The following is a 121,093-nucleotide window of genomic DNA, read 5'->3' on the forward strand; positions in this document are numbered from 1 at the left end:
CCAGTCATCTTTGTTGCTGTTTTCTGCACTCTTTCCAGAGTCTCAACATCTTTTTATAATATGATGACCAAAACCGGATGCAGCATGCAAAAATGTGGTTTTTACTAAGGCTTTATAAAGTGGTACTAATACATTATGTGATCTTGATTCTATGCCTCTGTTAATATTTAGGATTGCATTGGCCTTTTTGTCTGTAAGTAATGTATGGGAAATACAAAAAATAATGTATGCATAAAATAATACATGAAATAAGGTACGGGAAAACCTGTGGTCCACAAGTAGTTACAATTGAGACAGTCCCAGGCATCTTAAAACATGGTGTGGAAAGCTGGGATCTATAATTGGGCATTTTCAATAGAACCACAACTTCCCCAGCCCTCGACTGAATGAATAAAGGAAGAATGAAGGGCATCTACAGCTGTAGCATCATAATTCCTTTCTTTCTTTAGGCAGCTCTTTCAAAAGGCAGCTCTTTATTTTGAGGAACTGAGGGAATGTCCGCCTTATTCTTCCTAATTGCTTAATAGAAAGAAGCGTGGTGGTGAGGGCAAAATCACATTTCTCCTCCCTGCAGAGCTTTGTTGCTAAGGAATTCCCCAGACGTACATCTGGGTAAAGAAAAAAGTCCAGACTAGCTGCCTGATAGATATTAAAAGTAATGTTTGGTTAAATCTTTGGTGTTCAGAAGAACTCTTTTGAGCTGAGGGAAAAAGAGATTTTTGAGGACTTCTTGATTTTTTTTTCCTCATGGCATTTCCATGATTTTGGTGCCTCTGCACATTTCTCTTTACAATAAAACTGAAAATATATTAAACTTTACTATCTTCCCAATTCAAAAAAGTTTGGACACATTAGTGAAGATCATATTCCTCCACGTTCTGTGGAGGAAGCCTAAGTCTATTTTGTTAAATTCTCAGCATTTCTACTTTTTCTATGTAAGGAGAATATAATGGTAAGCATATCCACATTATATAGACATATAAAATTAGAATAATTTTGTTTAATTTAGGTTAGGGACTGCTTAAAATGGAGCAACTATTTTATTTCACAAAAGCACTAATTAAATGTTATATCTGGTACAATCCATGGAATAGAATAGACTTACGTGATCTTACCTTTGATCTTTCAATTTCAAAGTTCTAATTTAGGCAAAACCAAAACAATAAAAAGATCCACCAGAAATTTATTTATTTTCTGACCAATTTTGAAAATTAGAAATCATTGAATAGAAGGAAAATAAATGTAAAATGCATACAACCACAAACTAAACAGTCATATTTTATAGCCTAGTTCAGTAAATTGTTGAAATCCAGGCAACTAGGTTAATTCTGAAAATCATGGCTTAATTATCTATAAGTAACACACTATAAGTAATATATGTCTTACAAACATAGACATTATGTTAGGCTTATTTCTATTTCTCGAGCCTAGTCTACATCTTTCTCCACCATTTTTACAATTTTAGCAGCTCTATACACATATAATCATGTTTGTGTGTTTGTGAGAAGGGGAGGGGGGAGAGATTAAAAATGTCTCATATGAAAGAGTTCATTCATTGCACTAAGAATAATCTAGTTGCTTGTGTTTTGTTTGGTACCTGTGATTTATAAATGTCTCAGCACAGTGTATAAAGGTAAAGGTTCCCCTCGCACATACATACTAGTCGTTCCCGACTCTAGGGGGCCATGCTCATCTCCGTTTCTAAGCCAAAAATGATTATGATTTCATGGTCATGTGGCCGGCATGACTAAACGCCGAAAGTGCACGGAGCACTGTTACCTTCCCACTGAAGTGGTCCTTATTTTTCTACTTGCATTTTTACGTGCTTTCGAACTGCTAGGTTGGCAGAATAAACCAATTATGGTTTATTCAATAGACCACAGTAGTATCCTATTTGGTAGCACTGGCTTTTGTTAGTGTGGGGCAAAGAGTCTACATGAACTTGAGGATGCTGTTAATGATAGCTTATTCCACTTGTGATTGGATCTATTTCCCTGAGGTGAAGAACGTTTTCTTGGTCTACTGTTCTGGCTACAGCCAATGATATATGATTATATATAATTTAGTAGATACCTGCATAAAATAATGTGCAATAGAAACCACTAGATGGTAGTATTGTAGACAGGAATACTGAAAGCCCTATTAATCATGACAAATTACTCAAGGATGTTGAATCTGATCCAGTCCTTGTGAATTTTGGCATGCTTGTGGTTTTGCCTCCAATTCACAAATTTGTTAAATTTGTGTATACCATCTTCAGAGCGTCATTTTTAAAAGAGATTCAAAGCTTCCAGTTCTCAGGGAGTCCCCTTTTTAACTCAGGGTCCCAATCCTTGGAATCTATTTTCATTTTCAGGTAGGGTAAAAGAAAATCTCCCAAACCTTTTGGGGAATGTCTGCCTCCCATTGTCAACAAAAATAAAGCTGGGTTGCTAGGCCAGGGGCCCAGTTTCCTTTGTTCCTAAGAAAACAGCACAAAAGTAAGAAAAGAGAAGAATAAAAACAAATAAATTAAAATGTCTTCCAATTAGTTGAAAGAGAAAATAGTAAGGGGATCCTATGATCCTGAAAGAACTGCTGATGACAGTCACCTTCCGGATATCTTTTGCTTTCCAAAAATGCTATAGATGTGGGGAGCAAGGGAGGGAGGGAGGGGGAGGGAGGGAGGGAGGGAGTGAGGAAGAGAGAGAGAGAGAGAACTTCTGCAGTCACTCATTGAATGACAAATTAGAAATAGTATCACATTCTTAAATAAGAATGTCATAATAATAAGAGCACTAGAGTTATCGGTTATCGAATGCTTTTCTTGCAGGATTGTGTGAGGTGGCTTCCCAAATCTCCTAAACTCCACGGGAGCCATAACTGGAATTCTCAGGGCTCTCACTGGGCTTCTCTCAAGGGGAAAGAAAATATCCCGGGATCAAAACTCTACAAATTCAGCTCAGTCAATGAAAACTGGAAGGAAGGTCGAATCAGTCCTGAGCAAGAAGCTGAAAGATTGGAGGATCCAGATGAAGATGTGAGTTGTTATTATTATGGTTCATCTTACAGTCAGCCAGATGTTTAGATTGGATTGGGGATTTTTATCAACCCATCGAGTCCTTCCCAAGGAGCTGGCATAGGCAGATGTTGTTCTTTAATACGGTTAAAGATTGTTGAAGATGTAAGCTCTTCCAAGTAAAAGTGCCTTTTGCAATTGGTGATTATGTCAATGCAGAAGGTGTCAAGTGGTGCTCCAGTTGTTTTGGGATTGTCCCAGTAGTGGGATTCAGCCAGTTCGCACCACTTTGGGAGAACCGGTTGTTAATTTTATGAGCAGCTTGGTGAACTGGTTGGTGGAAGAAATCATTAGGGCAGAGAACCGGTTGTTAAATTATTTGAATCCCACTACTGGATTGCCCCCAAGGTAGTTATGAACTACCTTTGTTTTCTTTTGCCACAATTGTTCTATTTACAGTTTATTGTTCTATTTACAGGTCTTTGTATTTTGTGATTTTGCTCCAGTTCTTTCTCTTCTATTCCCCAGATACTGCCGTGTCTACTACCCAGACTTTTTTGTCTCTCTTATTTATTTGTTAAATGTATTTGTCGCCTCTCTGGCCATGGGGCTACTCTTTAGATGGTACTACTCTAATTTTTTTTTTTTAAAAAAAAATTGATTTATATGCCGCCCTTCTCCGGAGACTCAGGGCGGCTTACAATGCGTACAATGATAATTCTTATCAACATTGTTAAGTCTGTGGTGTTACATGACAGGTGCCTGTCGGTTTGGATTATTATTAATCATGATAACCATATTAGATAGATTTAATATTAAAAAGTAAAATTAAGTTTAAGCGTTGCACTAGAATCACTCTTTTTTGGGTGTGTGTGAAGGGAATGAGATCCCTGAAATATGATTAGAAAACACAAGATGTCCTTGGCCATAAATGTCCTGACTGAAAGGGGGAAAAAAAGACACACTAACTTGGAATCTGAATTGATCGCTGACTGTCAGACACCATTTGATGCAATGCATATACAGTAAGTACAGTAGTAATATATATTCTTTATATTCTAGAGAGGAGTATATTTTATACTGTACTATTAAATATATTAGTATGGCCCTCTAGAGGAAATCCAAACTTTCTGTTTCTACTTTAGATACAATTAATATTAACCTTTAAGCTGTGGTTAATCTATGATTAAGCTATGGTGTGTGAAAATAATCCCATGAACTGTACTTGTAGATGTCTTGCTTCCGTTAGTCATAAAAAATGACTAGCCGTAGTTAGAATGATTCAGATGCTATAGTAAGTTTTAGTTATTGTAGAAAAACAGGAAAATACTACAATCAACTGATCTTATAGGCAGGTACACAAAATCTTAGTTAAAAGCAGGGGTGAAATCCAGCAGGTTCTGACAGGTTCTGGAGAACCAGTAGCAGAAATTTTGAGTAGTTCAGAGAACCGGCAAATACCACCTTTGGCTGGTCCCAGAGTGGGGTGGGAATGGAGATTTTGGAATATCCTTCCCCCGGGAGTGGGGAGGGAATGGAGATTTTGCAGTATCCTTCCCCTGCCATGCCCACCAAGCCACACCACGCCCGCAAGCAACGCCCACAGAGCCAGTAGTAAAAAAAAAAATGGATTTCACAACTGGTTAAAAGGGATAATATAGGTCAGGAATCCTAATCCTCTGCCTCAGTGCAGAAATCTAAAATATTTGTCATTTGCAAGTGACTCACAAAGCCTCCACTTGAACACAACAAAAAGCTCTCCCACTTCTCTGAGTAACTGGGTGTGCTGTCAGACTGATGGTATGTTTACAATGTTTTTTTCTAACATCTGCCTTTTTGTAATGGTATGCGGGTGTGTCCTTGAGAGACTGGGCAAAGAGAACCTGCCAAGGGTATGATATGATAAGAGACACTATAGCCTGCAGCTGGATAATGGGTGGAGCAAGAAGCTCTCTGTATTTTCTCAGGCTGTAAAGGAGACAGAGCGGAAGGGGAAAGCGTACTTCAGACCCTGAAAGATCGATGTCAGTCTGGCAAGCCAAACCAGATAGGAAACACAGCCAGATGAGTTAATTCTATTTTATCATTAAGCTACATTGACAGAATCTTGAAAGCTTGAAAGTACGTTTCTTCCCCCCCCTCCTTTACAGCCTGAGAAACTAGGGAGGATCTCTTCTGAGCCTCTTGCCTCACCCAGGCTATGCTGTCTCTTATCTGACCATTCCCTTGACAGCGTCTCTTTGCTCAGTCTCTTAAGTTCATTCGCACATACCCGCAGACTTTCTGTGATTTAAATTCATTTCCTGGGAACAGGTCTTCAGCTTCTTCTATGTGACATCCTTTGAGGTATTAGAATTCATATCAAACTCAGTCATTTTTTCTCAAGGCTAAACATAGCCAGCCATCTCTTTTAATCTTCCTTCGTAGAATTTAAATTGCTAGCACCCTCTTGTCCTTCTCTGAACCCCTTTCAATTTCTCTGCAAGCTTTGTAAAATTCAATGCCAAGAACAGAAGGGGGAGAGGGGTTTGACTGAAGGAAAATTCTTCCTCTGATTGAAGATTATTTCTCTATTGATGAAACCTAAAACTGCATTTGCCTTTTTTTTTTTTTGCACCTACATCATGCTTTTGGTTCATATTCAGTTAGCAGTCAATTATATTCCATATTTTCCCCCACAGGTATTACCCAGTAAGATATTCTCATTCATTTTTTTTTAAAGGAAAGAAGCTTACTTTTGTTTCTATTCAATTTTATTCCATTACTTTCAGCTCACTGCTCTAGCCTAGCAAGGGCGTTTTGAATTTTATTTCTATCTTCTTTGGGTATTAGCTCTTCTACACAATTCTCTTATCATCTGCAATTTTTTTTTTTTAATTTGATTTATATGCCGCCCTTCTCCGGAGACTCAGGGCGGCTTACAATGCGTTAAGCAATAGCCTTCATACTTTTGTATATTTATACAAAGTCAGCTTATTGCCCCCACAAACTGGGTCCTCATTTAACCTACCTTAGAAAGGATGGAAGGCTGAGTCAACCTTGAACCTGGTAAGGTTCGAACCTGCAGTAATTGCAGGCAGCTGTGTTAATGACAGGGTGCTCTAAACCACTGTACTACCAAGGCTCTGTCACAAATTTGTCACTATTCTTTATCCAAGTCCTGAATTAATAAAAAATACTGATGAGTACACTACCTAGGACTATAATTTCATTTGATAACTGATTATCAACTTTGGGGTACAGATTTCAAGCCAATTATGTATTATCTTGCTAGTTAGATTAGAAATGGGGGCATACACACTGAAGATCAATGAGTCACACCTGTCATGCAAAACTAAACCATTCTGTCTGAATACCTTCCTTTTCCTCAGCAATACCTGCAACCCAGAGTTACAAATCAGGCAGGGTGCCAGAGCACATCGAGGAATTAAAATAGTTAAAATACAGCCAACTCTTGCTCATAAAGTGAAATCCTTTAGCAGAGAGATCATTTAAGCTTACCATAAAGTGGGTGGGCATATTTGGGCTACAAAATGCTGAGCTAAAGAGATAAATTAAAAAATTAACATCTTGAGTGAGGGATAATCCCATTCTGTCTTTGTTCAGACATTGCTGCAGGGAATTTTTGCCTATCTATCTATTTATCTCTTAAGTGCTAACATCTGCTATAGGAAAGGTGGAGGCTGCTTTCTCCCTCTAAGAAAACATGTTTCTCCATTTCTCATCCAGGGAAATATATTCTTCTTTTTTAATATTTCTCAAAACATTTCATTCTTCTAGGAGAGGGATGGGTACTAACTTTCTACAATTGGTGCCATGTTATTATGCCATATTATCATGAGAGCAAACTATAACAAACTGGAAGGAGGATCCACTTATTATCAGTGAGCAATCATGTAGCTTGGCCACTCTGAAGCAATGCAGAGATGCCTGTCCCAAAGATGCTTTTTCAAGAGGCAACAGGACTTTCTGGAAACCAAGAAAGTCCAGTTGCCTCTTGAAAAAAGCACCTTTGGGACAACCAATGCCAAGTTTGCATCCTACCTCTCAGCCATTTCTTCTATGGCTATGCCAACCCTTCTGTAAATAGCTGTTCAAGCCCCAGGAATAAAAGTACCACAAAAAACGCTGGGAGATGGGGGGGACACTCCGTGGAAGCTCAGATACAGACAGAAAGTCTGGGCGTACTGCCACAAACCATTAAGGCTGTTACAATGTAACAAAACTTAACCCAGAGGCAGTTTCTGAAAACTTAAAGCAGCAGGGATGGCAATTAAGATAAGGATTAGGCTAGAAATACAGGCACACTAGAATCTTTCCTTCCTGTGTTCCTTGCAGGATTAGCACTGTAAAGTGGGAAAAGATTTCTTCCAACAACAACTGCTCAGAAAATTAACATATGGTTCAGGAGAACAGGTGTGAATCAGCAGGAGCCCACCACTGAGTCCAGGTTTCCCATTGGTTAACCTTGTCAGCTCAATCTCTCTGTTGCTTAACATGGAGCTGAATTAAGCGGCCTTCCTGAAAATGACCTCAGATTGCTCCAACCTGAGCTGCTCTCTTAGGATCTTAAAGACCTTGGGGACTCACAAGCATCCTCAGAGTCCAAAACAGTTGTTAAGTGAGTTTTTCCCCATTTAACAACCTTTCTTTTCACAATTGTTATGTAAATCACTGCAGTTCTTAAGTTAGTAACATGGTTATTAAGTGAATCTGCCTACCCCATTGACTGCTTGTCAGAAGGTCACAAAAGGTCACTATATGACCCCAGGACACTACGACCATTATAAATACATGCCAGTTGCTAAGCATCCAAATTGCGATCACATAACCACAGGGATGATGCAAATAAGTCATAAGTGTGAAAAACTGTCATAAGTCACTTTTTCCAGTGCCGTTGCAACTTCGAATGGTCACTAAACAAATGGTTGTCGTTTGAGAACTACCTGTATTTGGGGGCGAGGGGGGAACAGCATTCCAAAGAGCAAAGGTGACAATCCAAAAAGTCTGCCTACTAATAATGATATGAATACAGTCCACAATTTGTGACACTGACAGTATCTCTTCCTTCGAAGGTCTTAGCCCTTGTCTTCCCATTATGGTTGCAGAAGCCATGAGCACACACACACACACACACACACACACACACAAAATCTCCAGAGACACTTTGTGTTGTGTCATAAAAATGGCAGTCAAGTCATTTTAAAAATGCAATCTATTCAGCATTCAGCCACACTTGAGTGTAGGAAAAGCTACAGTGGGTCTCAGGAGGACCTCTGATCACGAGGAGGATTTTACATTTTAATTATGTTTCCCGAGTGAGAGAATAGGAAGAATTGAAAGGAATTTGCCAGGGCAGTTTAAGATGGAGGCTATAATAAATTTCACACTTGGCTAACTGGAGAGCTTGAGGAATCAAACCAAAATATAATTCTTTTGCTACTAAAAGTGAAGAGGAATGGCCTGAAGTCTGCACTTGTGAGCTGCAGTGCTTGGGGTATTCTCATCTTTCTGCCTGAAAAGATGCATCTAGGCAGGTCCTGGTAGTTATGAAAGAAACCTGTACAGAATTGGAGGGATGGCTGAGCACATTTCCACTCATGGGGAAGAATGAGATCAAAGAAAGGAGATACATCTGCAGGACCTGTGGGTGAAAGTAACAACCAGAAGCAAAAGACATTGAAGTTATCCTGCCTTGTCGGAACTTGAAAACAACTTCATCTTTGCAGATGGAACAGATGTGGACCATTTGGGGAAAGAAAAAGGAGCACTTCAGAATGGGAGGAAGGACACTGAAAAAAGTGACTTACGGCTATTTTTTCACACTTACAACCAGTGGTGGGATTCAGCCGGTTCACACCACTTTGGGAGTACCGGTTGTTAACTTTCTGAGCAGTTTGGCAAACTGGTTGTTGGAAGAAATAATTAGGGCAGAGAACCGGTTGTTAAATTACTTGAATCTCACCACGGCTTACAACCATTGCAGCATCCCCACAATCACGTGAACAAAATTAGGATGCTTGGCAACTGGCTTGTATTTATGACGGTTGCAATGTCCCAGGTCAAGTGATCACCTTTTCCAACCTTCTGGCAAGCAAAGTCAATGGGGAGCCTGACCTTGTTACTAACTTAACACCTGCAGTGATTCACTTAATAACGGTGGCAAGAAAGGTAGCAAAATGGGGCAAAACTCATTTAAAAACTGTCTTGTTTAGCAATGGAAATTTTGGGCTCAACTGTGGTCTTAAGTTGAGGGTTACCTGTATCTGAGGAGTGACTATTATTTCATTAAATACTATACATACTGAAAACTCATATTTTTTCCTAGGCCTTCCCTTCCCTGTATGAATAGTTTTTCCCCTCCACCTATTTTGAACATACATATTTCATTTCTGATTGTTTCAACCTATTGTGAAATTGATCCAAAATTTAGAAATGTTACAGAAATGTTTAAAATTGCCCTCTAACATTACTGGATGACATCACCAGGTCTCGCTGTTTCAGCAGAGTAAGGAAGATGCTTAGGGATTCACACCCTGGCCAGTGTCTCTTTTCACTTTTGCCATCGGGCAGAAGACATCGAAGTATAGCCGGCCGGACAAACAGATTTAAAAACAGCTTCTACCCAGGGCTGTCAGACTCTGAAACACAATCACAATCACTCCACGTACTTATGGAAATGTATGACTAGGTTTTTCCTCCCAATTACTTGCATACATTGAGAATTGTATTGTCTTGTATTTTTTGTTATGGACTGCACCAGTAGAGGCTAAACCAATTTCATTGTATACATGATGTACAATGACAATAAAAGCTATTATTATTATTATTATTATTATTATTATTATTATTATTATTATTATTATTATTATTATTATCAAATGACCAAAGACTCTTTCTTTCTTCACTGTGTGGAGAAGAGTCTTACCTTTCTCTTCAAGTTTATTCATGTGCCTTTTGACAGTGACCTGTTCAGTGACTGCTATGTTTCCTACCAGGAACCGATATCTAAATTTTCCGGGAGCCTCTTTTCCTCGAGTGAGAGCATTAGAAGCAGTGCAAGAACTCCACTTGGACAAGAGAGGCAGAAGATTTCCACAAAACCCAAACGCTGCCCACCCACCAACCATAAGCAACAAGCTGCAAACCACGTTGCAACCGAGGGCAAAAAGGCCTCGAAGCAAAACAAGGACCGAATCCCAGGCAGCTCAGAGGCCGCCCAGCTGCTCTTGAAGGTAACTCATTTGGTGGGAACTTTTAATTTAAACCAGGGGTCTGCAACCTGCGGCTCTGGAGCCGCATGTGGCTCTTTTACCCCTCTGCTGCGGCTCCCTGTCACTCAAAATATGTGTCACAATTGCCAATGTGCGACACTCGCCGGCACATGATTTATTGAGCTTTTCAACCCCCGGTAGGCCAACCATGGATAAATCCAAGAAAAGAAAAGTTTCAGAAGAAAACACAATGTTTAATTCAACTACATATGCTAGTTTTGTGGCCGCTCAAGAAATAGTCAGGCACGGGAACGGTTTTGTGGCTCCTGGTGTTTTCTTTTCTGTGGGAAACGGGTCCAAATGGCTCTTTGAGTGTTTAAGGTTGCAGACCCCTGGTTTAGACAATTAGTTTACTTTTCTCCCCCAGTCACTCTCTAGAGGAGGCTCACTTGCTTACAATGCAATGCAGTCCACATTTCCTGCTTCTAAAGTAGCTTTCCCCAATCCACAAACTCTCCAGAATATTGGACTACAACTTTTGTTTTCCCAACTGACCACAATGAGCCTGGAAATAATGGGAGTTGCCTTTCAGAGTAGGTGGCAGGTGCCTGGACAGGGATGGATTTTGGAGGATTTGTCCAGGTTTTAAACTAGCTTGGGTCCTCCATCTTTATCAGTACTTTTAACAACAGGAGTCAGAAGGTGAAGCTTTTTATGGCCGGGATGTAACATGGAGCATGGGATCAGGAGAACAAAAACTAGAAGGTTAAGACCAGCTTCACCTCTTCCATTTCCAGCTGGCAATCTTGGCTCATTTCTGCTTCTCTTCTAAGACCTGTTTAAACTTTAAAGTCTTGCTGTTGGAAGCTGATGTTGTTACGAATCATGTCTGATGAAGCCTGGGTCCTATTACGGGTAGTTCTCAACTTATGATTCACAACTGGGACCAGAATTTCAATTGCTAAGCAAGGTGATTATTAAATAAATTGTGCCCAAATTTATTACCCTTTTGGCTACAGGAGTTAAGCGAATCACTGCCGCTGTTAAGTGAATCACATGGTTGTTAAGTGAGTCCAGTTTCTCCCATTGACTTTGTTCATTGGAAGCTGGCTGGGAAGGTCTAAATAGCGATCCCACGACCCTAGGATGCTGCAGCCATCATAAATACATGCCGATTGCCAAGTGTCTGAATTTTGATCATGTGATCATAGGCATGCTGCAGTGATTGTAAGTGTGAGGACGGGTCATAAGGCACTTTTTGTCAGTGTCGTTGCAACTTTGAACAGTTGTAAGTCGAGGATTACAAACAGTGGTGGGATCCTGCTGGTTTAACAACCGGTTTGGTGATCGCGTGCTTTGTGCAGTTTTTACGCAGCGATCGCTGAGCGCGCAGTTTTATGAAAACCTACCTTCCGCATTACTGCTGGGGAGTAACACAGCTGACGCTCAGCAATCCACTCTGCCACACGAATCAGCCAAGAAGATATAGGTCAGTAAAGCACAGGGGTGGGCAGGCGGGCCCACCTGATCGTCGGAATGAACTGGTTCGCTCCCAGCTGACCATCGGAGATACTGGTTCGCCTGAACCGGTCCAAACCGGTAGAATCTCACCCCTGACTACCAGTATTTATAGGACTAACATCGTTACACTCACCATATTGTTATCAAGTCAGGATCTCAGCAATAGGAGTCCTTATTCCAATAATGGATATACTGCCACATAACCAAGAATCTCAGATTGTTTTAATGTCATAACCTTTTCTGATTTTACTATTGCTCTCTTCTGTCCTTCCTGCTGCTATCAGGGGGCAGTCATCATATGAAATTAAAATTCTCGGTCTGGAAATTTGCCTTGAAATGTTAATAAAACTAGTCCTGCATGTGCTACCGTAGTTGTGAGGAATCTGCGATTCTCCAGATGTTATTAAATTAACACTCGCAGGAGTTCTAGCTAGCATGATTTATGGGAAGAGGTGATGGGAACTGTGCTTCAGCAGTAAATGGAGAGCTTAAATGTTGATTGTGTGGAAGAAGAGGTACTTTGCTTTTAGCTGAAAAAAATGTCAGTTATTCAAAAGGATTAATTTAGGAAAGAGGGCTAAAAAACCTGCATCTTGAGCATAGGCTAAATCAACAGCATATTTTTTTAAAAAAGGAATTCTGAGCTTCATTTATGAAATGGCATCTGATTACAGAAACTTTGTGTGAATAATGTTTATGAGCTTTCTGCTTGCATCTTATTTTAAAGTGATTTTTGAGGGAAATACAGATTTTAGTACAGATTAAATTGTTCCAAAGCTGTGAATACAAATGTATACCAAACATTACTTTCGGGGAAAGAAAGTTATAATGGCTTTAGCAATCATCAGAGCATTACAGGCAAGATATTTCTACTTTTAAGTTGTGCAGTTAAAAGTGCAAGAAAGAAAGAGAAAAACAGAAAAGAAAAAGTAATACAAAGGGGCTTCTAATCTTCTTTACCAATGTTATAAGTACAATTATATATTTACTATTTTTCTACAGTTACATCAAAAATATCTTCTTGCTATAATCTATCCTTTTCTGAATACCAAAACTATAAATCATTAATTTATTTTTTTCTGTTTTACATAAAAAGTCAATAAGGATTTTTCCATTCAGCAATAAATGTAGGTATTGCCTTTTCTCTAATGAAACTAGCCAAATAGGCCATCTCAGCAAATTCCATCATCTGCACCAACCATTCCTCTATTGTAGGTATTGCCAGATCTTTCTATCTTTCTGCATACAATAATCTCACCGCAGTTATCATATACAGTAACAGAGTTCCATGATGTTCTCTGACAGCTCATCTATCAATCATAAATGCAAGATGGTGTGGGTTCTACTTACCTTTACTCCCGGTTGGCAATGGGGCTGCACGCGCGAGCGAAGCGAGCGCATGCACTCTTCTGTGCAAACGCAGAAGCTTCTGCGCATGCACAGAAACATTTTGATGATGTCAGGGTCAGGGGGCAGAGCCTCCTGCCGGTTTTACTACCGGTTCTATAGAACCGGTGTGAACCGGGGGCAACCCACCACTGGAGCAAGACCTCTGGGCTCAGTTGTATATTAATCTTTAAAATGCTCTGAATGAATCCGAGTATGCATTTGAATCCAAAATGTTCTACTTTTTTGCATGTCCAGGATGATAGCCCACAAGTTGTAGGGAAAATAGAAAGAGAAAGGAGTATTAGGTATGTTTACCATCTTGAATTATTTGGTAAAACAATAAAGGTGGGATAGGAATGAATGAATGAATGAATGAATGAAAGATAGATAGATAGATAGATAGATAGATAGATAGATAGATAGATAGATAGATAGATAGATAGATAGATGTGGGTTGGCCTGAGAGAAAATGACTGGTCCAAATTCCCTCACTTTGCTTATACTCTATGTTATATAATTGCCAAAGAGGTTGTAGAAAAAATGGTTTTAAAAGTAGAAAAAAAAAATTGGCCACGCCCAACCAGTCACATTACCCCACCCCAAGCCATGCCCACAGAACCGGTAGTAACAAATTTTAGATTTCACCACTGCTACAAACTTGAAATTTGCCACGTATGTACCTCTTAGCTTCTATATGCTCACTAAGAAAGGATTTTTCGAATTGACAATCATAGCATTAGTATTTTCTATATTATGATTAACACACTTTGATGCTAAGGAGTTCTACTCCCCCTCCCCACCTGAAAAGAAATCTGTTCCAAATGCAAAACACAAACAGAGGAGAGGATTTTCACTTTCAGTTTTACTTTTACAGCAGCAACCAGGGGATAGGATAGGGGAGGCTTCTGTGGGGCAAGGCTGAGGGAGAGAAGGGGATAGGGTAGGGGAGGCTTCTGTGGGGCAAGGCTGCAGGAGAGAAGGGGATAGGATAGGGGAGGCTTCTGTGGGGAAAGGCTGAGGGAGAGAAGGGGAGAGGAGAGGCCAATGGTAACTGTTCATTAATTTTCAAGCTGTAAGTGTCGATTTATTAAGCCCGATCACATAGTTTCCTAGCGAAGCATGGGTATCCAGCTAGTTCATTATAATTCTCCTCCAGATTACAATTTCTGTGTGCAATCAAATGGGAATCTTGGTATTCGGCTGGTAGAAAGGGCTCATCTTCCTTTAAAGAGGTGCATTTCTGTTCTCTTCTATAGTATTTATGACTTAGTCTTGCTAGCCCACGTACATTAGATTCCATTTTTTGGCTTGTTTACAGACCAACCCAAAAAGCTGATTTCCATAACATTTGAGGCAATGTCTCCCCGAGTAGCTTAGAACTTCAAATATATTATATCTACTTCAAGTAGATATACTTTTACAATTAGATTAGATGACATCGTTGTCTACTCATTCCTATTCTCAGTTACCTATCCTTCATATTAACATTTGGTCTGTTGTTGGCTGCGATGTGTCAGTAACAAGTTAACAAACTTGGCTCTTTGTGGCATGAGTTGCTTCAATAAGGCTGGAGAAAGCGAATCAAACAGATTGAGATGTTCATAATTCTATTGCCCAAGATTTTGTTCATCAATGTATTTTGGTCCACAGCCTAAGGCAACTGGCAACTTACAGGATATTGGCAACTCTCAATATCTCTTAATAAAAGATGGGACTTTTCTACTGCCAAGTTAAATTCTTTGTGAAATTTAAAGAATAGGCATATTTAAAGTTTAAATCTGCTTCTCCAAAAAAGGCATTTGTTGTAATAATGACAGATAAAACAATATGAAAATGCATCTAAGAAGTGTCTTGGGGTGTTTGCTGCAGTTACGAGAACAAGGCTGTTGATAACAAATTAGGATAAACTGTTTTGAATGTGATTTCATTTCATTTCATTTCGCTTCTATTCATCCCATCTTTCTACTTTAAATGATATATTCTACAGAATTGGTGGTTTTTATAGTCTACATCCTGGGTTTTTAATATGTTTACAATTAACTCTCAGGCCCACAATGTTTTTCCCCTGGGGAATCTTAGCAGCACCCCAGTCCAAAAATTGCCACATTGATTTGGCTCAGATGCATCTGAAGAAAAAGTGTTGGAGATCTAGTAGACGTGGTGTCAGCTATCAGTTTATGGTGTTTGAATGTGACACCCCCCCCCCCAGCATCTGTAGATTAAAAAAAAAAGGTTGGTCTGATTGTAATTGCAAGAATCTTGCAATTATGCTTTATTTATCAATACAGGGATGTAATCTCTGTGTAATTCTTTAATAGTGTGGAGACATTCTCATTCAGGAGATATTCTCCTGTAAAAGGTTGCATATTAACTCATATATGAACATTTCTTTTAAGATCATATTGTTCAGTTTGTTTTCTGTATCACCACAGCTTCCATTCTTCTGTTTTTGAGGCCTTTTTGGCCATTTTTTTCAGAAAAAATGGCCTGAAAAAAGCCTCAAAAAGGGGACAAAAAGCCTAGAAAATGGGCAGAAAAAAACCTTGAAAATGCACCAAAAAAAGACTGGAAAAGGCCCGAAAATGGGGTGCACAGAGGCCAAAAACTTTTTTTTGTTGATTTCCTCTTCTAAATTTAGGTGCATCTTATAGTCAGGTGCTTCTTATAGTCTGAAAAATACGGTAAGTATTAACTGACATGATAATTTTTGTATATCTCGTTTTTTTCGATGGTGATAATTTTTGTATATCTCATTTTTTTCTACATGTTTCACGTTTCTTCTTTATACTTTATACTGTAACTATTCTAATAGCAAATCCTTCATAAAAGTTATTGCATTACATTCTTGATTAAATTATCTTTCCCATTGATATATAATTTTCTGGTACTACTCCAAAAAAAAAAAAAAGTGGTGTTATTAGCTAGTTTTAGAAAATACACTTTTCCCAAAAGTTTTCCACAATTTTGGCCACTACTACATTTCTTGGGAATGATGAAAACGTACATCATCCATCCATCCATCCATCCATCCATCCATCCATCCATCCATCCATGTATGTATGTATGTATGTATGTATGTATGTATGTATGTATGTACGTACTTATTTATTTATTTATTTATTTATTTATTTATTTATTTATTTATTTATTTATAAAATCTGCAGTTTGGAATATACAAATTATTTGGCTCAGCTCTCAAACAGTCAATGTTACAGAAACACAGAGACCAATGTTATTGTCAGACTGGCATAGAATTTGGGTGGAAGTGTCCCCTGTAAAACTCTATGGTCCATTTCAGACAAATATCCAGTTAAAAATTTAGAATATAGAGTCAGACAAAGATTTGTGGCTACACAGATGTGTACCGTAATGTAATTTATAAAACATCTACAATGTCATGTTTAAGTCATTGAAATGCTCAGAGCTTGGAAATACTGCAATAAATCAAATATTCTTGGTTATATCTTGATTGGGTTTTCCAATTCCGAACTTTGGTTAGGTAATGGAATGTGCTCCTATAGCAACAAAAGGGGAAGATTTTGCCAACTCAGAACTTCCTAGAGGGAGATCTGGATCAAGAGATCCTCCAATCCTGAGCTGGATGGGGGAGGAGGGGAGAGGTTCAGGCTAGTCACACATGGAATCCTTTCAGATATATTTAGTGGCTTAGAAAGTTATATAGCTTTAGTTTGGAAAATTTCTGTCTATTAAATGTAAACAAATACATTATTGGATTTGATTGTATCTCAATGTGTCATCTCTGGCCTTGAGCCTGACAGCTCTATGGTTTTCCTTGACGAGAGAAAGAGAAGAGCTGCTTAGAACAGATGTTCAACCTCTCATACAGTTTGTGATTTTGGGGAATTAGTTTCATATTTTTTTCCTTATAATCTCACTATAAATCTTAACATGGTACCCAGATGTCTATGGAGATTCTCAATCATCCAGGTCATGGTTGTCCCAGAGGTGCTTTTTCAAAAGGCAACTGGACTTTCTGGTTTTTCTTTGAAGACTTTTCACTTCTCCTCCAAGAAGCTCCTTCAGCTCTGATGATGATACCCCATTTTCTGAAATAAATTAAAATATCCTCACTGTTTTGATTATGCTTGAGAAATAATTTCTGCTATCTTCCCCTTCCTTTCCTCCTCCCCTCTTTCCTCTTCCCTCTCTCTAGGATGTTCTTATTACTGAACCCAACACACATGATTCTGATCCTGTTGACACCCCATCAAAAAGTGGCCTAATAAACCATGTCAAAACAGTAAGTAATGGATAATAAAACTAAAAAGAATGTTTGAAGAGATAGTATCACCAATGTAGAAGAGACACAATCACTGCAAACTTTTTCTCATTTTGCCCCAAATATGAAAGTTATAAGGACTTTTTCAACCTCATCTAGATGATAAAGAAGAATAACTTGAAGATCTAGGGGCTGATTATTTCCAATTTTCACATGATTCATTTGTTCAAAATATTCCAGTGTACCTGCAAATTCATCAGATCCTGCTGCACAATAATAAAAAAAATGTATAGCCAGTTGTTCTCATAGTAGAATATAGAGAATGAAAGGCTCTGGAACCAGACTGGAGCCAATATGAACTACTTTTGATCTGCCTCAATTAGGACATTTCTGGACCTTTGAAATTAATCATTTCTGCACATTCCTAATTTGCATCACCTTATAATTTACCAACTATTCATATATTAATAATTAAAAGATTGGCATCTTTTTTTTTTAAAAGGAGTTGTACCCATGAACTTGAAAAAGACTGTGATTCATCCAGTCCTCATAAAAATCAGTATAGGTAATCCTTGATTTATGAATGGTTACTTGGTGACCATTTGAAGCTAAGGCAGACCTCCGAAAAGCTACTTACAACATAGACACAAAGTTATGGCTGCTGTAGCACCCCTGAGGTTGTTCGCCTTACAACCAACCACAGGGATACTGCAGCACCTCACTGCCAATTTCCCTCTCCGTCCCCCTCTAGGTGGGATAAAGATAAGGAGTGGTGGAGTAGTTTCACTTGTTGACCACTTTGTTTATCAATTGAGTTGCTGGTCCCAATTAAGTTGTTAATTGAAGACTACCTCTATTGTTATAATATATGATATACACCAGATGCAACATTGGTAGTTACTAAAAATTCTAAAATAAATCACAAGCATTGTTATATGCAACATCTTGAAAGGATGTCATTCATAGTTTGATAACACACCATAAAGAAATGATAGATTTAGTATGGTTAACCTCTGCAGAAGAAATCTACAGAACTTTGGGAAGAGATAAAGACAACAGCAGCAGGAAAAAAAAAATGACTCCCAGACTAGATCCAAGCAGCTGCCAAAACTAGCCATCATGACAACCAGATAAAGATAGTGGATGAATAACTTGAGCCATAAAACGGATGTACAATTGCTGAATGCAGACACTCAACGTCAAACAATAAAGAGGACAAAGGAAGATCCCTCAATAAAAAATGTCAACAAATGGAAGATAATAAGAAGAAAAATTATAGATAATTTGAAGAAGACCAAGAAAATCACAGAAAATTTTACAGCTCTGACAGGAATAGAAATGACCATACATTTTCAGAGGTAGAAGAAATATATTAACTAAACATGATGTATGACAAATAACTCTCAACTGTCAAACATGCAACTATCAAGCATAAATGAATACCCACTGAGCAGTTTAACTCCTTCTTCTCTTGCAGTTTCAGAGGGCAGGTCTATGTCAAGAAATATGGAAGAAAGCTAGAACTCAGAGAGATTAGAAGCAATTTATACTGAAGAAGGGAGAGGCATGAGAATTGCAAATTAGCAAACTCTGGCGCTAATTATTCACAAAAGCAGCATTTTGTTTAAAATCTTAGAAAGAATAGAAACAATCATAGAGAGAAAAATGCCAAATGAATAGACAAGTTTCAGAAGAAGCAGAGGGATATGAAACTAGACAAGAAATATAATAAGGATGATAAGAGAGTAAGACAAAATGATTGTAATCAATAAAGGAAAGAAGCTTACCTTTAGTTTATTACTTACAGCAAGTGTTTCTGGTTTGGAGATCATGTCAGAAGTGGATTAAGGTTAATGATGATTGACCTAATGATTATTCTGGAGAACCTTTACAAGGTTCTCCAGAACCTTGTAAAGCTATGCTGGCTAGAGAATTCTGGGAGTTAAAGTCCACAAATCTTAAAGCTGTCAAGTTTGAAGACCTCTGCTTTATAATAACAGAGACACTAAAAAATGAAATTGGAGAAAATTGGTTCAGAATAAATAGGGCAATCAAACAAGATGGGTGTTGTCCCAAATATGTTTATCCAAAAAAATGCTCAGATTGGTGCTATCAAAAGCCTCTGTGAAGTCAAGATGACCCAGCAGAGTCAAACTTTCTTAATTGAGCTCTAAAGATCATCCCTCAGGCCAATTGAGGCAATTTCATTTTTGTAGCCTCCCTGTAGACAATTAAATAGCTCAAGATAATTACTTCCTCTAGGACTGTCTGAAGTTAAGAAACCACCACTTTTTCTATCAATTTACCCAACCACACTAGGTGAGAGATTGGCTTATAATTGGGATCCAAGGTAGACTTTTAAAGAAGCGGTTTAATACTGTAATTGCCTCCTGGAAGGTGTTCTGTTTAATGATACATTTATGTTTTATTTAAGGTGTCTGCAATTACCTCCCAACCAGAAGCCACAAACCAAACTGGGCAAGTGGTGGAATGTACCACCTCCATTCGCCTTGCCCACATCCTTAGAAGTCACAAAAACCTAAATTGATCCAGTCTAACTATGCAAGACTGGTTTCATAATGATGAGTTCTTCATCAGGCTGGATTCAATATGAAAGATTTTATTGAAAAAATTACAACAAGCCTCTTAAAGGTCTGTAAGAGAACTCAGAGAGTGAAGCAGGGGTATAAGCAGTGGTGGGATTCAGCCAGTTCTCACCATTTCGGGAGAACTGGTTGTTAACTTTCTGAGCAGTTTGGCAAACTGGTTGTTGGAAGAAATCATTAGGGCAGAGAACCGGTTGTTAAATTACTTGAATCCCACCACTGGGTATAAGTTACTTCCCTTATAACCCCAAACAACTCAACACATCAGTTTGCAGGTGCAATATGAAAAATAACATTTGCTGTTCCTACTGTCACAGCACAAAACTTCAAACAGGCTTTGTGTTGTGCCTTCTTAGTTTGAATCTGTAAGGAGCCAAAATACAAACAACTTGTGATATGCAAATGACACCGCTTTTTCGGCTGTAAATAAAGAAGCTTTAGAAGATCTCACAAGGCAAGATGGAATATAAAGATCTTGGCTTATGCTAAATATTAAAAAGTCAATTCAATCAGCATACCTAGGGAACTTTCAGATGACAATGAAGAAATGAAACATAAAGATGATAGCGTACTGAAGAAATAAAGAATATGAACCAGAAAGGAAAGCAATGGCAAATCTAAAGCAGGATCATGCAAGATAAAAATATTGTTTTGTAAATAACAATAGTGAAAGTAATGGTCTTTCCAGCAGTAAAATATGGCTGTGAAAACTCAACATTAAAAGTAAAAGAAAGAGTGGCATGGACCACAAGAAAAAAACAGGTGATGATAGGAAACAGAAATGCACCTAGTTTGGACATGTGATGGACTAAAATGGTTATACTTGGCAAGGTTGAAGGAAGTAGAAGAAAGGGAACACAATCGATAAAATGAAAGGACAGTATCAAATAGATTTCCAGATTCTTCTTAAAACAAGTATAGGTTATTATTAGAGGCAGGTTGATATGGTGAACTTTTGTTGATGCAATCATTTGGATGATACTATCTTCCCAGTCCAAAACCGTTTTCTAGTTGATCATTTCATTCATAGGTATGGCAATCAGTTATTTTCCTAATTGATCAGTTGATGGTATAGTCCATGCTTCAGTTTGCTAATGTACTCCATATTTCAGTTTTTACACTACCATCGACACAGATGTTTTCCATATAATCAATTCACCCACTGTCCAAGAACATGGAGTTAAAAACAGATTTATTTGGTGAAGTCAGTTCATTTGCACGCTGACATTCATACTATAGCATTGCTTTCCTGAATTAGATGTAACAAGATGGTGTGGATGTTGGAATGCTTGCTGAACATGCCAACCAATCAGCACTGGCCTTCATTGTTTCAGAATTGGCCAATCAGTGACCACATTTGGCACTCATCTGGAAATACTGGTTCTCATTGCATCAGAACATGTGCTGATCATGAACTAATAAAATTCACTTTAGTCCCATCTGTATACAATACAGTTAATGATTAGCTAGAAATTCTTTTTCCATTCTACTCAGTCCATGTAGTTGTCTGGTACAAAATCTAATGCATGCTGAATGAAAGTTAGCTAGCCAGATATTTAGAAGATTATTTAGGCAGTTAATTCCAAAGGAAGACAGAAAACTAATGATTAGGGCTCAAGGTGACATGAATAAATCAGTCCAATGGCTATTTTTGCTGGGAATGTCTTGTGTTTGTCCTCCTCTGACCAGTTAGAACAATGAAACAACAGTCTATGCATTGCTAGATAACTAAAACGTTATAGTGTCCTGCTATTCCGTGATTTATTGCATTCCTTCCTCCTTAATTTTATCTCTGGAACATATTAACACTGCCTGAAAGCTATACAATTTAAATACTTTGTAAGGCTTTGCCCAGAATTTGTTTTGTTTTGCAGGGAATGTTAGTTAATTTTGTATTCCTGTTTAAGTGATGAGGTTGTTTTTGTGTGTGAAGCCCAGCACAGCTCAGTGCGATGACACTGCAGCTTAAATCTTGCCCCCAAATCACCTTCACTATGCAGTGATTCTGTCAAAAATATAGGCAGTTTTTGGTAGCTGTCAGTGGGAGGGCTACAGGTTGAAAATTACAACAATCCATTTCTCTATATCAGTTAATACTATTATTTTGCTATTGTCTGTTGCAAAACCTGACTTGTTTGTTTTCAAATGCCAACACTTTTTATCTCTGGTGGCTTTTGTTCATATATCTAATGTTTTGAGAATATGGAATTTTGTTTATTTGCACACATACAGGTTGTCCTCAACTTACAACAGTTCCCTTAGTGACTGTTCAAAGTTATAACAGCACTGAAAAAAGTGTCTTATGGCCATTTTTCACCCATGGTATCCCCATGGTCACATGATCAAAATTTGGATACTGAGCAACTGGTTCGTATTTATGACAGTCACAGTGTCCCGGGGTCATGTGATCCCTGTTTGCGACCTACTGAGAAGCAATGTCAACGGGGACGCCAGATTCACTTTAATAACCGTGTTACTAACTTAACAACAGCAGTGATTCACTTAACAACTGTGGCCAACAAGGTTGCAAAATGGGGCAAAATCCACTGAAAACTGTCTCACTTAGCAACAGAAATTTTGGACTCAATTGCAGTTGTAAGTTGAGGACTACCTGTATTTATTACATTATTTATCTGCTGCTTTTCATTCAGAAGCTCAAAGTAGGCCGCATAACATTGCCTCCCTCAAGAACTCTGTGAGGTATATTTGAGTATTCAGAAAGAAAAACGGTCGCCCTGCTCAGAGGTGTCTCTCTGAGGAGAGATTTGTGATGTGTCATTAGCCTTCCTTTCAGAATTTTCATACTCAATGCATATTTTCTTTTCTCTGCCTTCTGATGGCATCCTAGATACCTCGAATCATCTTAACGCATCCTTCCACTTCAGACGAAGATATTGACCAGATCGCTCAAGACCTCGATGACTCTGGGCCAGAGGAAATGAAGAACACAGACGGACATATTTATTCAGACTGTTTAAATCACACTTTTTATCCTTCTTAATAAAATAAATAAAATATTCTTTTTAGAAAAAAAAACATATCTTTGCTGTTTCTCTGGGATGCTGACCTTAATTTGCAATTTTAGCTTCTTAGCTCTTCCCTGTGGTGCGCTGCGCTGCACTGCCCTATTCCTGTCTATTGGTCTGGATTCATATTTGGGCTGGGATATGGAAAACTGAATTCATCAACTGGAAGCATATTATATTTGAGAAAATTGAGGCCATTTGAAAATTCACTTCAAGTAAATTTTAATTAGAATAGTGTCATCATTTATACAGACATTAACTCTTTTTAATTAGTTGGTTTTCACAAATTAATTGGGAAAATGAGGCAAGCTCGTTTTGTAGGGGGTTTTTTTAATCCATATTTTTCTATACGTGAAACTACACTCTCCATTTCAACTATGTATAAAATGCTAAATTTAACAATCAGCAGGTGAGTTTCTATCAGGGAAACCCTACTGAGCTCTGCCTCATATTACTTGAATCTTCATTTCTTTGAGGAGAAATCAAGGCAGTTCCTAGTATGCCAACCAATTTACCCCATGCCAGGAGTTCTGCATGAACAGATTCTCTGACTTTTTTCAAAAATCTCAAAGACCTTACAGATAATCCTCAATTTATGGAGCCTGGAATTTCTTTCATAAGTTATGACAGACGTAAATTGAGACACCCATTTGACTGAACCAATTTTAGGACCTTTTTTGAGGAGGTTGTTAGGTAAACACTACAATTGTCCAGGGAGCCAATATATTCCTTTGGTTTTTTTTCCAGAAACTGAAAAAGTCAGTTTCCAGGGGGGAAAAATGCCATAAATCCTCACACGATTGTAGAATGCTGCAGTAGGCCAAGTCAGTTGCCAAGTACCCAAAATGTTGTGTGATTGGGAAGTAGGGCATGCCACCATCGGAATTCTGGAATTGGTCATAAGAACCTTTTTGGAGGTCTGACATAACTTAGAACAGTTGCTAAGCAACCGGTCATTAAGGAAGAACTATCTGTACTGGGGGAATTAACTGTACCATCTGTAGTCTATAGTGCTGCAGAACCTCCTTCTTCTATGGTGTTATGATTCATGCAATGCTTTTCCACTGGTAGGAGTGGGGAGTAAGACCAGAGAAATCAGCCAATCTTTCTGCTTATAACATGCAAAATTAGAACAGTGCCATTTGATAATCAGACACAATACAGACAGGTTAAAGCTTGGCAGTTGGGGAAGCCACTTTTGTGGTGGCATAGCTTTCTGGTGGCTCCAGGATGGGAGGTTGCATTCTAACTTAGTTGTGTGGAAAGGCCCAAGCATTTCCAGGGAACACAGAGGTTGAACTGAAAAGAGTATCTTGACATCAAATATGGGATTGGTGAAACTTTCCCATTTTGCTTTGCTGTCTCTCCCTGATTCTACTTCTATAGCTGCATTGATAGTTGACACAAACTGGTTGAATCTTGTCCATCCTGCTCTTGGAACAATGAATACCATATCTTTTTAATTGTTCTTGCAAAGAAAACTCAGCCCGGGTATGCAGAGCAAAGCTTTGGTTCTCCAAGATCCCTCTCTCTTGGGAAAGAACAATCACAATTTTCCTACTATTTTACCTTTAGCCACAAGGTGGTAACCAATCCTTGTGGAGTTCCTATGCAGGCGTACTCAGCCGTTAAAACCAACCAAGTAAAAGCAAAGCTTAGCCACTATCCATATTTCAAGCTGATCCTTCCTGTTTATCTCTCTCTCTCCCTCCCTCTCTCCTTCCCTCCCTCCCTCCCTCTCCCTCTCTCTCTCATATCTATCTATCCATCCATCCATCCACCCATCTCTATCTATCTCTATCCATCTCTATCTATTAACCTGACTAGGTGGCTCAGTAGCTAAGACACTGAACTTGTCGATCAGAAAAGTTGGCAGTTCGCCGGTTCGAATTCCTAGTACAGGTTTCCTGCGTGAGCAGGGGGTCGGACTAGATGACCTCCAAGGCCCTTCCAACTCTGTTACTGTTATTATCTGTCTGTCTGTCTGTCTGTCTGTCTGTCTGTCTGTCTATCTATCTATCTATCTATCTATCTATCTATCTATCTATCTATCCACCCATCTCTGTCTGTCTGTCTGTCTCTCTCTCTGTATCTGTCTGTCTGTCTGCCTATCTATCTATCTATCTATCTATCTATCTATCTATCTATCTATCTATCTATATCTATCTATCTATCTATCTATCTATCTATCTATCTATCTATCCACCCATCTCTGTCTGTCTATCCGTCTGTCTCTCTCTATATCTGTGTCTGTCTGTCTGTCTGTCTGTCTGTCTGTCTGTCTGTCTGTCTGTCTGTCTATCTATCTATCTATCTATCTATCTATCTATCTATCTATCTATCTATCATCTATCTAGCTGGCTAGCTATCTAGCTAGCTATCTCTATAATCTATCTATATCTGTATCTATCATCTATGTTATCTACAGTATATCTGTATATCTGTCTGTCTGTCTGTCTATCTATCAATTTCTATCTATCTATCTATCTATCTATCTATCTATCTATCATCTATCTATCTATCTATCTATCTATCATCTACTGTATCTCTATCTATCTATCATATGGCAAAAATATTAAAAAGCATATCACAATTACAAGAAGCAAATATAAGACTATTTACTGTTTACAAATTCAAAGGTTGACTATTTGTTTGATCAATACATGATGGAGTTTCCCTGATATGCACTTAATAGCACAATACAAGTGGTCCTTAACATACAACAGTTCATTTAGTGACCGTTCAAAGTTACAATGGCATTGAAAAAAGTCACTTATGGCCATTTTTCACACTTAACAACCTTTGTAGCATCCTCATGATCATGTGATCAACATTTAGATGCTTGGCAACTGGTTGATATGTATGAACTTTGCTGCATCCTTCTGACAAGCAAAACCAATGGGGAAATCAGATTCAATTAAGAATCGGGTTACTAACTTAACAACTGCCGTGATTCACTTAACAACTGTGGGAAGAAAGGTTGCAAAATGGGGCAAAACTCACTTAACAAATGTCTCACTTAATAACAGAAATTTTGGGCTCATTTGTGATCATAAGTCGAGGACTACCTATATGTCTACTGTCTGCTTTGGAGCATCGCAGCTGTATTCCGAAGAGGGGAGCTTTCCCCATTTACGGAAGAGGCTAGTGCACCTGCCATGCTGAGTCCTAATCCTATTGACCAAGTCTTACGGATAGATTGAATCCTTTTGGTTCAGCTATGAAGAAGGGAATGTTGTGACATTCTGGAGGAGCCATAAAAAACCATTTTTGCATCCAGGCCTGAAGCAGATTGAAATTGTTATCCAGCAAGTTTCTGGCTGTCCTAATAGGTGGATGTCTGGAGTAAAGTTTGTTATTTATAGTATCAGTGATATTTGCATTGATTGGCAGGTGAATATTGATCCTCCCTGCAAAGCTACCCTTCTGGTTAGTAGCATTAAGAATAGCTGGGCAACTCTTCCTCCCAGGCTGGCTGTGGATGGTCTTCTCTCTTGTGATGCCCTGCAGCCTGTTTTGAGATTCTCTCCCCCCAACACCATCCCCTTGTCCTGCTGTTCTCAGACAGTATTGTCCAAAGAGTGACGGGAACAGTTGCTGCTGCAGGAATGTGGAATGTGCTCTTTCACAAGCTTAACTCCCTCTTCGCTTCAGATTTTGTATCAGTTGAAAGGTAGGAACGCCTGAGGATAACCAGAGCCTTTCGTTTCCATTGAAATCCATCTACGGGCAGAGTGTAATTTCAGCCAAGGGATCACCAGGCTCTCCTCAGGAACATATTTGAATGATTCTGAGCATGTTCAGAATGTACTTTCCTCAGTATTCACCAACCACAGCCAGCCTCGGTACTTCTAGAATTATGAAATGATGCTTCTTCCTAGTTAATATTTCCAGCCTTTCTGATCTTTCATACTTTAGTTTTTAGATGGTTCAGATATCTGTCTTTTTCATGAAAATAATAGAAAAGGGAAGGGAATTAGGAGGAGGAGGACTGTATCACTACCTGGTAGGATTCATTTATCAAAAATGATAATGGTCCCCTCCATCTTTTTGCTTATTACAGGGAGCCCCTCAAAAGAGGCTATGCTAGAGCTGTGATGGCAAACCTATGGCACACGTGCCACAGGTGGCACGCGGAGCCATCTCTGCGGGCATGTGAGTCAACACCCAGGTCAGCTCACCGTGCATGCCCGCATACCTCCTGCCAGCCAACTGATTTTCACGTCTCTACCAGGAGATGCGCGCACATGCACGGGGTGTGGGGTGTGTGTGGCGCCCCCGCCCCATTTTTGGTTCCAGGAGGCTTCAGTGTGGCCTAGTAACACCAAAATGGGGCATGGGGGGGCGGCGCACCCCCCCCATGGCCCATTTTTGGTCCCATGAGGCTTCAGGGAGGCCTGTTAGCATCAAAACGGGGGTCGTGCATGCATGCACGAGGGGCGAGGGGAGCACAGGGGGCATGCACATGCATGGGGATGGGGCCTGCAGGGGAGCATTGCATTATGGGTGTCAGCACGCACATGCATTGCTTTCGCACGCGCACGCATGCTTTCAGCACCCGAGGAAAAAAAGGTTCACCATCACTTTGCTAGAGAGCATCAGCAGCACTGAACATGGATGCCCTCTTCTGAAGGCCCCCAGTTTTTGTGAGGTCATGCAACCTCTTGAGACCCAGGAAGCTTAACACTTGTAAGAAGTAGGTCACAATTTGCAGGACTTGTTGAAGTTTTGCACATAAGGCAGTCTTTATTCTGAACAGGTTAGCAGAGGATACATACACATGTTATAAATGTCTGGGCTAGCTGAGACCAGCAGCTATCATCCATTTAGGAACCAGGTAGGGAATAAAGTTCACTAAAGTTGAGATGGAGCATGTTTTCTACCTTCTCTGAAAGTGGTGCCTTGAGGAACTTATAAAGCATTTGTCACAACTGCAGAGAGGCAGACCCAGATCAAAAGCAAGTTTGAGGAACTGGCACCGAGAAGCACTACAAACTGTGAAAATAATCTTGCAGATTTAGGCAATTGCCAGGAACAAACACTCACGATTCATAGGCTTTCGGGATTTTGCTGGAACATCTGGCCGAGTGGAAACATTGTTATGGATGGAAGAATCAAGGGCCAGTTTCACACGGAAGAAAATAGACATTGTGACTTATACTGTAGCTCTTCTGCCATTATTGTAATCAAATTAGAATATGAATTAGAGTGTGTGTACATACTCACCTGAATATGAATATGGAGTGGTATACCTTAATCAATTATTACAGATTAACAGAGTTGGAAGGGACCTTGTAGGTCATCTAGTCCAACCTCCCACTCAAGCAGTAAACCCTACACAATTTCTGACAAATGGCAGTCCAATCTTTTTTTGAAAGTCTCAAGTGATGAAACTCCCACAACTTCCGAAGGCAAGCTGTTCCATTGGTTAATTGTTCTCGCTGTCAGAAAGTTCCTCCTTATTTCTAGGTTGAATCTCTCCTTGATCAGTTTCCATCCATTATGGAAATGGATTTCCAAGAATTTCCAAGAAAGAAGCATTTTCCAAGTAAAGATTCTTTAAATCTTTACTGGATAGGAGCCTGGATAGCTCAACAGACTAAAAGCCTGTTATTAACATTCAGCTGTCTGCAATTATTGCCTGTTTGAATCTCCCCAGGCTCAAGGTTGACTCAGCCTTCCATCCTTTCTAAGGTAGGTAAATTGAGCATCCAGTTGTGGGGGCAATAAGCTGACTTTGTATAAAATATACAAAAGTATGAAGGCTATTGCTTAACGCATTGTAAGCCGCCCTGAGTCTCCAGACAAGGGCGGCATATAAATCTAATTAAAAAAAAAAATTTGCACCCAGTTAGTATTGTATTCACTTATGAATCATGAGAACATTCACTCGGAGTTAGATAAATTGGTTTACAGGGAAGCTACATGCCAGCTGGTTAAATTAGGGTGCAAAATCTAATCATGTATTTTCTCAAAGAGAGGAGAACTGAATTTCTGTTTCTTTCCACCTTTCCCCAATGGACTTGGATGACAATTCTAATGCATTCCAGCCAGAATGGCAAGTGGCCAGAGATAATGGAAAATTCCACATGTAAACATCTGAATAGCCCACTTGGAAAAAAAATGGAAGCTCTGCTGACACTACAGTTCATCCAGCTATGGCAGAAACTTTTTTAATATACTCATCTACGTCATATATAGCAGTCTATAACAAGAACAACGTAAAAACAATAGCCACATACTATGAAGATAAAAGCAGCAGCAAATACAAAGAATTCCCCAAAACTAAAATAATGAGTAAAATTAAGCATTTGCCAATACAATGGTTTTCTAAAAAGGAGGTGCACGTACATGCCAAATAAGTACAGATGATGGAGTTGACCACTTGTACCACTGTATTTCACAGATACTGAAGAGTTTTGTTTTTCTGATTAAGTATATTAGGCACATTCATGGTAAACAAGGCTATCATACAATCCCACAAACACTCAAGAGCATCCTCTTCTCCATCAAAAGTAAGAGCATTTTTTCTATCAAGGGAAAACAGCCATCATGCTATCTTCTTCCAGAGTGTGGTAATGCACTGCACATGGCTCTTTGATATTGGGATGTGGGAAACAGTTTTATTAATCAAATTTATATAGCCACCCATTTCACAAGATGTGACTTTGAGCAACATGCAATAGTCATTAAAAAGAATACATGCATAAAAACAGACATTAAAAATGCATATTTGGCTGCCATTTAAGATAGTTTCTAGATTAGAGCAGGGGTGAAATGCTCCCGGTTCGGACCGGATCGCCCGATCCGGTAGCGATGGAGGCGGGTGGTTCGGAGAATCAGTAGCAAAAATCCCTGCCCCCCCCATGCCCAGCTGAGCCGCACAATCATCAGAGGCTTTTTTTTCCTTTTAAAAGCATTTTTTCTACAACCTCTTCGGCTGAACAAATGCTTTTAAAATTAAAAAAAAAAAGCCTCTGATGATCGTGCGGCTCAGCGGGGATCATCAAAGGCTTTTAAAAGAAAAAAACCCTTTTTTTCTTTTAAATGTCTCTGATGATCCAAGCTGAGTTGCCTGATCGTCAGAGGCATTTAAAAAAAAAACCCTTTTTTTCTTTTAAATGCTTTTAACGATCCAAGCTGAGTTGCCTGATCATCAGAGGCATTTAAAAGAAAAAAAGTTTCTGCTGATCAGGCAACTCAGCTGGGATCATCAGAGCCTTTTGAAAGCATTTTTAACAACCTCTTGGCAGAAGAGGTTGTAGAAAAAATGGTTTTAAAAGTAAAAAAAAAAATGGCCACGCCCACCCAGTCACATTACCCCCCCCCACCAAGCCACGCCCACAGAACCGGTAGTAGCATTTTACCACCGGATTAGAGACCCTACTTTGCATGGAATAGTGTAAGAGCATGTTTAGAGTGAGCCTGGGCTTTGGTTGCTCTTAGGGCATTCTGGCCGAAGTGAGCTCAAAGTGACTGCTAAGGTTAAGATAACAGATTAACAGAGTTGGAAAGGACCTTGTCGGTCATCTATTCCAACCCCCCGCCCAAGCAGGAGACCCTACACCATTTCTGACAAATGGCAGTCCAATCTCTTCTTGAAAGTCTCAAGTGATGAAGCTCCCACAACTTCCGAAGGCAAGCTGTTCCACTGGTTGATTGTTCTCACTGTCAGAAAATTTCTCCTTATTTCCAGGTTAAATGTCTCCCTGTTCAGTTTCCATCCATTATTCCTTGTCTGGCCTTCAGGTGCTTTAGAAAATAGCTTGACCCCTTCCTCTCTGTGGCAGCCCCTCAAATATTGGAAGACTGCTATCATGTCTCTCCTGGTCTTTCTCTTCACTAGATTAGCCATGCTCAGTTCCTATAATCGTTCTTCATATGTTTTAGTCTCCAGTCCCCTAATTGTCCTGGTTGCTGTTCTCTGCACTTTTTCTAGAGTTTCAACATGTTTTTTATAGGGTTGTGGCTGAAAGTACTGGATGCAGTATTCTAGATGTGGTCTTACTAAGGCTTTATAGAATGGCATTATATATACATAGAGTGGTATAGAGTGGTTCTTAATACGAGCAGAGGCAGCTCCATGTGCTGCTGGTAAAGGAAGTCTGCTATCTTCATCCACACTTTTTCTGTTTTACTAAAAAGTGTTAGATAGAAGCATTAGGTAACAATGGCTCCAAGAATCAATTTCACAATTTGAAAACCAAAAAAATGAAAACTACAGAAGTTGATGTCTTCAGAGACATTCCCATGGTATTTTAGACTATTCGTTTTTAGAAAAGTAGACCATAATCCAGTGGTGGGTTTCACTTACCTTTGCTACCAGTTCACTCGTGCACGCATGCTATCTTCACTCATGGGCACGCCACTTCTGTGCATGTGCAAAAGCTTCTCCGCATGCACAGAGCATATTTGATGATGTCTGGGTAGGTGGGTGGAGCCTCCCGCCACCGCTGCTACTGATTCGCCCAAACTGGGGCGAACTGGTAGCAAGTCACCACTGCCATAATCCCTACCTGTATTTCTATAGATCTATTATATTTGTAGAGAAATGTTCACTAGTTGTAAACCTTAGACATTTGATTTCATTGATAAAAATGCAGTTATCACTTTTCTATCAGCATCACGCAAAACCAGAAAGCAATTAAAGCAGCAAATGTGATGGTAAAAGGAGAATCAATAACATAAATGTGTAGCAACTTCAAGAGTAATCAATTTGAAGGGGGCAGAAGCTTTGTTTATATACCAAAGAAACCCAAAAAACCCTCCAATTAGTCTCGAAGGTCCTATTAGATTCCACATTGATTTAATTGCCTAGAGTAAAATATCACTTCCTCCCCATTTCCAAGATATGTCAAACACCATGATATTTTTTTAGAAAGCAGGACAAATATGATAAAATATTATTAAAATGTTATTTTTCACAAATCAGTTGGATAGCATTGAGTGCCTAGGTCCTCCTTGTTCAACTTGCCCTGGTCTTCTGGTGGCCTTAATAAAGGCCCCCAAATAGTGAAGAGAACTCAAAATCCTGTTTAAAGAACTGCAGGAAAAACAACCTAAGACAACGTGTTCTTACTACTGGGCAGGTGTCTCCACTCAGTGATGACTGCTGCTGCCCAGTGAGGTGAATCACTTCCAAGACATTGCTTTAGTTGGTGTAGCAACTGGTGGGTGTGCTGTTGTTGTTGTTGTTATCGGCGGCCTTGGAGTCTGTCTCAGAGCCAGGGAATGCTCCCCTCCCAGCTGGGTTGCTAATATTGGACTCCTGACTTGATCTGCCAGGAACTGCTGCCAGGGTATCCTCCTATGAGTAAGAAGACATCATAGCTTCCATCCCATCCCAGGCAAATATAGAAGGGCTGAATAAACCAGCAAAGAGTTGCTTTGCTTTGATGAAGTTTCATGCGAAGCCCTCTTTTAAGGCAGCTTTGCCAGCCTGCTTTCTAAATAGCACCACATATGGGCAGCTTCACTTCCTTTTGTTGGATGAGATGGACTTCTCTGTAAAGAAGTTTATAAAAGTTTATAAACCCCCACAGTTTATAAAAGCCAATTGGACCACCTTGCACTACCCTAAAAGTAACTACTGATCTTCCTTGCTTCCTTCTTCACAGCCAGATAAGAATCCTAAAAAAAAAAAAAAAAAAAGTTCCCAAGAAGAAACTTGTCACTGATCCTCCAAATATTTTCTACATTCCCAGGTAAACAGACCTGAGCTAGCTAGAATAGGAGTTCAAGTTTTTTCCCAGCAATGCAACAATGCCGTTAAACATTCAGTGAAAAAGATACCTCTGGCCAACCTTTATTCATCTAATGTGAAATGTTTAATTTGAATCATTCCATCTTTGGTTCAGTTGCCATGATTTAATCTTTTTGGTCTGGATGACTGAGTCTTCATTTACATGTCGAATCATTTAAGTATAAAATCAGGTGGTTTGCTGTAGAGTTAGTATTAGTGGAATAAGGTCAGATTTGATTAGAAGCCCCTGCCTTAAAGTGCTTACAGTCCAAAATGCAACAGAGAGGTCAACAGCAGAGCGGAGACTAAGGCAAAGGCAATAGAAAGAACTTTAATTCAATTCTGTTCTTAGATAGGCATGTTTAAGCTGATGGTTCCATGCAGTAATAAATTAAAGGAATAATACTATATTGCTTTAAAAAAAAACCTCAACAGTTTCAATATCTTCAAATGACTCTAATAAATGCTTACATTACATCCCTTGTTTAGAATGATTCTTGCCCGCCCTCTGTGGCTGACCCTTTTATTAATCGTTTCCTTTCATTTAAGAGAGCTTCTGTTTGAGCAAGTAAAATTTATCTAATGATTGCCTATTTAAGTACATAGTTACTGCATTCCTAAAATGCCTCCCAGTTAGTCCTGTCTCATTCCTTGCAAAAGTGTGCTTTGAATGCCAAGAATTTTGCAACTAAAGTAATTGCGCATTAGTTCTATTTAATTTTTGTTGTTGCAGGATTACTATTCAAAAGAAAACATAATAGGGAGGGATGAACATTTACTATCAAAATAGACCTAGAGGGCCAGATTCTTAGCATTTCCAGCCAGACCTTTCTGTTTCTAGATTTTGCTCTGATTTCTTTCCATTCCTGGAGGCCATCTTGTTGAGCAATTAATACCTTGAGATTGCAATTGGTCATACACTTCTGTGTGCAAACATAGCTTTCTTGTTTATCTAGCTAAATCTCTGGAGAAAGCAGCTTTGAGAATGGAATGTGACTCTCTTCCCTCAGAGGCATTTAAATTACTTTTCTTCCATTCCTCAGCGCTTATATACCCCTTTGCTGACTCTGTAAACTGCTTAGAGAGGACTCTGACTCTGAGAAGCACTCTGAAGCGGTATATAAGTCTAAGTGATATCACTATTGCTTTGTGGGAGATTTGCAACCAAGTGCAAGCAATCCATGCGCATGGACAAAATTGCTGAAATGGCAGAAAGTTGGAGAATGTCTCTACTTTTCTGTAATAAAAGTTGCTTGAGGTGGTAGATTACAGACTGTCTGTTTGTCAGAGGGTTGTTTTGCAATGTTGCAGGATGTGAAGCAAGGGTGAAATCCAGCAGGTTCTGACAGTTTCTGGAGAACCGGTAGCGGAAATTTTGAGCAGTTCGGAGAACTGGTAGCGGAAAGTTTGAGTAATTTGGAGAACCAGCAAATACCACCTCTGGCTGGCCCCAGAGTGGGGTGGGAATGGAGATTTTGCAATATCCTTCCCCCAGGAGTGGGGAGGGAATGGGGATTTTGCAGTATCCTTCCCCTGGAGTGGGGTGGGAATGGAGATTTTGCAGTATCCTTCCCCTGCCACACCCACCAAGCCACACCATGCCCACCAAGCCATGCCCACAGAACTGGTAGTAAAAATATTTGGGTTTCACCACTGATGTGAAGGGAGGGATTCTTTCTTTCCCCCTTTTTTTAACACATGGGGGAGTTAGGGCTTGCTGGCTGGGGAATTCTGGGAGCTGAAGTCCACTCATCTTAAAGTTGCCAAGGTTGAGAAACACTGCTCTGGATTCAGCAGGGAATGGAAGCTGGCACAATCCATATAAAGATCCAAATGTATTTCTTTTCTAGCAGGTGTCTCTGGAGGACAGCCCCAAATTGGTGCTTAAATTTACAGCCACAAAGGGAATTCAAAGATTTGGCACGTTCTGTGCAAAGAACTGCTGGGTTAAGGATGACATTTCCATCCCCTTTTACCACGAATCCTCAGACTATTGACCTTCAAATGTTGAACTTTGAAAAAGGATTGGGGAGGGGTTTTTGTGACACCATCTATTGTGTGTGCACGGCGATGGTAGGAACAGCAACGTGAATTATAGTCATGCCATGACAACAACACTGGAGAGGATTAAGAGAAAGTGAGTGAAAGATGACTCAAAGTGACAGGTGATTGACTGTGGACTTTTAGCTCAGGCTCCTGTCTCCTAATTCCTTCCAACGTCTCCGAGGAAGTTCTAGTAAAGGTGGTGGCATGAACTCCAGGTAACAAAAATTATGCTGGCTTTCAATGGGTTCGGTGCCAACAGGGCATTTAATGTTATCTGAAGCCTGAGTCTCGCCTTCCTGCCAGAGGACTCCTGTTTGTGAGTTTTCTAAAGCTATAAATGGAAACTCTTGCTGGGAAGAAATTATCACCCAGGCATTCTGATCCAGTCCAGTCTCACCACTCGAGTGTGGGCAGTCATGGTTTCTAACACCTAGCCAGATAAACTCCTTCTTTTTGGGATTTAAATCTTCCTCTTGCTGGGAAATGGAGATAGAAAAATGTAAAAGAGTCTCTTCAGCAAAAGACATGTTATCCCAAGAGAAGCTGAAGGTAGGATGCAATTTTCCTTAGCGTTATTATGCAATATTAAGATACTAGAGGCTGGGAGGAAAAGTTGGTTACTATTTTTATACTTCCTCCAGTGACCTTAATGATTAACAGGTTCAGCCATGGGGTGTTGAAATTAATTATGCCATAATCTTTCAGCAGGAATTAAGGAACTTCATAATCGATATTTTCCTGGCTATGAATTTTTCAGATGATAAATCCTGGATCTGCTGATGCTCGGTGTGTAGTGTTGTCTAAAAATAAAACAATTCTATAATTTACTAAATCTTATTGTATGCTCGGTGTTGTACAAATAGGTATGAGAAAGAGAATCATGGAAGAAGCAGCCTACAAAACGTCCTGTTTCATTTTGTTTATGCTACTTCCTGATTACAACTTCAGTGAGAAAGATAGAATTTGTTTGGGACGATTGTTGTTATTCTCAGGGGCATAGAGGCTCCATGTTATTCCTGACACTGGAAATTGATAAGCTGTATGAGAGAGAGAGAGAGAGAGAGAGAGAGAGAGAGAGGGAGGGAGGGAGGGAGGGAGGGAGGGAGGGAGGGAAAAAAACCTTGCAGTCACTCATATTGAATGACAAATTAGAAATAGTATCACATTCTTAAATAAGAATGTCATAATAATAAGAGCACTAGAGTTATCGGTTTTCTGTTATAAACAGAACTGTCTGCCTCGATGTCTGGGCTGCAAAACTCCAAACAATGCTAGATGGTAGCAGATGTCAGATAAAAAAACTCTACTGCCACCTACTGGTTGCTCAGGTTTTTGCATACCTGATATAGTAATCCAGCCACATGACCACGGAGACGTCTTTGGACAGCGCTGGCTCTTCGGCTTTGAAACGGAGCTGAGCACTGCCCCTTAGAGTCGGGAATGACTAACACATATGTGGGAGGGGAACCTTTACCTTTTTATGGTAATCCTGGGCTGTTCTTTTTAGAATTTATATGTTGGCAAAACTTTGTTTCTATTCCAATACTTTTAATAGACTCCAACAATTTAAATATTGGAGAAAATATGAAAACTGAAGTGGGCCACTTTACATCTGTTCCTCATATATTGAAAACTTTCTCCTCAACTGTTAAATGTTGCAGTTGTAACTTTGAACGGTCTCTAAATGAATATTGTAAGTTGAGGACTATCTGTAGTGTATTTTACCTAGTGGTGGGGCTAGCCTTTAATGTGTTAGAATGAAAATAAGGAAAATGCACATGTGAACCAGCTTTTAAGAACTTTCCTTGCAGCTGTCTGCCACCTTGTCGGCGGAAGTCACTCTGTTCTTTTCACAGGTTGAACATTTTAAGTTTCTACTTGAAACGATGCAAATAGATTCCTAGCATTATAAGCATCTGAATCTCCATTCTGCCCAGCTTAGTATATGTGATCATGTAGGCCGAGATCATTTTAAGAAACAAATAACAATGCCCGCATGATGTTAGACTAAGATTACTGAGCATGTTAGTGATAATTGGGCATTGGGTACAGACATGGTTCCTTTCAAAATTCAACCAAGGACAGCAGATTAACATGTTGCTCTCTTGGCTAAAAGAGAAGTTATTTTCCCCCCACCCATACCCTGCCCCCACAATTCCACAAATAGAAAGCATTATAACTGGCAGTTGATTTTTTCTTTCTATTTCAGCAGAAGGACAGTGACCTTAACAACACCTGACAGGGGAAGTCTACCTTACAGGATGTAGGACTGATCACGATTGCCTGAAATTGCAATCATGACAACATCAGCGACTCTGACTGAACTGAGAGACCGAATGCCTTGTCCTCAGAGTTGCAGAGTAGCAATTTCAGGCAATCGTGATCAATCCTACATCCTGTAAGATAGACTTCCTCTGTCAGGTGTTCTTAAGGACACTGTCCTACTGCTGAAATAGAAAGATTCAGTTGCCAGTGAGAGTGTTTTCTATTTGTGGAATTAGGGGCAGTTGCAACCCTTTCATGAAATGTGGCTTTTTCTGATGAGATTCTATCATCACTACCATACACTCTAGCCTTTCCTAAACATAAAACTACTGGTTCAGTTTTTCCCCGTGATATTAGAGAATTTCAAAAGTTCGTATTGATCACTAAAACCCAAAGACTACAAAACTGACATATTTTGAGATGTGTATTCTCAACAGCCTTTGGAAACTGTTATCTTATTTATTAATTATTTAGGAATTCTTGATACCCAATGTAGCAAGTTATCTTTTTTTCCAGGGGTGGAGTGGAAGGTGGAGTACAAATTACTATTCACAAATGGATTACATTGCATGTCTGACCTTTCTATACTAAATCAGGATTCAGGACAATTGCCAGAAATTAGCATTCGAAACACACTAGCAGTTGACATTTTTGAACAAACAAGAAGAGTTGTGCACCGTGAATGTTCATTCTGAATATTAATTCAAAGAGTCCTTTATCTGTTCTAACGACTGGTTCTCTTTGTCAATCCTGACGCATCTCTCCCTCCAGGGAAATTGTGATATTTTAATCTCTTTTGGATAATTAGGAACTCATCTGTGGTGGGCAGCTTCTGCTGTCTTAACTCCCTAATGGCTGATTGTATGAGTCAGTGATGGGTTGCTACTGGTTCGTCCCAGATCAGGCGAATCGGTAGCGGTGGCGGCGGGAGGCTCTGTCCACCTGCCTGGACATCTGTGTGCATTGTGCGCATGAGTGCACGGGCGCCTACAAGCAAACCAGTAGCGACGGGATTTGAATCCCACTACTGGTGTGAGTTGTCTTAAGAGACAGCAAACACCATTATCCATTTGGGTTTTCTCCAGTAGAAATGCTATGATCTTATCTTTGTCTCTTCACTTGACATTTAGCCTCCCTGCAGGTCTCTCTGCTCAACAGAGGTCAGGAGAAAAATAGCACACCCAGATATTTAACCAGTGGTTTCTTCTACAGGTAGACCTTGACTTACTACCACAATTAAGCCTAACACTTCTGTTGCTAAGTGAGACAATTGTTAAGTGTGGTTTGCCCCATTTTACGACCTTTCTTGCCACAGTGAATCACTGCCATTGTTGAATTAGTAATGTGGTTGTTAATGCATCTGGTTTCCCCACTGACTTTGCTTATCAGAAGGTCGCCAAAGGTGATCACATGACCCCAGGGCACTGCAACTGTGATAAATACAGTTGCCAAGCATCCAAATTTTAATCACGTGACCATGGGGATGCTGCAATGGTCATAAGTGTGAAAAACGGTCATAAGTCACTTTTTTCAGTGCCGTTGTAACTTCAAACAGTCACTAAATAAATGATTGTAAGTTGAGGACTACTTGTATATTTGTTGCCAAATGAGTGCTTCCCATTCAAATCTCCCTTTTGATACTAAATAAACTTTGGGTCCCGACTGTAAGTGCTGGGTCAATAATTTCCAGGTTTGAAAGTTTTGCAACTGAACTCTCCAGTAGATGTTGGGGTAAAATAAGGGTTAAATATGAATGTACCAGTGCATTTGTTGCATCCAGTGAATGCAGTGAAACTGTTTTCCATCTTTTCTTTGCCCTGCATTTTCACATGACTAACTAACTGGGTTGGGATCCCTAGGATGACCGAGGGAGGCTTTGGTTGGAGATAAAGTTTCTATCTGGCACATCTATCCTAAACATTCAAGACAACATGCTGTTTGGCGCCACCACAAAAAGGGAGTAGTAAGGCGTTTGTAATGTTGATCTGCTGGGCAAACTGATACATACCATTCATTCAAAGCACACATTTCTTGGTGGAACAAATCTCTGGATTGGGACCAAATGGTGCAGAATATCAAGGACACCAATAAATCCGTCCAAGTTGCTCAAAATGTATGGTCAGCATTATTTGCCTAAATGTGTAGCTACTGGGTAGCCTGCTCTAAATATATTACTTTGTTTGCTGTAAATCAGCAGCAGAAGAATCCACCATTTCTTTCTGATTTGGACAACCATTGACCTTAGAAGCTGCTCTCCCAAAGGAGGAAGGGTCCAGAATGAAGAACTGGGTGAGACCAGGACAAAAATGAAATGTTAATTGAACGGATTCACTTTAATTATAAGCATAAGCGGACCAGCCTGCCTACCGTCCCTGTCCTATTGTCCCCATTTATTTCTATTCATTTCCTTCGTTCATGTCCATGTTCATATTTATACCTGCTATCTTGTACATGTTTGACAAACTGATAAATAAATAAATAAATAAATAAATAAATAAATTCAAGTTAATAAGCTTGCTTTCTGCATATTTATAAAATATCCATTTTATAAATGGGATGTCTTTTCCCACATATTTGAGTGCCCTTGCTCAGTTCTGTTAAGCCCACAAGTGTTGTTCTGAATTATGATTTGTATCCAAATCAAGTCCATCAGGTTTACTTTAGCCTCTCTCAGAGATCGTGCTAAGCCATGGTGGGTCGCACCCGGTTCACTCCGCTTCTATAGAACCGGTAGTAAAACTGGTGGGAGGCTCCGCCCACCGACCCCGACATCATTAGAATGCTTAGCACGCGCACGGCCCCATTGCGAACCGGTAGTGAAGATAAGTAGAACCCACCCCTGGTGCTAAGCCATGGCTTTAGCTGTATGTGAGATGAATAAACCACAGTTGGCTCACCTGAGTCCAACCACATTGCAGTTTAACTTGATGGGTGAATCCAGCCCCTGATTTTTCAGCTGAATCATCATCACCATAAACTGCAAAACCAAATCACTGGCGAGCAACAATTTTTACCTTCCCTTCCTGACTGTATCTGGTTGGCCTGGTTCAGCAGGTTCCCTTTTAAGTTAAGTTAACTGAACCGATAGCAATATGAAAAATCACACACGATTACTGCATCGAATCAAATAACCTAAGAGGCATCCCTTCCCCACCTCCTCCAAGGAAGACATGACATGATTTTTGTTAGAAATTCTGTTTATATAGCCCTACAGAATGAAATAACATGTCCAGTCACCGTAGTCCTTGGTCCTTAACGGTTTTAACTGTAACAGGAAACGTTCCTTAGAACAAAAAAGGACATAGAGTATAACCATAGAGGCAAACGTTTAAACACTGCCATCTACTGGTTGGCTGTAGTTATTGCAATACAAAATACATTCCAACATGTATTCCAACAGATTTAGGTAGACAAAATAAACCAGATGATCCCGGAATAGCTTGACTCTTCAGTTTATATATTCACTGCTTTTCCCGTCTCCCATTGCCAAAAAAAAACTTCCTGATAATTTGAAGTTCATGAAGTTGAATTCCATATTAGTTTTTGAGGTAGTGGTGGGACAAGGCAGAAGACTTGATGAAAACTTAAAGTATTTATATCCATATTTACATTTAGCTCTATCATCTATACAAATGAATATTCTCTTTGTCATCCCCCCCTCTGAACATATGATGTTTGATTGAAACAAAAAAAACCCTTGAGCCCTGAATTTGTCCTTGAGACATCAGATTTTGAGTTATTTTAATACTAATTTATCCCCAAGGAAGGATCAGCCATTGACACCTTTGATGTAAAATCAGTTTATGTAACTGGTTTTATATGTTGGGCTTTAGCAATTTTTATACTTGTAACTTATAGCACCTTTTAGCTAGTTGTCATTCTAGCAATATATCAGCCAAAAAAGCAGACTTTATATTACCTCTGTGAGGGCTGAGTGATAGTATAAGGCACTAAAAATCACTATTGTAGAAATGGTCCTTGAGAGACTCAGGGCTTTAATTTCTTATGAATGCATTATGTAAGAATTTATTAACCCAACCTTGGAGCAGAGTCCTTCTGACAGAGACCAAAAATGCCCCATATAGCCTTGTCTTGTTTAAATCAATAATTCTTTTATTAGTTGATACAGCTAAGCTGATAGAATAGAATAGAATAGAATAGAATAGAATAGAATAGAATAGAATAGAATAGAATAGAATAGCAGAGTTGGAAGGGACCTTGGAGGTCTTCTAGTCCAGCCCACTGCTTAGGCAGGAAACCCTACACCAATTCAGACAAATGGTTATCCAACATCTTCTTAAAAACTTCCAATATTGGAGCATTCACAACTTCTGGAGGCAAATTGTTCCACTGATTAATTGTTCTAACTGTCAGGAAATTTCTCCTTAGTTCTAAGTTGCTTCTCTCCTTGATTAGTTTCCATCCATTGTTTCTTGTCCTGCCCTCAGGTGCTTTGAAGTATAGTTTGACTCCTTCTTCTTTGTGGCAGCCCCTGAGATATCAGAACACTGCTATCATGTCTCCCCTAGTCCTTCTTTTCATTAAACTAGACATCCCCAGTTCCTGCAACTGTTCTTCATATGTTTTATTATTATTATTATTATTATTTATTGAATTTGTATACCGCCCTACTCCCAAAGGACTCAGGGCAGTGAACAGCTGAATAAAAAACCATTAAAATACAATTAAATAATTGGCCCGGAAAACGAAATTTAAAACAGCCCAAATTTATAAGACAAGTTTAAAATTTAAAAATTTTAAAGAATTTTAAAAACAATTTAAAAGAGAGGTTAGGCCAGGCCGGCCTGCTGAAATAGAAATGTTTTGATGGCACGGCGAAAGCGCGTAGGTCCGGGATCCTCCGTATCTCCAGGGGGAGCTTGTTCCAGATGATGGGTGCCCCCACAGAGAAGGCTCTTCCCCTGGGGGCCACCAGTCGACACTGTTTGGCCGACGGCACCCTGAGGAACCCCTCTCTATGGGACCGTACTGGTCGGTGAGAGGCTACTGGTGGCAGAAGGTGGTCTTGTAAATACCCTGGTCCTAAGCCATGGAGTGCTGTAAAGGTGGTAACCAGAACCTTGAAGCGCACCTGGAAGACCACCGGGAGCCAGTGCAGCTTGCGCAGGAGGGGGGTCACATGGGAGCACGTCGCACCCATAACCACCCATGTGGCCACATTCTGGACCAGCTGGAGCCTCCAGGTGCTCCTCAAGGGGAGCCCCATGTAGAGAGCATTGCAGTAGTCCAGGCGGGAAGTGACGAGGGCATGAGTGACCATATTTAACGAGTCCTGATCTAGAAAGGGACACAACTGGCGAATCAGGCAAACCTGATAAAATGCCCTCCCGGCCACAGCCGTCAAGTGCTCTTCTAAAGACAGATGTGAGTCCAAGAGGAACCCCAAGTTGCGAGCCCTCTCTGTGGGGGCCAACAACTCGTCCCCAATAGTCAGTGATGGCACCAACTGACTATATTGGGATGTCGGAAACCACAGCCACTCGGTTTTGGATGGGTTGAGCCTGAGTCTGTTCCAGTCCCTTAATCATCTTTGTTACTCTTCTCTGCATTCTTGAAAATTAATTTATGGAGCGTCTTTGGAGGGCCAGAATCATGTACCCCTCGAAATGAAGGCAATAAATGAAGAAAAAAGTATTATATTCTGGTAGTTCTTAACTTCCAACCATTCATTTAGTGACTGTTTGAAGTTACAATACTGAAAAAAGTAACTTATGACCAGTTTTCACATTTATGACTGTTGCAACATTCCCATGGTCATGTGAATGAGCAATGCAAATTTTGGGCTCCATTGTGGTTGTAAGTCGAGGACTACCTTATGGAACTGAATCAATGAAATTTATTAATTCATTGTTAATCTAATTTAAAATAATTAATTTGGACTTTTAAAAAAGTCTTTTTTGTCCTTTTCCCACCTTTGACATGTGACCCCTGATATGATACTTATAGAAGTCTTATGTGGCTCTTAATTTTCCCTAAACATGTATATTTTTCATTTAACAGCTAGATACCACTGTGGTTTACCTCTAGCAATTGGATGAGATGAAGCTATTCGGAACTTATGAAATACTTGCCTTTTTGGGAGAGGAGGGAGGAAATGAGAAATAATGTTCACAACCTTTTTATTTACGCTAAAGATTCAGCTTGCTGTTCATAGGCGGACTTGACAGTGGGGAATAAACAGTAATGAAATTAGAGATGCCCTGAGTGTTTTCCTGTTTTTTATTATGTATTTTAGTAGAGTTTTCAGTTTTAATTTGTACAAACAGCTGCCTTGAGTGCTCTTTGTGGGCACAAGGTAGCATATCAATTTGTCAATAAGAAATTCTCACTCGGTGTTGGAAAACAGAAAGGGCTATTTCTCTTGTCGTTTTCTTCTCCTTGCTGAAAATTCAGTTGAGTTGCCAGATCTTAGAGCAACTACAGATGGTCTGAAAAGCAATTGGATTTCTCTAAAGTCAAATCTTTTGCTGAATTGTGACCATAATAAAGGGGGGGGAAAGTAAAATCCAGAGTGAGCGGCTTTGTTGCCTTGTACATCTTCATCCAATGAGACAGTCATGGATAGATAGCAGGAATGCACATGGAATTCATAGTTCCCACCTCTTTGTTGGGAAAAATAATCCTCAATCCTCAATCTTTAAACATCTGTATGAAAATTCTGATTAAAAACAACAACAACAATTCAATAGTTGTGCTGCCTTCTTCTCCTGCCAATTCCCCCTGGTTTGTCTTTACAGTTTGATTTACTTCTGGCAAGGCTGCTGGCCCTGGTTAGTCAGTCAGCAGCTGTGAGTCCTAAAGCCCATTTTTCTTGAAATGTCGAGGAACTCCAACACTGTCCCTGTAACTCAGGCATTGACCGAGTTGGTATGTGTTTCTGTAAATCATATCTATTATCTCACCATATTTTTAATGGGAAAGACGTTATTCATCTGGCTGTGATCTGAACACATCTAGAGTTGACGGGGGTTCTCTTACCATTTCCTTGTCTAGTTTGACTAGTAATCCTATATTGTCTTTTACAATACTGCTTTTGATAGGTTGGACTATTTTGTTTTCTTTTTGTGTAAAGTCAGAAGCAAAGAAATAATTAAACAGTTCCGCTTTCACCCTGCTACCCATCTCCTCCTTGCCATGTTCTCCCAGTAGAGGACTGGTTCCTTGACCTTTTTCTTATTTTTATATGTCGAAAGAAACTTTTAAAAATAATTTTTGACATTTGTTGCAAGTCTTAATTGACCAAGTGTTCCACTGAGTTTGGATTTTAAGATCTTGTTCACTTACTTGATGTATCCTTTCTAACTTTTTTTTTTTACTTCATTGTGCTTGATGCTGTCAGCTTGAAGGATGACCAGGTATTTATAGTGATTATTTTCATCCATACTTTAGATAATATTCCATAGATTTTCTTGATTCTGTCAGTTTTCACTGTTTCCCCCCGTTTCATAGTAAGCATGGCATATTCATCAAGTTCAAACTCCATTGCAATGTTTTGGTTTTATATATGGGCAGTGTTGAACAGAGGCTTTATTTCAGATGTTTCAACCAAAAACCATGCAGTTCATCTGAACTTGGTGCTGGCCAATTCTTGATCTTCCTTGCTCTTTTCTCTACCATTTCTATTATTATTACAAGTTCTTTCATTTCAGCTTTTTAAATTTTTTTATTTACCTCCTTTAACCAAGTTGCATCCTTGTTGTACTTGTTGTACTTCTTTGGGTTATCCTACAGTATATCTGCAACCTATTGGGGGCGAGTCATTGACCCCCCACAGAGGGGGCTCGCAACTTGGGTGTCCTGGACACATGGCTGTCTTTAGAAGAGCATATGACGGCCGTGGCCAGGGGGGCTTTTTATCAGGTTTGCCTGATACGCCAGTTGCGCCCCTTTCTGAGTCGGGATTCCTTATGCACAGTCACTCATGCTCTCGTCACTTCTCGCCTGGACTACGCTAACGCTCTCTACATGGGGCTCCCCTTGAGGAGCACCCAGAGGCTCCAACTGGTCCAGAATGCGGCCACGCGGGTGATCACGGGAGCGACATGGCGCTCCCATATAACACCTCTCCTGGCTCCCGATGGTCTTCCGGGTGTGCTTCAAGGTGTTGGTTCTCACCTTTAAAGTGCTCCATGGCTTAGGGCCAGGGTATTTATGAGACCGCCTGCTGCTACCGATAACCTCCCACCGGCCAATACGCTCTCACAGAGAGGGCCTCCTCAGGGTGCCGTCGGTCAAGCAATGTCGGCTGGCGGCTCCCAGGGGGAGGGCCTTCTCTGTGGGAGCACCCGCCCTCTGGAACGACCTACCTCCCGGAATACGGCTGATTCCGGATCTCCGCACTTTCTGTAAGGCCCTGAAGATATTTTTATTTCAGCAAGCCAGCCTGGCCTGAATAGATTTTAGGGGTTTTTAATTGTATTGCTAGGGGTTTTAAATTGGGGCAGCCATTTAATTTAATTTATTTTTAATTATTTTAACTTTTATATTGCATGTTATTTTAATTCTCGGCTGTTCACCGCCCTGAGTCCCTTCGTAGTCACCTTGTCGTACCCTCATTCTTTGTTGATTTCCACTTTAAGATAATCAAGGCAAATTGTTGCTATTGTTTTTTCATATATTAATTGTAGTATGTTTATGTAAGCAGTGTCTACGCCTTGGTTGAGCAATGCATCGATTGCTGCTTGCTGGAATACTGAGTCAAACGCCTTTTTGTAGTTAATGAAAGCCATGCACAGAGGGATGTTGTACACATTGTGGCTTTTAATGACTTGCTGAATAACCTGGAGGGGATTCGTAGTGCTGTAACCACTACTGAACCCTGTTGGCTCCTTTGGCTGTGCATCATTTAATGTTCTTAGTATTCTTTTTGCTATTATCGTGGTGAAAATCTTGTGGATGACTGAAAGAAGGCTTATTGGGCAATAGTTCTTTAAATAATCTTGGGCTCCTTTCTTGTGTATAAGAATCACTTCAGCATTTCTCCATGCATCAGATATTTTTTCTTCTCTGAGGTGTCTTGATTACAGTTTTGCTAGCAGCTTGTGTGAACTGTGACCACCAGCTTTCAACATTTCAACTGTAACATAGTCATTTCCTGAAGCTTTGCCATTATTCATTGATTTTATGGCACTTGATACTGCCTCTACTAGGATATCTGGCATTTCCTCTTTTATGGGTGTTGTTACTTTTCAATGATCTTGATCTTTGTATGGCTCTGAATAGAATTTTCCAATTATTTCTAACATTTCTTGTCTTGTTCTACACACAGAGCCATCTTCACGTTTTAATGCAAAAACCTTCTTTATAATATTTGTAAACTTGCATTTTGCTTTATTAATCCCTTTTTTTCCATAAGCTGCATGTTGACTGCTGATGTGTTTCTACTTGAATACGTTTTCTTAGGGTCTTGCAAAGTTCAAAGTACTCCAGTTCATTAGCGAAACTTGCAGTGTTCTTCATTGTCTGTCTTTTTTTTTCATTAAAGCAATAATTTCACTAAGATTTTAGATTGTACAAAGTGTTTTTCCAGCAGTGCTATAGATATAGCAGATTCAGGACACTAGGCTATTTCTTCATTTTGGACCGTAATGTTTATCTTTTCCAAATTTTGTAATAGAGTGAAGCGATTTCATAAATTAATCTCAAAATCGCTACGCTTCTCTAATAGCTGATCACTCTTTATTTTCATTTTTTTGTGACGTCTATATCATTTCCATATACTCTTTTCGACAGTCTATCTTCATTGTAGCTTGTACAATTCTATGGTCACTTCCAATGTGAAGCGATTGATGACAGTATAATTGTAGAATATGTTTTTATCACTTGACATGATGCAGTCAATTTCACTTGTCTACCCAGATGACTCTTCCATGTCCATTTTCTGCTAGGTTTTTTCTTATAAAATGAGTTCAAGATATAAAGCTTCATCTATTATCTCATTCATCACTTCCATATGGGCAAATCGCATTTCTCCAGTTGTTGTTCTTCCTATTCGTGCATTAAAGTCACTCATTAGTACTTTGTATCGGCATATTTCTTTGACTTGAAGCCGGGCCACATCATCGAAAAACTCTTCAACCTCATCATCACTACAGCCTATTATTGGCGCATAAGTGTGGATGATTTGAAGTTTATATTATTTGTTCAATTGAATGATGCATTGGGCTACTATGTTCAATATATGTTCAAATTTTACTACAGAGTCTTTCAGCTTTTGGTTGCCTGATTTAGCCCAGTGATTCTTAGCATCCATTCTGCCATCAGACAGGTCTTCCTGCTGCCGTGGGTAGTTTCCCCAGGGCCTCTGTGGAATGAGAAGCATTTCTGAAGTTGCATTGACATGTTTGAAGAATAAACTATAATCTGCCATGCTAGTCCAATGCAGGTTGGCAGATTGCTGTCAGTCTGGGGTATCCATCATGTCCTGTTCACCTGGGGTGACCCTTCTGGACATATACATGTCCTATGACATAGCCCATGATTTCATTTACCCACATGAGCCCCTTCGCCTCGTCAAGGCCCCGATCATAGAAGGAGCTTCAGGAGCATATTTGATGGAGAATATTCATGATAAAGGTTGTCATCATGTTATGACTTCAATTGGGACCATAGAGCCTTGGTGGCGCAGCAGACTAAAGCTCTGTTAAGTAACACCAGCTGCCTGCAATTACTGCAAGTTCAAATCTCACCAGGCTCAAGGTTGACTCAGCCTTCCATCCTTTCGAGGTAGGTAAAATGAGGACCCGGATTGTGGGGGCAATAAGCTGACTTTGTATAAAAAAAGAACACCGCTGGGGGGGGGGCAAAAAAGCCCTACTAAGCAGGTATATACAAAAGTATGAAGGTTATTGCTTAACACATTGTAAGCCACCCTGAGTCTCCGGAGAAGGGCGGCATATAAATCGAACCAATAAATAAATAAATAAATAAATATTGGGGCCGATTGCCATTGCTGTTGTTAAGTGAAGAGGTGTAAAGTGCAATGACAAATGAAAGCATTTCTTAGCTACAGCAATCCAGCCAGTTCTGGTTGTCCCTGATTGGGTTAATCAAAGAGCAGAGGGAGTCTCAAAAAAGGATTGCAGGTGTCTTTGAAGTTGATGCATTCACTGAAATGGATTAAAAACAAGTAAATTAGAACAGAATCACATTAGTTCAATCCTAACTATATTTGAAGACTGTATTTGAAGAGAAACTATATGTTCCTTTTTGGAAAAAATATATATATATAAATATTTTAATTTAAAAACTAACACATTAAATTATTTATCAAATAGCATTTTTTCCAATCAAAAGTAGCCACATTGAAATAGACAATAATTGAAGCGGACAAATAACCTTTTGGTGGAAAGTAGTAGGGAGAATATTAGCAAGATTTTTCATCACATTTGGTTTTGGAACAATTCAGCTCAGTATATCAAGACAAGCTATCTATATTCTATTTCTATTTCAAGCTATTCGATCGATTCATTCTTCTCACTGTCTGGAAATTTCTTACTTCCAGATAGGATCCCACTTAAAGAGCTTCCACCCATTTTTTCTTGTCTGGCTCTTAGGTGCTTTTCAGAATATGTCAACCCCCTCATCTGTATGACTCCCCCTCAAGTACTGGAAGACAGCTATCATGTAACCCCTAATCTTTCTCTTTGATAGGTTCCCTTAACTGATCATCGTACAATTTAACCTCCAGACCTCTTAGTTGCTATTCTCTGGACTCTTTCTAGACTCTCAGCATTTTTTTTGTATTGTGACACCAGAACTGGATGCAGCATTCCATGTGTGGCCTCAAAAGTTTGGTATAAAGCGGTACTATCACTTCTGATTTTGATGCAATTCCATTCTTGAGGCAGCCTAGCACTGCACTGGCTTTTTTGGCAGCTGCAGCAAGAATTCTGGCTCATTGTTAAGCGATCATCCACTAGGACATCTAGATCCCACCTATAGTTACTACTATTGAGCCAAGTATTGCCTATGCTGCACATTTGTTTTTTCCTGCAAATTTGATCAGCCCCCTTTCTATCACCTCATTGATGAAGGTATTGAGGAGCCCAAAACAGAACCTTGAGGTACCCAACTGCATGCTTCCCTCCAGGTAAATGTAGTTTCATTGAGGGCTACATACTGAGTATGGTTGGTCAGGCAAGTGCGAATCCATCTGGTGTTGGTGCTGCCTATCCCACACTGTTCTATCTTATGAAGACATATGCTGGGGTCTACTTTGTCAGATGTTTTACTGAATTTTACATATGCAACATCCACAGTACTTCCTTGATCCGCTAATTTAGTCCACTAATTAAGTTACTAATATAATCACACATTCTTATTTATATATAGTACCTGTGTTTTCCTTGGTCTTTTTCCAGTCGGCTGTTTCTCACTTTGATGGTCTTCTTCCTCTTAGGCAGGCCCTGGCAAAAAATAGCAAAATAACTAGTACTTGTAAAGCTAAACTTAATAAGAAATGAATCACTTTCTTTTAAAAAGGAAAATAATTAAAATGTTGTTAAGTTGAAATTATCTCACTTCCTTGACTTTGAAGGAGCTTCTCCTTCAAGTACTTGTTTTTTTTTTCATAAGACTTTCGATTTCGCTTGCCAAGACCTCATTCTCCTCCTCCAGCTAAGATGCAGAAAGTATAAGAAACATTCATCAATCATAGGATACAAATAAGCAAACAAAAAGAGAAGCTTAAAACAGGATTGTAAGGGAAGTCAATTATTTACCTCTCTTATCGTGGCATTTGTCTCGGCCATCTTTTCCTGGAGTTTTTCTCTTATTTCTTTTGTCTCCTCTCGTTCTGTATTTTATGGAAAAACACTTGCGCTATTACACAATATTCATGAAGGACATTACATATTAAGCCACCAATGACACACCAAATTAAGACTGGTCATTACAAATGGCATTCCTGCCACAGGTACCCACACAAATAACATGGTTGATTGCTCACCTTTTGTCTCGTTGGTGTTTCTATTACTTCTGGAGACAGAACTGCCAAAAGAAGACAAAGGGGTGAATTAAGCTCATTCTTGAAGTATAGATCAAAGTGCTATTAAAGAAAGAACTACAAGACCCAGAAAGCTGTCCTGTCTTCCCTTCATCCTTTTCCAAGCTATGCTTCCTCAACGTTTAACTTTTCTTCACTGGATTTTGCAGAGATTGATAATGGAGAGATTATTTCTGACAGGAGTCATATCCAGTTGCAATGCTCTTTAGTTGCTTTCTGATCATTTGTTCTAAAGCACTTTGCAGTAGTTCTGGCAAAATTATTGGGCTATATAGTCATATTTTGAAACGGAAGGTAACTACATCGATCTATTACATTGTGGTATCTTCATATTTTAGTTTTCAAAGAAATTTATATATACCTTCTCTAAGGAAAGTGTTGATATTTGCAATTGGGATGAATTTATTTATTTATTTATTTATTTATTTATTTATTTATTTATTTATTTATTTATTTATTTATTTATTAGTTCGATTTATATGCCACTCTTCTCCGGAGACTCAGGGTGGCTTACAACGCATTAAGCAATAGCCTTCATACTTTTGTATATACCTGCTCAGTAGCGCTTTTTGGCCCCCCCCCAAGCGGTGTTCTATTTTATACAAAGTCAGCTTATTGCCCCCACAAACCGGGTCCTCATTTTACCTACCTCAAAAGGATGGAAGGCTGAGTCAACCTTGAGCCTGGTGAGAATTGAACTTGCAGTAATTGCAGGCAGCTGGCAGCTAAGTGCTACTTTAACAGCAGCTTTAGTCTGCTGCTCCACCAAGGCTCCTTAATGGTGAATTTGGATTTTTAGCAGCAAACAGGCTGACTACAAATGAAGCTGCTGAGAATAATTATTTTGCTGTCCTTCCCTCTGTTTGTAAAAGTCTGTAAGAATAAAAATGCAATCCTCTAGCTCTGAATAGACTATTGAAAAAAATATTAATATTGCAAATAATCCATCTAATTCTTCTAAGAAACTATTTTATCTCAAAACTGGGATCTGGAAGGAACTATATTAAAATTTGATTTGAATTCTATATATATATTAGCAGCACATAATAGATTGCTTTCTGTAAAATTAAATTAGGATGATGTGATATGAGCTAAAACTGAATTTGCTTGGGATTTTATTTGTTTATTTGTTCATTTATGGGGGGGTGTCTGTGTGGAAATTGGTGTGATTTCCATAGGCTACACAATTTGCCAGATTGTATCCACAATTTTTTTAAAAAGAAAGTGTATTGTTTCTAACTCTTCTCTACTTCTTGATTATTGTTCCAACTTTAATCTTGGTGTTAATCTATGCACATCTGAGTGTTGAATGCTGGTGGGGAAGTATTTTGGTCTTTTCATTCCTTTTTGGCTTGTTGATTGTTTCTTTTGCACAGTATGTAGATGTTGCTTATGTCTACGTGTCTATTAATCACCAATTCATTAGTGTGCCAGGCTTCCAGGAATTCTCTAGCATTTTTGGTCTAAGATGGTCAATAAGATAGATGCATAAAGGCAATTTCCCAGTTATGGAAAAAAAGATTATCAGGAACAAATGTTCCATTGGATCACATATGCTAATTTTATTTAGATAGTTAGAGTGAATCTAATTGGCTAGTTCATCCTCATAGCCCTCTATCCAAAGCATGAAGACCCTCACTAACCACTGTTAACCACTGTTAAGCAACAATCCTTATGACATCACCTGAAGTTTGCCTCTAGCCAGCTGTGGCAACAGCTGAAGTTGCCTTTAATTGGTCTGCTGTTAAAATGATGTTATTATGGCCCTCTTCTTCCAATATCAACCTTACTGTATGAATAATTGATAGTGCCTCTGAGATAGTGTTGATGACAGGATGGTCAGAGGCTCGGATCCTCCCATCTCTGGTTTTGTGTAAGGTGACTCCTGACTACTATGAATTTTAGGCAGCTGTTTGTAAATTGTCAAGTATTCATATGGAGTCAGCTGTACAAAAATATTAAATCAGCCAGTCTGTACCAGATTCTATCCATCTTTCCTCTGATATGGTTCTGGGCCACTTATAGAAGACTTTGGTACACATTATTTATTTGTTTGCTTTTCATATTTAAGAACTGCCCATTTCCCTCCCAGATGGACTAAAGGAGCTGTACAAATGAAATATTAAAAATATAAACACCCTTTATAAAATTTAAAAGAGGCAAGCAACATTAAAAATTAACTAGGAAGTTGGGTTTGAGGGTTCTAGCCAGCCTCACGACTCTGTGCTTTTCTGTGCACCCCAAGGAAAACCACAGAGCCATGTTTCCCAGCTTTTCTGGAAGGCTGTCCTGTGAATGCCTTTAAATTGATGATATTAACACAATTAACCACGAAAGAGCCTGAAAGAAGATGTGCAAATATTTTTTAAATGTTCAGGTTCAAAAGTTATTCTAAAAATTATTCTCAAATAACTTTTGCTTGTTCCTAAATTCCTTTAATTCCTATTTTACTTTATTATCCAATTTTAATATAGTTCCTTCCAGATCCCATTACTTATGTCATGTTATCTGTTGTGTTACCTTTTTGAATTCTAAATCCTAGAGTCAGACATGCAAGTTGACAGGTAAATAAATAAAACTGAAGATCTCTTACCTCAAAGAGGGCTTTCCCTGCGTAATACAGGAACGTCTCCATGATGGAAATAAAGTAAATCGTAACTAAGCTAAACTACTCCTAACTAATTAAACAAATATATGACATATGATAAATAAAGATATATATAAAGATATATATATAGATATAAATTAGTAGTTTGTAAATAGGTTTTATATGAAGTAAATAGATGAATAAATAAACAAATAAATATTGTAAAATAAAACAAACCTAAACTATGTAAATAAAGTGAAATAAAAACAAAAGTATTTAACCAACTGATCTTCAGTAACTACCGGTAAGTAAGCACTCACACAGACCTAAAAGCTCTGGTGAATAGTTTTCACTCAGCCGACCCAAAAGTTTTAATTACTTCTCCTTTGTGAGCTCATGCACCTGTCAGCAGTATTATGAGGCGTGACCTCATGAAAGAAAAGCAGAGCAAACTGATTAGCTGAATGAATGCTACTCAGAGTTTTATCTATTTTTCAATATTGGTAGAAAACTAAATACAAAATCCTGCTGATGAGTTTGGTGGAATCGGAGGATGAAATAACAAGAAAAATGCAACAGAAAAATTAGTGTCCCTGAAGAAAGCAGGGAGATGTCTGGAGAAATATGCACAATTGAGAATGAAAAAGTGAGCAGAACTGGAGAGATTTTTGGGTTTGCAGAGTAAATTATGCTGAAGGTGTGCTGTGGGGAACTGCAGCTATGGATCTACATTTGATGGGTCCCAGAACACATGGCTTCTCTGTTGTGGCGACTGCCTTATGAAATAATCTTCCCAAAATTAAGTTGGCTCCATCCCTTATGATCTCTTATTAAAAACTGGTTAAGTGACCAGGGCCGAATCTGATGGTATATGCACCTGAAGGAGCTGTGGAGGAGAGTTTGGGCAACACAGAGTTTTCCCAGAAAGAGACCTGGATCAAGAGACTGCGCAGACCAGAGCTGGATGAAAGAGAAGGAAAAAATTTCATAGTAGCTTGAACTCCCACAATACTCTCTCACGGTATATCTAGTAAGTTAGAAGGTTACAGTTTGAATTTGGCAAGATTCTGTCGATTAGGTTTAAGGAAATAAATAAAGGGTTGAACTCAGTTGGATTTCACTGAGTGATTTCTGGTCTTGATCCTGACACTGGGTTCCCTTGGAGTCAGAGACCTAACTCGTTGGCTCCATTGTTGAGGGGAACATTTTTTATTCCCTTCAACTATGGGGTTTCTAGTTTTTTTTAAAGGACATTCATTATCCTTTAAAATTTTGCCCTCCCTAGTTTTTGAGAGGGTAAAAGTGAGGGATGGGGGGCTGGTCACTTTCAGACTTGCATGATTCCTCTAAATGTAGATAACCTTTAAAGATAGAACTAGCATTGCTGGTTGTGTCTCTTGCCTAGACTATCAATCTTGCAAGTCAGTTTGATGTCAGTATTTGATGCAAGGATATTATATATTCTTATTGGAAAGTCTATTCGATTTCCATCTTGGAAAAATGGTTAACCAAGCTGAAGAAGTTTGTTTTGATGTATAGAATCATTTTGTACCTTACAAGTAAAATCTGAGGTACAGTTCTCACTGAAAACCGTCCTTGAACTATACTGTAACTGGATACATGGATTTGTGCCTCATCCAAAATTAGGGTTTTTTAAGCATATAATCTATGTTTTCACTTCATGGGCTATCCCAATTTGGGAAGATTCTGAATAATGGTCGTATTTATTGTAGTTTATAATTTCAGCCAGTGATTTATTTCTACAGTGTTGAACCTGGTTCTTAATACGTATTTGCAGCTTAAAGCTGAATAGTGCTCCTTATTTTTAAAAAAGGGATATAATATATTTTATAATTCATAAGTACTTAATGATTTTTTTTTTTGAAAACTTGCATCCCCAGGACATTCTAGATCCCTTGTTTACCTACTGTATTTTCAGTTTAATCTTTTATGTTTTTGCATTTCTTTTTATCTCCCTTTCTTATATTCTGCTTTTTACAGTCTCAAAAATTCTGCCTGAGCTGTTGCTGCTAATAACTGGCCTAGATAGATCAACAGTCTTTTTATTATATTAGTTTACTAATATATTGATTATATTTATATTAATTTACTAATATATTTATTATATTTATAAGAGTTTACTATTTTGAGCCCAGTTCCCGGAAAACCAAAAGCCATCCTAGGATTGGGATCCTGTATATTAAAGAGGAGACAATATTATATTGCTATTGTACCAAAATTGCTGTGCCAAACCGGACAGTTATAGAGGTGCAAATGACAGGCCCAATAATTCCTTTGTAGAACTGAATCAGCAGCTCCTTGGGCAGTATTGTTATTGTTATATTGAATGGGAAGGATAATGGTTGAAAATAATACTTCTCTGTTCGTATGATATTATTGGTCCCATCAAATCTGCTGCCCTTTTGGATTGATTCCATAGGCAGAATTGGAATATTCTCATACAATCTGTATTGGGGTGAAATGCTCCCGGTTTGGATCGGATCGCCTGATCCAGTAGCGATGGCAGCAGGTGGTTCAGAGAACTGGTAGCAAAAATCCCTGCCCCCCCATGCCCAGCTGAGCTGCACAATCAACAGAGTTTTTTTTTTAATTTTTAAAAGCATTTTTTCTACAACCTCTTCGGCCGAAAAATGCTTTTAAAAGTAAAAAAAAAAAAGCCTCCAATGATTGCGCGGCTCAGCTGGGATCGTCAGAGGCTTTTAAAAGCATTTTTTAAACAACCTCTTCGGCCAAAGAGGTTGTAGAAAAAATGGTTTTAAAAGAAAAAAAAAAGTTGGCCACGCCCACTCAGTCACATTACCCCTCACCAAGCCACAAATTTTACATTTCACCACTGGGATGTTACTTCTTTCCTCTTTCTATCACTAGAAGTTTCCAACGAAACATTTTTTTAAAAAGAAAGAGTGAAACTCTTCTTGCCTGTCCTCATCTTTTTAGAAGACCGCTGGAAACATGGCTCCTTCTGGAGAAGCAGAATCTAATTCTCATATAGGGCTCTTGGGACACTCAAACCATAAAGCTGAAAATCATCCCCCCCCCCTTTTCATTGCTGTACAGTTCAATGACATACTACACTTTCGTGAATCAACAGAGTGTAGTTAAAGCGAAGTTGTCATTATTTCATTGTAGCAATTTGCTTTCCACTAACCTGATGGCCCTCTGGCTTGTCCAAAATTTCCAGCCCATTTATTGTTTACCCAGTGGGAACTGGGTCAATGGTGGGATTCAAATTTTTTTTACTACCTGTTCTGTGGGCGTGGCTTGATGAGCATGGCATGGCTTGGTTGGCATGGCAGGGGAAGGCTACTGTAAAATCTCCATTCCCTCCCCACTCCAGGGGAAGGTTACTGCAAAATCCCCATTTCCTCCCGATCAGTTGTGACTCGAGAGGCAGAGAATAGATGGGGGTGGGGCCAGCCATAGGTGGTATTTACCAAACTACTCAAAATTTCCGCTACCAGTTCTCCAGAACCTGCTGAATACCACCTCTGAACTGGGTGCCTGTTCACTTTTGGAATGGGCTTGTTGTCTAAGCTCAAGAGATACTAAACAAATCTTTTGGAAAATGCATGCTGAAAGTCTATGGAGATTCTCAGTCATCCAAGTCATGATTGTCCCAAAGGTGCTTTTTTTCAAGAGGCAACTGGACTTTCTGGTTTTTCTTTGAAGAATTTTGCTTCTCATCCAAGAAGCTTCATCAGCTTTGACTGGATGGTGGGGGAATGGAAGGATTTATATTCCTTGCAGACAGCTGGTCATTTGCATCCTTTTAGCAGGTCATTAAGGTGGAGGTTTATCTGTGTCAACAGGATCACCTGAGTGGTGCAAACGGGTGTGGAGCCTTCTTGGAACTGTTGAAAGGACTGTGTTGTAGATTGGAGATAGATGATGTTGTATCCCTCCCCTTCTGTTCAATTTTGAGGCCATTTATTTTGAGCCCTCATGCATGCTGAAAGGGTTGCCTAAATGACAATGGACACAATGGCCCCTTCTAATAATTAATATAGCAAATTTACAGTTATTAAAATTTTAGAGGTTCTGAGTAATACTTCTGCTTAAATTACTTTCACATCATTTTCAACCTGTCCACTTGCATATTATGATTCTTTAAATTATAGCTTTTCCTAGTACATCCTCAGCTCTGGCATATACATCCAGTCAGAAATATAACATTTTTATGACAATTCTTTTGCTTTCCCGCCGACGCTGTTTTCAATTATTTCTCCATCTAGTATCTGATGGGACTTTCTATTTTGATCTTTTGTCAGTGTTAATTCAACAGTGAGTCACCAGCTTGATCAAATCATTGGAAATGATAAATCCGTTTCCAAGGTAGACTGTTTGCCTCTGAAAACTGTGATTGCATCCTACCCATTCTTCTCCACTCTACTTGATTGATATCACAGAGTTTGCAAAAGGATTCCAGATAACAGCCCTCCTCCGTTTCAAGAAACTATGTAGGAACTACTTTTGTGAAACCCCAGTATACAGCTGCAGTGCACGTTTAAGAGATTGAGAAATCTGCTGCTTTCACTTGGATACTTAAAACGTTCAAAATAGGTCTAAAGAAGTTCCTTTCAAGCAAGGTGATTGCCTGAAGAGAGACACTTAACACAGTAGAAACCTATCATTGAACTAATTCCATGTAGGGGATGATTCCTGCCCTCTAATCCTCTCATTCGCTAAAATGTTTTCTCATTCAAACAAGTCTAGATCAATGAATGAATGAGAATCCAGCTGAGACTTTTGGTAAGTTTTGTCCAGGCTGAATACTTTAATATAGATTTTATTGCTTTCTTTAATTCCTTTGAAGATCAAAAAGAGCTGAGATGTCAAAGAATTACCTGTTCATTCCACTTGGAAAGCAACTTAAAGGTTATTCAGCGTCTGCAAAAACTCATCTGAAACCTTGACCAGATAGTTACATTTATTCATTCATTGTCACCAACACGTTCTCCAGGGAAAGCACTTAAAGATAAGCTGGAAGAGTCTCTAAATTGTAAGATGTTTAGCTAAGAAAGAGAGGAGACAACTGGTAATGTATAATTTAAGAGAACAAGGAATTCTTTATTTATATTACAATTTTTCACCTTTTCAGCAACAGGAATCTCAAATTAGGTTTACCTTTCAAAACAAATGAAGGACTCCTTTTGCTTGTTGTGGCACATTTTTAATTGCTTACGTTTTACAGCCATTGATAGTAATGCAGCTCATGAATGAAAGCAAATATACGTGTCCCAAGATAATGCATTGGATCCTGCAGTAATGCATCTTGTGAAAGTTAACTTTATATGATCAGCATAGCATCTTAATGAGCACAGCATTGGTGAGCACCTAGCTGACCTTGGCTGAATTGGAAAAAATTGATCAGGGTTACATTTATTATTTACCAGAGGTCCATCAGGAAATATAAATTTAATATTTTCAATGTATATATTTTAGCATTGAATAAAGGCTGTTGTATTGTGGGACATGTGATACCCAGCACAGAATTTTTCTTCTCAAACTGCCACTACCTCATAACACAACATGTTCTTTATCTTCTAACCCAAGGCTGTCAAACTGTCCACAGGCCAAATGTGTCACACGCAGTCCAGCTCCGCAAAGAGGAAAAACGTTGTGATACATCACGTGATGGCAATGTCACACCACGAGTTTGACACCTGTGTTCTAGCACATTCCTCTATAGTTTAAAAGAAGTTGTTTTAATAGCAATCTTCTTCAGTCTATATCTTCCAGATTGATTGAATTTGCTAGCTGGTAAGATTACATGGCCCTTACTATCGACAGTCTTATGATCAGTGCTGATTTGACTGGAATGGAACTCTTAAGAATAATGAGTATAAAAGTTTGTCCATCTCATCTGGAAGGTGCCTAGTTTGGGAAGATTTCTGATGGACCTACTAAAGCCTGTTTTTTAGCTTGTAATATGTTAATGTATATGTCAGTGGTGGGTTTCAAAATTTTTTACTACTGGTTCTGTGGGTGTGGCTTGATGGGTGTGGCAGGGGAAGGATACTGTAAAATCTCCATTCCCTCCCCACTCCAGGGGAAGGTTACTGCAAAATCCCCATTTCCTCCCGATCAGCTGAGACTCTGGAGGCAGAGAATAGATGGGGGCAGGGCCAGTCAGAGGTGGTATTTACTGGTTTTCCGAACTACTCAAAATTTCCACTACCAGTTCTGCAGAACTGGTCAGAACCTGCTGAAACCCACCTCTGGTATATGTACATAACATACATTCATGAACATAACATACATACATGTATATGTAGAGCCTTCCAATCAGCGTTGACTCCTGGTAACTGCCTGGACAAGTCCCTGCAGTTTTCTTGGTAACGTTTTCAGAAGTGGTTTGTTCTTAGGGCTGAGAGTGACTGGCCCAAGTATCCTTAACTGACTTCATGCCTAACCCAGAACTAAAATACACAACCGCCCAGTTTCTAGCCTGGTGCCTTAACAACTAGGCCAAACTGGTTCTCAATGGTCTGTTAGTAATGTTTAAATTGAATTCCTAAACACAAGAAGTTTTAAATTATGTAAAATAAAATCCTAAACCATTAGAAGGGGAACATAGTTATATATACTGTAGGAAATGACCAGGCTGAACCTGAAGGAAGGGTCAAATGCATCATCAGTCACAAGTCTCTTTGTGCCCACAAGAGATCTTGAATTCCATTGACCCTTATCTATCCCCAATTTGTTTGGACCATTAGTAATTCAGGTTCTTGTAGAGCAGGGGTCTCCAACTCCCAGTATGGACTGGTACTGGTCTGCGGCATACCAGAAACTGGTTCACGCAAACAAGCGAAGCCCCATCTGCAGGATGCAGGCAGCACATAAAACCATGCCCTCACTGGTCCGTGGGAAAACCTGTCTCCACGGAACCTGTCCCTGGTGCCCAAAAGGTTGGGGATCACTGTTATAGAGAGCTTAAGCTTGCAATAAATCTTTATACCATTTGAAGAGCTGGATCTTCTGATTTCCCTGGTACTTGACATATACATTTCATCCAGTGGTGGGTTTCAAATTTTTTACTACCGGTTCTGTGGGTGTGGCTTGGTGGGTGTGGCATGGCTTAGTGGGCATGGCTTGGTGGACATGGCAGGGGAAGGATACTGTAAAATCTCCATTCCCACCCCACTCCAGGAGAAGGATACTGTAAAATCTCCATTCCCTCCCCAATCCAGGGGAAGGTTACTACCCATTTCCTCCCGATCAGCTGGGACTTGGGAGGTAGAGAATAGATGGGGGCAGGGCCAGTCAGAATTTTTACTACCAGTTCTCTGAACTACTCAAAATTTCTGCTACCGGTTCTCCAGAACTGGTCAGAACCTGCTGAAACCCACCTCTGATTGCCTCTATCTACACATCTCCATCAACCCTAAGAGGTAATTCCCACACATCAGAGAAATAATAGAGTCTTATGCATGTTACAGACTCCTTTGTCCTCGACATGAATAATCATCAAGGTTGGGAAGATTATTTTTTTTTGTGGGCAAGTCTTAGTCATTTTCAGTTTAGTCATTTGGACTTTTTGGCTTAGTATTCACCAACCCATAAGAAAACTTTTTCCATGAATAAGTATACTCATTGTTCTCAAATGCAATATATTTTACATTAAGATGACATACGATTTAATGCTATACTGGTTTAATGAGCAAAATCCACTAACATCTCTTGACTGAAGAACGCAACCTCATTGTTTTAACAATGGCATATTTTACCAGCAGGAAAGTTGTACAAAGAGAACATTTATGCTCTAGATGCTTCTTGTGCCCACATAAGCTGCCTACTCTCCAAATATCCCAATAAAGGAATTTCACTTGTGACTGGAACAAGCATTGTTTCTTTAAAACCCGGTGCCTACATTGGCTTTACAGAGTAGACATCTGGGAGTTCCTGATCTCCACGTGTGATGTGGAGAAAAGAGCAGGGATCAGAAGGAATTGCTTGACAGAGGACAGGTATGATTTATTTTAAAAAAGAAAGATATTGTGGCATACTGTAGCGATGATGCTGTAAGACTAGATATTGATTACAGCCAGGTGTTTGCTGTGCAGCATGAATTTTAAACTGCAGTAACTACTCGGAAAGCCATGGCAAGTTAGAAGTGTTGAATATATAATTTCTGCTGGTCCTCTTACCTGCAAAATATTCAAACCAGTTGGAATACTTTTTAATTATAGACTACGAAATGCAGGATGACTAATTTAGTTTTTGGCTTTACCAAAATAGAAACCATCTGAATGAGCCCGTGAAGTATAAATTATTGCAGCGTGTGAGCCTGATCTATTCATAGGTCTGTGAAACCCTGGGCCAGTTGTGCAACTCTAAATATCACAGATTAGTTAGCAAGTATGATGTACGCAGACTTTAAAGCCCAACTGCAGGATTGAGAGTTTCATTTTGAAGGCAGACTCTGCCCATATGATAACATTTGTCTCCACTGAAACAATAACCCCAAACTACTCTTTAGAGATAAATTGTTCCTACCATGAAAGTCTTCCACTTGTGTTTCCCACCAGCTTCTGCTATATAAGTGTTGTCCCGTAGAACTTCTATAACTTCTTAGAGACAACTGTTTATTATTTTTTTTAAACGGATCACAGAAAGACTGGTTGAACAAGAATAACAATTTTGTAGATATTAGATATCCTGAGAGAATTGAGTGAGTCACAATATCTGACTTGGCATATTTTGAGTGGGTCCAGGTCTTCTTGACCTTTGGAAGGGAGGCTACCTGGAATTGCCACAATGATAAACTAATTTTTAGAAACATCTTAGAAGAAGATAATAAAAACATTTCCATAACTAAAAAAACTGTAGGGTTGAGTTATGCCTGTGTAAAAGTCTGCAGAGTCCATATAGTCCATGTAATTGTCAGAGTAGAGTCCATTATGTCCATGTAGTTGCCAGATTCAATTGATTGATTTTGTGCCATCAAATCATTGTCAGTTCTTGGCAACTACATAGATTTTCTTCACTACAATCTACCCACCCACCCACCCAACCTGGTCTTTAAGAGTCTTTCTCTTGCCTTAAATGCCTTTTAGTGCAATAAGCAGGAATTTCAATTCTAAAATTGGTTAATGTGCTATAGGGGTAGGGTGTGGGTATGTTTACTATTTGTGAAATTATTGATGGGAACTTCGACCTGGGTAAGGTATTCACACATGCTGCTCAAATGACCATAACTGACAAATCATTCTTACAAGCAAGCCTTCGGGGCCCTTCCTCTTCCAGTGAGTAAAATGCTCGTGCATACATCTTCTTCAAGAATGCACAGTCCACATGCTTCTGTGACTGTCCCATGGTATCCTTTGAAGAATGGCTCCGCTGTATTGAAAGCTCTGAGCAGCACTTCTGAAGGAAAAGCAGTGGCCTCTGCTCCTACGGAGTGCTTTTCTAGTGACTCACTTCTGCTTTGTATAGTGCTGTGCTGTCCTATGGCCTCAATTGACATCAGGACTTCTCTGTAGCTCGGTGGGCACAGCAGGCAACAAGGGACGGTGCTTTAGTGAATGTGTTCTTTTTGACGATCTCTTTTGTAACATGGACTTCCTTTAGATTACAACTCATGGAATTCCATTCTGACTGGGAATTTGAAGAGTTGTGCTCCGGATCCATTGAGAAAACTCAGCTTAGGCTAGGTAGGTGGCTCTCAGGTAAACACTGGGATCTGGTTGGATTCCACTGGAATTCCCAGGGCGGAGGCAAAAATATTTTTAGGGCTATGATAATGTGTAACCATGGCCATTGTGCCTTAGTAACCATAATGTCTCTAGGGCTAAGATCAAATACCCTAGCCCTAGAGATATTATGGTTACTGAGGCACATTGGCCAGGGGTTACACATAACCCTGAGCTCTGGCTTGCATGACATGTTAAAAAAACAAACCAACAAATTTATTACAACTGATATTTATTGGCTCATATTATAAAATGTGGATTCTCAAACTTTGTGTCCTTAAGTCACTCTTGGGTGGGAGATGCTGGCAGAATTGAGTTACAAAGTTATCCCTGTGATGGGAACATTTATTTCAATATGTAAAGAAATTGCCTCATGATCCTTCACAGGAATAACTTTTAAGCAGCTTTCACACAGTTTCAGGAATTTAATCTGTATTTTTCCCCCCTCTTATCATCCTTCTGGAAGCAAGTTGGTTGTTATCTAGTGTAAGAGAAAAAGTTTTAAAAACATTTTTGGGAACTGCAAGGGAGCAACAGAACAGGAGAATATTTGTATGGTAATTCAGTTTAAAATCTCAGTATACTCAGTATCTCAGTATTTAGTATCATGTGTTGTTCTATGAAGTCTATCATACCTGATTTATAATCAGCATTTCTTGTTCTGAAAATTACCTTGAACAAGTTGAGTAAAAATGTAATTATCAATACCTGGGAACTGATTTTTCTTTTGCTAAATTTTATTATGATCTTGAAATGGTTCTGATTATGTAACCTGAACCCTAAAATTCCATCTTTTAGTAGATAAATATACACATTTAACCAAATCCTTCTTTTTTTTAAAAAAAAAAAATATTGGTTGCAATTGTATGATACATTGACACATGTATTTTTTTAATTAAAAAATGAATTGCGACTTTTACATTGCAAATTGCAAAAGCCTAAATTTTGTTGAATGATATCCTTTTGGTGTTTATATCCACTAAAATTCTCTCTAGTTCCTTTCTGAAAATAATATCCAGTTTTATTTCTGTGCCACCCTTTTGCTGAAAATAGATTAGCCAGTTGGTCAGTAGTGTCCAGAGTCATTTCAATGGTGAAATGGGTGGCATATTTTTATAAAATAAGTAAAATAAGTAAATACAGCTTGGAATAAAGCTATTGGGAAGATCTGGTGCTTTCGTTCTCTTTATAGTGTTCAGAAGGGACAAATCAGTCTGTGTAATTGCAGAAAAGTAAATTTGTTCTGCAACTGGATCTGAAAACGAGTCAGAAGATTTTCACTGTGGAAAATCCTGAGATGATACTGTTTCCTCTAGGAACCTGATGGGGAACAGGAATCTTCTGGAGTCTTGTGACTTCCCATTATTATGCTCAGAAAATACAGTTCAGGTGTATTTAGCTTAAAAATAGCAGAGAAACATTATCTGGAATTCCTTTTTTTTTTAAACAAAGAAAGTGAACTGCTGGATAAATTCCTGGAGTTTTTGACTGTTTAGAAGTAGAGCACATATGCACATCGCAGTCTAGACTGGCCTTGCCAAGTGACTCATTCCATTTTGTTTAATGTGCTGCCAAAGAGAAAAGTAACAGCAGATTTAATGGACAGGGTGTACTCAAAGATTCTTTCTCTGGTCTTATCAATTATAGCTTTTTAAAAAATATATATGCTTTAGAGCACCCTGAGAACATACTCATTCTTTGTTTACATTCCATCTTACCTTCGGCCTTTGAGGGAGATGGGAGGTTTAAAAATGTGAAATATAAATAGATAGATAGATAGAGATGATAGATAGATATAGATAAAATAGATAAATAGATAGATAATAGATAGATAGATAGATAGATAGATAGATAGATAGATAGATAGATAGACAGACAGAGATATGGACTCAGACAGACAGACAGACAGACAGACAGACAAATTCAGGACCTTATGGTGGCCTACATAGAGTTCTTGCCTCTCATTTTCCTCCCAAGAAGCCTGTACAGTAGATTAGATTCAGGGGTGGGTTCTACTTACCTTTACTACCAGTTCGCAGCAGGAGCGCGCACGCGTGCTTCTGCACATGTGCAGAAGCTTCTGCGGATGCACAGATTACCCATGATGATGTCATGGCAGGTGGGCGGAGCCTCCCGCCAGTTTTACTACCGGTTCTATAGAACTGGACAGAACCAGGAGCAACCCACCACTGATTGGATTGTGAGAGAGCAACTGTTCTGAAGTCACCCAATGAGATTTTGTGCCTATAGGTGGAGAAGAACTGGGGTTTTCCTACTCTAACACAATAACCTCTTATGACTATGCCAAAGTCAATATAAATTGGCAAACATTTACAGCAGAGTGATCAAACATTAGAGCCTGTCTTTCCTTAATTCTTTGAATAAACTCTTCTACACATAGCAGTATCTGTTGGGTGATGTAATATAGGCAGGCCACGCAGCAAAATTTTATGTTTCGTTCCATTTGCTTGTTATACAGTATCTGCATCTGTTGTAGGTTCCTTTGGAATCTGGATTTCTTAAGTTCACTTTTGTGCCCTCCCTCGGAAGACTGCCAACTCAATGCTACCTTGCTGGCTGCACAACATTCTGTGTGAGTATTGGAGAAGGATCTGAATATAAGAGTGTTTTAAAAAAAATCTATTTTGCTAATTTATATGTTAATCTTTGTCTCAGTTATGTTGGAGTGGGGAGTGAAGAGAATGGTCTCAAAATATGTCTAGCCTGGAAATAAAAGGTTGGGTACAATAGGCAGAAAAGCGGTTATAGCCTAAAATAAATGGTGTGTTTTTTCCACTGCCTGAAATAAATCTAAACATGTACAAGTCCAGCTCAATATCTGAGATTAAAATGTGCACAGAAGAGAATACCTGTAAGGTTGATTCTAAGAATCTTAAATATGCAAAGTAGCAACGAGTATCTAAAAGATGAACCAAGCTATTTAACTTTAAAGACAGAGTTACCAGTTATTTTCCTCCTTTCTTTGAACATTAAGAGGGGAATCTTGGAGATTCTCAATCATCCTGGTCATGGTTGTCCCATAGGTATTTTTCCAAAAGGCTATTGGTCTTCCTTGGGTTTTTCCTTGAAAATGTTTCATTTCTCATCCAAAAAGCTTCTTCGGTTCTGACATTCTTTAGATCTGAACAGCCTTGTGGATAAGAAGAGAAATGTTTTCAAGGGAAAAAACCAAGAAAGTCCAATTGCCTTTTGGAAAAACATCTTTGGGACAGATTAAGAAGGGAACCAGTTTAGGTTGGGACTAGTATATAGGAAGGGATATTAGACCTCATTGATCAATAACATTAGCTTCTGCTTTGGTCCCTTTCTTCAACTTCTGTTTCCAATGATCCAATAGACCAGTGGTGGGATTCAAATTTTTTTACTACTGGTTCTGTGGGTGTGGCTTGGTGGGCGTGGCATGGCTTGGTAGGCATGGCAGGGGAAGGATACTGTAAAATCTCCATTCCCTCCTCACTCCAGGGGAAGGTTATTGCAAAATCCCCATTTCCTCCCAATCAGCTGGGACACTGGAGGCAGAGAATAGATGGGGACGGGTCCAGTCAGAGGTGGCATTTACTGGTTCTCTGAACTACTCAAAATTTCGGCTACTGGTTCTCCAGAATTGGGCAGTACCTGCTGAATACCACCTCTGCATTAGACCAGGGATGTCAAACTCGCGGCATCACAGCGGCATCATGTAACATATTGGGATTCCCCCCCCTCGCTAATCTGGGCATAGGCATGGCTAGCGTGTGATGCATCTGGCCCATGGACTGTGAGCTTGACAGCCCTGTATTAGACCATTTTAATGATTAATATATTTGGTGGGCAAAGAAGTCCTATCTAGTGGGATCAAGGTATCTATGCTAGAATCCCAATCTATGCTGAATCCTTTATATTGCGAAATAAAAAAGGCAAGGAAGACAACATAGCTGCTAGCTAAGACACAGAATGGCCCAGTAGAAGGCCTGGGAACTGAGTTGAGAAGAGAGCAGGCAGATTCAAGGGCTGTTGGTGAAAAGAGAAAATCTGTCTTGCAAGGGGTCCAAGAAGGTACATGATGTGTGGAAATATAACCTAAACTGTCTTGAGCCACAAGCAAAACTTCGCAGTTAAAAATTCTTTGTTTTGTCTGCTAGGAAATATTTTGGTTTGAAACTTTGTTTTCTTTCATGCCTATGGGATTTTATGCCAAATTTATCCCTCTGATAATCATGGGAATCCCAGCCGTTGCCCTTGGCCTTTGTTTTTGAAATGCTCCATGTTCTCTTCTGCCTGGCTGCAGCTGTTCCAGATTTCTGCACTGTCCTGGATATTGAATGAATTATTTCTTCCAGTTTTGTCTTTGGTGTCATTCGAAAGGGACCACAAGCTGATTGTATCTTAAGACCCTGTCCTCTGACAGACAATGCGCTTGTGAAACAGGGTAGAGGTGGCAAAAATTGAATGCATATTCCTTCAATAACTAATTCCCTCAGTTCTCCACACATATTGTATGTATTTTATTTCTCAAATATTTATTTGTCCTAGTCATGTTTTCTGTAGGAATTTTAATTCATTATGCAAGGAGAGAAGCATAGCAGCACATAATACTGAGTCATCTCTCTCTCCTCTCTCCCCTTCCTTCCTTCCTTCCTTCCTTCCTTCCTTCCTTCCTTCCTTCCTTCCTTCCTTCCTTCCTTCCTTCAGAATGAAGTAATTGCTGAAACAAAGGAAGTGGAGAAGTCATCTGCCATAGGAAGTGGAAACAAGGGAACTGGTGAAGCTGCCAGCTGCCTCAACGATAAGCACAGACTTTTCAAATTCCAAGAAGACAAGGCAAAGAGAGGGGGAATGGATGGGAAGGATCTTTTCAGAGCTGAGTTTGTTCTCATCACCGACTCAGATGAAGATACAGAGGCTATTTTAGGCAATGGTTACGGACATGAAAGTTCCAAGGGTTTAACTGCGTTCCATGTGTCCAGTGGTGATGAGTGCAAAGGACAGGAGAATGTGCCACAGATGCCACAATACACTAACCTTCCCTGCAGTTCAGCCAGTTCACAGAAAGTCCCTCAGGTAATGCCCAGGGTCATTGTTGAGATAGGAGGTTATGCGAATCGAATACATAATATTTTTTCATTTCCATACTTGAAGAAAGAAAACAGTCTGATCTATGAGTAGTTCACATACACAAACACGGGGGGAGAAGTAGGAGGGGGGCATGATACCAATAAAGGAGAATATTTGTAGGTCAGGGTTGAAATAAGGAGTCCTTGATGCTCTCTGAGCTTGTTTTCTTGCAAATGTTTCACTACCCAAACTAGGTAACATCATCAGTGCTAGTTAGAAGTAGGATTTGGTCTCAATTTCTATTCTAGTGACCCATCCTATCAATGTTGGAGGGATTGGTCTTGGAGCTTCTTTGGTTGGGCTGTTTACTGTTAGCTTGTTTGGCAGTTCCTTGATTGGGGTATTGTTTACTTTTTGTTTGTTGGTCTGATAACAACAGTTAACCTGTAGACCACATGATGGCTGAAGGAATGTTGTATCTGAATCAATCCTGGGCCACAACCAATATCAAGATGATCAAATTATTATAAATGGAGCTCATGAAGTCCTAGAGGGCTCTTTTCTAGTTTCCCATTGCCCTGAGAAATGGCAACGCATGTGGATTATCCCATGTAAATTATTTTTCCATAGTGGGTATTTATGGGCAGTCATTGGTATTTAAAAACATTTTGATAGTTTTGATAGGAAACTCTTGAGAAACCCCTGTGGAACATCTGATTTCACCGAAAGAAGTTTTTTAAAAAATAGCCAGGAAAGAGTAAGGAACATGCCCATTTGCTGATCAACGTCCTTGGCATGTATGCATGAGAAGCTGCATGTATCATTGATTTCAGCTATTTGGCCAAATTGAAGGACCATCGACAGAAGGGCTAGAAGGGCCCTTTCGTTCTCTTTTTAGAATTGTTTTCATTGTAGATGCTTTCCCATTTTTGCAAAGTTATGATACGATTTGGCAGCAGCCGTGGGAAACAGATCATTTCTTTTATGCTAATAAAAATGGACGTGAATAGTTTAAAATTAAATACCAGACCTTTAGCATCTCACTCTGCTATTTAATTCTGGAAATTAAGACAGCCACGCTCCCAGGTGAAGTACTCGGTAGACGTTACAGATTTGATTCTAATCTTTCTTCTTTTTCTTTTCCCTCTCCAGTTAACTTCTCCTCTGTCTGCTTCTGATCATCTTTCCTATAAATCACCTGCTGCTCCTTTACTTTCTCCAACTAATCTGAAAGTAGAACATGGACTGGCCGTTCCAGGCCATCAGGCTTCTTCTCAGCAAGAATCTCATAGCCAGTGGCGGTCTGCCAATGGATCCTGCATCCACCAGACATCCACGTATTTCCAGTCTACTACTTCTTCCAGTTTACCTTCCTCCACACCGAAAATACTTCCTTCCTCATTTGAGAGCCTTGTAGATCATGATCAGTTACCCCACAATGTTCAAAGTCAAAAATCTGAAAAGGAACCCACCTCTTTGTCACTGCCATTAAGCAAGGATCCTTGTCCTCCTTCACAATTTGTCACTTCAGCAGATGCTCTTCAGGGCTCATCCTCTCAGGCTTATTCTCCTCTTCCTCCCAAGAAACTGGTCTCCTGCCCTCAGGTTCCCATTCATATTACAACACACGTCTTATCACCAAGTCCCACCCAACTGCCACCTTCTCTACATGGATCCTCCTCAGATATATATAATGTAAACAGCCACTGTAGCCAAATGTCCTTCAGTGGGAATCCACCAGTGTCCAGAGTTAAATCTCCTCTTCCAACTAGACTTTCTCTTTTGACGGCTATTCTGAAGTCAGAGTCTTCTCCAAAAAGGCCATTTTCTCCCGCGTCCTGTCCTGGCACTTTTTCTCCCAATTCCTTCGATTCTTCAATTCTGGCATCTGAGCAGAAATTTAAAACTACCCCTCCCACTCCCAAGAAAGCTGCTTCACAGTTTTCTAACTTCAGATCCGATTCCCCATATCAAGATGAAGGTTACTTTTCGGGGCTTTCTAATGTGCCAAGGAACAGGATGGTTTCCTCAAGGTCCAGTCCTACCCTTCAAACGTGGTCTCTGTCCCCTAAAAGGACGCTTGATACTGGGGCATGTTCCCCTGACAAACTGCGTCCTTTGTCACCCACAATTTCCTCCTACAGGAAAACAGTTGTGTCTCCTCTGCTAAAACCCAAACTGACCGGTTTTTCCTTATCTCCCCATGTTTTGAGGCAAAGGGTCTTCAAAACACGAGAGCCAGAGAAGTCTACAAAAGTACGCACCTGGTCTCCCACTTTCACTGCCAAATCCCATCCGGCGCCAACCTTTGCAGTCAACCAAAGGGCCACAGTCTCACCCACAGCACAAAAACTGTCTTACTCTCCGGCTCCTGTACATTCTAGTAATCAGCCTAAAGAACACTTGCTACATGTCTCTGCAAAGGATCGAGGTACAAAACTATCAAGTCATTGGCCTTTTTATCACCAAGACTCGCCATCATCTATTCCTCCAGGCTGTAACATCAACTCCCCTTTGCTTCAGACAAACGCATCATCCCCTCTTCATTCAAACTTCAGAACTTGTTCGCCCTGCTCAAGACACAAGTCCTCAGTGATAACACCACGCGGATCCCTGGCCAGAAAGCATTCTCCTTGCCCACAGTTGTCAAGATCAAGGGAGACTAGCTCACCGCTCTCCTTTTCCTTGCCTTCTGATTGTGAGAATAAGACTCCTCAGGTACTCTATCTCATTGCTTCTTTCTATTCCTCTAATCCTTTTTTTCCATTTCTGTTCCAGGAAAATGGCACCCCAAGGAAAAGAAAATTGTAAATATAGACATAATTGCATTTGTAATGTTTTCACATCTGACAAAACATTAGAAATGTGATAGTGAAACATTTCCCAAGCACGTGGGTTCCATGGATATAAACATATTGGTCACCACAATGTGAAAAAGATGTGGAGACTCTAGAAGGAGTGCAGAGAAGAGCAACAAAGATGATTAGGGGACTGGAGGCTAAAACATATAAAGAACAGTTGCAGGAACTGAGTATGTCTAGTTTAATGAAAAGAAGGACTAGGGGAGACATGATAGCAGTGTTCCAGTATCTCAGGGGCTGCCACATAGAAGAGGGAGTCAAGCTATTCTCCAAAGCACCTGAGGGAAGAACAAGAAACAATGGGTGGAAACTAATCAAGGAGAGAAGCAACCTAACAGTAACAGAGTTGGAAGGGACCTTGGAGGTCATCTAGTCCAACCCCCTGCTCACGCAGGAGACCTGTACTAGGGATTCGAACTGCTGAAGTGCTGACCTTTCTGATCTTAGTCTTAGCCACTGAGCCACCTAGAACTAAGGAGAAATTTCCTGACCGTTAGAACAATTAATCAATGGAACAACTTGCCTTCAGAAGTTGTGAATTCTCCAACACTGGAAGTTTTTAAGAAGATGTTGGATAACCATTTGTCTGAAGTGGTGTAGAGTTTCCTGCCTATGCAGGGGGTTGGACTAGAAGACCTCCAAGGTCCCTTCCAACTCTATTATTCTATTCTATTCTATTCTATTCTATTCTATTCTATTCTATTCTATTCTATTCTATTCTATTCTATTCTATTCTGTTCATATAACCAAAATGATTTCAATCATATTTTAGTGTGGGGGGAGGGGAGGGAGGAATCATATATGCTTCCTTGCATAAGTTGCAGCCCTTTCTGGATCGGGACGCCTTGCGCACGGTCACTCACGCCCTTGTCACCTCCTGGCTGGACTATTGTAATGCACTCTACATGGGGCTCCCCTTGAAGAGCACTCGGAGGCTCCAACTGGTCCAGAATGCGGCCGCGCGGGTGGTTATGGGTGCAACACGTTGCGCCCACGTGACACCCCTCTTGCGCAAGCTGCACTGGCTCCCAGTGGTCTTCCGGGTGCGATTCAAGGTGTTGGTCACCACCTTTAAAGCGCTCCATGGCATAGGACCCAGGTACCTTTGAGACCGACTTCTGCCACCAATAGCCTCCCACCAACCAGTCCGCTCCCACAGAGAGGGTCTCCTCAGGGTGCCATCGGCCAAGTTATGTTGGCTGGCGACACCCAGGGGGAGGGCCTTCTCTGTGGGAGCCCCAGCCCTGTGGAATGAACTGCCCCCGGAAATACGTAAGATCTCCGACCTCCGGGTGTTTCGCTGCGCACTAAAGACCCTGTTGTTCCGCCAGGCCGGGCTATTAACATAACGATTTTAAATTGGGGTATTTTAAATTTCTGGGATTTTAATTGGAGCCTAATTATTTAATGATTTTAAATTTTAATTGTTGTTTTGTTCTGTGTTTTTAATAGGCTGTACACCGCCCTGAGTCCTTCAGGAGAAGGGCGGTATAGAAATAAAATTATTATTATTATTATTATTATTATTATTATTATTATTATTATTATTATTATTATTATTATTATTATTATTATTATTATTATATGCTAAAGAGATTTATGGCAATCTGGATATGTATGGATCTCTGTATTTGTAAAGCTTAAATTCCACATCTGATTTTCCAAATTTCCAAATTAACTCTTTTTATATGTTTGCAGCCTGAGAGAGTATCTTTTAGCATGTTTGTAAAGTTTCAGAATTATTACATTTCACAAACAGGCAAGTTACAGGTAGTCCTCGATTTACAACATTTCATTTAGAGACTGTTCAAAGTTACAACGGCCTTGAAAAAAGTGACTTATGACCATTTTTCACCCTTATGACTATTGCAGAATCCCCACGGTCACGTGATTTACATTCGGATGTAAATGTAAAATGTAAATTGACAACTGACTCACATTTATGACGATTGCAGTGTCCCAGAGTCATGTGATCCCCTTTTGCGACCTTCTGACAAGCAAAGTCAACGGGGAAACCAGATTCACTTAACAACCTTGTCACTAATTTAAGAACTGCAGTAGTTCACTTAGCAAATGTGGCAAGACCAAGTCATGACATGGGGCAAAAATTCTCACTGAACAACATAAATTTTGGGCTCAATTGTGGTCATAAGTTGAGGACTACTTGTATACAGACAGTATTTCTCTAATATTTTATTCATGAGCGTCTGACAATTCAATCTGTGTTCATCAGTAAAAGAAAGAACTGAGGAGGCTGTACTGGTTTAATTTATTTATGTTGCACCCTCATTATCTGAAACTGGTCTTGTTGATTGTTACCTCATGGAGCACTAAGATTCAAGTTGGTGGTAAGAGGGGCCTGGTTTGAAGGTCCCCTTAATCAAAAACAGTGATTGCTGCTGGTAGGAATTAACTTTGATCTGTGAAAATGCTTAAAATTAACTTCAGTGTAACAGACAGCAGTTCTGTTACTGGTTACAAATATTTACATATAAAATCAGTTCTTCATATAAATCATAGCATATGCTAGTTTGTAATAAATCACATGTATGAAGGCTGCTAATAATTACATCCTATTTTTGCATTCATCCCCATCTGTAAAGGATGTTTTTACGTTCTTTTTGAGACAAATCTGCAGATAGAAATGTCTCTTTCAGCCACACAAACAACCCAACTCTCCATTTAGGATAGTTCAGCACGCAGCTCTCTCTCTCAAAGGCAATTGCATAAATCCCTCTACTGCAGTGTAGTGATTTGGCACTGATTGCTATTCCATTCCAGTATCTGTTTTGTAGATGTTTAAAGCTGTCATTGATAAGGATGCTCAACAGCCCTGTGGACTGTCAAGCATCGTGGACAGCATGTAGGATAATTAAAATTATCATTTAGAAGAACAGTTAACTTTCAGTTTTAATAACATCACTCCAAGTGACAACAGATTCCTCTGTGATTTCAGGAAATGTCCTTAAGTGCCTTATTTGAACCTGGTGTGTGTGTGTGTGTGTGAGAAAGAGAGAGAGAGAGGGAGGAAGGGAGGGAGGGAGAGAGAGAGAGGGAGAGAGAGGGGGAGGGAGGAGAGAGAGAGAGGGGGGAGGGAGGGAGGGAGGGAGAGAGAGGGAGAGAGAGAGAGAGAGGGAAAGAGAGAGGGAGGGAGGGAGACAGGGAGAGAGAGAGGGAGGGAGAGAGAGAGAGTGGGGGAGGGAGGGAGGGAGAGAGAGGGAGAGGTGTCACCATTCTATTCTTTTCATTCAGCTCTGAGGCTAGAGAGATACAATGCAATATATGTCTAGAGAGAACATGCTATATAGAATAGAATAGAATTCTTTATTGGCCAAGTGTGATTGGACAGACAAGGAATTTGTCTTTGATGCATATGCATCAGTGTACATAAAAAGAAAAAAGAATAAATACATTCATCAAGAATCATAAGATACAGACCTTAGTGATTATCATAGGTTACTAATAAGCAATCAAATCATACTAGGAAACAAATAAAACAATTTAAATCGTAAAGATACAAGCAACATGGTTATAGTCATAAGTGGGAGGAGATCCCTATAGTCATAAGGATGAGAAAAATAATAGTAATTCGGTCTTAATAGTTTGACAGTGTTCTGGGAATTACTGTAGTTATCTAGCAGAGTGATGGCATTCAGGAAAAAACTGTCCTTGTGTCTAGTTGTTCTGGTGTGCAGTGCTCTATAACATCGTTTTGAGGGTAGAAGTTGAAACAATTTATGTCCAGGATGTGAGGGGTCTGTAGATATTTTCTCAGCCCTCTTTTTGACTCGTGCAGTATACAGGTCTTCAATGGAAGGCAGGTTGGTAGCAATTGTTTTTTCTGTAGTTCTAATTATCCTCTGAAGTCTGTGTCTGTCTTGTTTGGTTGTAGAGCTTTATGTTGTCATGTAATGAAGTTTTATATGGTTTCCACTCCCTTTCCCTGAGGTGAGTAATTTTTACATAGTCCTTATGCTACGTAGTGATTTCATTTATATTGACACCAGTAAACAGCATGCAACTAATCTGTTCGCTTTACACATACATAGCCACATTTTTTTTTAATGAGCTCCGAGTCCTCTTCCAGTAATTAAAACCCTCCACCAATTTAAACCCTCTACCTTGTGAGGACTACTTCCAACTGTGCACCTTTTTTGTGAAGGAGTCCTATCATAGGTCTTAGAAAATGAGCCCTAAAGGTAGAGCTTCCTGTTACTTTTCCAGCATCTGCATCAAATCTCAGATTTCTTTCTTATAAATAAATACCCTTTACATCAGGGGTCTCCAGACTTGGCAACTTTAAAACTTGTGGACTTCAACTCCCAGAATTCCTCAGCCAGCTTTGCTGACTGACCTGTGCCACATGATCCTTGAAACCCTTTTTTTTTCTTTTTTAAAGCATTTTTCTACTACTGGTTCCGGCGAATAGATAGTAAAAAATGCTTTTAAAAAGTAAAAAAAAGGTTCCGAAGATCGCGCGGCACAGTGTTGGAACCTTTTTTTACCTTTTTAAAGTATTTTTTACTACCGGTTTGCCTGAACTGGTAGTTTTTATCACTACTGGTTCACCCAAACTAGAGTGAACTGGTAGCATTTCACCCCTGATGTAAGCTGTTTCAAGTGAAGCTGCCTTTTGCAATTGACTGATGGTGAATTTGTCAGTGCCAATGATATTCAAATCGTGCTCCAGTTATTTTGGGATTCCACCCATTATTATTAAATTTATTTGTCATTCATTTTGTGGTTTGAGGCTACTCTGAGCAGCTTACAAAGTGTTAAAATATGCAAATATAAAACAATTATAAATATAAAATAGGTTAAAATTATACATAAAAAAACCTACCAAATTTACTAATTAAAAACCCTGGGCTTGGAGCAGAAAAAGATGGTACTTTCTCTATTACTACATCAATCATCTCCAGCCAACAGCTTTTCCTTCAGCACTCCAAGCCAACCAGCATAGTCAGGTTTTAAAGCTTTTCCTGAAGGCTAAAAGAGAAGGAGCAGATCTCGCCCCCTGTGGCAAGATCTTCCAAAGGGCAGGGTCCATGGCAGAAAAGGCAATTCTGCTCAATCCTACCAGCCAAAATTCCTTGGCTGATGGGATCCACAGTAGGATCTAACCTTCTCCAGTTCCGTACTTAACTCATTGTCATCGGAACAGTGAAACATCATGACTTGGAAGAGTGATAATAATGATACTGCTTCTTGCTGCATGTTGTACTCTTGTCTGTGAGTAATATTGCAGTTCTGTGACAGTAAACATAATATATGTGGCATGTCAATGGTAGAGTTCTATTATCTGAAATACTGCACATGCAGAAGAATAAAAGGAAAGGAGTCCCTGTGGATTTTACTCCGCTAGTCGCAACCGACTATAGGGGGCAGTGCTTATCTCCATTTCAAGGGCCATTAAGCAGCACTGTGTGGCCACCAGGATGTTACAGAAAGCTATTTCCTCTCCACTGAAGTGGTACCTATTTATCTACCTGCATTTGCATGCTTTCAAACTGCTAGATAGGCAGGAGCTAGGTGTAGACAGAAGCTCTCCCATCATATTTGCAGCTGGGCTTGTACATGCAGAATGCTAATTAAACTCCAGCTTTCCAGCTTTATTGAGAGGGACCCGCAGAGTTAAAATTCTTATTCAGGGGACAGGATGAAAGGCAAGCAGTGAAGAATAAAGTAAAACAAATGACGTTTAGTGCTGATTTTAATGCTGACAAATGACTGCACAAGGGAGATCAGTGAGCTGCCAAATCCATTTTGTCTCGTAAAAGTTACTAACATTTGGTTTTGATAACTAAACTTCTCGTCATGCTGGGGATGCAAATTGTGGGATAGCAAGGAAAGCGAGGACGAGAATAGTGGTGATTTAAGAGAAATTACATTTGCATTTCAATGCTATACAATATGCAAGAAAAAAATTGAAAAAGAAGTGACGCCCTAACTTGGGGTATCAAACTCAAGGCCCGCAGGCCAGATCCAGCCCTTGGGATGCTTAGATCTGGCCCATGGGGCTGCCCTGGAAACAGCGAAGGACTGGCCCGCGGTGCCTCTGACAGTGAAAATAGAGCTTGGGAGGGCAGTGTGTGGTCCTTGCAAGCTCCATTTTCGCTGGCAGAGGGTTGCAGAAGGCCATCATAGCCGAAAACATAGCTCAGGAACCCGTTTTCACTGGCAGAGCACTCAGGCCACCACAGGTGCCCCCAATATGAGTGATGCCAAGTTGGCCATGCCAACCCTGGCCACGTCTCCTCCAGCCCCCCCCCCCCCCCGAGATCAAACACAACCCTGATGTGGCCCTCAATAAAATCAAGTTTGACACCCCTTCATATTAATGTAATTTTTTACAATTGCATTGCAGAACACCCTATGAGTTGTTAAGAAGAGCATAGAAGCTTATTAAAGGATGGTCAAGAAAATTCCCACATTTTCTGAAGGCTGAATGACATTAAGAGTGAAATTATTCCAAGTGATTTCTGAGATATTTTGGTTAAATTCTTATTGGATTATAAAATGGAAGAAGAGCAGGTCAAAGAAACGATGGTGGCACGGGCAATAAATTTTGGTTACAATATATAGCTGGGAAAATGGCAAGAATTATGGGGAAAAAATAGGAAAATAACATTGGCAATACCGTATAAAGAAAATTTATACAAAATGTTCTACAGGTGGCATCTTCTGCCAGTGAGATTGGCAAAAATGTTTAGAAATTTATCACCAAAATGTTGGAAATGCAATCACGAATCAGGCACGTACTACCATATGTGATGGTCATGTAAAAAAGCAAAGGAGTATTGGTGGAAAATTCATTTATGGTTGACAGAAGTAATTGGAGAAGAAATAGAATATAAACCAGAACTACTCCTATTGGGAATTATAAATGGGAAATATAGTAAAGGGGTAATTTACTTAATAATACATATTATAACAGCAGTAAGAATGATTTTTGCCCAAAATTGAAAAAATAAGGAAATCCCCGTAGAAGATGAAGTGATAAAAAAAAAAAAATTGACATGTGCGGAAATGGACAAATTAACGTTGGAACTGAAAAATAAAGGCGAGTCAGATTATTATAAAATATGGAACAAATATTATCAATGGTTGGAACGGAAAGGAGGGATGAAAAATATGAACTGACTAGAATTTATAGAATAGAGAACTAAGGGTATGTATGTAGTTACAATAGAATGAAAGAGGATAAGACAAATGTATAAGTAATATAGATAGAAAAATGATGTCTTTATATATGTGAATACTGAATAGACCAAATGTATATAAGTAGCAGGGTATATATGATACTTATTGTTTATTTTAGTATGTATGGCAAAGATAATGCCAGGATGGTTACACTGTGTCCAACGTTTTAATATGTGTTTAATAAAATAAAATAAAAATTAATTTATTTAAAAAATTAATTTAATAAAACAAAAGAAAAAAGAAAAAAAAAAGAAAATTCCCATTAAGAATTTTTAATCACATTAAGAGTGAAATTATTCCAAGCAGTTTCTGAGATATTTTGGTTAATTAATATTTTGTACTTTCTAATAAACGGAATAACGGAAGAGCTAACTACAAAAAAGTTTTTCCTTCCTCACTGAATATCCTTTCCTTCTCAGTTTGGACATTGTACTTTTACTTGGTTAACAAGTTTGAGATTCACACTGAGATAGTGTAAGAAAAATTACCTCATAAAGGTGATCATCCATCTCTTTTCACAATGGTCTCAGTGAGCTTGTAACTGAATTTATTAGCTCTAGGGACAGAAAGAAAAATATATCTGTGTGGAGTAAAATATATGAATAGATATCCAGCCTCTGGAATAAATTATAATGGGGACTCTATGATATACAGTAATTATGGCATTGAGGTGTATATGCAATACTTTAAAATGGCAGAAAATCATTTAACTGTGTAACTTTTTTCTCCCTTATACTAAGACAGCATTCATATTGAAGTCTTAAAAGAAGACTTCTTAGTTTGAATACTATCACATCTTTCCTCTTTCTAATTATGATTTACAGTCATACAAGATCAATGCAAGCTACAAGACATTTGCAGCCATCCCAACAAACACACTGCTTCTAGAACAGAAGGTTAGTTGGGTGCTCAAAGGTATGGGCTGGTATTAATATTAATTTTGAAATTAAGGGCATAAGCAGATAACTGTGTGAAAACTGTTTGCTGACCTTTGAGGCCACAGAAAAACAGATTGCTGAGTCCTATTTAGGCACAACACTGATGGTTACTTCTGTCCTTTCTCTTTTAGTGTTAAGGAAATCAATTGGTATGTATGGAGATTGTCAATCCTCCAGGTCATAGTTGTTCCAAAGATGCTTTTTCCAAAAGGCAACTGGCCTTTCTTGGTTTTTTTTTTTTTTAAGTGTTTTGTATCTCATCTAAGAAGCTTCTTCAGTTCTAACTGACTGGAGGGTAGGGATTCAGATGACTCTGAGGATCAGGGGTGGGCTTCAAAAATTTTAGCAAGGGGTTCTCTGCCTGGTTGCTGGGTGGGTGTGGCCATGGTGGACGTGGCCTAGTCGGCCTCCTGCACCATGGTGGTGGTGGGTGGGGCGTTTTTGCCCTCCCCAGGCTCTGGAGGCTTTGCTTGAGCCTCCGGGAAGCCCTCTGGAAGCCGGAAATGGGCCCGTTTCTGGGCTTCCTGAACTTCCAGTAGGCCCATTTTTCACCCTCTCTGAGCCTCCACATGCGCCCTGCACTTACCTGCATCCAAAACGGGCCATGAGGGGACTCCCGGGGGGGAGGGAGGGGTCAGCCAAGAGTGGGATTTGGGGGTTCTCCAACTGCACAGAATCTTAACTAGAGGTTCTCCTGAATCCCTGTGAACCCCCATCCCTGCTGAGGATACAGATAAATCCCCAAGTGGCCTCAACTACTCCCAGAGAAATAATGGTTGACCCTCAGAGTACTAATGACCAGATAATTGCAAAGAATATAAATCCTTCCATTCCCCACCAGTCAGCTAGAACCGAAGAAGCTTCTTGGATGAGAAGTGAAACATTTTCAAAGAAAAAACCAAGGAAGCACCTTTGGAATACAAATGGTGGTTTGCTCTGCCTTAGTTTCTCTTCCACCAACCATCACCTACCATTGTGAGAGCAACCACTGAAAGCTCTCCCTAACATGGGAAGGGGAGTAGGTAGATGCCTCAAACAATATGTTGAGCCACCAGCCAACTTGCTTATGATTTCTTCATCTAGCTATTTCTGAAAGATGGGTCTACTGATCTTCTGAAAAGGGAGCTGAACCTGTATCTAAAAATAGCCTGTCTGACACACCAGAGGGGTGGAGGAGGGGTAAAGTGAGAAGCAAAAGGTGCCACTGATGACAAACAACTGGAAACCCATGGATAAAATGACCCCACACCAGCGGTGAAATCCACCCGGATGTATCCGGCTCGCACAAACCGGTAGCACCAGTGGCAGGAGGCTCCGCCCACCTGCTGGGATGTCATTACATCCCGTTTTTGACCTTCTGCACATGCGCAGAAGGCTCTGTGCATGTGCAGAAGAGGCACATGCGTGCATAGCGTGCGCACACATGTGCATGCTCCCCTTCCCGAACCTGTAGCGAAGTTAAGCGGATTTCACCGCTGCCCTACATGTCCCTCTCCCACAACAAAAGGAATACAAGTAATCTTGCAATGTAACCAAACGTGACAAAATCAACAACTTGAGCTGGTAGAATTCCTCCGTCTTGAAGGAACCTTCTGTGCAGTTGGAGACTTTCTAAAAGGCATTAATAAAAACCTTATTTGCAGGTCTAGGACTTTTCAAACACTGCTAAGCCTGTGTTTATATGGCACCTGCAAAAGCACCTTGGGGAGCACTGATCAGTCACTACACAGATGTGTAATAAATAAATAACTACAATTAATGCCTCTGCAGAAGCCATTAATAATTACAGTTAATGCCTCTGCAGAAGCCAGGTCTGGGATCTCCCCTGCGGCCCAACCCAAAGGAATCATGGAGGGTGTTCCCAACTTGAAGGGGCATATTTGAAACAGCCATAAGTGATCATTAGAATTTGGACAAATTCATCCCTGACCACATTGATAAAAGATGCTAAATCATATCCATGGTAAACAGAAAGGAAACACTCTTTTAAAACTGGAAGGTTTAAATACAATTTATGCCTCTACTAAATGCTTCTGCTTTAGTTGTGACCTGGGAAATGAGACGGAGGCCGAGACCACAACATAAGAAATGGTTATTTACACAGATTTGTGTTGAAGTAGTGACGATGAGCTTTTGGAGTCAGTTGATATGTAGTACAGAAAGCCTTTTTTCCAAGTTCAGATTGTAAGCTGATTGATACCGTACCAAATCAAAGCCTTCAAATGGGTAAACCAGCAAGCAAAATGCAGCTCAACAGTCCCATATAAATAAAGCTCTTATGTTGGTTGTAACTGTAAAATCAGATGCAATTTTAGCAGCCAAGAAGCCATAATAGTGCACTGGCAAGGCTGACCTGGCAAGTCACCCGTTATGAAAAATGTACTGATGTTTTAGTCAGTACTAGAGAATACCATAGTTTGACATTCCCGTTGTGCTCGGCTAAAATGTAGTTCATTGATATTGTATTATGTATGGAACCAGCAAATTATGATTTACAGTATGGCTTACTATATTAAGCATAAATCATAGTTCAACAAGCTTGTGAACCCATCATGTGACAAGTAGTTTCTAAAGAAATCAGAAATTTGGTTGCCAGAATGGCCTTTGTTGAGTGTTCCTTAGTCAAAAGCAATATTAGGCAGTTCCAGGGTTCTCAAATGTTGCTGTAGGTTTTAGAAAACGGTGCATCTTAATGACCCTGGATCAGTGGTGGGATTCAAATAATTTAACAACCTGCCCTAATGACCAGCTGGGTAGGCGTGGCTCGGTGGTCATGTGACTGTGTGGGCGCGGCCAACTTAATATCGCTCACATCGATGGGCGCTTTGCCTTAGCTGTTACAATGTAATAAGGGTTAACCAGAGAGGCAGTTTCTGTAAGCAGGGCAATAAAGATTAGTCTAGAAACACCACCAGAATGTTTCCTTCCTGCCTTCCTTACAGGATTAGCCCTGTAAAGTGGGAAAAAAACAAAATAAGATTTCTTCCAATAACTGGTTCTCTGAACTGCTTGGAAAGTTAACAACCGGTTCTCCTGAATAGGTGCGAACTGGCTGAATCCCACCACTGCCCTGGATGGGGGGGGTGTTCACACTCTTCCAGATGGTGCAATGCTGTTCACTGAAGAATAGGTGGTAGCAATGGCTAGGAGACCTTTGGCACAATTCTATTTTGTGCACCGGTTGGTGCAGGAGGCACTATTCATGGTTACCTAGTCCTTAGACACCTCTCCTTTGAACAATTACAATGTGCTTTACATGGAAGTGTCCTTGAAGAGCACTTGGAAATTTCAGATGCTCCAGAACACCTCATCACTTGCAGACTGGACACTTTAAGGTGTACATTTTTAAAGCACCGCTGCTATGGTTCCCATAAATATGTGTGTGTTCAAAAATCAGATGCTTAACCAAGAAAATAAATTGGACAAGAGCTTGTTTTAATTATATTATAATGCTTAGATAGTTGACTATCTATGATAGTTGAATATGATATGATATAAATTACTTTATCAGATATTACATAAGTGCATTATTATTGTTATTCTTGTCTTGTCTTACTGTCAGAATAATATGAATTTATTCATAGGCACTCGATGAACAAACCAAAGCGGAACTAGAAGTTGAGGACGGAACTCTGGATACCCATTCAGAGGTGACAATTAATTTCTCAGTGTTTAATTGATTCTTATTTAATTCATTTTGTTTTGGCTGTATTGCTTTCTCATCAAATTTCCACATTCAGAATTGAATAGGGAAATAATTGCTTCAGCCTGCACCAGTGGTGAAATCCATTTTTTTTACTACCGGTTCTGTGGATGTGGCTTGGTGGGCGTGGCTTGGTGGGCGTGGCAGGGGAAGGATCCTGCAAAATCTCCATTCCCACCCCACTCCAGGGGAAGGATACTGCAAAATCTCCATTCCCATCCCACTCTGGGACCAGCCAGAGGTGGTATTTGTCGGTTGTCCGAACTACTCAAAATTTCCGCTACTGGTTCTTCAGAACCTGTCAGAACCTGCTGAAACCCACCTCTGATTGAACCTGAAAACCTGCTGGATTTCACCCCTGGCCTGCACCCTGCTATGGATGTCATGGAGATGACACACACTGGGCTGTGCAATGCTTTGCATCTGAAAGTGAAAAAACTGCTTCAGAGAATGGATTAGTGTTTTCAGAACAACTTGTGCAACTATTTAAAACAACTGCACAATCCTAGGGGAAAAAAAGCCTCCTCCCCTCATCCTCTATCCAGCCAAATCCTATAGGACTCCTTTGATTTCACGGTGAGTTCATATGAGCACTGAAGCACCATTTGGCCTTTTGAAGTGAAAGCACTGCACAACTTTAGAAACACCTAGTAAATAATCTGGTTGGGTAGGAGGAGGAGGAGGAGAGTCCAAAATCAGGTTTGATTGGTCATAGCTTTTCCAATGGATGCATTTTATTAAAAAGCATAAGCTTTAGTGAGCTCCAGCTGTCTTCATCAACTGCATGGATGAGCTACAATGATGTAGGGTTTAAATTGGGATGAACTGGAGTGTGGAGGAGGGGAAAGACAAGACGCTTGTGCAGATGCTGGCTGCATGTGTGCAAGATTGCAAGTACCTTATCAATTAGCAAATACAATGTGTTAAAACCCATTGTGGTTGTTGAGACCTTCTGAAACGGTCTAAAATCTCTTGTTGCACATAAATTCGGCAATCGGCGCTGCTAAAATGGATTTGATTCAAAGCAGCTATTTGAAATCTGGAATGGAGTAATGATCTGAGTCACCTGCAGAGGTGGTGCTGGTTCAGACCAGTTCAGGAGAACCAATAGTACCAACCAGTGGCTGGGCCCATCCACTCACGCTGGAGCTATCCCGTCCTATATAATCGGCATTTTTTTGATGCCGCGCACACTCACGTTTTCGGTTCTGGGCGAACCGGTTGTTACAGTATGTGACACCCACCTCTGGTCACATGTGGAGCCATGGACTGTGCAAACTACCATATACTTAACGGGATGAAATGCAGAAAGCACACCAACAAGGGATCTCCTTGGCTTTCATTTTTCATGGTGGGAAACTCATATGGCAAGTTGGGGGGGGGGAAATGTTTAGCTAGTTGAAAGTTGAAATAAGAGACTTAAGTCTTCAGCTTTCCAAGTTCTGCATAGCACCACCCAGTCTTTATGTTTTGAGAAAGGGCACCATCAGGAGAAGAATGCCAAGGAGATTTCCAGAGTACCAGGAGCGTTCAGTTAAGCCGAAAGCAAGAGAGATACCAAAAGTCTAGGCGCCATCTAGTGGTCATCCAAAGTCATGCAGTGCAGATCAAATAGCTCCACAAAGTGGGACTCATCTCAGTACAGGTACTCCTTGACTTACAGCCATTTGTTTAACAACCATTCAAAGTTTTAATGGCACTGAAAAAAACTGACTCTTGACCATTTTTTCTACACTTACGACCGTTTCAGCATTCCCATCGTCATGTGGTCAAAATCATAATATTTGGCAACCAGCTCACATTTATGACGGTTGCAGTGTCCCTTTTGTTTACCTTTTTGCAAGCAAAGTCAATGGGGAAGCCAGACTCACTTAACAACCGTGTTACTAACTTAACCAATGCGGTGGATTCACTTAACAACAGTGGCACGAAAGGTCATAAAATGGGGTAAAATTCACTTCATCTTGCTTACCAATGGAAATTTGGGGCTCAGTTGTGGTTGTAAGTCAAGGACCACCTGCTGCAGTAGGTCCTGTGAGAAAGAAGCGGTGCTAACAAGATGTTTAATCTCTGGAGTTGAGAATCAGAGGAAATCACTTTCTCTCTTTAAAAATCCCATAGATGTGCTCGCCTGCCCAACTCAGGCAACAAACGGAAGAACTTTGTGCTGCTATTGATGAAGTCTTGCAAGAGCCTTCAGCCAGGGTATGCTAATGTCTAAAGCCACTTGCTTGTTTGGGTTGCTTCCTTTCACCTTCTGTATTTGAACACCTGTTCTTTTCAATCTATTCTTTCAGCGCCGATGTAATTCCTCTCCAGGCTCCCTGAAGAGCGTACTCGATTCAAATATGAGCAAAGTAAGTGAATAAGAATGCTAATGAAAATGAGCCACAGTGGCACAGTGGTTAGAGTGCAGTAGAATAGAATAGAATAGAATAGTTTATTGGCCAAGTGTGATTGGACACACAAGGAATTTATCTTGGTGCATATTTATTTATTTATGTATGTATGTATGTATGTATGTATGTATGTATGTATGTATGTATGTATGTAAGTAATTTATATGCCGGCCTTGCCCCGTAGGACTCAGGGCGGCTTACAAAAACAAAACAAAGAATTACATAAACAATTAAAATCAATTTAAAATTAAATTAAAATCAGTTAAAAATTATTAAAATTATTTGAAGTCACCCCTACGGATTCAGCCCATTTGGTGAAAAAGCCACGTCTTCAATTCGCGGCGGAAGGAAAGGAGGTCTGGGGCTGTCCTGAGGCTGGTGGGCAGCCCATTTCAGAGGGTCGGCGCTCCCACAGAGAATGCTCTCCCCCTGGGGGCCGCCAGCCAACATTGTCTGGCTGACGGCGCCCTGAGGAGGCCCGCTCTGTGTGAGCACACCAGACGGTGGGAGGAAGGCAAGAGATGCTCTCAGTGTATAAAAGAAAAGATACATTCATCAAGAATCATAAGGTACAACACTTAATGATAGTCATAGGGTACAAATAAGCAATCAGGAAACAATATCAATATAAATCATAAGGATACAAGCACCAAAGTTACAGTCATACAGTCATAAGTGGGAGGAGATGGGAGGTGGGAACGATGAGAAGATTACTAGTAATGCAGACTTTGTAACTAGTTTGACAGTGTTGATGGAATTATTTGTTTAGCAGAGTGATGGCGTTCGGGAAAAAGCTGTTCTTGTGTCTAGTTGTTCTGATGTGCAGTGCTCTATAACGTCGTTTTGAGGGTAGGAGTTGAAACAGTTTATGTCCAGGATGCAAGGGGTCTGTAAATATTTTCATAGCCCTCTTTTTGACTCGTGCAGTATACAGGTCCTCAATGGAAGGCAGGTTGGTAGCAATTGTTTTTCTGCAGTTCTAATTATCCTCTGAAGTCTGTGTCTGTCTTGTTGGGTTGCAGAACCAAACCAGACAGTTATAGAAGTACTGCAGGCTACTTCTGCTACCTGCCGGCTGCCTGCAATTTGGCAATTCAAAGGCTCAAGGTTGACTCAGCCTTCCGTCCTTCCGAGGTCGGTAAAATGAGGACCCAAATTGTTTGGGGGCAATATGCTGACTCTGTAAACAGCTTAGAGAGGGCTGTTAAGCACTGTAAAGTGGTATATAAGTCTAAGTGCTATTGCTAATGAAAATCCTCCCCTTTCCCCCCAAAATGTCTCAATAGTATTTTTTGTTGCTGTTGTTGAAACAGGGATGTGAACGTGACTATTAAAATTAAGTAGTAAAAAGGGAGATGTAAATCCTGGTGTTCCAACATCCCCCCTGCTTTTGTTTTGATGCTGCATTCAATCACTTGCCTACAGTATTTCCCCTACAGATACAGATACAAAATACTTTGGTAACTTCAGGGGTGGGATTCAGCCGGTTTGGACAGTTTCAGGCGAACCTGTAGCTCGAACAATCAGCTGGGAGCGAACTGGTTCTCTCTGACAATCAGGTGGGCCCGCCCCTGTGCTTTACTTACCTTTATCCTCTCAGCTGTTTCGTGCAGCGGAGCGGATTGCTGCATCTCAGCTGTGTTACTCTGCAGAAGTAACGTGAAAGGTTAGTTTTGTTAAAACTGCGCACATGCGTATAGTGTAAAGCAGGTGCGTGTGAAACACGCAATCACCGAACCGGTTGTTAAACTGGCAGGATCCCACCACTGGGTAACTTACATTCCAGGCAGTCAGGCAATAGCATGATGAATGTGGAAGAACAATCTTTTTCTTCTGTCTGAGTTGTGGGTTGTCTAGCCAGAGGATAATCACCATGCTGCATGTATCTATTTTCTATGGAGAAACTGGTAGCAAAAATCCCTGCCCCCCCCACTCCCCCATGCCTGGCTGAGCCGCACAACTCATCAGAGGCTTTTTTTTATTATTATTTTTAAAAGCATTTTTTCTACAACCTCTTCGGCTGAAAAAATGCTTTTAAAAGTAAAAAAAAAGCCTCTGATGATCGAGCGGCTCAGCTGGGATCATCAGAGGCTTTTAAAAGCATTTTTTCTACAACCTCTTTGGCCGAAGAGGTTGTAGAAAAATGTTTTTAAAAGAAAAAAAAGCCTCTGACGATCAGGCAACTCAGCTGGGATCATCAGAGGCTTTTAAAAGCATTTTTTTACAACCTCTTCGGCTAAAGAGGTTGTAGAAAAAATGGTTTTAAAAGTAAAAAAAAAAAGAGTTGGCCACACCCACCCAGTCACATTACCCCCCCCACCAAGCCACGCCCACAGAACCGGCAGTAACAAACTTTACATTTCACCACTGGGTAGAAGCTCCTTTAATGAATTGGTGGTTATTATCATGTTTGGTAAACTCAATTTGATATCGTCCAGGTCCTATATTGAGTTCATTACCTCCTCCTGAGAACGCATAGTAAGGGGTGCATTGAGTCAAATTTCTCTCCCTCCTTCAGCCTGATGGATTTTTTCCTCCAAAGAATAAATGTTATCAGCAACCTTCCTGGATCTACCTTCCCGTTACAGCTTGGCAAGCTTCCCAGGAGTCAGGAGTGGCAGGAACAGATATTTTAAAATACTCCAGTTGGCATAATCCCAAAGCTCCGTAGAAAAAGCTTAAGAGCATTTGGGGTAATACGAGTTGTTGAAACAACAGCACGAGCCTCTTAAAACCTTGGCGGTGTGGGAAGCCTTGTTATCTCCATTAATTCTGTCAGTGTTCTTTTACACCTAAGTAACTATGACAGATTTCAGGACAGGCTTTTTCTTTGATTATTTATGTGGATCATTTCTATATTCAGCTAGTCCTCAACTTACAACAATTCATTTAGTGACCATTAAAATCACAACAGCACTGAAAAAAAAGGTGACTTATGACATTTTTCACAGTTACGGCCTTAGCAGCATCCCCATAGTGAGGTGATCAAAATTCAGATGCTTGGCAACTGATTCATATTAATGATGGTTGCAGTATCCTGGGATCACGTGATCACCTTCTGCAACCTTCTGACAGTCAATGGGGAGGCCAGATTCACTTAACAACCAGGTTACGAACTGAATAACTGCAGTGAATGTAAGGAAGCCAGATTCACTTCACAACTGAGGCAACAAAGGTCATAAAATGGGGCAAAATTCACTTAACAAATGTCTCACTTAACAACAAAAATTTTGGGCTCAGTTGTGGCCGTAAGTCAAGGACTACCTGTAATAACATGATTTTTTTTTCAGTTGTAGTATTTATGTTTCAAATGGCCCTTCAGTGCCAAGCTTTGAATTGTCTTTATCATATTGTATTTCACTGTGTGTTTGTGTGTGTGTGTGTTTGTGTGTTCTGCCCTGTATTGACATTCTCACCACCTTCCTTTACAAAGCCAGAGAATCCTTCTTCTCCTAGCCTTTTTATTTCTTCTAGCTTTTTGTTGGCCTCTGACAGTTGATCAATATATAGATATGACCTTGTGGGACATAAGCAGGCGATTATTTTGCAACTGAGGACAGTTCTGTGTTCACCTCTAATAGGTTGGAATCCAGTTCATCCGTCTCAGATTCCATTCTGACTAAAGTTAAAGTTTGGGGGTTTGGGGAATAAACCACGGAGTCAGGTAGTGCATTCCAGGCATCAACAACTCTGTTACTGAAGTCGTATTTTCTGCAGTCTAGTTTGGATCGGTTTACCATGAGTTTGTATTCTATCTATTGTATGCTCTTGTATTGTTTTGGTTGAAGCTGAAGTATTCATTGGCTGGTAGGACATTGTAGCAGATGTTTTATGTATTTTATGTATGATGCTTAGGTCAGACCAAAGACAGTGAAGTTCTAAGTTGTCTAAGCTCAAAATTTCGAGTCTGGTGGCATAAGGTATTTTGGTGCGAGCAGAGGAGTGGAGGATTCTTCTCATGAAATATCTCTGGACTCATTCGATTGTATTAATGTCCGATATGCAGTGGGGGTTCCAGACAGATGAGCTGTATTCAAGAATTGGTCTGGCAAAAGTTTTGTATGCCCTAGTTTGCAGTTCAATATTACCGGAGAAGAAGCTATGCAAGATTAGATTAACAACTCTTAATGCTTTTTTAGCAATGCTGTTACAGTGAACTCTGGTACTTAGATCATTTGAGATGAGTACTCACCAAGGAGTGAAGGTCGTCTGTAAACTCATATTCGCCCAGCTTGTATTTTGTGTTCTGATTTTCTTTGCCAATGTGTAAGACATTACTTATCAGGGGATGAGAGCTTGTCAGAATCACAGTCAAATAAGATATGGTACTTATCAACCGTTGATTTAAGAGGTAGGGTAGGCTTACATACCCCCCCTTTTTTTTTGTAGCTAGAGAGTCCTGTTTTTCGGTTGCTTATCTTTTTTCAGTTCGGAGGTTTTTCTACAACGAGTTTTGGTGCAGCTCTTTGTAGCTAGTTGCCTTTGTCACATTACTATTCTTACTTCCTCCAAATATGTTAGTGTTTTGGGTCCCTTGTATACTTAATAAAACTCATAAAACTTTAAAAACAGCGTAACAGCAAGATGGGAATAAGAGAAATGCGTTAAAAGATGAGTTAAGGGATAGGTTTGTTCAAGCAGTTTACTCTAATTCAATGCACAGCTTCCTTACTGTCTTTGCTGTTGGGTGGGAGTGAAAAACAAATTCCAGCAGTGCTCAAATTTAGCAAAAAAAAAAAAAAGTTTCTGCACAATGCCAAATTGTTCTAACGCGAAGTTGTTGTATTTCTTGCAGATGTCTACTGTTCCACAGAGGCCAGCTGGTCGGGAAACCAAATATGTAAGTATCTTCATAATATGGTCTTCACATCTGTTTTTAATAGCAGGACAGACTCCACCTTTGAGGGGACTTCTGAGCAATGGTACAGAATTCTGCCTCCAATAATTGAATAATTAAAGTGAGTCTCCGAAAAACTGTGGTTTAGGCTGAGACTTTACAGAGCTGGGAATAGTGTTTCTTTCTCTTTCTCTTTTCATTCTGAATTAAGCACTGATCAAAGCCTCTTGCGATTTTGTTAGAGGCAAGAATGCTGCATTCAAATTGACATTGTGAGTTACGATTGCGATCATTTTTGCTTCTGAATGACAGAAATCCATTTCCGAGGAATGAAGAATGTGCACATTTTGGAAAGCACTGGGTTTTAGTCATTTCTATCCCAGCAGCTGTCAGCATAAATTTCTGTGGAGGAGACATGCTCAAACAAAGTTGGATTTTCTTCCACTTCATTTTAATAAGGATAAATAAAAGGATAGTAAATGCATTTTCCCTTATATCAATAACAAACTGTTGAAAAACAAGGTGAAAAAAAATCAATATAAATAAATAAATGTTTTAATTTCTCTTTGATGTACTTTGTATTAGATATAGTAAAGAGTTTCATTAGGGCTACCACAAAAATCTAGAACCAGACCTGCAAAAATCCAGATACCAGCAAAAAACATGCAGAAAACTCAATTTGCTGTCCTAGAGGGGTTGTCTGAAATTTTGCACCACAGAAACAGTTATCCTAATTTTATATTAAAGCTTTGTAGTGAAAGTTTACTTAGTAAATGATTGATAGGGAGCAACTAAGAGAAACTCTAGGAAGTGTGCCATTTGTGACAATGCCATCTCCTGCAGTCATCAGGAGTCAATGTGAATAGCAAGAAAGTTAAGAGAAAAGAATCTATAGTATTGATTATATGTCATCAAGTCAGTATCGACTCTAACCAACTTTTTCCAGGATGGCATAATGATTATAAGCCTACTAAAATCCATCTTTATTTCATACTTCTGCACAATATGATTAATATTCATCTGTGTTCCTATGCTTATTTCCAAGAAATATACCATAATTTAATCAATAGTCTAGCAAGATAGTTTTATTGGAGCAAGGTATAGAACTATTGATTCTTTTGTCATCTACATAAGCACTCGAGTGCTTATGGTAAGGTGAGTTAAAACAGAAAATCATATATGCTGTAGGAACAATCACTCTTTTGTGATTGTTCAAAATTATAACAGCACTTAACAAGGAGATTTATGACTGGTTCTCATAACCGCAACCAATGCAGCATCCCTGTGGTTTGATAATTGCAATTGTGTGTAATTACAATGGTCACAGTGTCTCACAGTTACATGATTGCCATTTGCAAACTTTGCTGCTGGCTTCTGACAAGTAAAATCAGTGGGGAAGATGGCAGGAAGTCACAAATGATGATCATGAAACATTGTGCTTAATAACCATGCAGGATTCACTGAATGATGACAGCTGGAACTGCCACAACAATTATTGTGAGTTGGCAGGATCATACGATGCCACATTTTATGACCAGGTCAATTAGAAATGGAGTTGCCAGTCCCAATTACTTTCAAGAGAGGTTAATGTTCCATATTTAGGTAACATCAGAAAATCCAGCATACATGCATTATTAATTTTATAACAAGATTTCTTATTCATATCTTTACACCAAATGTGGTCTTCAGATTCAAGCAGTGGGCACTCTCAAAATAGAGGGATTTCTGTTGTAAAAAGAACCTCATAGTCATCCTATTTATAATCTGGTTTCTTGATTTTTCTGATGGACAGTTCCAAGGAGAAACCATAATAGCTGATTTATTTTATTCTATATAGCTTAGTCAATAAAAGCGAAAACCTCCTGGCCAGATCCGCCGCCTGAAACACGGTACACTTTTTTTTGTGTCTGCACACACCCCAGACCCGGGATCCCCTTCCCGATTCCAAACATGGGGTGTGTGCAGAGACAAAAAAAAGTGTACGGTGTTTCAGGCGGCGGATCTGGCCAGGAGGAAAGAGAAAAGTCTGCTGAGAAGGAGGACGGGGGCGCGCGGCTCTGCACTTTTAGGCGCCAGTGCTACAATCTCCTCCCCAAATCCAAAGCACTTCCCAGTTCCCCACTGCACATTGCAGGGGAACTGGCCGCCACCTGAAGCGCGACTCTTGAGGTTTGCATTTTGGAATCCGGGCAGCGATGGCTGGAAAGGAGGAACGTTTCCCTTTAGGGGCTCCCATTCAGCTCGGCTTGATTCCTGGGCGCAGAGAGGGTTAGGCAGTGGCGGCAGTGGCTCCTCACATTGCTGGGGAGTGAAGTCAGCGTGGCCAGAGGGGTGATCAGCCGCAAATCGTGGCACCTGTCTTGTTCCCCAAAGCTGCTGGCTGTTTCCCCCCGCCCCACTGTCCCGAAGAGGGAGGGTTGTTCCTCAGGCTGTGCTCTGTCCTCCCCCCAGAGCATGCTAGGGGTCTCTTTGGGGGAAAGCGAGTAGTCCCTGCACCTCTCACTTGCAGGAGGAAGAGGAGGGCGGCGCTACCTTAAATGCTGGTAGGCAGAGGTAAAATACTTTTTTCCTTGTTTTCCTCCCCCAAAATTAAGGTGTGTCTTATACTCCGGTGCGATTTATACACCGAAAAATACGGTACTTTAGATTGCTAGTGAGCATACTTCTTTTTAGCACCTTTTCCTCTTTGCTTACATCTCAAGTGGTTCTACAATATGATGATGCTTTTTGTTTGTTTATATTAAAAAAGAAAAGAAAGAGCAGCTGGCCTCTCAGTTCATTTTCTGCTTGAAAGTCACCCATTTATAGCTTTTTCTCAAAACAAAAGAAATGCTCAAACCAAGTCAAAAGAAAAAAACCCCGACAAAGATGGGCACAGAAGTATCTACTATTGAATTTTCTCTTCTTAATATAAGTAACTCTCCCTGATCTGATTCTTTTCACTGAGCTAATATTGTACACATTTTGTTCCAGGCCAACCTCTACTTAACGGCTCCTGCAGTGACTGAGACACATAAGGTACATTTCTAGTTCACTATTATCCTCTTCAGAATATTAATTAGGTTGAGTGACTGAGTGAATCACATTCTCAGACTCCATGTGATTTGAATAAAAATTCCACATAAATACGAAACGGTGGCAGACCCAACAAAGAATTATAACTATTTTGAAAAAGTCCTGGGGAAATATTTCTCTTAATATCAGAACTCTCTTAAGAAAGAATGTGCCAAAAGGAAATAATCTGTCTCTGCTGGAAACTATATGCCTGGCTATTTGTGTAGAGCCATCCCTAATTAAGAAAAGATTGGACAACCATTTATCTGAAATGGTATAGGGTCTTTTGCTTGAGCAGGGGGTTGGACTAGAACCATGATGGTGAACCTATGGCACGGGTGCCACAGGTGGCATGCGGAGCCATATTGGTGGGCACATGAGCTCAGCTCCAGCCAGCTGATTTTCGGGCCTTCTAGGCCCACCGGAAGTCAGGAAACACACTGTTTCCGGCCTCCTGAGGGCCTCTGGGGGGGGGGAAAGGCCATTTTCACCCTCCCAAGGCTACTAGAAAGGCTCTGCAGCCTGGGGAGAGCGAAAAACGGGCCTACCGGGCTCACCATGGCATCAAGTACCAAAAGCAGGGGGAGTGCGGGGGGTCATGCGTGCAGGGGCAGGACGCATAGAATTATGGATGTGGGCATGCATGCGACCCCCCCCCCCGCACTCCCCCCACTTTTGGCACGCAATGACAAAAAGGTTAGCCATCACTGGACTAGAAGATCTCCAAGATCTCTTCCAATTCTGTTATTTTGTATTATTTTACCTGATATGTGAAGCTTTCCATTTTTAATGTGTGCTAAGAGCTGTACTGGTTTGGTTCCAACAGAGATCTGCACTCTTGTGACATTTTTGTGCTGAAATCCAATTCCAGTTCTTTTCCTCACGCCCCAAAACTCACGCATACATGTTCTGCACTGTATATCTTAAATAACTGCTTTTGATGGAGGAAAAAAGGGATCCTGTGATACTTTTTCGCTAGCAATCTTTAACAGACCATCCCTAAGTGTGGCAGTGCAATAAACTTGGGCCATCACCGTGTGGTATCGTGGGGTAGACAACCTATGGCACTAAGGCCCTATTAGATATTTTTATCACTGAAGGTTCCAATCTGAGTCGGTCACCGGGACCAAAGACTTATACTTGCAAGACTTATTCTTTTGGCTCGTGCCAAAGTTATCATTAGATAACTTCTCTCTTTCCAGAATATGTGATGATGGGCTCCAGCCTGCGCCCAAATGCTTGGCAGAATAACCTCTGGTCCCAGTGACCAACTCAGATTGGAATCCTGCAAAATTATCCTGGGACACATATACTTGCCTTCATGTGCTTTTTGTCACTCTTGATCACCCCTGCCCCCCAACCATGATAGTTATGATAGCTATGGTAACAAAAACTCTAGCAGAAGCCCTAACACGTGTATATTGCAAGCAAAACAAAACTCCCACAGGTGTGATACAGGGGTGGGTTCTACTTACCTTTACTACCGGTTCGCAATGGGGCAGCACATGCGCAGAAGCTTCCTGATGACATAGGGGTTGGTGGGCAGAGCCTCCCGCCAGTTTTACTACTGGTTCTTGCGAACTGGTCTGAACCGGAGGCAACCCACCACTGGTGTGATAAGGCCTCATTCTCATGGTAGAGTTTAAAAACTAAAGTATGGTTTTTGGAAACAAAACCCATTGTCCTTCACTTCCTATCCAATTGTATTCTCCTCTGTTGCACTGCTGGATGATATTTTGAGGTACAGATAAGGGCCATCTTGGGGGTAGAGAGAAACACTCAGGTTCCAGGCACTTCTGTTGATATAAACAGTCACAGAAGACAAACCTTTTAAAAAAGACTGAAATGGATGTTTTGTTAAAAGAAGAAAAGACAGAACAGTGTTTTTCTTTTTAAATTTGGGGATTAGAAAGAGTTAAAGACTGAGAGGGAAAGAGCAAGATGGCAAATATTTGATAGAAAGAAGGACAGAGACTATTTTCTTTTTTCCCCAACTTCTTTTGTTTCCTACCTTTATTTTTTATTTTGCATGCTTTTATTGTATTATAAAATTCTAATTAGAGAGATAGAGACAAGCTCTCATGTTTTAAGGATTGAATTCGTTATCTTTCCCATAAATTAATAGTTCTGACCTAGCGTCTTTTGAATGCTCAAGCCATCAGTGGTAGCCCCTGCATGATACATGGAAGGACCATTATAGCGATTACATATTTCATTTTACTTTATTTATTCATTAGATGTATATCCCGCCTTTCCTCCAGGAGCTGAAGGAGGCATACCTCCAACAACCCTGTGAGGTAGGTCTGGCTGAGGGATAGAGATGAGCTAAAAGTAAGTCATGCATTAGGTTTTCATGGTTGAGGGTGGACTTGAACTTGGATCTCCCCAGTTAAAGCCCAATCAGTTAACCATTATGCTACACTGAAGCTTCTCAGGTCTAAGTTGCTTTGTTTTCAGTGCCAGCATAGAAGGTGGCATGTGCCAGCATGTGGTTTACCATATAGGAAAAATGAACATGCCAGTTTGAGGACTTCCATGACCTGAACCACTGATGAAGAATGTGAAAGGCGGAAGCATTCTGGCTAGTATTTTTTGCTTTTTGGCACATGATCTCAAAAATCTAGATTAGAACTTCTTGCCTAGGAGACCAAACTCTCTGTACTATATATCATCTCTGTTAAAGCTGGCACAGATATTTTTTTTCTGTACCATGCATTGGAAACATTCTTCTATGCTTTATCATTAGTTCAAACATTATATGTTTGTCATTCTGGTATATGACTTATTTTATATTTCTGTTCTTTTTTCATTACTAGACAAAGCCTGGGGTAATCCGACCAACTACTGTAAAAGCAAAAATAATAATGAAAGAAGAAGAAGAACCTGTCCAGCCAAACCCATTCAGAAAATATTTGGAAGAAAGAAATGATCTTCAGACCGAACAGGTAAAGTTTTCCCCTTCCTTTCCTGATTCTGCATCCTTTATCGGGATTTCCTTTCTGCATGGACCTTCGCAGAGGAGTTGGTCCAGGGCTTCTCTTGGTGGGCATTTAATAGAGGTGCGAATAACATAATTGCACAGTGGCTATTTTCCTTCATGTTTGTTCTTCCTGGATTCTTTGCAGAGTTCACTTGTTTTGCACTGCCCTTGCCTAGTTCTCACAGCAACACTATCAGTGCATGATGTAATGAAGGTTTTTGTCTACCAGCTGGCTTGCCTTAGAGCCCTGTCCTGATTTAGGCTGTGAGGGAGCGTTTGTCCCAAGGCCATCCCAGGCAGCTTCTGGGCTTTAGGGAGGACTAGCACATGACTGTCCCCGTTCCTACTTCAGCACCTGGCTCTCCGAATAACCTATGAGCAAGATGTTAGAAAAAAGAAGTTAAAAACACATGGCACAAGGTAGTCCTCTTTCTGTTGTGTGGCTGCCCATTTCCTATTCCCCAGCATCCTCTAGTAAGGGTGAGGCCTATGTGAGCAGAAAACAAATGGTTTCCTTCCTTCTCTGACCCATCCAGAGGTCCTCTGACTACTTGGACTGTCTTTCTGAAAGAGGCTCAGCCTCCAGATTCTGTGATAATTCTTTCTCACAACAGCCAAACTTCACAGGGTTATTATCTGAATAAGATGCAAAGATATTCACATAGGGTTAGGGTTAGAGAAAAAAAGAGGAAAAGATGTAAGTGCAATAAGTAAACTTAAAAAATAAACTTAAAAAATAAATCCAGCAGTGGAGGACTGTTCTTTTCAAAAGATATCAATCCACACCTGTATACTAAAATGCCCTTGGATGCTAGCGCAGGACTTAAAAAGATAACACTAACCATAACAATACTTGGAGTCAAACATATACTTTTACAGTTTGCTCTAGTCAAAATAACATAAAATACAATGGGACTTTAACCACAATTACCATTATGATTTAAGCTTTCATTCACTTCTCTATCGTATACACAAAGTGTGCTGGAAAGCTGATGAAATAAGTAGATACTAACTGTACTCACTAAAACTGTTTAGAATTGCTATTTGAGATAGGCTTAATCTCACAGGGCCAGCTTGGTGCCACTGAATTAGGGCATTTAAAAACTCTGGTTTGTGCTGCTCTCAGGACGAACGAAAAAGATGCCAAGAAATTAAACCTTTGTCTGTCAGAGATTTGTTGAACCCTTTTTTGTCAAAGGAGAACTTCTCTGCCCCTAACTTTCAACTACTGTAGAGATTAGAACCTTGTTTCTGTCTCCCTCTCACAAGCAGTACTAGGGGACAATTGACAGCTCTCCTAAAAACATGAAATGGCACATTTTTTGTTTCTCTATCTGAGCTGTTCATTCCAGCCTCTATGTGTGGAATAAGGTGGGCCTATTGTAAACTGGTATTTAAGGTTATCAGTTGTAAACGACATTGAAAAGAAGTTGAGTCATGGAAATTAGATTTCTTTTCATTTTGGGTTCAAATATTTCACTGTTTATCCCGAAGCAGCTACTTGGATAAGCAGAGAAACATTTCAAACAAGCAAACAAAAAGTACAGTTGCCATGACTCAACTTCTAAACAATTCTACCTGGATGACTGAGAATCTTCTTAAACAGTTCAGCTGAAAGTGTAAATCGTCCAAGTAAATAAGAGAGGAGTCTCAAGACAGAGTCAGTTTTTTCTGAGACAATATTATAGTCAGACAGATTTGTATTTGTATACTGACTTAAATAGTTTACAAGTTAAAACATTTCCTAAAAATGCTGCAAGCTAATCCAAGATAACAGTGCAATTGTAACAATAATGTGTAACAAAAACTCCGTAGATTTCCATATAAATCAGGGATGTCAAACTCATGTCGTCACGGTGACATCACATGACTTTTCCCCCTTCGCTAAACTAGGCGTGGGTGTGGCCAGCATTTTGTCACACATTATTGTTACAATTTCACTGTTATCTTGGATTAGTTTGCAGCATTTTTAGGAAAGATTGCTTTTTTTCAGCCTCATTGAAATAGCCGGGTTTTATCTTAATTATACAGTTGAGTAACTTACTTTTTTCCTCTTGCTTGTTCAAATGCCTGAGCTAACCAGCCAAAATTGCACTGTGTACTTTTCTACCACTAGGGAGCGAGATTTGCTGAGCAAAATGACCATTATGGTCTGTCTAATTCAGACAAGCATTTTTCGTTGCTTTTCATATCTTAATTTTGAAGATTACTGTTTGAAGATTCTGCAAGAAACCCTGTTAATACAAACTAGCCGTGTAAAATTACAATCAGTTTTTAAAATCAGCTTCATTTCAAGTTAAGTTTAAAGCAGCTTTTCCATACAACTGGCTTGGATTAGCTTCCATCAGTTAAGAGACTTGGGCAAGCCATCTTCGTGAAAAGTATAATATCAACAGTGGTGGGTTGCCTCCGGTTTGCACCGGTTCTATAGAACCGGTAGTAAAACTGCGGGAGGCTCCTCCCACCAACTCTGACATCATCAAAACGATTCTGCGCATGCGTGGCCCCGCTGCGAACCGGTAGTAAAGGTAAGTAGAACCCACCCCTGAATATCAAGCTTTAAATATTTCCAGTCTGAAATACTGAATTCATCTGCAGGAGATTATCTGTCCCCAGTCAAAAAAGAGTCAGCATGAAATGTCAATAATAGATAGGCAGTTAACAACACTTTTTATTGCCTTCACATCTAACTTCTCTATTTAATTTTTGCAAAATGTTTTATCTCATGTTGCTATTTCAGAAGAACATCCAAGTGCATAATAAACTTAAAATCAGTTTCTGAAAACACTGGCGTTTTGAAATGCAAAAATATTATAATTGAGTATGAGTTTTTCATCTTTAATCTTTCTTAGGAGGAATCATTTTTAATCCTTTTGTGTAAATATAGCATTATACTATTTTTAAGAAAATTGTGTTAAATTATTTTAAAATAATAATATTAATATGTAGAGTTGAAATGTTCCCCTGCTTCCCAATCAAATCCAATTACATAAGGATGAAACAGTTTGTCTTAAATGTGCAAGGCAAATTAATCTTTGTTTAATTTTTTTAAAAAATCATGATTTTTTTTTTAAAGAAGCAAACAAACAGGCAAAAGGAGAAAAGAAATAAAATAAAGATTGGCACAGAAATACAGTGTCTTTCACTGGACAAAAGAATGACCAAAAGACTAGTGTTGAATGTGTATTTGATTAGAAATTAACCATAAAAAATTAAATTCCATTTGACAATCATATTGTTTAGCAATATGTTAGAGTTAATCTCTGAGTTAAATGCCCAAATCTCCACTATTTGTTGTTTAAGAATATAAAGAAAAGAGAAAGAAAAGAAAACATTATTAAAAACAGTGCAAATATCTATTAGTTTCTAACTGCTCCTTTATAAGTGCACCTGCAGTTTATGCCAATAAGCAAATTAATTATTGAAGAGGAGAATCCTTAAACTAGGAAAATAAGAAACTCAAGAAGATTAAAATTCCTCCAATTTTTGTTGCTATGTTTTTTCCCCCTATTAGCCAGTGATTACATTGTCAAATGATCCTATTCTGCTTTGGATTTAAGATGACTCTGATGCTATTTTTTTCTCAAAGGCGGGATTATTATTTCAAAAGATAAGAGATAATCTCTTGTCCAATTAAAAAACCCAGAAGTAAATATTGTCTCCTGTTTAATACCCCAATTAATCTGTTCTGCAAGAGTAGCATCATCAGGGATAGATGCAATAATAAATAATAAAATGTGAACGTGAAGCAAAATAAAAACCCAGAAAAAGGTAAGATTAGTTTATCTTCTTGTACGTGTGCTTGGTTTTCCAAAGTATTTGTAGATTTGTAGATGTAGGGGTGACATGATAGCAGTCTTCCAATATTTGAGGAGCTGCAACAAAGAAGAAGGGGTCAACCTATTCTCCAAAGCACCTGAAGACAAGACAAGAAGCAATGGATGGAAACTTATCAAGCAGAGATCCAACCTATAACTGAGGAGAAATTTCCTGACAGTGAGAACAATTAATTAACGGAACAGCTTGCCTCTAGAAGTTATAGGTGCTCCATCACTGGAGGTTTTCAAGAAGAGACAGGACAGTCATTTGTCCGGAATGGTATAGGCCAGTGATGGCTAATCTTTTTGCCATCGTGTGCCAGGAGAGGGGGGGGCGGGGGAGGGTCGCACGTGCACATGCCCACGCGCATGCGCACACAACCCCACCCAGCCCCGCTCCTGGCACATGATGGCCTGGTAGACCCGTTTTTCTTTCTTACCTGGCTCCAGATCCTCTCTATGCACCTGGGAAGGGCGAAAACAGCCTTTCCCACTCCCTTGGATAAGGTGACCAGACGTCCCGCTTTTGGCGGGACAGTCCCGCTTTTTAGCAATTTGTCCCGCGTCCCGCGGCGTTTCAAAAAAGTCCCGATTTTTCATTCTGCCTCCTCAGTCCCGCTGCCTCTTGAGCCCCAGCTGATGGCTAGAAGAAAAAAAAACTGTTTAAACTCTTGCCCGGGGCTTCAAAGGGCCGCCCTACAGGCAATCAGTGTAAAGAGTTCCTGAAGCAGTTTTTTTTTCCCCTAGCTAAGCTGCAGAAACGAAACCGAAACCAGGATCTTTGGTGGAACGTGACAAAATGAGGCAGAGAGAGATTTATTTTTATTTTTATTTTTCCTCCCCAAAAAAGGTAGGTGAAAAACTGCAAACAATGGGAAATTTAGGAGGAGAGTTCAAGATTTTAAAACACAAAAGAAAAAAAAGCTGTATTTAACTAGGGAATTGTAATAATTGAATTGAGATACTATTAATTGTATATTGTGTTGAAAGCAGAAATGTTTAAGTTGTGGTTCAGAGGAATATATGGGGAAATTATTTGGTTTATTATTATTGGTAAATATAATTAATTGATTTGTAAGAAATTGGATTGCATGAAAATAATTGGAATATTCATGTTCATATTGATTAATATACAAAAAATATAGTTTTATAACTAATTGATTTATATTAAAATGTTGAATTTGTATTAAACAACTGTATTACATAATTACATAATTAAACAATGTGAGGATGGATATAAAAATAGATGACAATGGAAAGGGGTATAATATAGAATAGAAGGGAAAAATTGAATTTGATTAAGATTAGAGATGAGGATGAAGGGTAATATTGGTTTTTTAAAAAAAATAGATGAGGAATAAATATGGCAAAAAGGAAATATAGAAATTGTAAATTTAATTGAAGTGACTAAACACTGTTTAAATTTGTGAACCGGCCAAGTACTCTGTTCAAAGAAAATAAATTGTATGTTTGTATGTGTGTTTCTAATTACTGCTATTTATTCATATTTGTTCTCTTTTATTCTTTAAAGTTTAACCATTCATTCTTTATCTTAATATCTTTATATTTGTTTGGGGTTGGCTTTCTTCCCTTTCATCTTTTTTTTTTTTATTGAAAAAGTTTTTCAAATACAGATTTTTCCCCCTTTTTCCCCCCCCTCCTCCCCCCCACCCCCCCTCCCCTTGACTTCCTCATAGTAAAACCCAAGTTCATAACAGATTATATCATACTTTACTATCCACATACTCAATCTCCATATACTGACCCTTTCATTTTAATAAGATTATCATACCCCCCGTATACTATGCTATAATAAGCATTTCAAAGTGACATTCTATTATAACATTATCTAATAGCTCCTGATTTAAAGTAATAATATTATTATATCTCCCAATTTAACAATTTCTACTCGTAGTCTACCCTTTTACTACCCCTCAGACAATATAACATTTCAAAACATACTTCTATTCTAAGTATTCAAAAAGTCCTAATTTAACACTTATTCAGTTCCAGTAGCCATTTCGTTTCCCCCCTTCATTACAAATATTCACATCTAAACATTTCTTTAAAATAAACAATCCATAACCTAACCTTTCTCCACCCACTTTCCTACAGAATTACCATAATTATTCTTAATATCTTTATTCTTCTACCCAATCCCCTAGAAAAATATTCCCTTATGTAAATAAGATCCTAAAAAAAAAAAAAAACTTTAAACTTATGATCCATATAGCATCTTCTGGAATATCTTTCAACTGGATGATGAACTCCACCCATGTTAGGGTAACATCACATCCTTATTCCAACAGTATTTTCGATATCTTCAGTTACCATCTGCCCCCATCAGCAACAAATATCTTCATATTGGAAAAGAAAAAACCCCGACAACCACCCGAGTGACTTTATAATTATATTCCATATAATGTTTATGGAGGTGTCTTTGATCCAGATAATTGGTTCCAACCATCATAATAGGGTAACAACCAGATCTTCTGCGTGCCCCAATCCAATAAGTCTCTTGCCATATAGCTCAGCATACACGTATTTATCCGGAACTCCAAAAAACAAACAAGATATTTCCAACCATTTGGTTTAAGGCCTTTTTCACACCCAATAATTCAGCACTGCAGAGATCTGCCACTCTCCTCAGGATAAAATAAGCCAATATTTTGCCCATTATCTTTTTATATATTCAGTCCTCTCATAAGTAACTGGCATTACACTGTTGTTTAATTTAAAAGTTTTTATGTTTGTGAGACCTACTTCTTCTTTTCTTAACTTCTTGTGGGTTGGATCTCCATCCTAAACTCCTTTCTGTAGATTGTGTATCAACTATTTGGTTTTGCTGAAGAGTAGCTTGATCCTGTTGGGTTTGCATCTGTGGCTGAGATCTTTCTGGTTCTGTAAATTGTATATCAGCTGATTGACTTACATGCTCGTTTGTGGCTTGACAAATCATTGCATTAGGGTCCGGAACCGCCTCTCTTATATTAGATAATCCAGCTGAGGCCTCTGAAAGAGGATCCAAAAGCGGCTCATCTATGGAGACCTCTTTAATTTGTTGTTTCTTCGTTATTTCCATCTCCTTCTGCTTTTCTTGGGTTTCTATCTCTTGTTGATTTTGCTTTTTAAGTACCTTATAATAGAATTCTTCCGCTTTTTCAAGAGTATTTAACTGATATCTTACTCCTTGATATCTCAATATTATACCCACTGGGACATCCCACCTGTATAAGATATTCTGTCTTCTTAACTCAGTCACCAAGGGCCCAAATTTCTTTCTATCTCTTAAGATCTTAGGCGGCAATTCCTTATATATCCAAATTTTTCTCCCATTCAGTTGTAAAGTAGAGTTAAAGGATTTTTGCAGAATATCATTTCTTATCTCTTTTTCTATAAAGTAAATTACCACATCTCTAGGCAATTGCCTTTACTTGGCAATCCAGGAATCCACTCTGTAAGCCTTATCAATTTTACTGATTACGTCCCCGTGATGAACCTTTAAGATCCCAGCCAAAACTTGAGCAGATGTTTTTCTTAAGTCATCACTATTATTTTCCTGTAAGCCTCTAATTCTGATCGCAAATTCTGTGATCCTGTATTGCAACATTACAGCCTCTCTTTCAATTCCTTGCTTTATATCTTCTAGATTATAAGTCTCGTGACCAGCTTCTTCTTTAGACTTTACTTCTAAGCTATTATCTCGAATATTTGCTAAGTCCTTTTCAATTCTTAATATTTTATTGTCCAAGTTATCAATTTTCTCCATTTTAGACTCTAGCAATTTAATATTTGTATCCAACTTTATCGCAATTTCTGAAAAACCATTAGTCACTGTTACAATCTTTTGTTGCAAATTATCATACTTTAGTTGTATCATTTCTTTAATTTCCTGCCTTAAATTTTCAAATTTCTGATTCACAGTTTCATAATATTTTGCCATTTCCTCCTGAATAAATTCTTTTAAATTACAACCATTCTGCAGAGTCTGTAGGCTCAGAGAGTGGGGGAGCACCCCCCCCTTTCTTGTCTGTCAGCTTTTATTAACGCCATGTATGTATGTGTGTTTCTAATTATTGCTATATATTCATATTTGTTCTCTTTTATTCTTTAAAGTTTAACAATTCATTCTTTATCTTAATATCTTTATATTTGTTTGGGGTTGGCTTTCTTCCCTTTCATCTTTTTTATTGTACAGCAATCTTTCTCCTCAAACCTACCACCTCTCTCTTTTCTTTCCTTCTTACTTTCTCTTCCCCCCCTCTTCTTCTCCTCCCTACTTCCTCTTCCTTTCTCCTTCTCCTCTCTTCCTCCCCCTCTTACCCTCACTCCTACTCTAATTTCCCTTCCCTTCCTTCATCCCTCTCTATTGCTGTATCCTTTTATGCATATGGACTACTCAGAGGGCTGAAAAAGTTATTTTTGACTGGTCCTCGCACTTTTGACCAGTCATCGAACTTATGACTGTCTTCACATTTTATGTTTTTTGCCCTATCTTATCACCATGGTGAAGAGAAGCAGTTGTGAAATGAGTGACATGGTTGTTAAGGATGCTGCATGGGCATAAATGTGAGGATGGTCATAAGTGTGAGGACCAGTCAAAAGTGCGAGGACCTGTCAGAAATGACTTTTTTCAGCCCTCTGGTTAGTCCTTTTGTGCATATGGACTACTCAGAGGGCTGAAAAAGTTATTTTTGATTGATCCTCGCACTTTTGTCCAGTCCTCAAAACTTACGACTGTCCTCACATTTTACATTTTTGCCCTATCTTGTCATCATGGTGAAGAGAAGCAGTTGTGAAATGAGTGACATGGTTGTTAAGAATGCTGCACGGGCATAAATGTGAGGATGGTCATAAGTGTGAGGACCAGTCAAAAGTGCGAGGACCTGTCAGAAATGATTTTTTCAGCCCTCTGGTTAGTCCTTTTGTGCATATGGACTACTCAGAGGGCTGAAAAAGTTATTTTTGACTGGTCCTCACACTTTTGACCAGTCCTCGAACTTACGACTGTCCTCACATTTTACGTTTTTGCCCTATCTTGTCACCATGGTGAAGAGAAGCAGTTGTGAAATGAGTGACATGGTTGTTAAGAATACTGCACGGGCATAAATGTGAGGATGGTCATAAGTGTGAGGACCAGTCAAAAGTGTGAGGACCTGTCAGAAATGACTTTTCAGCCCTCTGAGTAGTCCCTATACACATAGCCATGGCCACCCGGTCACATGACCAGCTAGCCACGCCCACCCAGTCACATGGCCTCCAAGCCACGCCCACACAATAAGTCACGCCCACAATGGTGTCCTTCTTACCAATGTTAAAATCTGTTCACCTTACCCTATACACATAGCCATGGCCACCCGGTCACATGACCAGCTAGCCACGCCTACCCAGTCACATGACCAGCTAGCCACGCCCACAAAATAAGCCACGCCCACAATGTCCCTCTTTACCAATGTTAAAATCTGGTCACCTTACCCTTGGAGGCCCTACGGAGGCTGAAAGGGCCCATTTCCCGACTCTCGGTGGGACAGGAAGTGACATTTTTTGCTGTCCCTAGCCTCCAGAACCTCTCTAGGAGTCTCTAGGAGCCTCTGGAGGCTGGGGACAGGAAAAAATGTCACTTCCTGTCCCACCGGGAGTTAGGAAATGGGCCCTTTCAGCCTCCATAGGGCCTCCAAGGGAGTGGGAAAGGCTGTTTTTGCCCTTCCCAAATGCATAGAAAAGATCTGGAGCCAGTTAAGAAAGAAAAACGGGCCTTCCCCACCCCCTCCAGGCCTTCCAGAGGCAGGAAACAGCCTGTTTCCCTACTTCTCGTGGGCCCAGAAGGCCCGAAAATAAGCTGGGCACCACGTGCATGCGCCCCAGAACTGAGCTGGCGTGCCCACTAATATGGCTCCACGTGCCACCTGTGGCACGCATGCCATAGGTTCGCCATCACGGGTATAGGCCCTCCTGCTAGTGCAGGGGGTTGGATTAGAAGACCTCCAAGGTTCTTTTCAACCCTGTTATTCTGTCTTCTATTTAAGAGAAAGGCTTGGTTAGGAATAGGTTAGTCCCTTCCTGAAGTACAGCCTAAATTTCTAAATTAACTTTAAGATTCTAGCATAATGTAAATTTAAATTCTCCCAATCATGTTTTCTCACTGCTTTTTATAAGCAAAACTGGTAATTGTGAGAGAAAATTGAGTTCAGAACCTGAAAGTATACAAACCTGATCTTAGGAAAGAATGCTTACTATAGATGGAGAAATGGATGGAGAAATTTTAAGTAAAGCAGTTGCTAGTAGAAATGTAATGGAGTGCTACTGTCTGTGAACTGCTGTGAGAAATGAATGTTTGTTAAAAGAAACAAAACTGGCTGTGTATAACTTGTGGTTTTGACCATGCTCTGATATGATAGAATCATAACAGATGAATGAGTAGCAGTGCTTGATTTAAAAAGTATAAATAGCAAAAAAGGAAGAGGGATCCAAGAATAAATGGCTGCTGAATGAATAAGGACAAAATACAAAACTGAGTGTTAAAGAAGTATTTATTTACTAGATTTTTTAATAATTCTGTCTTAGTACTTACAAGTAACTCAAGGCAGCAAACATACCTAAGGCTCCTTCCTTCTCCTCTTTTTCTTCACAAGAACAATGCTGTGAGGTGGGTTGGGCTGAGAGAGAGAGACTGGTCCAGAGTCACCCAACTGGATTTCATGGCTAAACTCACTGTCTCCAGGTTTCTAGGCCAGAGAATGAATAAAGATTGATTTCCAGAACAAATATATGGAAGAACAACAAATTGGTGAGAGAGGTGGAAGGATTATGATAGTTATGGCTGAATGCAGTTAATAATGTACTCAAAAACAGAAAAGTAGCAAGTTTAAAGCATAAATAGCAGTATATCAACTGGTATATAGACGCGAGGGAAGCAATCATGCTTTACGAGGTTCGTTGCATTTCTATTTTCATATTTTAAAAAAGTCTTTAGCTTAACAAAGAATGTGTGCATCTATTCCCTTTCTGCAATTTTATAATGTTGCTTACTCAAAAACCACAATGGGCATGTTATGTGCATTTATATAGTGTGTGCAAAACATTTCATTTGGTACATTTAGACTACATCCTGTCATTTAGGCTCTTTTCAAGAGGATTAAAGGAATGCTAGAACAGGATTAAAGGAATGTTAGAACATCAGTATTGAATTTGTTAAATTGGGAGAGCAGCAGTTACTGGCTTGTACAATGTTTTGTAGTCTTAGGCCTTACAACTAGAAATATGTTCTGAGCTGTACAAATTGTTGAAACTCATGTTTAATTTCATTGACTAAACTATTTGTCAGCTGTGTCATGTTATTTCTGTGTATTCCATGCTAGACATTTTGCAGAAAGATAAGGATGTTGGTGATGTGGTGTCATTGTGAAATTTTGACTAGGAAAAAAAGGGAGAGAAATCCATCCATTTTCCTCCTGTGTTAATACATAGTCCTGTAGAAAGTCAGCACCCCCCCCCCCCGAAGAATGAAATATTTTGGGGAATATTAAAAAATGCAGAATATTATATTTCCCTAGATGAGAAATGGAGAAACGTGTTTTTTTTTATTATAAAAAAGATAGAAAGTAGATTCAGCCTTTCTTAATAGCCCCCAACATATATTTTAAGAAAGATTGGGTCAGCCTATTCAAAAACCAGCCCCAGTTTCCCTGCCCCAAGCAGAAACTAAGGAGGCCAACTTTTAGAAATGCCGATTTGGTAATCCATTCAGAAAGATTGGGTCAAGACAGAAACTCAGATAAGCAACAAACAAAAGGTTGACAAAATTAGCTCAGACAAGCACCTAGGATTTGCATTTCCCCTTTTGCCTATAGAGCCAGCTTTGACCCCTACATAATCCCTACATGACCACATAGGAATCTGACAACAGACAATAGAATACATGACCTTGCACAGGAACAGGAAGTTCAAGTGCAAAGCCCAAAGGAAGGTATAACCCCCCCCCTCTCAACTCCATTTTGTCAGCTGCCCAGAACCACAAACCCACGTAGTTCTGCTTCATCAATATGCCATCTTTCCAATCAGCCTCCATGTTTCCAGTGTCTTTCTCCCGGCTTGGAACTGAACCAAATGGATATTTCTTTCAACAGTCCATTAGGCTGTATCTAGAGAATTCAGCTCTTCATTAGCAGATTTTGTTATGACTTTTACCAGTACATGAATTCTTGTCCATTTGAGTTTAATCTATCGTGCCATTACACATCAGGGATAATGCCAGCATGTTCAGAGTTGATTTCTTGGCATTACTACCTCTGTAATGTTTTACTATGCTCTTTGGTATTCTTTATGGACATTTGAAGCTGTTAAATGTCTGCATATTTATTATCTAATTCTTTCTTTCTTTCTTTTTTTTAAAAAGTAGATTGTATTTGCAGTAATGGATACTGGCATTGGCAGGGGGTTGGAGCAGAAGATCTCAAATCTTTATAGTCAATGATTCTGCTTTATGTAGAACTTTGACAGGAAATAACTGTACACTGTATGACATCTGCATGTCTAGACAGGAGAAAAGTCTCAATTTGGTCTTAATCAGCTTTTTAATTGGCTTTTTTCGTAGAAAATGTTTCAGCAATTTCTACCTGTTAACAGTTGGATGCCATTATCACTTTCCTGTCAAATAGCTGCTCCAAATGTTTCTTCTCCCAGTAAAACAGCTTGTATTCTCCAAGTTTACATTTGGAAACTCTTTTGCAATTTTGGGGAACCTGAAGCTTGCTCTATATCTAAAACAGTGTTTGTCATTTTGATACATTTTTATGAAGTCATTGTCCTTTGGATCATGCTTGATTTGGTTTTTTTTTTAGTTGTTCTTCTTTTAAACCTAGCCATTTAAAGTTTAGGAAGTTTTAAATTTAGCTGGTTTTATATAAAAATAAAAATAAATTAAAATAAAATAATATTTGTGCAGCTTTCTGAGATTTAGTGTATTTCTGTAGTGTTTCACTCTAACTACACAAACACACAAAATCTCACAAAGCTGTATGTGGAATTTTGTGTGTGTAAAGTGTGAAAGTTGGTTTTTTGGGCTTTTTGTGGCTGTGTGAGGTTCCTGCTTATTGCAGGGGCCATTTTAGGTCTAGCACAGCTGCTTTTACATTGTGGGTGAGCCAGTTGTGTTGTGTTGTGTTGTGTGTGTGTAAAGTGTGAAAGTTGGTTTTTTGGGGCTTTTTGTGGCTGTGTGAGGTTCCTGCTTGTTGCAGGGGCCATTTTGGGTCTAGCACAGCTGCTTTTATATTGTGGGTGAGCCAGTTGTGTTGTGTTGTGTTTTGTAATTTAAAAAAGGGCAAAGAAGTGACATTGACTTGGCCACACCCACCTGACCAACAAGCCACGCCCTCCCAGTCACCTTACCACCAAGCTTCGCCCACAGAACCGGTAGCAAAAATTTTTAGATTTCACCCCTGGAACAAACCCACATGAGCTCAGCAGAGGACATTATAAGCTCAAAAACAGAACAGCATAGTGCAAATGCTGCATTGTTTTAATGTTCTATATTGCATTTTAATTGAATGTCTGTAAGTCGCTTAGATTTGCGTCTAATGAGATGGGCAGCATACAAGTTTAATAAAATGGTAGTACATTTGCTTTGTATTGCTAGTTTTAGAGTATTTCTTCTTTCATTTTGGAGCAAAGAGATCCAGTATAGCAATAGATTTGATCAAACAACTTTTCCAGTAAATGGATTTAATGTAATAAATAAATCTAATGATAGATAGATGATAGATAGATGATTGATAGATATAGATTTATAACAAAACAGATTAAATTAAAAGTGACAAAATTAGTGGACCAGGGGAATGCTGTCGATATAATTTACTTGGACTTCAGTAAAGCATTTGATAAAGTAGACCATAACCTACTACTGGATAAAGTAGAAAAATGTGGATTAGACAGCATCACCACTAGATGGATTCGTAACTGGCTGACCAACCGCACTCAACTTGTAGTCCTCAATGGAACTGCATCTACATGGAGGGAAGTATGCAGTGGAGTACCCCAGGGCTCTGTTTTAGGCCCAGTGCTCTTCAACATCTTCATCAATGACTTGGATGAGGGAATAGATGGGGAACTCATCAAATTTGCAGATGACACCAAGCTGGCAGGAATAGCCAACAGTCCAGAAGATATACAGAAGGATCTTGACAGACTTGAACATTGGGCGCTATCTAACAAAATGAAATTAAACAGTGAAAAAAGTAAGGTTCTACACTTAGGGAAGAAAAACAAAATGCACAGGTACCGTATATGTGGTACCTTGCTCAATAGTAGTAACTGTGAGAGGGATCTTAGATATGAGCCAGCAGTGTGCAGCAGCTGCCAAAAAAGCCAACACAGTTCTGGGCTGCATAAACAGAGGGATAGAATCAAGATCACATGAAGTGTTAATACCACTTTATAAAGCCTTGGTAAAGCCATACTTGGAATATTGCATTCAGTTTTGGTCACCACGATGTAAAAAAAGATGTTGGGACTCTAGAAAGAGTGCAGAGAAGAGCAACAAAGATGATTAGGGGACTGGAGGCTAAAACATATGAAGAACGGTTGCAGGAACTGGATATGTCTAGTTTAATGAAAAGAAGGACTAGGGGAGACATAGCAGTGTTCCAATATCTCAGGGGCTGCCACAAAGAAGCTGAAGTCAAACTAATCTTCAAAGCACCTGAGGATAGAACAAAAAGCAATGGATGGAAACTAATCAAGGAGAGAAGCAATTTAGAACTAAGGAGAAATTTCCTGACAGAACAATTAATCAGTGGAACAACTTGCCTGCAGAAGTTGTGAATACTCCAACACTGGAAATTTTTAAGAAGATGTTGGATAACCATTTGTCTGAAGTGGTGTAGGGTTTCCTGCCTGAGCAGGGGGTTGGACTAGAAGACCTCCAAGGTCCCTTCCAACTCTGTTATTCTATTCTATTCTAAAAGAAAGCAGCATAATTATATTTTCTCTCCCTCCCTCCCTCCCTCCCTCCCTCTCCTCCTCCTCCTCCTCATCATCACTAGGTTTTATTTTTCTTAGCCAACAAACTGTAGTGATATTTAGTAGTAGAAATTATCTAAATACTGTTTTCAAGCAATTGGAATTTACCTCAGTCCTTAAAGTGGATTTTTAAACTTCATAATTCAGCAGAATTTCTCTCTCCTGCATCCATTGTTAAAGAGGACTTCCCTATTCTCTTCCTAAATTTTTGTAGTTATTTTGTCCTTTTTTTTCTCTTTTGTTCCTATTTTTCTTGTCCTATTTCTCAATTTTAACCATACTTATAAGGCTGTCCAGGCCTTTCTTTTGTCACATGTATAATTCTTAAATTTCTGGCTTACCTATCTGGAGACCACGTCCCTAAAGATTCATAATAATATATTTGGGGGAAAAATTACTTTGGTGTCCTTTATCTAGAAAAAAAACAAACCCTAGGCCTGCAGAGAATTTCTTTGTTTGGTGGGCATATTTCCATACTACCAAATCAGTAAGAATTTCTGGCCATTTAAGGTAATAAACATAAACATCAAAAACCCAATAAAATACAAGCACTAAACCCGAAATAAATAGATCAGTGATAAAAAGAACTTAATAATAATAATAATAATAATAATAATAATAATAATAATAATAATAATAATAATAATAACAACAACAACAACAACAACAACAACAACAACAACAACAACAATAATAATAATAATGTGCCTGCCCCATCCAACAGCAATGCCTTAGGCTCTGAATCTCCAGACCATGATTATTGCACAATTAGTATAAAGAATGTATTTCAATTGAATTCCAGACGAAATTTATTCTCATTTATTCCTGTTATTCTCAATGAAATTACTGCTGCTTATGTTTGTCATTTTTGAGCTAGGTTATGAGGAATCTCTATTAATTTTATTCCTGTATATAAATCTGTATATAAATCATACTTAAGAAGTATGATTTATTTATTTAAAATTTAGATTTATATGGCTGCCCAACTCAACATTGACGCTAGGTGGCATACAATTAAAATATAATATAATACCTACAATATACACAAAATAAATACAACATACACCTATAGATCAACTGGGCACACTACCAAGCTATCCCAGAACTTTGGAAGTAAGGGAGTAGGAACCCAGCTTTTAAAATATTGCCTAAAGGTTTGCAGAGTGAGATAGTCTGAACTCTAGGTGAGACATTACTCTAAATAAAGGTCTCCAAACTTGACAACTTTAAGAATAGTGGATTTCAACTCCCTTAATTCCCCAGCCAGCCATGCTGGGGAATTATGGACATCCCTTCTCTAGAAGGAAAGTGCTGCCACAGAAAAGATGCGCTCCTTGGGCCCAGCAGGTGACTTTCTTTAATGGAGGGTACATGAAACATGCATGTCTTGTTGAATTTTATAGGACAAGCAGAAATGCAAAAATTGTGATCTCTCCGATAGCCGTGCCATGAAGGCTTTTGTAGATAATAACTGACACCTTGAATTGCACCCAGAAGCTACTGATAACCATTACAGCTAGACTAGCAGGGGTATTCTGAGATGCATTGCTTATTTTGCTGTGTTCTGAACCAGCTGTAGATCCTGAGTGTTCTTCAAGGGCAACCCTATTTAAAGCCATTGCAATAATTTACATGTGGGGTTACTCAGGTATGAGTGACTATGAGAATGGACTTCTGACCCAGGAAGTAGAGCAATTTGGACACCAGATGTTCTTTGTGAAGGTTCTCGTGGCCAAGTTGCTACCTGCTCACTGAATAGGAGCCAGGACTACATTCAAATTGCTTGTTCTGGTTCTGAATGGAGAAGTGCCACCCCATTTAGAATCAAAGATGAAAATTCACTGACATCAAAAGAATCATGCAAACATAGCTACCCAGTCTCTTCATGGTGAATTTAATCTTGCCTTCCCAAGTTGGTACAATCTCCAGGATTGAGATATGATCTCAATCATCTTATTTGGGTGACCAGAGATTATAATGTTTAGTTGAGAACCATTAACATACTGATAGTACCTGATCGCATATCAACAGATGACTTTGCTCAAGGGTGTCATTTAGAAGTTAAGCAGAAAAGTTGAGCACATTGAGCCCTGAGGTATCTCACTAACCGGTGGCTTCAAACTAGATTTCTTGACACCTGTCAACATTTGCAACTGACCACAGAGAAAGAAAAAACATTCCAGCACCAGGACTCCTCCTTCCAAACTCCATGGATGGTCTAGAAGAATACCATGATTAGTATATTGAAACTGCTGAGATATAAGAAAAAACAGGAGAGTTGCACCACCCTTGCCCTAGCTCCACCAGAGGTTACCGACAAGTGTGATCAATATTAATTCCCTACTATGCTTGGCTTGAAATCCAATTGAAATGAGCCCAGGTAATTCATTTCTTCCAGGCTGTCCATTGAATCCAATGATGGCTTCTTGAGAGCAAGTGAGCACATCATTGTCTCCTTCAAGCCAAGTGAAACAATCCTCTTCTCAAGGATAAATTTACTGTTGCATGGATTTAACCACATGCCACCTCTCAGGAGATCAGGAGGGACATCTTTTAATTAAACAGGTGACTGGATAGCATGTCCTGTCCACTCCCTCAAGAGTCACAGAGCCAAACATTTCCCACATAACAAAACAAATCTATGCCTTGAGCACATCAACTGGATCTCAGCACCTCAGTGGATCTGAGCAATTTTATCCATTAGATGCCTAGAGTAGTCTTCATAACAGCCTGCAGATAGTCTTGTGATTCCTTCCCAGCAGGGAATGGGTCACTTTAAACAGGATTGATATGTGGTTATGTGTGGATAACTACATTTTTCTACTCTTATTCCCATGATGTAATTCATAATATGGGCTCTTACCGATGCCTGGTTGATCTGTTTAAAAAAAAATATTCTATTCTATTCTATTCTATTCTATTCTATTCTATTCTATTCTATTCTATTCTATTCTATTCTATTCTATTCTATTCTATTCTATTCTATTCTATTCTATTCTCCAACACTGCTCTAGAAGTCTCTCTTGTCTTTTACCTCCTCCAGAAACCAAGGAGCAAGACCCTGTACTTTACAGCCAGATTTTTCTCCCTAAAAACAACAACTAGACATATAGATTACAGCCTGATCTTCAATGTGTGCATATTTGTGGGTGAGAAAATAATAGTTCACGAGTCAAAAAGGCTGGGAAAACAGATGAGGCAGGACATTGATAAATATAATTAGTTATATAAGCAGGAAAAATCAATTCAGCAGTTCCTATAAGCATCTTTTTTTAAAAAAAACAAAACCCAGGGAATGTAAAAGAGACTTAGAAGGTTTAAGGTTAAGATCAGATTTGTTGGCTAGGTTCCCTGTGAAATCTATTATAAAGCTTCAAAACTCAAGCAGCCAAGGTGGGATGAAGCAAGAGTGCTAATGGATTGGAAAATAGCCTCGCACATATAAACCTCACAAACCTTCAGGATCACAAATCACAAATAGAAGTATTGCAATTTTCAAATAAGTGAAAATAAGATTGATTTGACTTTCCAAAAAGGGTGACATCAATGTCAATGTCATACATAGAGGGTCTTGCTTCTTTTCAGTTTCCTTCTTTCTTTCAGGGAAAAGTTTCTGGTTTAGATCTAAGCCGCGTGGTATCCTAGTGGTTAAGATGCTGGGCTTGTTGACTGGAAGGTCAGCAGTTCGAGACCCAAGCACCGCATGATGAGGGGTGCGCCTGTTCTTGCCCCAGCTCCTGCCAACTTAGCAGCTCAAAAGCATGCAAATGTGAATAGATAAATAGGTACCACCGTGGTAGGAAGGTAACTACATTACGTGCACCTTGTGTATAGTCATGCCAGCCACATGACCACAGAAGCATCTTTGGGCAATGTTGGCTCCCTTGGCTGGAAAATGGAAATGAGCACCGCCCCCTAGAGTCAGACACGATTGGACAGGAGAAAACTACCTTTTACCTTTTCTTGTTCAAGACGCTTTCCCAATGAAAGGAAAAATAATGTCCTTTTTTCAATCGTTAGCTATTGCTGGAAGCAAGGGCAAAATTGTTTCTTTCTGCACATAAGGAGACACAGTTCCAACAACTCTAACCTGATGTCTGCACAAATACACCATCTGGCATTTTCCTGATAGCATCATCAATAAGTCCTCCGACAGCCATTCATAATGAGGATATTAGGAGCGGATTGTACTGGCCTTTAGTTTTCAATTTGCCAAGTGCTTTTTTTTTTTAATGTTATGCCATTATTATGTCATCATGACTACTCTGGTTGCCTTTTAATGTTCTTGACATTTCCATTTGCAGACCACTCATCCTATTGTGCCTATTCCTGAAAATGAAGCACTCAGTTCTAAAGAGGTAAACCACTTTCCAGTTCTGAAAGCATGCAGTGTTATGAATTAATATTAGTTTGGGAAGCAAAGGAAGCAGGCTCTGCCTGCCAATAAGCCAATAAAGTTATTTTTTTGCTAATCTGTCATTTTGTAAAAAAAGTATAATCATCTGCTTGATCATATGCATAATGTACATTTGTTTTTGTTTGTTGATCAAAATCTCAGGGGACTATTTAGACCAGAGGTGTCCAATCTTGGCAACTTTAAGACTTGTGGACTTCAACTCCCAGAATTCCCATGGCTGGCTGGGGAATTCTGGGAGTTGAAGTCCACGAGTCTTAAAGTTGCCAAGGTTGGACAACCCTGATTTAGACTTTATTTGGTCCAGGACTGTTTAATAGATTCTTCTTTCAGTCTATGGTACTCTTACTAACTTGTCGTCAAAACTGTATTATAATTCCAGCAAAAACAAACACACTCTGTGGATGTGATGTAAGCAAATCAGATACTTTTCTTGACTGCTCCTCAAAACCACGATCAAGAAGTCACTTGGCTGTGCTCACACAGGACCCATTTGACATATGATTTCTTTTCAGCTTTCTTCGGTCAGAAGAAAAGACAAACCACCCTACCAAGAAGACTTAAATGAAGGAAATTTTCTAGACACTGAAAGTCCACACCAAAGAGGTCACTCTCCACTCAGCAGAAGCTCAAGAAATAATTTTGCAAATCTCAGCTAAATTATAGCCATAAAGATCTGACATCTAAATATGCCATGTAGCTACTACTTCTTGTGGTCCTGGAATAGTTTTTAGGCTCTGGAATCACTGTGCCTTAAATACCAGCTGCTGTGGTGAAAGTACTGTATCTCCATATTTGTGAGCCTCCAAAATGCATCCAAATTCAGTAACAATGCATGCGGGACAATGTGACTCGATCCAATAATAGATGTTAATAATGTTATTGTTTTGAATTTTTAATAATGCTTGGGATCTTTTGGAGGCCTGCTCAAACGAAGAAGGTGCTGGAGACCGTCATTTTGCTTTTTAACATTTTAGATTTTTTTTAAAAAAAAAAACCAAGGTAATGTTAAGTATTTCTTGAACGTTATATATATTTCATGTTTTAAATGCTGCAAGCCCAGTAAAATGGGTAATGTGGAGGTGCAAAAAGAAATGCCCAGGAAGACTGGTGTTCATCACTGGTGAACCTGAACTCTATAACAGTTCACAACTGGATTATAAAGACTGTCTCATCATAAACCTGCTGCATGCATCATGCTTAGCACTGGTTAGCTTTAATTGCAGTTTGGCTAATTTGCAAGAAACAAGTAAGAATCGGTTGCTGGATGAGCAAATTATTCTTTTGTCACTTGGCCAAATTCATGTCTTATTTTATCTTCTTTTTAGCAATTTTTGCTTTACACCCTAATCCTAAACATCTTTCATTGCGGGGTTCTTTGGTGCTCTCTGAGCTTAGCTGTTTTCCTGCAGACATTTATTACCCCACCTACGTAACATCATCAGTGCTAGTAAGGAGTGAGGTTTCCTTTCTCCCACTCCTTACTAGCACTGATGATATTACCTGCTTCAGTACTGTTGAAACTTTGAATGGTCACTAAATAAATGGTTGCAAAAATCACGTAATGTTTTCAAAAGAAATAAAATGAAACTATATATTGTACAAAACATTTCTTATGTGTTGTTACGTCTATTGATTACTGGCTAGAAGAATTGGCCAGCAATTCTCCTATTTGAACTTTGGTATCTAGAAGTTATCATTGCTGTAAGTCAGCCTCAGGTTGTGTGCCCAGTGTTTTCTAAAAGTATTCAGAAATGTCCACCATTTCCTTCTTTCCTGCAAAGATCGTTTTTCCGGATGGAATCCAAAATTCCTGTGTTTCATGAGCATAGTAATTTAGGACCTTTTCTAAAGCCTCATTCAGGCATTCTCCTAAATACTTCAGGAAGAATTGAGTACTGAATAATCCCTTCTCTAGTAGAGACACGCATTCTTCTGATCCATACATCAGACGAAATGCACAAAAAGAGCAAAAACAGAGGCTTTCCCTCAGATCCGGAGCCCCACAACTGGACAACCACCTCATAGAGAACCAGATGTGCCACATTCCAGTGGGCAGAAGCAAAGTGTGGGGCAGACAGGAAAATGCCACAACCCTGTTTTTACACTACTCATATTTGTATATGGGAACAGCTGAATAAGAATATTACTTGAATCATGATTTTAACAATAGATATCTAAACTGGTGGTTTACTATAAACAGAATATTTGGAAAAGGACTGCATTAGAACTAAAGGCAAAGCTGTTCCTGGTCTTCAGGTTATAGACAGTCTCCAGAATGGGGGGGATTTGAAGAAATTGCCTTCTTGTACAAATTTAATACAGGGCGGAAGGCCTAACTGCATTTCAAATTAAATATAAGATATTAAAAGATGCAAATGATACAAGAGGCTTGGATTTACCTGACTTGAAAAGGTATTTTCTGTTGTTTTAGTTTTCTTTTATCTTTCTTTCTGTTTTTCTTCCTTATTCTATATTAGTTTGCATTCATTTTTACCTTTGTTTTTAAATGTTTAAATGAAATTATAAACACACACATGTGTACATACATACATACATCAGTGATCCTTGGTGAAATCCAGCCATTGATGCAAGAACAGAAAAAGCTGACAGCATAACGATTGTCCTCTGTGTTCTTTTTGCTGGTGGATATTTTAAAATATTGGAAAAACTGGGTTAAACTATGTTAATCACAATTTGAGGGTGTGACAAGGCTAACGTCTAAGGCTGGGAGAAAACTGAGGTTGCCATGGTGTTTTAAAGAAAAGAAAGGCCTGGTCCGGGCTTTTTCAAACCCCAGTCCCTGGAATTTTAAGGTCCAACAAAAATTGTTGGGGACCTATAAGAGACTATGAGAGGGGAAAAAAAGTTCACTCAAATACAGCCAAGGGCATCCATTGCAATTTTTCAAAGATGCAATAGAAAGGGTAGGGTTTATCAGTTATCACCAAAAAGCCCCAATCTCTCAGGGGAATTTGTCCTTGTGAAGACCCCTCACTTTCTGTCTATGAGGCAGAAGGGCTCCAGGGATTTTCTTTTTACCTAACAAATTCCATAGCCTGAAAAATATGAAAATCCCTGGTCTAGGCCATGAGTCAGCAATGGCAGGTTGTTTTGTTGCAAGTTGGTTTTGAAACTCCCATCTCTCTCTCTCTCTCTCTCCCTCCCTCCCTCCTTCCCTCCCTCCCCCTCCCCCTCCCCTCTCTCTCTTTCTCTCCTCTCTCTCTCTCTCTCTCTCTCTCTCTCTCTCTCTCTCTCTCTCTCTCTCTCTCTCTCTCAAAAATGGTGGGGCATCACAACACTCAATTCCCAAGTTGTGGGAAGTTGTGGAAGTCACATGGAAGTTGTGACTGATTGCATACCAGTTCAGGGACCCTTCTTCCCTTATCTTGGGAAGTCCTTTATCTCCACTAGCTGGTCTACATATTCTCTTCAGTGTTTGACCCATAACAGGTGTACATATAACCCGAAAGGAAAGGAAAAGTATGCATAAGGTTAACTGATGTTGAACTGTGATTTAAAGATGTATTATAATAGTATGCCTTGAGGGGAGGGGGATATATTAAATGGCCAAGAAGGCTGAGGAAACTCCCTCAGAATAAAGAGATTCTAGGAAATTGCCCACCATAGGGAAAGTTAATCCAAAATACAATTAGGATAAACATCAAAACAGCAATGGACTTCAAGAACTGGCATGTATTCTTGGCTGCTCTTTTCACTTTTCCATTTGTAAAATTTGTCGTTGGGCCGACTTGCTTTTTAATAGCTAGGTCAAGTGACACAATTGTGGGAGAAGATGCAGTGTTTTGCTTTGTTGGTTTAAACATAGTAAATCTTGGACCTAGACCATTGGTTTTAAAATGTGGTCTTGGGATTTCATCTTGTTTAAATATTCAGGGGCAGTGTTTACTCATGCATCAATACGAAGAACTCCTCTTCTCTGGAATCCTTAAGCACCCAGCTGGATTTGTTGCTCTTGTTATATTTGAATGATGCTGCATCTTTTAAAAAGAGTGTTGGCCATGCCTATGAATAAAATAAAAGAAGTGTAGTCTACAACAAGCAGTTTCTCTTTCTTCTACAACTTCTCGTCTATACTTTTCTGATGAAAGTGTAAAATATAGATTTTATTATAAGCCTGGAAATGGGGAAGAAAAGGAGAATCAAAATGATCAAAGAGGAGGAACTATGCCGCTCAGAATTAAATTTAGCACTTATGAAGATGTTTCATTTTTAATTTAGGGGGAAAAAGGCAAGTGTGGGTAGGAAGGGGAAGGAGAGGGATATGATCTGTAAAATGAAACGTGATCTAAAAGAAGATGTTTTCCTTTTACATTTGTCACTTACAAGATCCTTCTCCATTTGCACTTCAGTGCAATTCATACATGCTCAGCAATCTTTTTTTTCCTGCTGTGTCCACATGAGATTGATTTCATAAGGTCCATGCCTCAATTATCTTTAGCAATAGCACTTGAAATGCAGCTAGTGAGGTAGGCACCAGGATTTCCCAAACTAGTGAGAACTGTTATGTCAACAAAGCCTGCTTCCCATGACTTTGAAGAGAAAGGCAAACTATGCATTGACTTGGAAAGGGAGGGAGGTAGAGAAAACCTAGGTTTTAAATCATGGAGCAAACACACATATTCAACACACAGATCTTTTACATAAAGCCCAAGGCTTCATCTTATGTTCAATAAAGCAATTCATATAAATATGTTGTGCCTGTGAGCTTTTGCTGCTTGTCGGGTTATGGGTTTGGTGAGTCAACATTTATTGTCATTTCTGGCATGAAATTTGGCAGAACATAGGTTAAATTATCAAGACTCTGCTGTTGCTTTGGATACAACCAGATACACATTTTGTCAGTGGTGCAGTTTTGCACATCTAGGGAGATTAGTAGATGATAAATGGATGCATGGATGGAGATGAGATTGATTGATTGATTGATTGATTGATAGAAGAGAGAGAAATAACCTATCGGTCACTTTGAGCTGCCATGGGAACACTTCTTTCACTAAAGCTCCTAAAGCAATCTGTTTGGACTGTGAGAAAATAAGATTCTTTCAAGCTGATCTTTCTTCTAATACTGCAGTTGCCAGGTTTTCAGCCATTTGCTGGCTTGGAGAAAGACCTAGGACAACCCAAATAACAGCTGATTGTGCTGGGAGAACTAAATAGTGAAGTAAGTTCTATGTCTTTGTGGCACAACTTTCCCATCTGATGTGCCAGTCCTCTGTGGTTAGTCTGCTTTTGGACCAAGGGCTAATTTCTTTGAAAGATGTGTAGGGTCCCTGTTCAGGTTCTTTCCTCCCTTTGAATAATGTTTTCATTACCACCAACAAGATGCCTCTCACTAGTGGGAACATAATTGAACTTCCATCATATGCAAATGACCCTCCAAATAATCATTTAAATAACAGTGTGGGTATTTTTCTCCTTTATTTATTAATAGAACAGAAATTGTATATAAAACAATAGAAAAAATATAGAAAAGAAAAATAAAGTGGGGAAGAAAGTTATCAGTTGCCACCCCAGGCCACCCCAATGATGCCCTTGAAGTAATGTTCCAGTGCCTGGAGGCCATGCGGGCCTGGATGGGGGGAAACAGGCTCCGACTCAACCCTTCCAAGACTGAGTGGCTGTGGCTTCTGGCATCCCGATATAGCCAGCTGGTGCCATTGCTGGCTATTGGGGGCGAATCACTGGCCCCCATGGAGAGGGCTCGCAACTTAGGCGTCCTCCTGGATGCACGGCTGTCTTTAGAAGAGCATATGACGGCCGTGGTCAGGGGGGCTTTTTATCAGGTTCGCCTGATATGCCAGTTGCATCCCTTTCTGGATCGGGACTCCCTACGCACGGTCACTCAAGCACTCATCACTTCCCGCCTGGACTACTGCAATGCTCTCTACATGGGGCTCCCCTTGGGGTGCACCCGGAGGCTGCAGTTGGTCCAGAATGCGGCCGTGCGGGTGATTATGGGAGCGACGGGGCGCTCACATATAACACCTCTCCTGCGCGAGCTGCACTGGCTTTCTGTGGTCTTCCGGGTGCGCTTCAAGGTGTTGGTGACCACCTTTAAAGCGCTCCATGGCTTAGGGCCGGGGTATTTGCGAGACCGCCTTCTGCTGCAAATAGCCTCCCACCGACCGGTTCGCTCGCACAGAGAGGGCCTCCTCAGGGTGCCGTCAGCCAGACAGTGCCGGCTGGCGACCCCCAGGGGGAGAGCCTTCTCTGTGGCAGCACCTGCCCTCTGGAATGACCTGCCCCCTGAGATACGCACGATATCAGACCTCCGGACTTTTCGTCGGGCCCTGAAAACACACTTATTCCATCTAGCCGGGCTGGCTTGATCCCATCCTCTCAGTTTTTAATTGAATTTGGTTTTAATTGGGTTGTTTTAAACTTGGGCCAAAATTATTTAATTGTTTTTTAAAGTGTTTT

At 39.6% G+C, this 121,093-nt stretch overlaps 2 protein-coding genes and 1 long non-coding RNA gene across 7 annotated transcripts; 2 read left to right on the forward strand and 1 right to left on the reverse strand.

Moving 5' to 3' along the window:
* The first annotated feature begins 2,797 nt into the window (after nt 1-2,797).
* LOC148116787 (uncharacterized) lies at nt 2,798-22,989 on the forward strand. The gene is made up of 4 exons (XM_087889426.1): nt 2,798-3,019; nt 9,997-10,233; nt 17,297-17,383; nt 22,817-22,989. The coding sequence occupies exons 1-4, from the start codon at nt 2,798-2,800 to the stop codon at nt 22,967-22,969; spliced, it is 699 nt and encodes a 232-aa protein (XP_087745552.1). The 3' UTR covers nt 22,970-22,989.
* A 12,166-nt stretch (nt 22,990-35,155) lies between these two features.
* Nucleotides 35,156-116,261, forward strand: MLIP (muscular LMNA interacting protein). 5 transcript variants are annotated; one of them, XM_060689252.2, is made up of 14 exons: nt 35,156-35,331; nt 64,872-64,967; nt 67,067-67,435; nt 68,582-70,147; nt 78,318-78,389; nt 82,016-82,081; nt 84,256-84,339; nt 84,432-84,491; nt 89,329-89,373; nt 92,344-92,388; nt 94,662-94,721; nt 95,241-95,369; nt 114,543-114,596; nt 115,035-115,153. In XM_060689252.2, exons 1-14 carry the CDS (start codon nt 35,266-35,268, stop codon nt 115,065-115,067), a joined length of 2,745 nt encoding a protein of 914 aa, XP_060545235.2. In that variant the 5' UTR covers nt 35,156-35,265; the 3' UTR covers nt 115,068-115,153. The 5 variants fall into 5 exon arrangements, with proteins under 5 accessions (XP_060545235.2, XP_060545236.2, XP_034292599.2 ...); XM_034436708.3 differs by lacking the exon at nt 115,035-115,153 and adding an exon at nt 115,168-116,261 and having other exon boundaries at nt 35,159-35,331; XM_060689253.2 differs by lacking the exons at nt 114,543-114,596; nt 115,035-115,153 and adding an exon at nt 99,970-100,171.
* On the reverse strand, nt 95,726-114,245 carry LOC117676901 (uncharacterized). The gene is made up of 2 exons (XR_004594555.1): nt 114,196-114,245; nt 95,726-95,776 (listed from the first exon to the last, which is right to left on the reverse strand). It is a non-coding gene; the product is annotated as an uncharacterized LOC117676901 (long non-coding RNA).
* Nucleotides 116,262-121,093: the final 4,832 nt, after the last annotated feature.

This window comes from Pantherophis guttatus, chromosome 1, assembly GCF_059756535.1.
Source record: "Pantherophis guttatus breed Tessera chromosome 1, ASM5975653v1, whole genome shotgun sequence".
In the NCBI taxonomy this organism is placed as follows: domain Eukaryota; kingdom Metazoa; phylum Chordata; class Lepidosauria; order Squamata; family Colubridae; genus Pantherophis; species Pantherophis guttatus.

What these genes read in the sequence shown, in the direction of transcription:
- MLIP (XM_034436708.3), top strand. Translation starts at nt 35,266, where the DNA reads ATGGAGATAGAAAAATGTAAAAGAGTCTCTTCAGCAAAAGACATGTTA. An exon ending in CTGGCTGCACAACATTCTGT is followed by an intron (nt 64,968 to 67,066) that starts GTGAGTATTGGA and finishes TCCTTCCTTCAG; the next exon opens with AATGAAGTAATTGCTGAAAC. An exon ending in TGCAAGAGCCTTCAGCCAGG is followed by an intron (nt 84,340 to 84,431) that starts GTATGCTAATGT and finishes CTATTCTTTCAG; the next exon opens with CGCCGATGTAATTCCTCTCC.
- LOC148116787 (XM_087889426.1), top strand. Translation starts at nt 2,798, where the DNA reads ATGCTTTTCTTGCAGGATTGTGTGAGGTGGCTTCCCAAATCTCCTAAA. An exon ending in TGGAGGATCCAGATGAAGAT is followed by an intron (nt 3,020 to 9,996) that starts GTGAGTTGTTAT and finishes GTTTCCTACCAG; the next exon opens with GAACCGATATCTAAATTTTC. An exon ending in CCGCCCAGCTGCTCTTGAAG is followed by an intron (nt 10,234 to 17,296) that starts GTAACTCATTTG and finishes CCCTCTCTCTAG; the next exon opens with GATGTTCTTATTACTGAACC.